Source organism: Dipteris shenzhenensis, chromosome 5 (assembly GCF_047967505.1).
Source record: "Dipteris shenzhenensis isolate YYH24624 ecotype China chromosome 5, Dip_SZ_1.0, whole genome shotgun sequence".
NCBI classification, from domain to species: domain Eukaryota; kingdom Viridiplantae; phylum Streptophyta; class Polypodiopsida; order Gleicheniales; family Dipteridaceae; genus Dipteris; species Dipteris shenzhenensis.
In genome coordinates, this window is record NC_141600.1 from 19,192,654 (window position 1) to 19,336,832 (window position 144,179).

Below are 144,179 nucleotides of genomic sequence, written 5' to 3' on the forward strand. Positions count from 1 at the left end.
TATTGCCTTAGTCTTTGCATCAAAATTCATCTTCTGAGCCTGAAGCTGGTTGAAATAATATTGAATTCATTCAAGTGTGAAAAGCAATGGAGACCCCTTCATATGCAGCTCAAATAACCTGTTCATGAGGTAAACTTTATTAGAGGCAATTTCCTTCTCGTAAGCGACACATAATTTTTTCCACAAATCTTCCGTAGTTTGCTCATTTACTACTGTGAAATAAACTGACTTTGCAAGATGAAGTCTAATAGTAGACTTTGCTAATGCATCCAACTCATTCCAATCATCCTCAAACATAGTTGTAGGATTAGCTGCTGCAATCCCTTCCAAGAATATGCTTCTTTTAAATAAGCACATCTCTTATATGTTCTTTCCATAAAGAAAAGTTTGTCCCATCAATCTTTTTAATGTTGAAAAACTCTTTTTCAGACATAGAAGAGGATGCCATGATGCAAATAAAGCAAAATCCCAAATGCTATTGCTTGCAAGAAAGAATCACACCAAATACCAAGTGCACCCAATTATGTCTGCCACAATGGAGGGTAATATCACCAAAAACTCAAAGCTCAAAGCATCAAAATGCATCTGACTCATGTAAATATACTATGCATCCATATGAGCAAATCTGGATAATTATGGGAGACTTCTCTTCAAAGAGTGTCAATGGCCACTTTTCCAAGCTATTGCATCTTGGTGCTCTTGTTGATGATGTGCCAGTTTTATTTTCAAAAGAATGCAAACAAATAATCAAGCCCATCACTGTCTAAAAATGCAAACAAATAATTAAGCCCATCACCGTCTGTAAAACGACGTCAATTATGGAGAAGCGTAATTGAACACGCACGATTCGTAACTTGGATCCTTGAAGACAACGACCCCGCTCCCATTGAAATAGCAATCTGAATCGTGTCGCCCTTAGCTTTGGTAGTAGCTATTAATTGCAAAGGAAGCTAGACGTAGCAATTGTCATGTTTGATTTGGTTGAATAGATGTACAATTTGTCTCCGACTGTTGACATGCCCAATTCAGTATATCTTGGAGCTGAGTTCGGCTGCGTCAGATTTAGCCACACACCATTGCTTCTTCGAGGCAATGCCGCAATGCTTGTTGTTATGTATCGTCAGAGTTCTCCCAAACTCAGTAGCCAGAAAAAGATTACAGAATCCTTTGACCAAAAATAGATGCGGCAGGCGGGTATATGACTACATAAAATGATATGGTGAAGAAATGTTCCGTCTGTGTACTCTAGAACAATGAAGTAGCTGGCAATGTATTTACCGAGAAGTCTAGCAGCTTGTATAGGTCGGTATTCATAGACTGAGGTGGCACGTCACAATTCACTGAATATGAATAAAAGCTCCAGCAGAGAACTAATCAGAGAGTTCAAGCCAACAGACGTTGAGAAATGTTGCATGAAGAGCAAGTAGTGCTATTACCATGTCGCTAGTCTTCATCCTAGAGTTTCAACCTTTTGTTCTATGGATTTGAGTAGCGTGAGCAACATCAATACTCAAATCAACAATAAACTCAGCACAGCTTATTACCAGTATGTGTGCAATGGAAGATTGTATGCAAAACACTGAGAACGGTACGTGAAGGTTGAATCCGTAGCCTACAATGCAAGAAATATTCAACTGGCAAAGAAGTCACCGATCAGTCTGAGCAATGGCAAAATGAGAATGCACAACCAGTAGAGACTCTAATAGCTCAAGGTAGATTGCAAAGCCAACAAGGAGATCCTGTCACATGAATGAATTGTGTAGAGAACTGGAAAACATGGCTACGAGAAATCAAGGCTCTGATACCACATGTTGGAATAGGAAGCTATGGTGGCTCGTAGATAAACATAGCTGGAGAGATGAAGAGAACCGACTGAATGCAAAAGATTGTGTGTTCTATTCATTTGAGAGGAAAGCCTCTCATTTTATAGAAAGAGAGAGAGGGTGGCCTAAATCATAGGCACCTCTCCTATATCAAAGGAAATCAATCCCTATATCATAGGGACTCCTAAATCAAAGGCACCTCCCCATGTGGGGGCCTTTGCATTACATCATCACTTATGTCATAGACTATGACACATCATAGCACTTAGTGTGTACACATACATGAGCATAGGACAAACCCTTGATCACACAATTCCCAACACTTACAATGTGGGGGGCGGGGGAATGGCAAAACCTAGTAGGAGGATGAGTAACAAGGGTGATCATAGTAGGCAAAGGAGGAGCTGAAGGTGTGAGAAAGGGATGAGGGGGTCAAGAGGCGGGCTGGTCTATCGGCGAAGAGGGGGGAGGGGGAGCAATAAAAGTCAACAGGAGCAATAGTCGTGAACGAGAGGGGAGCAAGGGCAAGCACAATATTGGGCTACAGTGGGGGAGGCAAAGCCTACCCTATGTCCTAAGGCACTACTTGTGATGGAGGATCAAAGAACTCCTCCAAGCTCTAGAGAAATCGACTGCTCGGGGTGAGGAACCCCCAATTTCCCTCCCTACGGAGAATCTTTTCATTGAGATCCCATCCTACCAAAGGCCCGTGTCCTTTGGTTCTTTGCTACATGCTTGTCTTGCTCCTTGTGTATTCTTAAGTACATGGCATGGCCAATAAAGACTTTAGTTGCACCTTCCATCATTATAAAAACAAGTGTGAGCGCTAACGTAATCAAGAAGGTTTGCTTTTTAGCAAACAAACCTCAACTTTCTTGCCCTCCACTTTAGTCCGAACCCCTACCCTCTACCCTCTTGTTGAGACCCTAGATCTTACCTCCCCTACCCTCTTGTTGAGACCCTAGAGGTAGATCTTACCTCCCCTACCCTCTTGTTGAGACCCTAGAGGTAGATCTTACCTCCCCTACCCTCTTGTTGAGACCCTAGAGGTGAGAGGAGGGACAGCTTGCAGAGTGTGGACAGCAAGCGGCCCATCCATCTTTAGGAAATATCTTGCAATTGAAGGCACCTCCCACCAAGGTCTCCAGAATATTAGGGCATCCATGTCACAATCAACCTCACCCTCAAGACTCCGTTTCTAAGAGTACCGAGGCTATTGTGGTCAAGTATAGTGCCAAAATAGGCCCCAATAGCAATAGAAGACAAAATAGAAATGCACCCCTTGGGGGGGCCTAGGAAGCACAACGTAATGGGATACTTGGTACATGATGTGTCATCTTCACGTCTTCCGTGGAACCAAGGAACGAAAAAGAACCAAACAAGATCCAAGGTAAACTGGACTCTGCTCCACCAAATCTTTGAGTGATATCCAAGAAGCTAAGCTAGGTATTAAAACCCCCCTCCCATACATGGTGTTTTCCTCGCCTGGAACCAATCTCAAGCCTATAGGGTGAAGGGCAACAATGCACCCCACACTACTCGAAGGGAATAGCTTTGTTGTTTGTCCATTGGGGACGCAGAGATCAAGATGGTTGAGGTTGTCAAGGGTGCTGCCATGTGAGCCCCTCTTAGCCAAACCAAGTGGTCTTCCTCTCTGTCAACAAAACCGCCACCTAATGGCAAGAGAGAAAAGAGGGGAAATGAAAATGGAAAAGGGGGGGGGAGGTTGTCGAGGGTGCTGCCATGTTAGCCCCTCTTAGCCAAACCAAGTGGTCACCTTCTCTGTCAACAAAACCGCCACCTAATGGCAAGAGAGAAAAGGGGGAAAATGAAAATGAAAAAGGGGGGGGGAGAGGAAGAAGTCGTCCCAACAAGTTCATAATAATAACAATGATTTTTTGGTCGTTGGCTTGGTTGTTTGCAAGTTGAGTGGGCACACAAAAACCAGAGGCAAAAATAGGGGGCTGGTAAAATGACAAAAATCAGCAAAACGGGCAAAAATAGGGGGCTGGCGCAGCCCAAAAAGGGTGTCAAATGCACTTGTCTAACTGCTGAAAAACCCTTAGCAAGGCCAAGGATAGACGGAGCCGAAGGGGGCAAAGGCCCCTTGTGAGAAGGGAGGGTGTGTACGAGAACCAGCCCAACACAGGCCCAAAAAACGGGCTGAGAACCAGGGAGGCAAGGGCAGGGGAAAGGAACTGGAAAGAGGGGATCAGGAGGGGAAGAGAGGTAGGAATTAAGGGAAAGAGAGGAGGGGCTTGTCGGGGGGGGGGGCGGGAGGTGGGGGGGGCAAGAAGAAAGCTAGGAGGGAGATGGTGCACGAGGGGAAGAAACATAAGGGGTGGGGGGGGAACAGGGGGGACTCGGAGGGAGTATGTGGAGCATGCAGCCAGAGCCCTTTAGATGTGCACAGCTGCTCCGTCTCAACATTACAGTGCAATTAATTCTTAATAACATCTGAACAAATTTATGTTCAACCTCCACAGGGTGTCAATAGTACTATGTTATCAGCTTATTGGCATCACTTGAATGGCAAGTCAATTCATGCCACTGACACATGTCAATTAACAACATTTATTTTGAGCTGCATGCTGCCAACAGAAGGATGGGGATAAGGGCACTAGTGCCGTCTTCATGGTTAAACTCCATGTTGAAACTTTGAGGCTGTATAAGGACAAAGTAGTCATTCGAAGGGAGCAGGGAATTTCAAATAAGCAGACATTCAGAATTTCTGCAAATCAAGACATGTTTTTTACTTTTGAAATTTGATTACATTTAATGAAAAAGTTGGGGGTATGTATCAAATGGCACATGTTGGGCCTCACCCTTCAAACAGGCCCATCGGTATCAAGCTTTCTTGCCTCGTGACATGTCTCACCACATTGTTAACACTCAATGGGAGGAACAAAATCCTGTTTAAACTAATCCTAAAGGCCACACACAGTAAGTGAAATCAAATTCAGATGAAAAACAGAACACAAATTGCATGTAGTGCTAACTCTTTAAAAAGGTATAGAAAAGAATTGCATCTCCTTTTTGCATGACCGAATGCCTAAATAATAATTTTGATGCCCACATATGTGATGGCACAGATAATGATAAGCTTTACATAATCACCTTTTGCATGATCAAATGCCTAAATAATAGTTTTGATGCCCACATATGTGATGGCACAGATAATGATAAGCTTTACATAATCATGACTGAAAGTAAAAGCCACTCTCAAAATGGACCGCCACAGGGGGGGGGATTATATATTCCAAATGGCATATGTTAAGCCCACCTAGCTGGACAGTTGAAAAAGTAAAATCACCCTCCAAACAAGCCCACTGGTATCAAGCTTTCTTGCTTGGTGGCAAGTCTCTTCACACTGTCACACTAAACGGTGGAGCAAACTTGGTTTGAACTAATCCTTAAAGATCACATACTTAAAGATCATATTAAAGATTTGTACGCAGTGCTAACTTTTAAAAAGGTATAGCAAAAAGTTGCATCTCCTTTTGTGTATGAACAAAGTGCCTTAATAATAATTTTGATGCCAAAATATGTCATGGCAAAAACAATAATAAACAGCCAAAGCTTATTACATAATCGTGACACTAAGAACACACAAGTATTAACAGCTGCAAAAAGAGGGCAAAATCACTCTCAAAAATGAGTGCCCAACGCAACTGTCGAGAATCAAACTTCCGTGTCTTATAGCCGGGTTAATGTTTCCCCAAAATTTTGGTTAAATGGGCTTTCAAGGATCTTCGGTATAACAAGGAAAAGAAGCATGAAGATTCTCCAGTACAGATCATAAAACACAAACATCAGTTTTGAGTGGTTCAGTCCCAGTGCATAGTACAGCAATATCTTCGAGACCAATTTCCCACTACAGCCTAAGCAGAAAACCAGGTACGTTGTCTACAAGAGCAACTGTACTTGAGCCACTTGTCTAGAACAGTGGCTAATAATCGAACTATGAGTTGACAACATATGGATGCATACATGCTTGACAAACATGCACATCCAAGAACCACTTTTGTCAAGTCAGAAACCCTTCCAATATAGCAGAAGCCACAACTTCTCACCAATTTATGCTGACTCTGTCCAGAATCTCAAACCACTACGGGAACCTCAAAACTCAAGAGAGGTGCCACAATTCGCCACCCTGTCCTTAGAAGTTAAACTGTTTTGCAAAGCAGTACAGCCTGTTGCCACAGCATATTCCTAGGCAAATCCACAGATTGAAAACATTTGCGCAGGCAAATGTATAGTTATAGGACTCAGCTGACCATCTGCATCTGAATACATTTCGTGTTACAAGCTCTGACCCAAAGATACGCTAGTTTCAAGCCAGGCTCCTCCGTTATGTGCCATAGCAGTTCTGAAGAGCACAAACTGTGGTACCTTGCGTCACAATACAAAAAACCTGTAAATAATCCTCAGGCTGTCAAGTTTCAGTTGACTGACCTAGTATAGAACAAATATTGCACAGGTACCACCAGCATGTAGGACATGAAAAAGATTTTTTGTAACCACAACAATCCTCCAGCTCTGTGGATACTATCCCATTATTTACAATCAATCTAAATCTTTGATGTGACAAGGTTGGCAACCATCCATAACCTTTGGAAATCCTATTTACAATTCCCGGAACTACAGTGGTCCCCAACCCCTGAAATATAAATGCTGCCCATGCTTAAGAGCAGTCATTCTCTGTGCCACTGCCTTGTTTCTTATATGCTGGTTAAAACTCGCCATTTCCTATCATTGCCTAAGTTCAATAGCTGCTCGACCAATTTAGTTGTCCACGCTGAGGTTGCTGATACAGTACACCCTGAGAGCCTGCACCAACAGAGCCCAATGCCTGTGGCTGCTGAAGCAATTGATGGGTACTTGGGCCAGGAGCAGATTGAGAGGGATGATACAAACTTGCATAACCAGTCGCAGGGTGCGCATGGCCAGGTTGTGTATGTGCATAACCTGCATACTGGCCTTGACCTTGCAGGTTGTAATATGAATTAGTCTGCATTCCTGTGATGTCCCGAGACAGAGGTGCCTGGACCCATACAGCAGAACCCTCTCCCTATTTGATCAGCCAAAGAAGTCTTTCTCAGAGCTTAGACAACAACAAGAATATTTTCTTAAACAGAAATTTTGCAATCTAGAGAGATTATAAAAGCATTGATATAGAGCAAAATTGGATACAAAGAGTCTTACTTGTTGACTCGGAATGTACAAGTTATTTTCTTTATACTGTGATCCAACAATATCGTCATAGCTTGAGGCACTGCCTGCCGTTACAGCTGGGTTGACAGCTGCAAAACCTGGGGTAGCAGCACCAAAGCTTCCATAGCCTGTAGCCACTGCAGCATGTGGTGCATTGACTACGCCTGTTCCAAGCTTATATTGACCTAGAGGATATTTCACAGTAGGATTTCCTGCAGGAGGATAAGCTGAACCCCCAGGAGCATAGCTAGTACCAGCAGGAGGCTGAGGAAAGCCATTGTTCCCTGTGAAACTGTGCTGATACGGGGTGTGCATATATGTGTAACTAGGAGGTACGTATCGGTACCCAAACATGTTAGTAGCAAATGGTGAAATTGCCACACCTGCAGGCTGAGCAGGGTAGGCATGTAACGGTAAGGGCTGCTGAGCCATTGCTAAAGTCGTGTGCGCAATACCAGCAGTTTGTGACAGCTGCCCAGCAGGAGGACCACCAGATGATCAGTTCCCATTCTGAGTATTTATAAAGGCACAAAACGATTGCAAGCACAATAAAAATATCACATGTATCAAATGAAACAAAAGTCAACAATCCCACTTGCCTCTTTGGAAGAGGGAAGAGCCTGCCCAGTCATTAAGGAAACATTACCACCCAACTTGGCTGCAATGTTTGTGGAGACAAACTGGTAGCGAGCATCAGCATCAGAACCTGGTCGGAAAGCTGGACTGTAGTAGTTGGTGGTTGGATCCGAAAAAGGTTGCTGTTGCCCATACATTTCACAGAGTTACAACAAATCATAATCACAAAACAGTCTCAATGATAAACAAGGTGATTTCAAATCCAGCAGCCATACCACAAAACCCAGCAGTCGAGAAACCTCTTGAGGCTGTGACTCTCCAGATTCATATGGGTACTGAACTTGAGGCATCAATCCAAACCCATGGTAGCTTGGTACACTAGGCAGGTATGAATAATGTTGACTTTGCTGTGTGACTGGTTCAGGCTTGGAAATCTCAGGTTGCGACACAATAGCGGTTGGCATGCTCAGCAGCACATCATTGCTGGTGCTCAAGGTCTCCACGGCTGTAGAAGTGCTCTGCTGAGAATAACTTGGTGCGGTGGATACAGGAGCTGAATCTGTCATGCTGCAAAAGGAGAAATTATCAACATGATGAACGCAACCAGACCAAGCACACTCCAGGAGTATAAACCTACAAGAACACCAATAATATATATCGTAAAACAAACCTCGAAATGCTTGGCTGCTCAGACAGGACCTCCTCAGTTGCAGGATTTTCAACAGAAACAATGCTCTTGTCATCGTCCAAACCAAGCCCTGTTGTAAAATTGCTTTCGAAATTGGCCCCAAAACTACCAAAGCTCAAGCCTGTCCGCTCTGCCTCAGGAACCCGAAGGTGGTTTGGGATTATCACAGCTTGATCCTCCTGTAAATCCAAGCCCTGAAGCTTTGAACTCGCAACAGCAAGCGCCTCGGTACTAACTGGTGAAGACACAGGTGGAGAGGACCTGGCAGCTTCAGCTGCCAGTGGTTTTTCAGGGGATGCTTGACTCATTGATGCAACACTCACCGCAGGGGGTTTCGGCTTCCACTCCAGTCCAGATGCTGCTGCATTCAAGAGAAAGGAAGCCAAAGTTTCAGAAGCAGCCACCAAGAAAAGAGCTAGGGAAAAAACTAAAATCATAATAATTGGGAAAGAAATGTCTAATGCATACCTCTCTGAGTGCCAACAGGCTGCTGTTGGGCCTGATATGAAGCTCTTGTGGTATAATGATTACCGAGATATGGCCTGGTCCCTGATGCAGCCACAGTTCCCAATGATTGTTTCCGTTGAGTTTCAGAGCTCCCACTGTTTGCTGTCTGAGGTCGAACAACAGGACTGTCGTGGTGACCTCCTGCCGGAAGCTTGCCTTCTGTGATCGAAGTTGTATTACCTAGTGTTCCCATGGTCATTGGAGAGCTTTGAATAGAGTTCAGGGAAGACACGTTTACTTCAAGAGAAAGCTGTTGACCTTGCTCCTCACATGCTCTACGATTCTCGATTGCAACTACTTCTTGCTTTATAGAAGCCACATTGCCAGAAGAAACAAGCGATGAATGAACAGCAGAATCCATTGATGGCGGAACAACTACTGCTTGCACATTAGAACTCGAAACAGTGCTTGCCACCTTTGACACCATTGCAGAGCTGAAAGAAGATATTGGGCTACTTGATTTGGTATCTGCCTGTGTGGCACGCCCAGACACTGGGGTCCAATTTCCACGGGACCCTTGAGATGCGCGTGTGAAGGACGTGCTTCCATTCGCCATACCAGCTGACCCGAAAGAAGCTGCAGCATTGCTGTTACTAATACTATCAAACCAAAAGTCCAATCAACAAACAGAACGCCAAAACAAGACGCACTTGTGAGCAAATCGGGAGAAACAGAAGGAGCCGAACGTGATGTCTCCTGCTAAAACTACCTCCACAAGGCCAACCAATGACACAACTACTACTGAGACCAAGATCACCAATCTAATAAAAGTAGGCAATCACCTTGTCCCCGAGATGCTTGGCCTGGATTGACTGTGCAGCTGAGACGATGAGGATGAATTAGTGCTTGTAGCCCGATATACTTGGTGATTGCCATTTTCCCTTGCGTAAGTAAACGGGCCTCGACCACCTCCACCAGAATCTGTAACGCTCACAAGATTCCGAGATGAGTACATCCAATTAGAACCAGCAAACCACTCAATTTAAAAATACAAGCCTCCAAATTCAGAGAATCCAGTAAGCCAAGTCAAACTTGACCCTTACCTCCCATGGTGTAGCGTGGTACATAATTACCCCTTCCCCCACCACGATCAATCCTCCCACCTCGTGCAGATGGAGCAGGAAATGACCTTGACGGAAGTTCCACCAAGTCCTTGGTTTCCCCATTCTGAACCAAGATCAATTAACAAAGAAGTTCAGTCTTCCTAACTTAGTTGCAGGTTGCATTAAAAAAAGTGGTTTTTTGCAGGAAAAAACAAATCTAAAGAATGCTCATGTTATCATCAATACGCAAAACATGAGCTGCTGCCTCTGCATTTCTGAATCTCTTGCATAAAATCCTTACTAAGGAAGAGACAAGAAGGCATGCAAGCACTAGAAACGCACACCCCACACACACAAGAAGACGTGCGTGCGCGCACGCAAGAGAGAGAGAGAGAGATTGCTCTTACAAAAATCCATTCTAAATGTAGAATCTAAAAGACAATGCCAGACAGATTTTGTGTAAAAACATCAAGAAAACACATGGACCATGCAAAACTGTGGCAATTCCATACCTAAAGGTGGCCGAAGCTAGTAAAAGGCTGCACTATTAGTTCAAATGGGGAGTGCATGTGTTAGACTACCTGTATGTTGGAGTAATATTTGAACATGTACGCCTATAGCTTTTGGTGCCATGTTGGAACACGCAGCAGAAAACAAATCGCCCACAAGTTCACATTTGAGAACTCTAGATCCTACTCCGTACATGAAAATGTAAACCATGCTCAGATCTGGAATAGACAGCAAGGTATGACAAACAATATCTGAAATAGAACGTCCAAAAGAGGACCCAAAATGCATTACAAAATGGTGCACTCCCAAACACATTACGTTCTCGCCAGGATGCTGAATCTGAAGCCACAAAGGTGTAGCCCTAATCTGCTTCTCTCTCTCGCTGCAGCACCCCTCTGTTGATGAATTCGGTTGCTATAGGAAGAGCCCAAAACTCTTGTCAGCTTCCCTTCTACACTTCTCGTAATCTGCTCACTGCCTGAGTCCTTCACACATGTTAGGGTCTGCTAAACCTTTGCCAGAGCCTTGCTGCACCCTGCTGCTGCCTCTAGTCCACCTTCTCTAGTCCCTGGTTTGCACTTCTGATGGCTGAATCTGGGCTGACTACTGTGCCCTTACTGCTGCCTTCTCCTGCTCCTTCTAGCACCAGGGAATGTACTCCTGAGGGCTGTATTGCAGCCTGTAGTACTACTGACCCCCCACCTTATATATGGACTAGTTGCCCAGACCTGGTCAACTGACCTGTAGCCCAATGTGGACTGGCTGACTGGATCTGTTGGCTGGCCAACCCAGTCTATGGACTGGCTGGGTCTTTGAACATTCCTGCAACCCACACATAGGGCTGTTTGCTGAGGACTGTGTGCTCTCCCTCCAGGCCTATAAGCAGCCCTAATGAGGGAAGTTCCATGGCAGCCCCACGTAGCCTGTTCAGCCTGTTGTGGAGGGTACTATCAACCTAAGAAGGATATCTGTATGCTGTCCATGAGGCAGCCTGTGCATGGCATCCTCTCCCTTCCCCTATTCCACTATAGTTTGCTCCCCCATGCTCTCCTCATTTGGGGTCTTACAAACAGGAAGTTGGCCCTATTTCTCTGGCACTATAATGGTGTAATTATGACGATGTTGTAGAAAAGGGTTACTAGGGTAGATTTAGAGAAAGGGTAGAGCTAGCAAAAGGGAGAGAAAGAGGAAAAAGGAGTTGAGAGGAGAAGGAAAGGGGAGTAGGAGGGGGAGAGAGAGAGAGAGAGACGTATTAACGTCTTCTGGAGGCCTCGCGGGCCTATGAGACAAAGTAGAATAACAAAAGTAACCCGTACATCCCACTTAGGGCTGAAGCAAAGGGCTCGCTAAGGCCCCTTGCAAAGTACTACGCACTAAGCTAAAACAAATGCAACAAAGAGCTAGTACACAAACTCAAGATCGAAATACATAGCCCCGTGCCAAGATGGCTCTCCTATGAGCTGTGAAACATATCATATCTGAGTCTGCCGGGTCGTGTCTCTCGACGGTGGGGGTGTGGTCTCCATGATCTATGCATCTGACGGGCCATGTCAATAGTGACCGGTCAGGCGATCCTCCCTTGAATATGGTTGTGATGGGCTGGACCTCCATCGTGCGTGCCCTGGTCCATCTTTGCATCTCTGGCTGCGTCTCTCATCGTCGCCATCTCGTCTCGCTGACCACTTGACTAGTACCTTACTAAATGATTTCCACAGTCAACTTTCTCAAAAGTTATATAGCGCTGTAAACTAATTTGCCAGGTGCACTCAATTCTTCTAAGGTTCCTGCAGGAATTCACATGGATTCTGAGAGATTCTAGTGCAAAAACTACCCTATAGATTTTATATTGAATCCCAAATCTGAAAGAAGAGTCGGTTTACTTGTGCATGATAGTGTATGATTTTAACACTAATTCTGATCCTAGGCGGTATTAGAATCTGAACATTCAATTGATGTTGAATGTGATTTACTCGTTCCTTTTTAAAGTCTTGATATCTTTTCTGCAATTTACAATACTATAACAGATTCTCCTACTCAAATCTCCGATGAGAATTGAGTAGTAAATTCAGAATCAAGTTCTGAATTTATTCAGAAGAGAGTGAATTCGATACTTCTTCATTTACAATGCATAGTGAACGTCATGATTCCAAAATTCCTTTGAAGGGATACCTTACAGAGACTACCATTTGGAATCAAATGAAGGATTGCCAAGTATATATATACCTTTGTAAGACTAGAATAAGTCCAATCATACAAATTTATATTTTTTGTTGATCAAAAATCCACACAGAAAAGAAAAGAGAAAATAAAAGAGAATATGAAAGAGAAGAAAAAAGAGGTAAACAAAAACTTTTAAGAAACACAGAAGGAAGACATACTTAGCAAGCAAAGCAACACTTACGTCGTCATCAGTGCCCAAGCATAAGCAGCTATATTGGGTTTCTAAAGACCCGCGGAGTCTCTTGGGCAAACCCAGTGCAAAAGAGAAAGAAAACAAGAAATAAAGAAGAAAGGAAGCAAGTGACTAAGCGAAAATAAACAAGCAACTCAAGAAACAAAATCTTCCAAAAAACTGGAATATCGTTCTCTCTCTCTCTCTCTCTCTCTCACTCTCACTCTCACTCTCACTCTCACTCTCACTCTCACTCTTATTTAAAACATAAAAAGCTAAATGGTCCTTTACACTTATGTATTGTTTCCTACAAACTGTCAAAAATACATTTCTAACTTAGAAAACACAAGCATACTCAAACAAAACTCTCTTTTGAAACTAAAAGAAAAACGGGCTATTCAGCTCCCCGCTTTTTATTTTCAACTTATGTTCAATCATTCTAAACATACTTAAGGCAGATACACCATAGATAAAAGACTTCATATTTAAGATTGTGCGTACTTTTTTCATTATTTTCCTTGGATTATACCTCTTGTGTAATAGTAAAGTGATCAAATTACTACATTGAGTGATAAAAGACTCCTTAGTTGTACAAAGGCGGGAAAATCTATGGAATTGGGAAGAAATGACTCCATATTTTGCCAAATCAGAAATGTTTGAGTCAATGTGAGGCATTTGTAGAATGTGTGGGGCCTGGCCTATATGTATAGGCCAAGAGCTCATTATGTTCAAGGAGTGCTCTCCTCCAGACATTGACCTGCTGGCCTAGGAGCAACAGCTAGAGGAAAGGGCATGTGGTATGGGACGCATGTCTAGACTTCGAGGCTGGCTGGCACTCTGCAGTGATCTAGACCTCTAGCTCGGGGGTGGCTCAATGTACTAGGCCTATGGTCGGGAGGTGAGCTGCTAGCTCCAATCCTTATGGGTTGTCTACCGGAGTGTCCTGTGCTTGTTGGACTCTGGCTTGAAGTAAACGATTAACAAAAGCAATGGACCATGCAGCCGCCAAAGCATCATGCCCTTTTGATGATTAAATACATCAATTCACGCTCAATCAAAACATGCATGCAACCAAAAACACTACAAGCTGATCCTGCATGCAATCACTCACATCACAAGCAAATCTTGCATGTGATCATTCAATCATTAGATAGCCTAATTTTTTGGAAGGCCAAAATTGTAGTACACAATTGCTTGCACGATTGAAAGAGCACTTACAAGATTGCCCAAAAAATTGGCTATACACAACCCAATAGAGTATTTGAATCGATTTGCAGATTCTCTGAGTAGTCAAATCAATTTGCAGATTCTCCCCTTTTATTGAAGGGACAAAGATAGCCCTTATCAACGAAATTACAACTCCTAACACTAGCCAGTCGTTTCAATTATGATGTGCCTTAGAGCAACTTCAAGGAGCAGCTCCAAAGCCATTCCAAAGTTGCATGAAGCTTCTTCTCATCTCATGATCCTTAGGCTTATTGTTTCGTTGAAGGTAGTCAAGGACTTTTGGCCCTATTCAATGCAAGATTTGAAGCCAATTCTTAAGGTTTGATCATTCCATATAGTTCTAGAGTCCCATAAATCAACTTCAACTCAAGCATGGAGTTGCCTTCACAATTCTGTTTGTCCATCCAAAATTTATTCGATTCCTATGCATCTGCCACAGCCACAGAGGAGAGCACTCCTCAGACCCCTAATAATGAGCTCCTTGCCTATACTTATAGGCCAAGCTCCCCAACTATCTGTAGCTATGGACCAATACTTTAACATGGAAGAGTAAGGTAATTTTACTTTACTTTGTAGCCCCCTTTGCCAAGTATAGCTCAGCCATGCCTTGCCTTTAGCATGCTAGCTCTATAAAGAGGATCAAGACCTTAACTTTTGTAGCTCTAGTCTCAACCCTAGGTTATTCCTAGCCCCGATTAAGACCACGTTCTAACCTTAGATCTAATCCTAGGTCCCAAGTTAGTCAAGCTTAGTCAAGCTTAGGCTAGTCATGATGTAACAAAATGTGATGAACTGCACAACATCTTCATTATAGCTATAGTATTTGGGCTCGAGCAATATAGTTTGTGCTTCCCCACGGACCCATGGTCTTGTTGATATAGGCAACCCATCCCTATATACAATCATCAAGGACAAGTAGAGACACAAAAGAGAATACTATGAGGTTTTTGAAACCAGCCCATGTATAGGGCATATGATGAATTCCTCATCTTTCTCCACCAAGTCTGGCCATGGTCTTCCAAGTGCATGTCATCTTAAATAACCTTGTTCTTATCATACGTTAGATGAAAGTCATATGACAAATTCTTCTCGCTCATTATGTTCCCTTGTCTTACCTTTGAAACTCTGGATTTTTTACTTCTCTTTCAAGTCTCTACTAAATATGTGTCCAACATTAACCTTCCATTAGCCTCCTAAATCCATGTGCTGGTTGTGTCTGTACTTTCCTCACACAAGCCTTGGGATAATATGTACATCTACGTTGTGCTTGAGCCAATCTAGAGTTGGGGTGGGAAAAGGCTCGTCCAAGACCATTCAGACGAGGCTGGGATGTGCCAAATGGCAATTATGACGACTAGTATGCATGTGAAGCATTGAACGACCCAATGGCATCTGATAAAGTCATAAGTGGGAGTGACTTGTAACAAATATTGCATGATGCATGCTTTGAGTCCTTTGAGCATTTGAATAAAATCTTTTTGCAATAGTACTATCAAAATGTGAAGACCTCTACACCATTACTGTGCCCACCTACTAAATCATCATCCTACATAGAGCTTTGCTCTTCAAAACTGTCAAGCCCACCATCTTCATCATGTTGGCTGTCATTTCTATGTTCCACTGTGCACTCATTTAAACAAAACAGATCATGCACACCAAATCCCTGGAATTTCTTTACCTGCTGTAAGGCTAACTTCCAAGGCATTCTGGCACCTTGTAAGGCCTACATTATTCATGTGGACTGGAATTATCCCAAGAGTAAGGAGCAGTCTAAAGATTATGTATCTAGCTGTCATCATTGCAGCTCGGAATCCTTTTAACTTTGTTCATTCAGCCACATTCTGTGTGCTCAAAAGTCATGTTTATTATTGTCTTTTTGCTATAAACACCTTTTTGTCATGATTGGATGTGTTACATGTAAACAGGAACACAATCCCTCAATCATAACTATATATATAGATATAACTCTGCTAAAAGTTTCAGTTCTACAAACTCATCGACATGCACTCCTAGCACTGCAATCATAGCAACTAAGTACCCTAAGTCATGCTGCTGGTTCATGTGCGACCCTTTTTGCTCAAAGAGTTTCTATTGTTGTGCTGCATGGCCAGGACCTGAAAGCATTTTCATGTCACAATATTCACCAGTATTAAATGACTTCGGCATCCCATGCATGACTTTGGTCGGTCTTCTGAAATGCCCCACAATTTTCCTCTGCATGTGGCTATACATGGCAGAAACTGTCATTGCATCTGTACACAACCTGAGGGCACTATTCTGGAGTTCTGTTTTTGCATTTTTAGCAAGACCAAGAGATGCCTGTGTGGAAGGTAATACAAATGAGCAGTAGTGAAGGTGATACCGATGAGCAGTAGTGAAGGCCGTAAGTTAAGTTAGAGCTGTGGCCATGTTCCTCACATCCAGGGCTCCCTTAACCGGATTAGGTATATACTACCCCTTGTAGTTAAATTAACCCTAGTTGGCTAGCACGTAACAGTACTTGACCTGGCCACTTTAATTGAAGGCACAATAACTGTCCTTGGCAGCCTGCACAAAACCCTGATGAAATTGAAAATGAAAGCGATGAAAACTTGTAGAAGAAGATAGCATCAACAGAATAACTACTGCAAACATATCATGAACCAAAACCTAGTACTTGAACGATCCAGCGAGGTATTCTGAGGGGTACATTTAGACCAACCTGCACGCCCTTACTCTTATCTGAATATGGGGACTAATCCGGAAACATTAGCATTGTAATCTCCGCTGAAAGGGGAATGTGTTACTAACCTCTTTCTTCTTGTTCCGCTTCCGCTTGACCTCGTGAAAAGTATCTGCAGTTGCAGTCGCAGCTTTAGCATCAAAAGTCTAATCCAAATGTCTATTTTGTTCTCTCTTGAGCTCAGTCGGAACAAAAAAAGAAGTAACTGAGACAGCACACAGACAGTGGAAAGCCTAGGAGAGGAAAAGAACGTAGCCCGTGCCAGGGATATAATAGGTTTCAAGAACGATTGGCGTGTAACGAAATCCTACAAAGGAGGGGATTTTCAGGGTGAAGCGCCAAACAACTTGAAATACGCCAAAAGCGAGACAATACGCACGGATTCAAGAGACGAAAGACAGCAAACAGGAGGGAGGAGAGAAGAAAAGTGCGAGCACCCTGCGTTATGAGTTTCTGCACGGTCTCGTTGGGGTCCATGTTACAATCCTTGAGAGCGGCGTAAATCTCGTCATCGGAATGGTGTTTGACGATTTCCTTGAGGCTTTGGACGACTTTCTTGGCAGTGGAAGGGATGGAGGGGAGGGGGGGGGAGGGGGAGGAGGAGACGCGGGGGACGGAGGTCATGGCGAAGCGATGAAAGGCAGAGGGGAGGAATGCAGGCGCTAGGGCACACAAAAGGACTTCAAAGACGAAGAAGAAGATGATGAGCAGAGAGAGGATTTTTGAGCTACAGCTATTCACAGCCAGAATGCTAAAACCTGCCGGTTTTTTTTTTTTTTTTTTTTTTGGGGGGGGGGGGACATTCATCAAGAGGGTTTCTTTTGCCCCTCACACGTCATCCCCTCCAGATGCATGCATGCATGCATGCCTACCCATCGCCCATCGCCCGTGATTGGTTCGCCTCGTGACTCATTCACGTCATCCTCTCAACACTCTCGATTGCTTCGAGAGGAGACAACCCGTTCGTGCAATGATTCGCTCAACAGGATGCATGTCATCCTCCCCTACCACTGAATTTCACATAGGCCCCTCTCGATGTCATTCCTAAGCTAGCTTCAAAGAATACCCCTTTGTGCAATCATGACTTAGCTCACCCTCTCCCATCAAATTGACACCTTTAGTATCATGACCAACTCTAAAATGTGATGAGGCTCTATCAGTGGCCACCTCATTCCCCCCCCCCCCTAAGAAAGTGGCCCCCTCATTAGGTTGTAGATGACTTCAAACGCACTCGCCCCACAAGTCCAATGCATGCATCACGTGTTTTAGTATGGAACAAATATCATGACACTATATGATTTAAACTCTGACTCATTGAATTAGCTTGAATCACTACATTCACAACAAACATGGCCAAAATTTTTACCATGAGAGCCAAAGTGTATTTATTGAACATGATTAGGGCTACTTTACTCAAAATTTGATTACAATTAAGGTTCAAAAAGGGTTAATTTTTTTAATTAACAAATTATTTAGGTGATCAAGCTTTATAAGGCCCATAAATTTTCAAAAGTATAAACAAATTCAATCGTTCCTCAATTTATTTGCAATACCTACATAAGAGTTTAAGAGGAGTGTTAGCCAAGATGGAGGTAATACATGGGGAGAGAGGGAGCAACTACAAGGCTTTGAAGAATAATCCATCTTTAAGGCTTTGAAGAATAATCCATCTTTTGTGTCTTTACATGCATCTGTTTTTTAAAGCTTTGCACCATAGAGTCAAACGATTGCATACATGAGCATGGATATGTATGCACATACATTTGATAAGCACTTGGTGGTATTTGGAGGAAAGCTTCGTATATGTGTTGCATATAAGCATTCTCAAAGCACTCATTTCCTAACCATGTTGCACCAAGGGCACCCTAAAAAGCATTTGCCCCAACACTGCCTCAAGGATGTCTGCTTCTTGAGTATACTTTTGTCAATAAAAATCATCTCTGAGGAGTGAAGGCCATTTTCATGGATGATAATAGTTAAAACATTACTTAAAATTGAGCTCTATAGTTGAATGAAAAATGTTAAATGCAATGCTCCAACTGATAGATCTGTGCTTAAAATCATGCTTAACAATTGAATAGCAATTTAAAATGGGAATGCAAGCCATTTACTATTCATGATAGCAGTCATCAACACATTGTTTATAGTTATGCTAGACAATTATATGGCAATGCTAAAATGTAAACTCTCAAGTTTCATCTAATAATTGAAAATGACTTTACACTTGAAGACTATAATAGTTTAATCCTTTACTCTAAATATTGGAATTTTGTGCTTGGCAATTGAATGCCAACAGTCCAACATCGGGGGGGGTTTGCAACCATTTTTGTGCCCCCACCACTAGTTTTAAGCCCCAATATGTGGCCCAAAAATGATCAAAGACCCCAATGCGAGTAAAAATAGTGTGGGGGTTAAAGGCCACTGTAGCTTAACCCCGATTATGTACAATACTCAAACACATATATAAATGAATGACATAGAAGATTAGGGTGTTCTGCAATTACCCAAACTTGTGCGGCTCTCTTCTAGCTCTCTCTCTCTCTCTCTCTCTCTCTCTCTCTCTCTCTCTCTCTGTTTCGCTTCCGTTGAGAGCACTCTCAATCCGTATAAGAGCCCGGGTGGTCTATCTGATGCTTGTGGGTGATCTAGTTGAGCCCAGGAGATCATCCTACATCCATACAGCTGTGTGGGTGGCATTTGCAGCTTTGTGGAAGCTAGTGGGTGCTTGTTTGAGCTACCCATGTGATATTTGAACCTTGTTAGACTTGTTGGTGGTTTTGGAAGTCTCTGGACTGGTTTTTCAAGCTTTTGGGTGGTTTTCTAAGCCAAAAATGTGGTTTTGAGAGCTAGTGATAAATTTCTTGTCTGGTGTGTTGGAACTCAAGTTTGAAGCAACCCTTCGCAGATCTATTAGTTTTGGTGGACTCATGTGGTCCTAAAACTTATGCGTTGCTCATCATTCGCACTCTGGTGGTATTTACAAACAGATTTGTTTCGTTTTTTCAATCTGTGTGTTGGACCCGATGATTGGGACTATGGTTTCTGAAACCGTCTATTCCATTGCATTCCAGTTTCTTTTGGGCCAGATTTGGTTATATGAATGTATAGTATATGGACATGAGTTAGATGCACTTTGATGCCTTGAGCGTTGAGTTTTTCGGTGATATTACTCTCCGTTGTGGCATACATATTTGGGTGCACCTAGTATTTGGTGTGATCCTTTCTTGCATGCACTAGCATTTGGGATTTTTGCTTTATTTGCATCATGGCATCCTCTTCCATGTCTAAAAAGGAGTTTTTTAGCATTAAAAAGTTTGATGGGACAAACTTTTCTTTGTGGAAAGTATAGATTAGGGATGTGCTTATTCAAAAGAAGTAGAGTAAACCCTTGGCAAGGATTGAAGCTAAGCCTGCAGATTTGTCTGAGGATGACTGGAATGAGTTCGATGCAAAGTCTACCGTTAGACTTCATCTTGTAGAGTCATTTTATTTCACAGTAGTAAATGAGCAGACTACGGAAGATTTTGTGGAAGAAATTATGTGCCACTTATGAGAAGGAAACTGCCTCTAATAAAGTTTACCTCATGAAGAGGTTGTTTGAGTTGCAGATGAAGGAAGGGGTTTCCATTGCTTCTCACTTAAATGAATTCAATATTATTTTTAGCCACAGCTTCAGGCTCAGAAGCTAAATTTTGATGCAGAGACTAACGCAATATTCATCTTATGTTCATTGCCATCCTCATGGGATACCTTCCGTACAACTGTTAATAACTCTGCACCTAGTGGAGTACTGAAGTTTGATGATGTTATGGGTAGCTTGTTGGCCCAGGAGATTAGACGGAAGTCTATGGATGGCAACAAGCAGGATGCAACCTTAAATGTGCAAAGGGGTAGATCATAGTTCAGGGGGTAGTCCCAAGAAAGAGGGAAGTCCCGTAACAAATCTAAGGCATGGAACATTGAGTGTTGCTACAAGAAGGGCCACATGAAAAAGGATTACTACAAGCTGAAAGGAGAGCAAAAGGATAAGAAAAAGAATGCAAATTGGGGTGCAAATAAGAAGGAAGAGAGTCTAAGGGAGGACAAAGGAAAAGTGAAGATCGAGGAGATCACTGCAATTCACTGATAATAATGATAATGACATTCTCTTCATGTATAGTCTACCTGCAGAGTTGCTTACCACTTTGGATGATGCATATTCCCAGGATTAGATTTTAATGCTTCATTCCATGTTACTCCTCATAGGGAATGGTTCTTCACTTATGACAGTGGAAATACAGGTTGTGTGCATCTTGGAAATAACGATATATGTGACATAGTGGGAGCAGGTGACATAAAGTTTTCTTTTGCAAATGGGTCTGTAGTTGTTTTGAAAAATGTGAGACATGTGCCTAAGTTGACCGAGAGTCTCATTTTAGTGGGTCAGCTACATGATGCAGGTTTTCAAACCACCTTTGGCTTTCAGAGTTGGAAAATTCAGAAGGGCTCTATGGTTTTGGCAAGGGGTGCCAAGTGTGGAACATTGTATCCCTTACATATATCAGGGGTGTCTGATTATGTTGTTGCAATAACCGAGCATCCAAGTACTTCTTTGTGGCATTGCCAGTTGGGGCTCATGAGCCAAAATGAAATGAAACTCTTATGCCGTTTGGGTTATGTACCGCTTTTGAGTTTTTATGACCTTAAATATTGTGAGCATTGTCTCTATGGGAAGTAGACTAAATTAGCCCATAAAATAAGGGGAAAGAAACAGCTTGAAAAGCTTGATTTAGTGCATTCAGACGTATGTGGTCCCATGCCTACACGATCACTAGGCGGGGCTGAATACTATGTGACATTCATTGATGATGCAACTAGGATACAACTAGGGAAGTGTGGGCTTATGCTATAGCTCCGAAGAGCGATGGTTCCAAGTATTTCATAAATGGCTGACTTTGGTTGAAAATCAGTCAGGTAGAGGGCTTAAATGCCTACTGATTGACAATGGTGGAGAGTATCTCTTTCATGACTTTCAGCATTTATGTGATACACGTGGGATCAAGAGAGATCTCACATCCCCTCGTACTCCAGATCAAAATCCTATTCTAGAAAAGATGAACTGCACCATTCAAGAAATGTTGTAATGTATGCTTTCCAATGTCTTTTTGGTGGTTTTTGGGCTAAGGCAATGAAGACTACAATGCATGTGATCAATAGATCACCTAGTAAGAGTTTGGATGGTGGTATTCCTGAAGAGGCATGGAGTGGAAAGAAGCCCTCTTACTCTCATTTGTGTATATTTGGGTGTGAGGCATATGCACATGTGCCAAAAGAGCTTCGGAAGAAGGTAGATCATAAGTCTAGGAAATGCATCTTTCTTGGTTATGGTGAAATTGGAGAGATGGGCTATCGTCTCGGGATCCAAAAGCAAAGAAGATCATACGAAGCCATGATGTGGTCTTCAATGAGAAGAAGATGCACAAGACACCCATGAGGGATGTGTAAATGAGGAGAATCACTTTCTAGGATGTGAATCCACCCGCATATTTTGATAGATAGCAAGCTGTCCATGCACCGAATGTGTTGGAAATGGTGCCACCAGGTACTCCCACACATACACAATAAAGGGAAGATGATGGACCATATATTAGTGGAAATGATGAGCCAAATGTGGCTGATATACAGGTGGAACAGCAAGCTAAAATGCCCTCAAGAAGATCAATTAGAGTGTCTAGACTGCCTGAAGGGTAGACTATGTGATGCTTACTGATTGCAGGGAGCCTTCTTGCTCGAGGATTAGTGCAAGCGGGAGTATGCTATGCAATCAGAGATGACTTCACTCATGAAGAATAAGACTTCGGACTTGATTTCTTTGCCAGATGGAAAGAAAGCATTGCCATGTAAATGGGTCTACAAGATGAAGGTCACAGGTAATGATGTGCCTAAGTACAAGGCCCGTTTGGTTGCTAAAGGGTTCTAGGAAGAGAGGTGTGGAATTTGATGAGATCTTCTCTCCGGTTGTGAATATGACCACACTTAGATGCATACTTGGACTTGTGGCAGTAGAGGATATGGAGCTTATGCAGATGGATGTCAAGACAGCTTTCTTGCATGGGGATCTGCATGAGGAAATTTACATGGTACAGCCGGAAGGCTTTGAAGAAAAGGGCAAAGAACATTTGGTTTGCAAGCTGAAAAAGACTCTCTATTGCCTTAAGCAAGCACCTAGAGAATGGTATTAGAAGTTTGATGCTTTCATTCAGTCCCAAGGTTTCAGAAGAAGTGAGATGGATTTTCAAACTATGTAGGGCATGTCGATAGCAGGAGATTCACTTCTGGTTATGTGTTCACCTTTGTAGGTGGTACAGTGTTGTGGATGTCTTGCACACAGAAGTGTGTTGCTTTGTCTACCACAGAGGCTGTATGTTGGAGGTATGTTGCAGCCACAGAGGGTTTCAAGGAGGCTATATGGCTTGATCACCTATTGGGATATTTGGGGATTCATACAAGTGTACCGACATTGCATAGTGATTCCGAGAGTGCTATTCAGCTAGCACAAAATCCGGTCTTTCATGCAAAGACCAAACACATTGAGGTCAAGTACCATTTCATCAGGGGGGTACTTGAGGACAAGCGCACACTCTCTCTCTCTCTCTCTCTCTCTCTCTCTCTCTCTCTCTCATTCCGCATCCATTGAGAGCTTTCTCAAATAGTTGTAAACATCTAAACACTAGTGTTTGGGGCGGGGGGTACGTAAAACCATTTTGGCCCCCAATGCCATTTCTAGGGCCCCACCACAAAAATAACTTTCTTTTTGGCCCAAAAATGGAAGTGGGTGCCCCAAAATGATTGCAGACCCCCAAACCCCACATTGGGGGGTCTACAACTATTTTGGGGGCTCCACTATCATTTTTGGGCCTAGAAAAACCCAAACCAATTTTAGGCCTGTTTAAAAAATTAATTGTGACCCAAAAATGGCAATGGAGGCCCCAAATTAGTTGCAAACCAATTTGTAACCTTATTGAGGCCCCCACCACTACTTTTGGATCGAAAACAACAAAAGTTCTAAAAAAATGTTTTGATGTTTTTTTGGGGGGGCGAGGGGACAAGCCGGGGGGGGGGGACACTTTGTATTCTTTTCATATGTCTGTTATTCAAACAAACCCTCATTCTTTGCATTCTAGATTTGTTTGATCTTTGATTTTCCACTTCGTACACATATACACTAATTTTATGCCATGTAAAAGCCAAGGCTATGGTAATAGATATAGTTAGCAACCCATGCACATTATGCTAGGAATCTGTATTAAAGTTGTAAAAAGTGCTCTCAATAGGATGCAAATATTGTTGATAGATTTGCCATGCTCGAGAAATGTTGCTCAAATATCGCCTACCTATGTTTGTATGCATGCATATTTGTTCCTTTGCTCATATGCACATCCTATGTGACTTTGTTTATGATCATCAAAATTTATCTTCACGTGATTATCATCATCCTACTTTTCGATACCACCACCCATGCTACTTCCTACATGATGATCAGCTACTTAAAAGGGCACCTCTTTCCCAACTCACTTCAATATAAAATCTCTCTTTCTCTCTCTCCCATTGGGCTTCATATTGTTACATGCAAAAAAAGAGATGAGTCAGTAACCAAAAATTGAACAACAATATAGATATAAATCTAAAAACACTAGATTTGTTGAACATGTGCAATCATAACCTCAAATAGTCTCTTATCCCTAAAGATATATTGCTAAAGGTAGATTCTAATTCTTTTGTACTTTGAAATCTCAAGGCAAGGAAGGGTACAAAGATAAGAACAAGTATGTCCTTGAAATTAACTTTAAGAATTTTGAGTTATGTGAGCCAAAATAAGTTTAAGTATTTGAAAATCTTAGTAGATAACTATAAAGTGTGTATATTATATTATCAAGAAGCGACAGAGAAACTTTAGACATTTCAAATTTTAGATTGAAAACCTTAGCAAATGATATTTCTTGATCAAACTTTGATACATAGATTACCAACTTTAACACATGCTATATGTTAGAAGAACTAATGAATGAACTATGATACATTGCAAGTAGAATGAGCACCCATCTAGCCTCAATTGCAAATTCTTGTACTTCATAATTTATCAAAGTCCCTATCCACTTGGAATAGTGGGGGATAGTGACTCAAAAATTAGAGTGTAGCCTATAGCCCTATAATGGACATAAGAAGGAAAGCAAGGTATGTGACCATTTACATATTTCAAGAGTAATAAATGATCATGAGCAAAGTTTGTATCGACAACCTCCACAATCATTAAAGTAATGAATGATCATTAGCAAAGTTTGCTAGAAAGCAGATCATTTGTTTTGCAGTCCTTGCTCCACTCAATAGTAATAATAGCAACAAAGCACAAACCACACGATAATGGTAGGAGCTTTCTAGGTGAGTGTCTTCGACCCCATAAATCACCATTGTCACCAAAGATACTTTCAAGGAAGAGTCTCATTCAAAAGGACAATTGCAACCACACAAGTAATATGATCTCCCCACTTGTATTTGAAAAAATCAAGAGAGACGACAACATAGAATCCATGCTTTTTGAGATGTACCTCGGAGGGTAAGCACAATGCCTCTAAGAAAACCTTATTTACCTATGAGCCCATCTCTTTCCATCTCACCAATTCCTTTGCAACTCATACTCAAACGACCATAAACTTGACCAATTTATGCACCACCGATATGCACTTTCTTATGCACATGCCATAGCATATGCAGTTTGTCTCAGCCTATCCATGGCCATTGAGCACCTTACTCAATCAATAGTGCACCTCTTCAATGAAGGTAGCCTATGCATAATACTATGTCAAATTGTCATAACATAAATCTAACCTTATTTATGTATGCATAGTTCTTATGATCCCATCTTTTTCCATCTCACCAATTCCTTTTCAACTCAACTCAAACGACCATAAACTTGACCATTTATGAACAAGTATGGACTTTCTTCTGCACATGCCTTAGCATGTGTAATAAGTCTCTTCAACAAAGGTAGCCTATGCATAATACTATATCAAATTGTCATAAGTGATGTCCCACCCCTAAGATGATCCCTTATACAGCATTCATGGCTCTATTATTTAGAAGAGATAAGGTGAACTCATGTCATGCATAAATACTTCATCATGGTTATACATAGCGATCATCACATTCCTATGGAACGAGTATAGTTTGAGGATTACCATAAAGCAAGGGGGGAAAAGTGAGCAGATATAGATAAGTGAATGAGAAAAGGGGAATAAACATTGAGAAAGTCCTACATTAAAGATAGGTTTAAGGCTACCAAACATTTCTATAAAATCATGAAGGGTTCTTTTTTTCTATCCGTACCTATGAAGTTATGTACATTGTAGATATTGTGACATGGTTTAGGATTAATGCAATTTCACATTTTTCAATTGCAAAGGTTTATTATTTTTTGAGACAACAAAAAGCCTAATGGACATCTTGAATAGAAATAACATAAGACTTTCTAGACAACAAAACAACTATGTAAGTAGAATCGCAGATGTAATTATATGTATCTGAGACAACAAAAAACTATGCATAACTTTAAGCATTTAAAAAAACTTGCACATAATACCAAGAAGTGAGGCATCTAAACAAGGGATCCATTGAAGCACGTGCACTTGGACAGCTACCTCCAGCTTGCTTAAAAGAATACACAATAAATGCTTTTCCAAGAAGATCAAAGCATTCCAATGAGAGAGTCCAATGTTGAACCACCTTGCAAACCCTTTTGTAAAGATGAAAATTTGTCATACATTCATTGTTTGTGTAGGCTATTGCGATGAACCAACAATAGCCAACATCCATGGTAATGGGATATTTATTAATTGCACCACTAGAGTTGGCATTTTCTTGGATTTTTAACGCCTAATGATTTTGGGATTCATTTTCATTTGGAGATACATTGAACTTCAAGGGAGGAATGACACAATAGAATGAAAAAAACCGAAGCTATGCAATTTCTTAGCATAACTCCTCATGGTAGGACAAAACGACATCCATCTATGTGATTCTTATCAATTTATTGATTGTCCATGGTTTTGTCTTCTTTATTATTCATTTTGGAACCTCAACGAATATCTATGTATGCCCAATTTCATGCCCTTCTTCACCCTCATGGGCTAAAACCATATATAGAACCTCCCCAAGTCTCCCCAATCACCCCTCCTGTAAGCACCCTACCTACCTTTCAAGGCATGTCTTCTCAATTGGTTGCCTAGATTTGCATACCTTGTACCATCATCATGTACTTTGTATTTCACTTTTGATTTGCTCTACTTCATTTAGGAATAAATGTTATGCTTTTGTTGATTGATCCAAGCTCTTTGGAAAAGTAATCTCTATACACTTTCTAAAATGAGGAGGCCCCTTGATTTGGCATCAAGTCCTGTCACGACACGACATGTTGGATTTACTACTCAAAGGTTGATCAATCATTATTTCATGCCCAAATTTTGACCATCTAGTGGGATGATTTCCTCACTTTGAGAGCTCATATTTTCTTTTACAAAAGCTAGAGCTAGTAGAGCGAAGCCTCTTATCTTTCCTTGCTCGAATGTTCTACTTATGGGGCACGGGCATGTTCTTGTTGGGAAGTCCAAACATATTGTGGCCTAATTTCTTGATTGGTGAAAATCCAAATGCAAGATAGGTGAACATATGCTCTTCTTTGTAAGAAATTTACATTGTTATCCTTCTTGATTTTGTGTAGAAAAAAGGAAAACTTAATTTTGTGTGAAAAAAGTGTGGTCTACACAATCTGCATAATGTGGTTCAGAGCAATGGATGGCCTTGACCCATTACCAACATATTTGCAACTCAAAATAGTGGGATTCCTACCTATTACTTCGTGCTACCTACAAAGGTTGTGTGGACAATGTAAGTTGGAATTTGTAATTTATGTCCAAGAGTGGTAGAATCGGACATATCCTTCATGTAAAGAGCGAGTGTAGTTTACCTAATAGATTTCCTAAGTATGGTTATTTATATAATCTTGTAAGACATCTATTTGAATAGAGAGCTGTGCATATTGTATAGAGATTCTAGCCTTATGGTCGTCCCTTGTCCATCCTCTCCTTTCCCACATTCACCACTTCTCTCAAGATATCAAAGCCAAAGTGCCTGTACCTCTTGCCATAATGCACCTCTTTTCTCAACCATTGTTACTTGGTCTATGCTTTTTATGTCCAAGTTCTTCTTACCCTCCTAGAGCTTGTTGTTCTAATGACCCTACTTCAAAAAGCTCCTCATTCTATGTTCTTTGTTTGAAGGTTCTTGTGTGTCCTCCAACCATTGTTGGAACCACTTCAAATTGAGAGGGAGTATAAGGTTGCCATTCCCCCTCCTCCATTTTTAGTTTGATGAGGAGTGAAGGTTCCTTCTTCTATTAGTTTGTTAGAGAGAAAACAATTTTCCCTTACGTAGTCCAGACTTATCAAGGTTCATGACGGATGAAGCATCCTCTGTCAATTCCTTTCCTCATTTTTTGTTGGTCAAGAGGGGTCAAGGATCCCCATACCCCTCTTTTTTACTTTTCTTGGCATTCTTGAGGGGCCACATGATGGCATGCCCCTCCTCTGGTTTTGAGGCCCAATGGCCAGCGTTAACCCACGTGAGCCAACATACAAGGCACAAACCATCACCATTGCGGTAGCACCGAGGCCAAGGCCTCTAAGAGCCTTACCCTTGGTCCCAAGCACCAAGGGTTCCAAGACTGGTGACTGGCCAAGGCAACCACAAGGCCCAATGCACAATGCGATAGTGTGCACAATGCACAAGGTATAGTGGCACTAGCTAATGCCAATTGTAATGAAAACCCATCAACGATCCCGAAGTTCCTAGAATAGGATGGAAGATAGAGCATATATGTGGTTAAATTGTGGCTTAGCACCCAAGGACGTGCAAAAAATGTCGGAATAGTAATGCAAGTAGAATGCACATTAGTGTGACACATGGTAGGTGCCTGAAATAAGGCTAAATATATAAGTTCTATCCTTATGCCCAACAAGAGGTCTATGGCTTGGTGAATAGAGTTTTAGTGGTTGTTTCAGCAAAAGTGAGTTCGAATCCCTTACTCTGCGTACATAGACATTTTCAAAGGTGTGAATAAACAACGATTTTGTTGGTTAAGGCTCCATCCACTCAATTAGCCATCTAGGCAACATGTCACAACACATATTAGTAAGAGCTACATCAATATGACATGGATGAGAAATTTTACCACTTATATTCGAAAGAAGCTTGCAACACTACCATTTGTCTCACGAATAGATGTCAAACTACCATACTATACCAAAATAGTTATTCGCTAAAAAGAAGCCTCATATTTCCAATCTCACAATTTTTGGATTATTGGCATATGTTCATGTGCCAATAACCATAGAAGAAACCTTGGTGCCAAGTCACAAAAATCTATGCTTACAAGATACAATGATGAAAGCAAAGCCTATCAACTATGGGATCTGGCTAAAAGGAAGTTCAATGTCTCTCATGATGTCATTATTGATGAAATAGCAATTATTATGATCAGCCGACAATTGTTAAAATGCCTATCTAGCACCTTCATCATCATTGTTGATAAGAATAGTAGTCATTATGATCAACCAACAATTGTTTAGATACCTACTCTAGCACCTTTTGCACCATGCCATAAAGTTTCATATGAGAAGCCACCAAGCAATCCATGGTGACTCATCAACCACTACCTCATGCTACAAATATTCAAGCTCCAGCAAGTGTAGCCGATCCAAAGCTATTATGCAAGCTATTGAAGGTGGCATAGAGTATACAAAATGTTCTTTTGCAAACTCCAGAGATTAATAGATGGGAAGTCCCAGACAAATGAACTATAAACCAATTATGCTTTTATGGACAAAGTGATGGAGATCAATGAGGCATCAACATATTAGAATGGCAAGTAGCCGTGCATGAGGAATGTCAAGCCATCATGGACAACAAATGGACTCTTGAAAGGTTGTCTAAACATAAGCACAATATTGGATGCAAGTGGGGAAAGTTGAGCTCACTCCAATGGTCAATTTTACAAGATCAAATCCCAACCTGTTGCCAAAGGATACGCACAAGAGTATGGAACAAGCCACGATTGAAGATTATACTATAGTTGCCAAACTAACAAGTAGAATAGTGTTGCTATATTAGCACCTTTAACCTCCCACCTATTGGATGGATATGAAAACTACCTTTCTAAATGGGTGCATTTATGAAGACAACTACATGGATCAACTTGAAGGCCATGTTATTATAGATCAAGAGCATCTCAATGCAAAATTTTGAAGTCTCTTTATGGCTTAAAACAAGGCCTATGCATTGGAATGCTGATTTCTATATCAACTTAGTTTTTAGACTACACCTGCAAGTTCCTCCTTGTACATTCTTCAAATAGGTAAGAGCATTGCAATTATCATCATTTATGTCAAATGATTTGCTTCTCACAAGATTATGTGAGCAATTACTCACACACGTGAGAGAAAAACTTACATTAGAATATTCTAAAAGATATGGATCATTTACATTACTTTCCTCACGTTGAGATTTAAAGATCAAACTCCATTTCGTCCAAGTATGCTGAAAAGATTTTGAAAGGGTTTCACATGTCAGAAGCCTAAGCTTTTGACATTCTAGTGGAAGGCAATATGAAGCTATCACAATATGTAGAATCATTTGACAAGTATCTAAAGCAATACCATCAACTCATTTTTTGCACTTCATCTACTTGACACCAAGTCTTAGTTATATTGTTGTGTACTTAACCATAAATGAAGCAACCCAATAGGATATTGCTTCATGCAGCATAGAGTGCTTAGAAATGTGAAAATCAAGCTAATGATGAAACCTCTGTGAGTATGGTTCAAAAGCATATGCTTATATCTAGGGGGACAAAAAGAGCAAGTTTGCATTAAAAAGTAAAAGATGTATACTTTTGTTGGATATACAAATGATAAAGCATACAAAATGCACAATCTGACAACAAAGAAGATGTTCTACAATTGAGATGGTACTAATTTCAAAGAAATGCCAAAGAAAGCCTCCAATAGACGAAGTCGTGCAATTTTGAAATAAGATATAGCAACAAAAATAGGAACAATTGGATGATGCAATCCAACAAATAGGAGCAATGAAGTTGATGTATGAAGGACCAAGTAACTCCTGGTCAGTAACAACCTAAAACTTCACACTCATCAAGTTCTCTATGGAGAGAATCTGATTAGCCTACATGAACAGCAAAACCTTAACCAAGTTGGGTAAGAAAGCTAGTGGACGAAGCAAAAACATTATCAAAGATAAGAGACCTAGACATGAGGTCTATGTTCTTACTCACAAATGTCAAAGAGCCAAAATAATTTGAAGAAGCAACCCTGTCAAAACATTGGATTCAAGCCATGGAGGAAGAATATTATAGAAGCCTTCACAACCGTATTGCTTCTTCACAAGAACAATATATTATGCCTCTTGTCGGCAAAGCAACTATTTTGCTTGACCGTATGGTTGGTTTAACACACTCTAAGCATGTATCTCTAAACCAGACAACTCTATGGTTGTATGCTTGGAACGATAGCAGGTGTGATGTTGGACCTATCACTCGTTACTTCCCAAGTTGTTCTTTTTAACATTCCCATTTGCCTCTAGTTTATCTTTCAATTTTTGAGCCGATCCTTGGAACTTGTATAGTGAGATTGTGGCTGCTCCACATAGCTCCTTACCAATTGGTCCTCCTTTGCCAAAAGCTCTGGAATTTTTCGCAGCTGCCTCTAGAATGAAGCTCTCATTGAGCTCCATCAAACCTTGAGCCTGCCAAGATTTCCTATAATCTCATGATCTTTGGCTTCACGATAATAAAAGGCCTTCAATCAAGTGACCATCCCCGTCCACATCATACATACACTCACGACTCCAAAAGACAGGCAGAAAGGTCTCCCTCTGTACATTGTTTACCCTCCACTTGAATAAACTTTGTGATCATAGCATGCACTGGAAATCAACAATAATGCATAGAAGGAAAACATATCCTGGTGCGTCACTTTTCTTTCTGAGCATGCTTTAAGCAACATTACCTTCACAAATGGCTCTGGATCCTTCTATGTCGGACATGCGTACAATCATAGGATCAATGATATCACAATCTCAAGGCTACGAGGTGTAACCGCCGAGAACAATTCTCCTTTTACTAGATTGGTTACTTCTTGGGCTCCTCTTCCTTTTCTGCAGCTTATCACAATAGTAGCATTTCCTCTTCTTCTTACTCTCATTGTCTGAAGAGTTGCCATCCCCTAGAGGATCTTTCTTATTCTGCTTACCCTCAATCTGCAATCATCTCAATAATATCAATGTCTGACCATCTCTGAGCATCCAGTCTTTGATCACATTTAGGTCTGCCTTCGCTCACTACCGTGATCAGGCTTGGTCTTGATGCCTTCCATAATCTCCCAGGGCACCCTTGCCACCACATGACTCCATAGCTTTATCTTTCAGATTGGGTGATTGCTTCCATTCAGCATCCCCCTCAATCCAAAGTTGGGGATAGGCATACAAGATACCATGGGTTGCTTCTGTGGATTACCTGAAACCTGTCAAACATGGACCTTTGCACTCATTGCAATCCTTCACTTGATTAAAAACATACCTAACTGAATCTAGGTCGATCTCCTCTCTTCAAGCAAGAGCCTCCGTCGTCAGTTGCAGAGTAGACTACCTGGGCTTTACCAAGGACTTCGCCTCACTAGGCTCTGATACCATGTTGGAAAAACCCACCTCTAAGCAGGCGTCTCTAAACTAGACACCATACAGAAGACCAATGATCTTGATCAACAAGTACGAACAAAACTCATCATAATGCAAAAGATATGCCAGGATACAACCTCACACAAGTAGATAGAAGACAATTCAGAATTAGGAGGGAGAACATTGAAATGTAAAGCTAACAGCATATATACAAGAGATTTGTAGATCCGAGTACAAAACCTAACAAAACTGTGACAGCACCTGTATCATACACAGGCTAATGTAGGCACTCAAAATGCCGGCAGTCTATGCTGTTATGTCACCCACTGTAACTCCGCTGAGTCGTTTAATTGGCTGACTGGGTCGGCCAGTTTGGTTGGCTAGTTTCTCCATGCAGCGGAAATAGAAATAGAAATGAGTCGTTTGGTTGGCTGACTGGGTCAGCCAGTCGGGGATACATCCAACCCTATCAAAAGGCACTTTCCGTCAGTTCCTTAGTTCAGATCAGAGGTCTATGGAGCAACACTTCAGCCCACGTGGCATCCAAACCTAATGGACACAACTGCAGACTGTCGCCCACCATTCCTACACTAGTACCATGTCCCTGTGCTCTCCTCATATGGGTACTTTCATGTGGCACAATGGACCCTATTTTCCAACACCCCCTCTCATTGTCACACTGTGTTCCCACAATGAATCGAAGATGTATCCACTCCATCTGCTCCCTTTCAGGAGCTCTTAGAACAGATTGATAAATGTGTTGAAATCAAGTCCATACCATGAACCTTGAAGTCCAGCTCCGTTTCATCCTTGCACTTCAAGAACCAAGCCGGTACACAGGTACAACCACAGTACCATCCTTCAGTGGCACTGTCAAATGTTGTCACGAACACACCGGATACACGAAATAACTCAGTACAATCAGTGGGCACATCCAGTTGTCCTCTGAACTAGGAACCATCCAGACCCTGAAAAGTACCAAGTCTCCTTGGTTTTTTTCAACCCATTATGCACCCCGCATGATCCGTAATACACATCCAGAAACCCTGCAATTACTCCCAAGTTGTCACCAGACACAAGCTCAATATGAGCTCTTCTCATGTTCAAACCTAAGCCCACCAAGGTACAATATTACTCCCATCTATAGATTCCTCTGGTCCTGCCTTGTCTTGATGATCACTCACCTGGTTGCCATCTTCCATCTTCAACATGGACAGCTGATTTTGAAGCATTACAATACGACCAGTATTCACCATCTTGTACAAGTCTTTGAAAATCGATCTATCTTCAACATGGACAACTAACTTTGGAGCATTACGATACGATCAATATTTGCCATCTTGAACAAGTCTTTCAAAATCATCTATGCCTTAGGTGAAATCTCCACCAGTTGAATGTGCAGAAGTATTGGATCTGCGGTTGTCCGATGATCATTCATGATGCATCAACATCTTTCTGATCCGTTCTTTGGCATCGTGTGGATCTACCACTCCGGCTACCTTATTTGGTAGCATCCTTCTCATCCTCTGGTTTCAATCCCATCCTTCAGCTCTCTCCCACAATCCGCATGCAACCATGTGACCCAAATCTTCCAAATTGGATAGTTTGTTCTGTCTAGCATCCCCGTTGCACCAAAATTTGGGATTGGCATCAGCATGTGGGAGAGCTTCTGCACCTATGAAATTTATTGCAAAGGGAGTTCACACTTACAAATGCAATGACCTTGTCACACGTCTCCTGATCAGAAGTCCCCTTCCTCTTTCAGCTGCCAAAGTCAATATCTTATTGGATGGCTTGACCACGAAGGCATACACCTCTTGGCTTCAGATCTCACCCTCCTATGAAACCCTAGTCTCTCATAGCTCTCTTCCACACACACAACCGCCTCACAGCTCTCTCTCTTTCTCTCTCCAGTTTTCTGCTCACACTCAAGCCTACATTCACACTCAGCCTACGCTCACGCTCAGCCTACGTTCTCACGCTCACGCTCAGCTCACCCTACGCTCTCGCGCACACTCAGCCTACGCTCACGCTCAGCCTACGCTCTCTCGCTCACGCTCAGCCTACGCTCCCTACGCTCACGCTCAGCCTCTCCCGCTCACGCCCCGCTGCCCTCTCCCTCGCAGCTCTCCCTGTCCCTGTCGCTCCTCCCCCTTGCTTGCAGCTCCTTCCCCTCTGTGGCTCGATTCTCCCTTCTCTGACGCTCCTTCCCCCCTACGCTCATCCTACGCCTACCCCTACGCCCCCTACGCCCTACGCTCAGCCTACCCCTACGCCTACGCCCTACGCCCTCCCTACGCTTAGCCTAACTAGCCAACCCCCTCTCTGCTCCTCCCGCTCCCGCTTCAGCCCCTCGCCACCTTCGCCACCTCCCTTTTTTTTTTTTCAATAATAATATTAAAAAAAAACAAGGTGAAGTAACTTCAGTGGGCCTGCGAGAGATGGTGCGCACGAATTGTGGGAGGTAGGCGAGAGAAGAAGAAGAGGAGAGAGAGAGAGAGGGGGAGAGAAAAAGAAGGGGTGCAAATAGCAAGAACTAAGAGTGACAGGTATAATTTTAATTTTGTTTTTTTTTAAACCCTATTTTCGCTTTGCCAAGATGAGCACTTTAAAAGTGGTAAGCAAAAAAAAAACTCCTCAGGCTCTCCTTCTCCACCTCCTGGCTCCCTCTCAAGAGGGTTGTTAAGGGGCAAATAGAAGTAGGCTTCCACCCCACCTCACCACCACCTCGCACTGGACGTGCCTCCCATTATGGGGGCGGAGCCGGTGCTCCTGCTCCCGATCGGACACCAAGACTTGCACCCACCCAAAAAAAAAAAGTTTAAGAGAAATGGGGGACAAAGCCAAGAAAGACGATGACCCAAAAAAAAAAAAAGCAAACGACAAAACTGAAATTGGAGGATGTGAACACACGTTACAACCAAAGTGGACTCGGGGTAGATAGCAAGGCAAAGGCAAGACCCACCTCAGCTTCTTTAGCCTCTATCTACATGTACCTCAACCTCAGCTCTCGGTACAGTTTCAGTTTCGGTTTCAACTCCAACCTCAACTCCCTCTATCTCTATCTCTATCTCTACTTCGACTTCAGCCCCCGCTTCAGGCTCAGCTCCAGTTCCAGTCTCAGCTCCCTCTACATCTACGATCAGTGACATACTCATGCCCATGGCGTAGGTTGTTGTTCCCTTCCCCTCCTCTCCTGTTACAGCTCTCGCATCGCTTATGACCCCTACCTCAGAGGTGTCATACACTGCTCCCCATTACGCTTCACTCTCCCCTCTCCCTCTCAGCCAGCCCACCCTCCCACACCCCGTTGGGACTGCCTCATCCATTCCACTGTCATCTCTATTCCTCACCTAGTTCACCCAGCCATCGTCCAGTTTTCGGACTTAGTCCCACACTTTCATGCAACAGCCACCACAGTTTCAGTATGGACATGGGTGGGCTGATACACAAGAGGCCCGTAAGACCTTGCTCATGGAGATGGAGCTGACTCGCTTTGCACGGGAGCAGGTCCGCTTCAACTAGGAGTAGAGCCGCATCATACAGGAGCAGGCTAGGGCCATTTGAGAGCAGGTGGGTCTTAGATAGGATATCGTGCATAGGACTTAGATAGGATATCGTGCAGCTTCAATAGGAGGTCACAACCATACACACTGTCCTAGGGAGTACCCCGGTGGTCGCGAGGCACAGATTGCGAGTATGTAATCTGTTATTGAGGAGACTTCCAGATGGGTTGACGTGGCCAAACGAGAACCGCAAGGGTAATCATTTCGGCTACCCTCATGGAGTAGCAGCAGAGAGCCAGTAAGGATCTCAACATCAGACTACACGGGATCCCACGCACTGACGCTACACCGATGGTAGATGCGACTGCGTTCGTGGCCCCTACCCTGGGTGTGGCTGAGCACAGGATAGAGAGGGCATGGTGGGTGGGGAGAGATCCCAACCGAGAGCAACCCCTGATCATACGGTTCCATGACACTCAGGCACGACTTTCAGCTCTACGACGCAAGTTAGTCCTTCAAGATCAGCCAACAATCTCTATGGATGAGGACCTCACACCTCTACAGGTTGAGGAGAGGCGCTCTTTGCTGCAGCAGCGGGATCAGGCTCGAAAGGAGGGGAAGTGGGCAGTGGTACGAGAGGGATGACTTCTTACAGGCCCCCGTAGGGCACCTGCCCCCTCCCCTACATAGGGAAGTTGGGTCTATGAGACTCAAATATCCGAGACCCTATCTGCACCATTTTGAACTGTAATGGTACCTTATGGTCAGAACCAGGGAACTTCTCGGAATCCTATATAGGCCACGACATAGTCTTTTATACAGAGACACATCAGAGTCCAGAGCGCCCTCTTCCAATAGTCAGCGGATATACATGGGAGTCTGCCTACAAAGATGAGACGAGGGGTACAGGAGGAGTTCGAGGTTCAGGTGGAGTTGCAGTCCTTTTCAGATCCACACTTTGGGGGACCATTTCAATAGAGCAGAGAGATACACATTCCAGACTTCTTTGGATCTGGATTCGACACATGGACAACCGGGATCTGTTTGCCGCAGTTTGCTACTTCCCCCCTGAGACCTCCCACTTTGCCAGAGATATCCGAGGTGATGATGAGACATCCCCATTTGCTGCCCTTTATCAGTCCATCATTGACTTCTCTAGCCGCAGAGAAGTCCTCCTAGTGGGGGACTTCAACATGAGGACAAGGGCCCGTCAGGTACCACTTCTTGACTTCAGAGATGATTCCACTCTACTGCCAGATGTTGACCTTGAGGAGGCAGGTATGCTACGAGTTTCGGCTGACAGGCGAGGTCCATTCTCATCTTATGGGCATGCCCTATTAGACCTCGGCAAGATACATGATCTCATTATCTATAATGGTCTTGACAGATGGCCCGCTTCAGGTGGGTTCACATGCTTTCCACATGGGGGGGGCTCTAGTGTTGTTGATTTCATCATGGGATCCCCTGTCTTCACATATCGCATTACTGACTTCCCTGTAGCACCTCTCCCCCAAGGGGCTAATCATACATACCTTTTCTTTAGCATCTGTACCTCCCTTCGCATAGCACCTTCCACCCCACTCAGTGCTTACTCCACCTACCATGATATACGCTTTGATTGGGATCACTCACCTTCTTACTCTGGCCGTTTATACATACTTCTCACTTATATTGACTTCATACCCCATTTAGAGGATCGTGCTGCCCTTGTCACCCGCTCACTACACGAGGCTGCCATTCACGCTTTCCCCCACACCACTCGCTCCACCCGCCCACCACCCCCTGGAACCGTACTCTGTAATAGTTGGTACGATGATGAGTGTAAGGCTTTACGCCATCAACTCAGATTTGAAACCAAAAACTATCTTCCAAGCACACCAGATACGCTACACGAATACTGTAGATTGGTACGGAGGAAAAAACTAAACTTCGTTTGTCGGAACGAGGAGGAGCTACTGAACATTTTGTTTAGTAACAACTCTAAGGACTTCTGGCGGAGATTTTTAGAAGGAGAGTCCCCTCCGCCACTCACTGACACTCAAATCTGGTTTGATTATGCACGCACACTTTATGACATCCCAAATCAACCAGTCCCTAACCTCTCACACATGCCTCGTCCCACATCCTGCACCCTCTTCACTAGAGGAGGGGTAAAGGATGCCGTAATGAAACTTCATAATGGCCGAGTGAAGGATCATGAGGGGCTATGCACTAAGTTCATTGCATATGGGATTAACCTCCTATTCCCGAAGCTATTTGTTTGGGATTTCCACACACTTGGACCATTAACACTATCTCACCCATCCACAAGGCAGGGGATCCCATGAGCCTGAAGAACTACAGGACCATTATGATTGGACATGTCATGTCCAAGATTTATGCATCAGTACTTGACTCCAAGGTTAGCAGACTTGCAAAGTATCGAGGACTTAGAGCAGTAGGACAGGCTGAATTCCGGTGTGATCATGGAACCATGGACCACATTCTCACGCTCAGATGTATCATCGAGGAGGCAAGGTCATGGAAGCAGAGGATTTATTGTTGCTTTGTGCATTTCCGCAAGGCATTTGACACGGTTCCGAGAGCCTGCCCCATACGACGCCTACAGGATTCGGGTTATGACCAAGAGATCATTTGGGCTGTCATGGCACTTTACGAGAGAGTTTCAGGCAAAGTTCGGGCAGGATCCAGGTGGACACACGAGATCATGAGCACCATCGGGGTCAAACAAGGGTGTCCTTTGTCGCCTACCTTGTTTGGCCTCTACATTGACGAGCTTGAGACAGTGATGCAAAGACAGGGGGGTGTAGGTTGGTCTCTTGCGGGCACGCTAATCCAGATTTTGCTCTATGCAAATGACATGGCTCTCTTGTCTTCCTCAACAGAGGGGCTTCAGAGACACCTAGATGCACTATAGTCCTTTTGTGAGTCTCATGATTTGAACGTCAACCTGTGTAAAACCAAGATCATGATCTTCAATACATCTCGAGCCATCATGCGTCAGGAGTAGTTCACATTTGCGGGGTCATCTATTGAGATAGTTTCATCATACACTTATCTTGGGGTTCTCTGGACCCAGTTTCACTATGAGACCTGCGATGCAGGCACACTTGAGTAGAAGGTATGCTTCATTGGCTAGACTAGAGAGGCAATGCTTCTGCTCGCACTTTCAGGATCCACGCACCAAGGGGTTGCTTTTTGACTCCTTGGTTCACCCAGCGGGGATGTATGGCAGCCCTTGTTGGGGGCCAGACTTGTCAGATACAGAGTGGGCCTATGTGGAGCAGCTACAGGTTCTCATGTTATCATAGATGATTCGTGGTAAGTCATCCGTTCCTCACCAGATCATTTAGGCTGAGTTTGGGTCACCCCCTTTACAACTAGATGCTGCATTTCAAGTCATCACGTATCTGTATCGAGTTAGGGAATATGGGGATTATACCTCGGGGCATAGTAGGCTACCATGGATAGCTCTATCCTCTTCTATGGCACTTGCAGGAGGAGGAGACCAGAGGTGCTAGTATATGCACGTACAGAGAGATGGTTTGAGCGATTGGGGCTCCACATGGATAGACTACCTCCCTTCCAGTACAGCATGGATGCTCCGTTTTCTCCCCTCTTATCACACGAGGTCAACCAAGTTATCCGTGAGGATCTACTATAGCTACACACATTTTGGACCTAGTTGGGACCAAGTGAACTCCCAGTGAAGCTTAGCTTCTACAGAGATCACTTCTTAAATATCACAGCAGAGGGTTTCATTGACCCACCAAGGTACACATAGATTCACCTACCCCACTCACTGAGGATCTCTCTTGGGCAGTTCCGGGTCTCTTCACACAGACTTCGCATCGAGAGCGGCAGAGCAGAGCGACTACCCAAGGAGAGGTGCATATGCATACTGTGTGACATGCAAGAGGTTGAGACAGAGGAGCATTTCATCTTCAGGTGTCCTATGTACTATGAGATCTGAGGGCGTTTCCAATGCCTCTTCAGGGAGAGTTATGGGATTTTAGCCTGTTTCCTCTCCTACATAGACCAGCGGTGTTTGGCAGGTGTCATTCATGAGGCACTTAGACACCGTGAGAGGTTACTCCGAGCATGGAGACAGGAGCATACTTCTTCCTCGGCTGATCCCTCTCAGAGCTCTATCACGGAGTTCTTTCAGCTAGATCACATGGACCCCCATGAGATGAGGCCTTGACATGACCGTGAGCCGATAGCTCAGACAGAGGTTCGGATAGAGGTTCGACACACAAATCACACTTGGGGACATCCCCTCCTTGTTTAGAGTGGGAGCCCAACCGACGGGGGTCACAATAGCCCTGGTCAGACGCAGAGCTATGACCAGGAGACGTGCCAGGACCCCACCTCTAAGTGGCCGACAACACTCTATTGCCGACTTCATGCCTCCACTGCCTCATCCATCCTGATATCTTGCTACTGCCGATGATGATGATGATATTGATGACGATGCTGAGATTGATATATAGTCGACCATCGACATGACTATGTTGTACTTAGGACTTAGTGTACTTAGGACTTAGTACTGCCATTCTGCATTTTTGCATTTTCCATTGGTATGGACGCTCGTTTAGTAGCTCCACTACCACAGTTTGGTGTATCAAGACTTTCACAGTCTCATAGACCCATCGGTCTTCCGAAGACTTTAATAAACTTTCTTTCTTTCTAGATATGCAGCTGGGCTCTAATACCATGTTAGAAAAACCTAGACCCTTGGCTAGTTTCTCCACACAGTGGAAATAGAAATGGATATAGTGTATACAATTGAAGAATCTTGAGAGAAAAGAAGGGAAGTGCTTCAGGTAAATTTCAAACTTTCTATGTCCAAAAGAGAGAACTCACATGCACCAATCCTGGAGATCATTGGCACTAGCTTTGGCATTAGTTAGCATTGGCATTGGCATCACCATTGGCAACAGCATCAATGCTGGCCTTGGCATGCTTTGCTAGTCCAGCCTCCACAGTACCCCCCTATGAGTCCTTACAATACTCTTCCTCCTTGTCACCCCTACCCTTAGCTAGCCACCCTTCCCCTCTACAATCAGGCTCACCTCAGCCATCTCCCAAACGTCACCCCACCACTCCAAGTCTTCTATCATCCCCACCCCTCTACCCGTATCCCCCATCACTCAGGCTCCCTTCATACCCTATCCATATCCATCTTCAAGCACAACAAACTCCACCTGAGGCCTAGAAGCAGCTAATTATGGAGGCTCATCACCTATATGCACAAGAGATAAAGCAAGATCATCGGTCAGGAGATACAAACACTTTGTCAAAAGATACATAGCCTCAGTCAAGAGATTGCGGCCATAGCAACAGCCCCAAGCATTGGGCCATTATTGGAGGCACCGATAGCCACCATGCAGTCGGCCATCACACAAACCTTTAGATGGGTGGGCATTGCAACACTGGAGCCTACAAAGGTCACCATTTTGGAGCCACAGCAGAGAGCTAAAAAAGGCTCTCAACATTAGAACCCGAGGGACCTCACACCTCCACCACTACCATCGACAATGCGACCAACTTCATGGCTTCCACCTTGGGAGTCTTAGAGCATGGGATGGGGGTGCATGGCGCATTGGACAGAACCCCACCCCACTCGAGAGCGCTTGCTGAATATTCTCCATGATCTTCCAAAATCTGGGTCCTATAAATAGCGCTCTTTTAGATCTCTATGATGTGCAATGGTCCCCATATGTCTCTCGGCATCTCGCAATCTCCGAACTTTTGTAGATGAAGGGCAGCTCCAACACATTCTCCACAAGCATCACAGTCCATATCAAAGGGTTTGTGTCTTGGGAACAATGAGAATCGGCTAAATGGTTAACTTTTCTTTAAGAGTGCTGAAAGCTGTTCTTTGTCGCTCTTCCCATCTAAAAACCACAAACTTCTTCATCAACTCATGCAACAAGGTTGCAATATCAGCAAAGTGTCTAATAAATCTAGGAGGAAAGCCCTAAAATGCTGCGCACCTCATGCACCATTCTCAATTTGGGCCATTCTTGAATCGCTTCAATCTTTGCAAAATCCATACATATGCCATCTTTGGAAATAATGTGACAAAGATAATCGATTTCACCCAAAAAGAAATTACTTTTGTACCCATTCATAAAGAGCTTATCTCTGAGCTCCTAGAACACTACTATATGTCTTCCATGCTCCTCTTCTGACTTAGAGAACACAAGAATGCCATCAAAGAAGGTACGTATAACGTCTATGACGTTGGAAAATATGATCCATCATCTTATTGAAAGCAGCTGGAGCATTTGTTGAGCCAAAGGGCATGACTAAGAACTTGCATAACCCAAAAGTAGTCCGGAAGGCCATCTTATGGATGTCCTGGGGATGAATCTCGATCTGATGATAGCCACTCTTCAAGTCAACCTTGCTGAAAATAGTGGCTCCTTTTAATCGATCCAACACATCATCAATGCAAGAGATAGGAAACCTATTCTTAACAGCCATCTTGTCGAAGACTCTATAGTTCACACACATTCTATGAGATCCATCTTTCTTCTGAACATACAACACAGGTGAGCAAAAGGAGAAGAACTAGGTTGGATTAGTCTTTTGGAGAGAAAATCTTGTACCTACGCTAGAATCTCCTCTGTCTGGGCTATGCTTACCCGATAGGGTCGTCAATTAGGAGGCGGACTCCCTTGAATGAGCGCAATGGAGTGGTCCTCTGGCTGCTCTAGAGGTAACTCTCCTGGCAATGAATAATCTTTAAAAGCATCTAAAAACTGAAATGTGTCTTGATCTGAAGACTCCAATTCAACGTTTGGCTCTTTCTCTTTTTCCTTAACATAAATCATGTAAACTGAATTGAAGACTTTATTAATTTTCGAACAGAAACATTGGATACAATGGAAATAGATTCTCCCTTCCCCTTGGCAACAATTTGATATTGATGTTCTCTTCCTCTATGTTCTCTTCCTCAAGTGCTTTTTTAGGCATCTTGAGATGCACTTCTTTCCAATAGACTCAAGGCATCCCCAAAACTAAGTTGTATTGTTCCAAAAGAGAAACGATAAAATCCTTGATCCATGTTATCCTGAAAATGGATCCTAAGCTTTCCAATGAGAGGTGTAACTAGTATTAACTGTCCCTAGAAAATATGCCGAGCTTCAAGACACCGCCCTAACTCCTCTGCTTGATCCCTAACCGCATGGCTAGGGCATGAGAAATAAATTTATCTATTGCTCTAATATTGAACAAATTCAAAACGTTCTGATCTCTTACTTTGCCCCAAGGGAGACAAAGTTCCCTAGCCTTTGGATTGACCACTCTCCCTAGTGCGTCAGACCACTCTCCCTAGTATGTCAGGGACTGCTCCCACCAAAGTCTTTGGTGGTTCTTTCAGTCCTTCGAGTTCTTGGATCTTTTAGGGCAGTCGACTGCCCACTGTCCTTTTGTCGTGCATCCAAAATACTTCCCGTCCTTTCGGAAGGTCTCGATCTGTTCGGATGCAAATCTAGACCTTCCTTTATAAGGCTTTTGTTCACCCCTCGGTTGCTGCGACTGAAACTCCTTCCTTTTACCTTGTGCAGATAGGACATTCTTCTTGATGGGAGTCTTGCTTTTTGATGCCGCCACTGATTGTACTAAATCTTCTTTCATTAACTCGACCACTGAAGATGAATGCATCAACTCTCAAAGTCTTGCCTCGAAGTCAATACTCACTTAGGCACGAATACTAGGTTGTAAACCAACCTTGTACTTTCAAACCTTCATCTTTTCTGAAATATCCTTGAAGGGGATAAGTTGACCAAAACTCCTTATTACAAGTCTTAACAAGTGTCTGAGACTGTAATACTCAAGCTCTCTCAAGTTGTGTAAACATCATCATATAAATATTTAGGCAAAAATTGCTCATAGAACTGCTTCTTGAATTCTTTCCACTACTTTGGTGCTTCATCTGCAACAAGGAGAGCTCTCCACTCTGCACTTGCACTTCTTGTAAGATGTAACATACTATCTTCATATTTGACTTCTCCCGATAATGTCATGTGTTAAAAGCTATGTCAAACTAGCGGATGAATTGTAAAGCTTTTTCACTTTCGCCATATGTTCCATCGGAAGTTCTAAACCAAATGGACTTCCCACCTTCTTTAACATCCTTGCTTCTAGGTCTGGATCTCCTCCTTTTCCGGCCATGTGGAGATCATTCCATAGAAGTTGTGGAAGAAGAGCTCCTAGAAGATGGTATATAGAACTTGGAGATCTTCTTTAATGCTTCCTGTTTTGCGGCCTCTATGTCGACGTCAAAAGGATCTCTTTGGAGAGGATGAAGAATTGGAGGTATGTACTTGAGATACATGCATCAAGCTGCTCTTCTAGCATGAGGGTGTAGAAGGATGCTTGTCTATATCCTCCATTGGCCACCTTAAAAGTAGGTCCTTTCTTGCTTCAGCAAGCCGTGCCAACAAATCTTTACATAAATGCTCATCTCCAAGCTGCCTTCTCCCGCCAAGTGCCACTATCATACCAGTCGGTCGTGCCTCTGGTTTGTAAGAAGACCCCCGAGCCTAATATGTGCATCGACTTGTTGAAAGGTCTATCGTATCTCTTGTTCTGAGCCTTTGCTACGCCGTCTTCTTGGGGCTTGCTGGCCCATGCTATCTAGATAGTGACCACATTCTGAGTAAAATCTAAATGAGCATCCTAATCTCGTCAATGTGCCCTGAATAGTTGGTCTCAATGTCATACGGTCTCATGAATGAAAGTGGCCAAACACCTTGGATCTAGACAGGACAGGAGGCGAGAGAGGAGTTCGAATCCATCCCTGGAAAGACAACTGAGTCAATCTCCTACAGATCACTTAGAGTGCAAATGTGACCCTCTCTAGGTATGCCCTTAGCCTAGCCACTTTCAATTCATAGTCGGTGTGATGAAACACCATCAATATCGCCGAAGAATGGGAGAGGTGGATTCGTGTGTATCCTGGCAGGTGAATAAAGCCCTCCTCATATTACATAAATAAGAAGTGATCTCTATAGATACTGAGCTTCACTGGAAGCTCGTTAGGGGCTGACTAGGTCTTGAACGTGTGTGGCTGTATGAGATCCTCTCAAAATAAATTGGTTTATTGAAAGGGGGGTAATCTATCCACATGAAGCCCCAAACTCTCAAACCATTTCCGTGTGCAAGCATAACAACACCTTTGACCACCCTCGGCTGCTACAGTCTCTGTGCATGGCTGCCCGAGATGTGTTGAACATCATGACCTTGGTTTTACCAAGGTTGACCTTCAAATGATGTGTCTCGCAAAAGATTTGGAGTGCGTCCAAGTGTCAATGGAGACTCTCCGTTGAAGAGGAGAGTAAGACCACATTGTTTGCATAGAGGAGAATCGGGATCAAGGAGCCTACCCTACCAATCTTGATGGAGGTCTCAAGCTCATCGATGTATACGATTGATGAAAATGGAAAACCATGGTTGACTCCAATAGTGCTCCTCCTTTGTCCACTATAGCAATCCGAACCCTGCCTGAGACCCTCTCATAAAGTGCCATGACTTCCCAAATGATCTCTTGACCGTGTACCCCCGCTCCTGCAAGCAATCAGGTGAGCTCTCGACATTGTGTCAAAAGCCTTGTGGAAATCCACAAAGCAACAATAAGCCTTGTGTCTCTATGCTTTGGCCTCCTCAATGATACCTCTGAGTGTGAATATGTGATCTAGGGAGGGGCTATGATCAAAGGGGATGTCATGATATATAGTGTGTGTGCACGGTGTCATGGTGTGCATCATGTGGCGAGGGACGGATATACTAAAGAGGAGATAAGTGTGGCTAGCTCCTAGTGGTGCTAGCGAGACAAAGAAGTCAGTGATATGCAGGTGACGGCAAGGGATTCCATGAGAGATTCAACAGCGCTGGAGCTCCCCACGTGTGAAAAGCACGTGAATCCACCTTAGGAAGGCTATCATTCTAAACCATTATAAATGACAAGATCATGTATCCTATTGTATCCTACCCATGTCTAAAAAAACCTGCCTGTAAGATGTGATTGAAGGTCGCATGTCTGCAGATACTTGAGATATCTTCTTTTGTACAGTGGTGCTAGCGAGACAAAGAAGTCAGTGATATGCAGGTGAAGGCAGGGGATTCCATGAGAGATTCAACTACGCTGGAGCTCCCCACGTGTGAAAAGCACGTGAATCCACCTGAGGAAGGCTATCATTCTAGACCATTATAAATGACAAGATCATGTATCCTATTGCATCCTACCCATGTCTAAGAAAGCCTACCTGTAAGATGTGATCGAAGGTTGCGTGTCTGCAGATACTTGATATATCCTCTTTTGTGCAAACCCCTTTACACATGCCTTACCTTGTACCTCATTTTTCCTCCATCTTTTTCCTTCACCTTGTAAAACCTATTTATTCTGCAATGCTGTTTTTCCCACCGGCAAGCGAACCAAATCCCAAGTCTAGTTTTGTAGCAATGAGTCCATTTCCTCTTTCATGGCTCGCTTCCACTCCTTTTTGGATTCTACCTGCATTGCTTCTTTATACGTTTCTGGTTCGCCAAAATCAATCAACACGAAAAATTTTGAAAGGAGGAGGCTTGGAGGAATTTGAGGTTCTTACTGCTACTGCAACACATTCTCTTTTTTTGCAACCTTTGGAATTTCATCTGCTGTGATTTCATCACACGCCCACGAAAGACTAGTAATAGTCCAAGAACTTGAATCGATGCATTTGGCTCACCGTTTATGCAAGGTGCATGACTTTGGAGAGTGCTTAATTTCCCACTTTTTAAGGAAAGAAGCACAAGACAAGTGGCAGAAAACTCAGCTTTCTAGGAAAAATCACCTATTCTAGGTAAGAAAGCAAGCCCAGCTTTTAGAAAGCACATGCTTTCTACCTAGCTAGCCTAGTCTATAAATTAAGGGTCTCTAGGCTCTCAATTGTATGGAGAATTGTACCCAAACTCTACTCCCTCGTGATTAGCCTTGTACATGCAGATTTCTATTGCAATAAAGACCTTCGCTAAGGGGGAGAAGCTTATTTCTGGACCCTGGTGCTGTGTTCTCTCTCTCTCTCTCTCCCTCCTCTTCTCCCTCATTCTCTCTCTACAAGGATTGTTTTCCAACCCCATCATTGAGTTTCTTGCCTTCTCTTCAGAGTTTCCAACTACTAGGGCACATTTTCCAAGTGAGAATTAACCAAGGAGCTACGATTTGACTAAGGAGTTGAGTTTGAGGTTTGGTTAAGGTTACATGAGCAACAGGTGCCCCTACTTTTTTATGGTCGCCCATGGGGAGGTACCCCCGCTGCACGCATGAAGCCTCAAGACAATCACACATTGCCTCCAAAGCTGCCCACAACACAAAGGATTTGGCAAGGGGCCCTTCAGATAGTGGCTCAAACACAGAGGTTGCAGTGGTTCATTGCCTGGGGTATGGTAGCCTAGTTAACACGGGGGCCGTGCCTTCAAGGAACAAAGGGTCTTCCGAATCAAAAGGTATAGGATGCGACTCCCCCTTCTCAATAGTGTCATGTTTCTTCTCCAGAGGACAATATTTGGTGCATCACTACTTGGAACATCTGGGTCACTCATTGCAGCTTGGCGATGCGAGGTCACAAGGTTACCTTAGCAACTGGCATCTGGCAAGATGGGAAGCGTGAGACGTTAGGATCTAGGGTAACCGCTGAGAGGCGGGCGTCTCTTGCAGTTTCTACAAGACTTGGCCTATAGGTGTCTTTTATGTACTTACTGAGCAAGGTATTCGACGGATGTTTAGCCCTTGGGATTCACCTTGGGGCCTGATTGTTGGCCCTTGTTTCACAAATTCCCAAGGCGATGAGTTGGGTTCTCCACAAGCAAGCTGGTTCCTTAAGTCAAATCCTTACATTCTGTGCTTTACACAGTCTAGTTAAAACAACAGGCTGTCACCTTGATTACATTGTCAAAGTTCAATTAGGTTCCTCTATTTGTCATGATTCTGCCCCAACTTTTATCACCGCATTATCTTGAGGCTCTTTGACAGTGTTGCTTTGCCAGTTAAGTCCTACAATAGTGATTTCAAACATGTTGTCTCCAAAACCCCATCCTTTTACGAGCCGAAAGCTCGCTGCGTTGGTACCATTGTGATCACGTCTCATCATTGAGTCCACCCTGGGGAGACATTTTTTACCTCTAACTAGAAGACCTGCTCTCTAATTTTTAACCAAACTGCCATGCCCCAATTGAATACTTGAGACTTTGCACATGAATGAGATGTAATTCTCATCAGGTCCCCCAATCCGCTTGGTGGCTTGGCATCTTCAAAGGCAGTGTTGGATGGTCTATGGGCAGTAACGATAAGGGCTGTCACTACTCATCTGATCTAGCAAAGAGCCTATGGGAAACATTTCCATGGGCCACTAGACTAGAGAAATAGGAGGTTTCTTTGGCCACTGGCTAGACCATATTTGGTCCGAAACGTAGAGAGAACTCTATGTGGAATCTGCTTTTTCAAGCATTAATAGAAAATACTTTTCCTAGGAAAGAAGCAAACTAAATACATAAGTTTCACGGGGGAAATAAGACAAGACAACCAACATCATACAATGATATTATGAATGCCTATGTTCCAAGGTTAGGTACATGTCAATTCCCAACAAAGACGCCTTGTGAGTCAATACCTATACAAAGTATTTAACTCATTTTAAAAATAAAAACACTACATTAAGGACAAGAGAGTCTTTACATTGCTCAAACGATGCTAAGAAGGCTATTGACATTATGGATTGTTCTATGGTCATGCTTATTTGCCTTCGTTCCTTTATAAGAGTGAGATATGGAAGACATAAACAGAAAGACCGATTAAATGGTCTTCTCCAGATTAAAAGTGCAATTTTCATCCCCTGCAGAATAGTTTAAAACCCCTTACAACTTACTTCACTTTTCAAAAAAGGTGGCGATTCCTGCAGAGCAAGCATCAGCTCAGAATGAATCCATATTGATCAAGATTTGCAGATTGGTTCTTCCAGTAAACAGAGGTAGCTATGAAACATGTCATAGAGGGTGCCACATTTGAGCTACACATCAGCATCCATACTTTGGCAGTGATATCACTGGGGCTTAATACAATTGCGTTGTTACACAATGCAAAGGAACAAATTCAATCTGACTCTTTCCTGATATAAAATACATTACAATCTACTTAAGGATATCGACAACCGGATGTTTTCCAGTATGATACTATTTTCCTTGCACTGAATAAAAGCGCTAGAGATTAAACCCTGCTTCTCACATCCTCTGATGGACCCGTTGATTTATATGTAGAACGGCCCAGGAACTCTGTTAAGGCTCAACAAAATGCTCCAGGTTCGAAACAAGCATGAGATTTGCCTCACAACTTGACAAGCAGCAAATGTTTGATCTTCTTTAGCAGTGAAGAGTCAAGCCAGACACTACCCAGGCTTTGAAATGAGGCTTGCGAATCACTGTTCCATCCTTCGTCTTTCTATGCAACTTCACAGACTTCACATGTGAGCGAGGAAGAGAAGCCTCAGCACAAACAGGCTAAATGTCAGGCTGTATCTTTGACCATTGATTGCAGGTACCCAGGGCCTTACACTGTGCCTCTGTATAACAATGATCTGCTCCATGAGCTCTAACCTTCAGCAAGTATGTAATTGCTGCTTTAATTTAGGTTCCTTGATGACGCATTGCAGCAATAGCTTCCTGGCAAGGTCTTCCTTGAAGCAGTATCAAATCCAATTGCACTTGTATGAACAATAACCTAATCCAAAGTTTAGATATGTCATCATTATCTTTCTGTCTTGGCCTCAGAAACTGTAATTTTATCCATAACTTTAACATGATATTTTTCAAATACTCTGGTTCGATTCTCTGCCCACCATGATTCTGCCTGTCTCTCAGAAAATCGCTTCCTACTGTAGACAACAACAATTACAACAACATCAGTTAGAGCACACAAACCCTACTCTCTTTACTGAGATTGGGAGGGAGACCGTACATCTAGGCAGCAAATAACCTCACAGAATCATTTTAAAATAATAAAAGCACAACGGAGACAGGAGGGACAAACATAAACACTCAGAGAGACAGATAGAAAGACAGAGACAGAGATTGCAACATGTAGCATTCAAGCCACATGGGCCATGCACTCAATAGTGTATGTAAACCAAAGGCAGTCGTAGATGCACTCTAAATTTAAGAGAATGCAATATGGCCATCTTAGCAGGACAGCCTTTGAAGTACATTAAAAGCAGCCTGTGGTTGCACTTAGAACCAACAATGATGACCTCTTATAAATAATTGCCAAATCTATTGTATACTCTTTGAAGAGGGAGACCTGTGGGTATATTGCAGTACACCATTACCCATGGTTTAGAAGACTGCACACCAAGATCCTCAGGCACAAGTTTACACAGCTAGGTGTTGGGCCTATGGTTTCATCTAGTTAGACCAATTAATTAAAGTGCCAGTGATACACAAGTGATGTTGGGACTTGGATACCTCCTCGACATGCTTATGGATGTATACCACATTTTTGGAAGAGAGCACCAAGGGTTTGGTTAAGTTTCAAATACTAGATGAGGTTCGTTTTGAAGGATCACACGAGATGTGTGCTCCCAAGGACTTACATAAGAAGAAATGACTGGGTTGAGGCACGCAGCTCTCTCTCATGACTGCAGATCCGGACTACAATCTACATCGTCTCTGATAACTGCAGATCTGGACTATAGATGGCTTTAAGTTACAAGTGAACAACTCCTTATAAATTTTGCGAGGTCTAATATAAGCTCCATTTGTTCATTTAGAAAAAACTTAAAAGTTGGGAAATTTGGATTGTAACAAAATAAATTCTTTATTATACGTTTCCGAACCTTTTCCCATCATAACGAGCCTTTTTCAAACTCATCACATTCCTTTTGAGAACTTCTCCCTGAACTTTATTTAAAACTCTGCTCAAGAAAGGAGCCTCCGATGTCCTCTTTAATTCTTGGTATTGTGCTATCACGCAAGTAAGCCTCTAGAATGACTTTCCGGATAGTTCACCAAAGTCAAGTGTGTGTCCCAACGATTAAGCCAAGATCGAACATACTCAGGCTTTGTAACCTTCTTTTCCCCAGTAAAGGAATCAAGAGAAAACGGTGGATGTCCCTGAGGCACGCAGTATCGCCATTTGCTGCAGATGATATTGCTGATGCTGCAGATAACCAACCACTTGGCTCATGAGAGCCATGAGTTGAGTCATCGATGGCTTCGGTAGAGGTGGTTGAGGGAGTGACACCCTCCATAGGCACCTATTGAGGATCAAAAGATGAATCCATGTAGATGGAGGAAACACGGAAGAAAAAGAGTCGAAAAGATAGAGTGGAAAGAGAGCATTTGTGGTAGAGTTTAGGAGAGGAAGGACGAAGCAGAAGCACTCAGATACATGGTGCTAGCTTGTGAGCAAGGAAGGCACAATAAGGTCTAGACAAGCAAGGCACTTGCACAAATGGATGAGCAGGAGCAAGACTTGGGGAGAGGGAGACCGATGGTGTATGAGCAGCAAAGGGCTGACGAATTTTGCCATTATTGGCCAAAAAATGATATTTCTGGTCCAAAAGTAGTGTGCAACACTGCCCATGCACTCAGCCCAGATAGTACTCATGGCAGACTGTTCACGCCGTAAAAGACTGCATTCAGCACTCATGCATTGGCCACAAAAAGTAGGGACTGCTTTAGCTTGGAACTCTAGAATTAGTTTCACACTGGCAAAAAGTAACAGCAAAGCGCATGGAGTACCCTGCATGCAGACCTCATGCACATGCAAGCGATTGTGCATGCTTCATCCATGCACACCCAAAATAGGCAGCACATGCCTAGAAAAAAATCACTTACTTTAAGTACTTCACATGCAGGGCTCTCCAGCTCTTGCATGTGCCTGAAAACAAGACATGCATGTAGATTTACTTTACACATGACTTCAAACCAGATTTAGTATATGCTTGCAAATCAAGAGAAAGGCGTGTATGCACCTGCACGTAACAAATCAAGGTGCATAACATACGCTTGAGCCTTGCATGCACTGAATGCTATTTCCAGCACATGAAGACTTCACACCTGCAGCTTCTTCCCAGAAGCTCTCAGGTCGTTCATACAGACCAGAACAGCAGCCTACTGTTCTGCTGAGTCACAACACCCTCGTTCATCTGCACACCTGTACCTTTGTGGTCCTGTCACTAACTCCACAAACTGGACGTACAGTCCACAGATGAAGAATCTGCAAATTCTCACCGCATTCAATTTATTCAAGCTCTCTAATCAGTCTTTCAGCCTAGCCAATAAATTCTGTTCAGGCTGACAAATCAGCACGAACAGAAAGCTTAAGCTCAAGAACTTACTAAAGTCCAATTCGCACTGCTTTTAAGCTTCCATGACCACCATGACAGCCTTCAGCTGCAACAATCATAAACAGTCCACTATTTGTGAACCAACTCACGAATCTCCGTCGCCAGAAAGCTCCCCTTTAAAAATCCAAATATAAATCTGTAATTCCGTCGAATCTATGACCTGGAATTCTATCAAATCCACGATCGGAAGCAAAGAGGGGTTTGTACAAACATGTACCAAATCAAAACCTTAACAACTCCCTTCAAAAAGAACTCCATCTAGAAGGACAACCCTATGAAAGTGCAGCGCAGCGGAAATACGAGCAGAAAACCGAGAGTAGAACAGCAAAGTGGAACAGCAAGCAAGCTCGATGGAAATCGACACAGGAGTTGGGGAAAAAACTCTGCCAATAATGCTGAGAAAAAACTCCACATGGATGATACAACAAGAGGCAAGGGAGGGCCCTATATATAGGGAAGCCCCCCCTTGCTGGTTGGCCTGCTTATGCAGCCAACTGGCTGAGCTGCTGGTCAGCCTAACCTGGACCTGGTTGCGTGGCCATACGTGGCCCCCAACCCCCGCTGGTGAGGTGTAACATCTTCCATCACACCTTTGAGAGGTATCTATAATCTTTGTCCCTGCCCAAAAGCTCAAAAGGTATACTACCTGTATCAACCAACAGTAAGGTAGTATGCTTGACTTTCAAAAATCGTTGTGTCGTTCCATTTGCTGTTGGAGATACAACCTCCCCATTATTCCACTCTGTACGGTAGAAGTTGGGTCAACAAGGCAGCAATGTTTAGACTACCAATTCAAAATATCAGTTCTTCAGCATGTGTTCTAAAAAAGAATACTAGTACTGGATGTACTCTACTGAAATCTTCATGTCTGCCATCTGTGGTTTGAGGAAATATTAATGCTTCAGTACTTGGAAAAGTTTAACCATCTCCATCACCTTCCTTTGCCATGTGCAGTTTGTAGTATGATGGCTCATTTTTGGGTTTCAACGAGTGTCCTCTTAGTCTTGTCCACATTTGCCTTTACCCCATTGTCATAAATTCCTGCACATTGGAATTGTGAAACTAGGAAATGGTCATGTCTCTATATGTAATTTGTATGAGCATGAAACACCTCTTTCTTTGTCCCTGAAGTATACCTTTCAACAGCAGATTACCCTTTTCCCTTGACCTCCGTCACTTGCATCATGCCTTAGTTTTTATGCTCGACATGTGTTTTAGTTGCGTCTTCATACATCAAAATTTCGGTGCCCTTTAACATTGGCAGTTTCAACTTACCTACTTCCCGCAACCTCGACGCTTTCTCTATATGGGGATACGTATCTCAACGTGCAAATATACAAAATGGCAGATGTCTCCTCAAAGAAACGATTTTTTTATTTATTGTCATTGTAAGGCATGAACAACAAGGAGAAACTGTCAAGCCACTTGTTATTTTAACTTTTTGATTAAAAATTTTGGTGTAATATATTGCAAATTTCCAAAAAGAGCTCACTCTTTTATGTGTTCTTTTAAATAAAGAAAAAATCCAGCAGCTTAAAATTTTCCATAGACACAAATCGCAACAAGCAACTATGTACCTGAATCTGACTCTTTTCAATTCTCTGCCGCCATCAGGAAGGGCTACAAGGGTGATGTAGACTCCAGGTTCATCCTGTTCAACCCTCTCTGAGACAGATTCTCGTTCAAAACCAGGTGAAGCATCCTCATTCACGCCTCCATCTACCTCATGCTTAAAACTTCCAGAAACATCAGCAGAACCAAGACCAGCTGATATCCCAAATGCAGTCCGCTCTCCTCCTAAGCCACCAGATGGTGGTGTATGTCTGACAGCACCATTCACAGTGTCTCTAAGCTCATTTTTCTGCACCTTAGCACGTCCATATGTAGCATCAGCAACACTAATGGAAGGAACACCATTAGTTGACAAATGAGGACCTTCAGGGACAAGGGGAGAGTGCATGCCATTAGGAGGGTGCTGGTGGATATCATAAGTTTGAAATCTATTAATCTGGTGTGCTCCAGCTGTATCAGGTAGTCTCTCCGCCAATGCCTTAAGCTGCAATTCAAATACATTCATAAATAATGAGAAGGCATACAGATGCTTTTCCGCCATGTTTTGTTATTAAGAAGGCAAACATCATCCTAGAGCTAAAAGACAGATATGATACCATAACTTAGATTCAGAACAAGTCTATTCTTTTCGTAGAGCTAAAAGACAGATATGATACTATAACTTAGATTCAGAACAAGTCTGTTTTTTCTTTATCACTGTATATTATATTTGATAGTCGAGTAATTTACTCGTAATAGGCATTCTAGTGAATTGGAACAAGTTTCCTTGAAGTCTTCCCCAAAAAAGAAATTTCTATCTTTTCTTTAAAGCCTTCCTCAAAAGAGGAGCTTGAGACTTTAGTGGACAAGACTTGTGCCTGTATAATCTCCGGTATACCTGATACGTGTTGTTATAAATTCTTTGTACAGAAAGGATATGGAATGAGCCACACCCTGCTCGGAGCATGATTTATATCATGAAATAAAATCTAAATGCCTTGTTTAGGGTTTTTTCCCCTACCCCCCTGCCCCCCCCCCAAACACACACACACACACACACAAAAAAAAAAAAAAAAAAGAACATTGGAGGGGAAAACACCCAAAAAGAGCTTACAAAAAATACACATCTGATGGCCTTGTTAAAAATGGGGAGAGGGTGAGAGACAAGATCTGAGGCACGAACTGATGTTGATGGATTGTGTTATCACAGCAAGTGCATAGCCTCATTTATAGGCTGGGCAAGCCTTATCTTCCCACACAAACACCTCATAGATGAGGTCACACACAAGAGAATCTAGATCCTATAATCTAGGGGAGGAATCACACCTACCACATGAGGTGGCACAAGTGGCCTCAAGACTCTTCACACTCACACAACTGTAGGACACTCCTAGGACTCTAGGACCACACACACACACACTAGGACTCCGATTCCAACAAACCCCCCTTCGGAGCTAGGGTGAGAAACTATGACATCATCCAGACTGTGCATCCCAGGCAATCTCAAAGGCTAACAGCTGAGCATAATTCAGAGGTTGAACCAAGCACTCTCATGGCTTAGGTGTCAACGTGATCAGAGACTCAAATCTGAGCATGGATGCATGACCAACTCATAGGTCTAGGGAGTACACCAACATCCTGGAACTCGGCCAGGCCTAATAAAGGAAAGACATAACAACCCCCCTATCTCCTAACTGGGTACATGGAAATAAGTGGAGCCTTTTATAGGACAAGGCACACAAAGTGACAAATTATTACATCATTTTAGGGGGACTACCCAAGGCAGACTACCTAACACACATGACTCTAGAAAGCCCACTCTTCATCTATCACCTCATGGAGGGATAGACCAGAAACAGCAGCAGTGCAGGCTTGTTCCTCAGGTCCAGAAGGTGTAGCTTCATCGTCTTCGTCCTCGCTCTGCTCCGCAACCAGATTGGCATGTCCTTTGGCTTGTACCTTTGCCATCTTCTTGAAGCAACGATCCTCTGGATGGCCAAGCTTCTGACAGTAATTACATTTAAGAGGTTTTCCTTTCTTTTTGGGCTTATTCTTGAGAAAGAATGCTTTGCCAGATTCAAAGGAAGATTCTGCTTTCTCTGTAAGCCTACGGTCCTCATCAATGAGATGAGCTACCATATCCTTAAAGCTCATATTGCGGCTGACTCTTAGGACAGCAAGGATCTCATTGTACTTGGAAATGTCTTCAATGCTTGAGAGAAGTACAGCAACTTGATCATCATCTTCAACAATGGCTCGGATGGCAGATAATTGTTGGAGAATTGACCCAAGATTGCTCAAGTGTTCATTGAGGGTTTCAGTTTCCTTCATCTTGAGCTTGAAGAGTTTTTGTTTGAGAAATACTTTGGAATTATTGATCTTATTTCCATACAAATTCTCTAATTTTTCCCAAACGTCATTTGCAGTCTTATCAAAATCCACATGGTGGATAAGGTTGTCAGCTAAAGCTAGGCCAATGATAGCCATTGCTTTATCATTTTGGTTCTCCCACCAACTGATTCTAGCATCATCACTTTGGGGTTTTGGCTCCTTGCCATTGGTGATATTCCATATCCCTTCTCGCATAAGAAGAAGCCAAAGTTTCGCCTGCCAAGTTGGGAAATTGCTCCCTGAGAATTTCTCGATGAACAAGGAGTTTTTTATGCTATCCATTGGTGGGAAGGTCTTAGCTGTTATTATAGCCAGTGTCTAAATCCCTTACAATGTTTACTCAAATTTTGCAAAAAAAGCCCCAAATTTTACATGGTAGAAGCTTCAATTATGCCAAAGGAAGACACAGGACAGAAAAGCCCTAAATTTTTGGGTTAGGGTTGCTGCAAAATTAGGGTTTGCAGAAAATTGGGGCTTTTCAAAATTTCCTAGAGCATAGTGTTCTAGCAATACTAGGGAAGCTTCAGACCATAAAAGCCCCAACAAATTCACACAAAATGAGGCAAAATTCTTGAAAATCGCAATTTAGAGTTTTGGGCTCAGAAATGGGCTGGAACAAGCCGCTCTTCAGGTCGTCATGGAGCAGAAATACTGGGCTTGAGTTGTGGCGGCTGAAAGACGACTCCTGGGCAGCAAGATAGTGCAGCATACCTCCAAGTTCACAGCACAGAAATGGACCGGGCAGGTTGGAACTGTTTGCAAAAGAGCTGCGTTGAGAGGCGACGTACGAGTCGATGGCCATGGTCCTCACAAGGTCGTTTGTCGTCGGTATATGCGAGACGCCGCCAACATCATCGCAACGACACCTTCGCAGGTCATTGGGGCAGAATGCTGCTGTAGAGCAGAGATAGATGTGCTTTGCGATTGCAATCCATCTTTATTCTGCAGTCCACGCGCGTCCGATGATCAATAGCGATGACCCAACATCGAGCATGCCGTTTGAGCTTCCCATATCTAGCCTTGAGCAGAAACATCAATGCTTAAATCTTTCTTCTAGAGATGGTCCTGCAAAGGTGTCGCCCATCAAACTTGAAGCTTTCTTGGACAGGATCGAAGCTATCTCCATGAAAGACAGCAATGGACAATAGCGGGCAAAGCTGGATTAGTGACCAAGACTAGATAGTTGTAGCTTCATCAGGGCAGAAGAATGCAAGGGATGACGGGCAGAATGGCGCAGCATCAGGGAAGATAGCGGGCAGAACTGGAACGGCCTGCTGGTCAGCAACGTAGAGATGGCGACGTGCGGTGGAGACATACGGCAATGTTATCGCAGAGACATGGCAGGAAAATCGTGCGTGATGAGGCAAGGCTCAGTCAAGGAAGACCTGCTCTGATACCAATTGTTAAAAATGGGGAGAGGGTGAGAGATAAGATCTGAGGCACAAACTGATGTTGATGGATTGTGTTATCACAGCAAGTACATAGCCTCATTTATAGGCTGGGCAAGCCTTATCTTCCCACACAGACACCTCATAGATGAGGTCACACACAAGAGAATCTAGATCCTATAATCTAGGGGAGGAATCACACCTACCACATGAGGTGGCACAAGTGGCCTCAAGACTCTTCACACTCACACAACTGTAGGACACTCCTAGGACTCTAGGACCACACACACACACTAGGACTCCGATTCCAACAGGCCTATGACAGGAACCCCTCTGAAGCACAGATCTCTTGCCTTTCATTTCCAGTCACAAAAAAGGCATTAGCAAAAGAGTGCATAGAGATTGAGAGGTACACAGAACAGATTTTTAGGCTCCTCCATGACCTTGCAACGTGGCCTGGTAGAACCCTGATGACTCCTTTCCTACCACTTGTCTTCTAGCATGGTTTTTAATTGTAAGGTTAAGTACTTGAATAGTGCATTTCTGAACCACAAAGAAGCGCCCCCCCCCCCCCCCCCCCCGCCCGAAAAAAAGGGGAAAACCCAAAACAAAAACGCACAAAGAACAAATCTGATGTCATGTGTTGGTAGCCAACATAACCAGATTAGTTTGGTTCTTTTCCCTACAGTTTGTTCTCAATTGTTATCTATTTCAACTACAATTTGACATCCTTAACAAATACACCTTCTGAAGTACAAAACAGCTGCTTATCCACTTTCCTGCCCAAAAAAAAAAACAAAAGAAAAACAGAAGGGCGGCTCTGCACAAAGTGTACTGTTCCAGAAAACAGTTCACAACATGTTCACGAAGCTGATAGATCCCAATAGACATTATATATATACCTTCATAAAGCTAGAATATATCCAATCTTACAAATTGATTTTTAATGAATTGCGTGAAAGAACAAAGGAAACAAGGAAGTTTGTAAGTGACTTTACACAATTATAAATAAATGAGGAAATTTTTTAAAAAATAACTCCATAAGCAAAGTTACAGTTTTGTTCTCATTAGTACCATTCCAGAATCTCTTCGGTAAAACCAATGCTTACTAATCCCAACCCAAAGAATTAAAACTTCAATAGCAAAAGGAAGAAACACAGCAGAAAATAAGAAACAGAAATGCGCGCGCGCGTGAGAGAGAGAGAGAGAGAGAGAGAGAGAGAGAGAGAGTTTATTAAAGTGTTCTGAAGACCACTGGGTCTATGAGACTATGGGAAACCTGATACAAACAAGCTGAAGGGTGGAGCTACTAAACGAGCATCAACACCCATGCTAAACACTAAATGCTACATAGTCATATTAACATCACTGACACCATCATAAACATCAATATCGGGATGATCATCTACATCATCACTATCATCATATCATATCATATGTCATCAGAGTAAAAAGCGAAATCCAATCCAGTATCGCGGCTACAGCCCCCTAAATGCTGCCAGCTGCCTATGGACGTGGTCCTGTGCAGCCTCCTAGCCATGGCTGTGCGTCTGACAAGGGCTACGGTGACCCTTGTCGGTCCCGCTCCAACTTTGAACAAGGAAGGGATGTCCCCAAATGTCATTTGGGCATCAATCCTCTATAGGATCTATCGCGTCACTGCTGTGAGAGAGAGAGAGAGAGAGAGATGTCTCCAAGAGGCCTCGCAGGCCTATGAGACAAAGTACAATCAAAGAGTAACTCATACAAGCCACTGTGGGCTGAGGGAAAGGGCTCACTAAGGCCCTTGCTGAGTGCTATCCTAATTAGCTCAAAATGCAAAAGTCAAAACTAATACTAGTACTCAAAATACATAACCAGGTGCCATGGTGGCTCTCCGGTTCTGTCGAGTCATCTCTCGATGTAGCAAGGAGTGTGGTATCCATGATCTTTGCATCGGGTGAGTCATATCAAGAGTGACACCTCGGCTCGGATGGTCCCATCTGAGGAGAGCTGAGATAGATTGAATCTCCATCATGCTTTGGTCATCCTCTGCATCGTGCGTGATCTCTGTGTCTATGGCTCAACAACTGTCAAGAGGACATGAAATTATGGGACTTTTGATTTGCGACTCATTGCGTTTCAACCTAATTTACAGCCCACGGGACAGAACATGATGTATGCAAATGTTGGAGCAGCCCCAGGGTTGCAAACAAGTATGCCTAATGTAGCAACAAGTAACCTTGCTTTGGGAAAATTGCAAATTCGGGTGCTGGTCTGAATAGTACACCTTTTCCTAATGCTGGTAGTGTGGGGGATAGAGTAAGTGCTGCTGTCCCGTTGCCCAAGCACCTGTTTATGACAATTTGGCACCTCAGGGGAAGTTGAAGGACTTTAAAGAGGCAGGTGCAGCCGTGAAATTTGAGACATTTAGTGGGGTGCAGGACAAACTCAAGGCCTTGACTTTTTTGCAGCAGTTCGATGCAGCTTACACAAGAGGGAATTTCAAAGAGTCATCTAAGATACACCCAGCTGCAAGTTTTCTTAAGGAGAATGCACTTCAGTGATGGACCAGTATGCTTATGCATAGCACCGCACCAAACACGTGGGTAGGTTTCAAGCAGGTGTTTTCAACTGCATGACTTACCACAACTTTTGAAGTAGATATCATGATTGCTTGGCATGAGCTGAATTCCATTAATTTCCGCAATTTAGAAGAGTATAACAGGAAGTTTTGGGCAGCTTTGTTGCCCGTTAGCTCCTACCAGATTGTTCCTTTCACTGAGCAGGTTGAGAAATATTGTTGCAGGCTGCCTAAGGAGTTGAGAGACTATTGCACAAAGACTCAAGTCTCCAATATGTCTCAGCTTATCGAGAATGCTAGTACGGCATATGCTTTGATGCAAGGGAGGAGTTCTGTGTTCAAAGGTGGACAAAGGCAGGAATCTAAGAATGGATCTCGCGGGGATAAGTCTGATAGAAAAGCTAATCGTCAAAAGAATGAACGTAATCGTTTGTCTCCAAAGAAACAACACGCTTTATATGAAGCTGGTATATGTTTTATTTGCCAAGAGGAGGGACATCGGTCTAGAAATTGTCCCAACCGTAAGAGGAAGGAGCCGACTAGTGACATGGATGAGCCACGGAATGTTCCGAAGGGCAAGAGTTCCTAATTCCATAGCGGGTTGTTTACAGCTGGTTTTGTATAGCGTTGTATACATGTACTTATAAAAAGAATTTTGTATGGCAAAGTCCGCCACTCTTTTTGGCATCCGATTCTGGATGATGTTACGGTTTGCAGAATGGTGTTTTCCCTGCTACTTTTGGATGCTCTTTTGTCATGAGGTTTCAACAAAATGAGATTGCTATTTTTGTCATGAGGCTTCGACAAAAATAAGAATGCTATTTTTGCCATGAGGTTTCGGTAAAATATGCATGTTATTATTGTCATGAGGATTCAACAAGATGGGAATGCAGTGGTCTATGTCGTGCATCGTTGGCCGCGATATACGTGTTGTACTAGTCACTGTGGGTGTACTAGTCGCTTGGTTTGCAATGCTATACGTATTTGTTATCTGCAGCTCTACAAATCGTATATGCATTGTTGGTGATATGTTGGCGGCTTGGTTGGCTGTCCACTCAAATTTGGATTTTGATATCTCAAGTACTTCGGATGTTCATGATGTACCACTAGTGTGGGTCTGAAGAGATGGCCATAGGTGGGTAAAGCATGCATGAACTATCCCTGGGAAGTACAGTATAAGTATCTGTGTGCATGCATTCAGTGTTTATATATGCTCATGATGTACCACTGGCAGTGGGTTCTTAAGGATGGCCATACGTGAGGTGGATCGGACATCGTGGGGAGTGCATGTATGCATGTATGTGGAATGTTTGCTTGTCATTTGCCTGACAAACATTGTAGTGTATCCACATGGTTTTCTTTTGCAGGCAATCGAGGACTTTTGCCTTCTTTCAAGAGGGGGGTCTGTCACAAGGACGTAAAATTATGGGACTTTTGATTTGCGACTCCCATAATTTGCACGTGACTGCCTTAAGCCTCTGGGGCACGAGGGTCCGGCCATGGGGCGGGACTTGGTGAATTAAAATTCCTAGTGGGCCCTTGGAAATAGTGAATGTGTGCCCAATTACTAGGCAATTAATTCCTAGGGCCAAAGTGTGCAACAGGGGGCCCAAAAGAGTGGTGCAATTTAAAAAACACTGCTTTTTGGAGCCTGGGGCTTTAAAGGGGGGGGAAGCCCTTCTTTTAGATGCAGTGGCCCAAATCAGTTCTAGAGGAGCCAGATCATCAGTTTGGAGCTGCCAGAGCCTGCCAGGTGCTGCTAGAGTTAAATCGCTTTGACCAGGAGGTTCTAGAGCCTGCCAAGGAAATTCGTTTTTACCCAAGGGCCAGTTTCAGGTAATCCAGGACCCCTGCCAAGGAAATTCGGTTTTAACCAGGGGCCGGTTCCAGGTGATCCAGAGCTTGCCAGGAAAATTCGTTTTTACCCAGGGGCCAGTTTCAAGTGTTCCAGAGCCTGCCAAGGAAATTTTTTTTTACCCAAGGGCCAGTTTTAGGTGTTCCACAGCCTGCCAAGGAAATTCGTTTTTACCTAGGGGCCAGTTTCAGCTGATCCAGGACCTACCAGGGAAATTTGTTCTTAACCAAGGGCCAGTTCTAGGTGATCCAGAGCTTGCCAGGAAAATTCGTTTTCACCCAGGGGCCAATTTCAAGTAATCCAAGGCCTGCCAAGGAAAATTTGTTTTTACCCAGGGGCCAGTTCCAGGTGATCCAGGGCCTGCCAGAGCAAATCGCAATTGATCCAAGAGTCTGTTGCAGGTGGTGATTTCTGCCAGGGTGTCTGTTCCAATTTGCGATTTGCTTTTGGGCTGTTCCAGGTGCCTGCAATTGGTTCTAGGGCTGTTCCAGGAGTTCTAGACCTAACCAAGCTGCTTCGGGTGAACTGCAACTTGCTTTTTTCAGGCTTTTAGGCTCTGCAGGAGATTTCAACCTGATTTCTGGAGCTTTCTGGTTGTTGTGGCTGGTTTTGGTACCTTTCTAGGCGTGGGTGTTCTATTCTAGGCTGTTGTTGGGGCTGTGCCAGGGCAGAATCAGCTTATCTCCGCAGGATCTTGGTTTTCTAGCCAGGGTGACCCTTCTTATGTGGATTATGGGTAGAAGAAGGCTTGTCTTTGCCTGTTTTTGCCATTTCCTGATTGGTTGCTGGCTAGTTATTGTGTTTGGGTTTCTTTTCTCGCGAAGAAGGGTTGATTTATGCTGTTGGGCAGTGGCCAGGGAGGCTTTAGATTGAAGAAACTCGCTGGGAAGTGTTTGGTTGTTTGATTGCACCAGAGTTCAGCTGTTGAGGGCTTTGTCTTGCAGTTTTCAGCCGTGTTTGGCTGGTTGGGCACTTGGATGTGCGATTGCAGGAGTGGTTCAAACAGTGGATGCTATTGGGGTCTCTATTGCATGCTTTGGTTGGAGGAGGATACAGGATTGCCTAGGGATTGGATGCCGTTCTGTAAGATTTGGGGAGACAGAGAGCAAGAGAGTTAGCTGAGAGCTGAAAGCTTGAGAGCTTAGTTGCAATAGAAGAGTGTAACAGTACAACTGAAAGAGTGAGAGATAAGGTTTTGTCCTAGTGACAAAACCTTAGTAGTCACTAACCATAGTTAGTGGACTAACTGCAGTTAGGGGGAAAAACCTCTTAGAGAGGGAAAAGTGCCCCTAACTAGCTTATTAAATTACATTGGTCACTGCTGAATTATATCTATAATTCTAACACCCCCCTGCAGTGCCAATGTCATGTACAAGGCTGATTAATCACCAAACGGATATAACTTCAGGGCACTGCGAAATGCCTCAAACTTTTCACGTGGAAGTGCTTTGGTGAAAATATCTGCAACATTGTCATGTGTGGACACAAAGATCATGCTGATCTCTCCTGCATGCAACTTCTCTCTGACGTAATGATAGTGAACCTCAATGTGCTTCGTGCGAGCATGAAACACTCGATTCTTTGCCACTGCAATGGCACTCTGACTATCAGTGAGAATTGGAAAAGGACCCTCCAATGACAGATGAAGATCAGCAAATAGACGACACAGCCAAACACATTTAACTGTTGCTGTGAAAGCTGCCCTGTACTCAGCTTCACATGATGAGGTAGCCACTGTAGATTGTTTCTTGCTCAGCCAGGAAATGCAAACTTTACCCAAAAAGAAACAATTGCCACTAGTGGACTGCCTAGTGTCATAATCACCAGCCCAATCTGAATCACTGTAGGCATGCATCTGCAAGTCACCCCCCCGGGAAATAACAAGCCAAAAGACTTCGTGCCCTGCAAATAACGGAAGATGCGCTTAACTGCCTGCCAATGCATGGTTTTTGGGCTGTGCATATACCTGCTCACCTGAGATACCGCAAATTGAATATCAGGTCTAGTGTTGCAGAGATAAATGAGGCATCCAACAGCCTGACTGTAAAATGTGGCATCAACTGATTCTCCTGCATCATGCATTGTGAGTTTCAGCCACGTCTCCATAGCAGTGGCTATGGGCTTACAATCATGCATGTTCAATCTGTCCAAGAGTTTCTGCACATACTTGGACTGAGACATAACAGTGCCACGTCTCTCTTGCGAGAACTAGATCCCTAAATAAAAGTGAAGCATATACAAATCTGACATGTCAAAGTTGGTCTCCAAATCAGCTTTGAAATCTGCAATATTGTCTTCATTGGACCCTGTGAGCAGTAAGAGTCATCGACATAAAGAATGATGACTAAAATTTCCCCCCCATCCTTCTTGATGTAGAGGGTGCTCTCAGTAGGACTATTATGCAGCCCCTTGCTGGTCAAAAAGGCATAAATTTTGGCATACCATGCACGAGGGGCCTGTTTCAACCCGTACAAAGCTTTATTTAGCTTGCATACCTGAAGTGCATTTGCTGTAATTTCAAAGCCTAGAGGTTGTTTGACATAAACCTCTTCCAACAAGTCTCCGTTTAGGAAGGCTGTTTTAATGTCCAACTGATGAACATTCCATTCAAAATGTGCAACCATTGCAATAACAGATCGGATGGTGGTCATCCGGGATGTAGGAGCAAAAGTCTCCTCATAATCTATGCCCTATTTCTGAGCATAGCCTTTGGCAACCAGCCTTGCCTTGTATCTGTCAATGGAGCCATCTGGCTTTCGTTTCACCTTGAAAACCCATCGTGTACCAATGGCATGTTTACCTGGTGGCAATTCTACGACATCCCAAGTCTGATTTTTCTTAATGGACTGCAACTCATCGTGCATGGCATTCATCCAATGCACATTGTCCTTTGCTTCTTCGAATGTTGCAGGCTCCTCGTCATCGAGAAGAGTACCTGCATATGCTAATTCCACTGAATTAGCACCTTCCATGTGCCTTACTGCACTGCGAGTCCTGCCAGGTAATGGAGCATCAATCTTACTCTCCCTGAGAGTCTGTAACAGCCAGTTTGGGACTGTTTTTGCTGCATGTATGTCTGCAATTTCTTGCTGAACTATCTGTTCCACTGCCTGTGGAGGTAGCAAGACATCCTATGGCTGAACTGGAGCATCGGGAGGTGGCTGTAAATTCTGATTTGCATCAGAAATATCAGCAGGGGAACCCAAGGCAACGGGTAGCAACCCCTCAAAAACATCCTTTGAAGAAGAAGGCATATGAAATTCAGCCTGAGTGTGAGCTGAATTTTCTGCAAATATCACATCTCTACTGACAATGATATTGCGCATAGCAAGATTGTAGAGACGGTACCCCTTGCTTTCCACACTGTACCCAACAAATATGCACTTAATTGCCTTATCTGACAACTTATGCCGAAATTCAACTGGCACATGAGCATATGCAAGGCATCCAAAGACACGGAAATGATCCACTGAAGGCTTTCTCCCATTCCAGACTTCATGGGGATTTTTTGTTTTGAAATCCTTAGTGGGAGCCCGATTTAAGATGTAGTTGGCACACATTAGACCTTCAAGCCAGAATTTGTGAGGCATGTGTTTGCTTTTCAGTATACATCTATCCATCTCCATAAGAGTTCTATTTTAACTCTCAGCTTTGCCATTTTGCTGAGGGGTCAGCCTCTCTGTGAGCTGATGCACAATACCCTTGCCTTTCAGAAAAGCATCAAAATCTGCAGACAAGTATTCCCCACCTCTATCTGTGCGCAATGTTTGTATCTTGAGTCCAGTTTCATTTTCAACCATGGCTGAAAAGTGTTTAAACACCATGAACACTTCTGATTTGTGCTTCAGCCCAAAGACCCAAGTGAAATTGGAGTAATCATCAATGAAAGTAACAAAGTAGAGATGACCACCCAATGATGGAGTCCTCATGGGACCACAGACATCACTGTGTATAAGCTGTAATTTTCGGACAGCTTTAACTGAACCATCCTTTTTGAAGGGGAATCTGTGCAACTTGCCTAAAATGCACCCTTCACAGGTATGTGGAGGAGGTATTTCAAGAGGTGGCAATGCATCAACCATAGAGTGCTTATGAAGTGTCATCAAGCTGTTGTAATGCATGTGGCCATATCTGGCATGCCATAACTCTAAATTCTGCATGGCAGCAGTAGGAGTAGAAACTGCAAGAGCATGGGCTGCTCTTTTCTCAAAACGATCAAGCTGAAAAAGCCCACGCAGCAGAGTACCAGATAATCTCAAGGCATAATTATTTTCTCTGTTCCGGACAGCACATTTGTCATCCTCAAAGATGACCTGAAATCCAGCCCTGTTAAGAGTGGACACTGAAAGGAGATTCTTGGTGATACCAGGCACATATAAGACATCTGAAAGTCTGAAAACTGAGCCATCAATGGCGGTAAGCTCAACTTCTCCTGTACCACGTACTAAATATGACGAGTTGTTGGCACAAGTGACTTTCTTACCAACGGGAGGTGGATGCAAGGAAGTAAAGAGACACTTCCTAGAAGTGATATGTTTGAAGGCACAGCTGTCAAAATACCAAGTATTCAGTGTTTCATTGACACTGAAAGCTGATGCATCCGTGGAAGGATCATAACTGCAAGTCAAAAAGGCATATGTATCATCATTACAAGTGGCTGTACTATCCCAAGCAACTAGAGCAGCCAGCCTAGAGTCTGAAATGCAAGATAAAAAGGCATAATCCTGTCCAACAAAGTTGGCTGCAGCATCCCCACTGTTAGATGCATGAGGAGCTGAATCTGAAACAGCCATACCGGAGCTATTTTTCTTCTCTTTTGCAAGCCTTTTCCTGCATTCTGCAATGTGATGACCTGGCTTTTTGCAGTAATGACAAAAACCTTCTTCTTGGGCTTACTTGCATCATTTTTAGCCTTTTGTGAAGGCTGTCCTGACCCACTTGAAGGCTGATTTACTGATGTCTTTGCCTATCCCTTTGTTTTTGACTTAAACTTTGAGAGCATAGCTTGTTCACCTGCACGTGAAGCCAAGTTTTTCCTAATCTGTTCTTCCTAAAGCAGAAGTCCTATCAACTCATGAAAAGTGAGAGGATTTGCACCCCCCCTCAATGATAAGTTCAGCGAGGTATGAAAGCTGAGATAAGACTCAGGAAGAGAATTCAGAGTGGTGGTAATCATCTCTGAATCAGGAATAATCTCATCAATGTTCAATAATTGCTCTCTGAGATCCTGTAGCTTTGTGAGGTGAACTGACATGGAGTCACTCTCTTCCATATTACTTAACTCTCTTTTCAAGAAAGATACCCTTGCATCATTCCGGGCTACATACATGCTTTCTAAGATATCCCACGCTGCCTTCGAGGTCTTACACGACCGGATATGCGGAATGATAAATCTTTTCACTGAAAGAGAGATGCATGACAAAGCTAAGGCATCCCGTGAATCCCATCTCTTCTGCTCTGGAGTAGTGGCTATAGCTGCACCAACAACTTGTCCTGCAGCTACACCCTGTGCATGACCTCTTCCACCTCCTTGCTGGGGAGGGGTATTAGGTGCCATACCTGCTGGTCGGATCTCATCCCCATTTACATAATCCCATAAATTGCGAAAAATCAAAATATTGTGTACCATAAAACTCCATAGGGAGTAGTTGGTACCATCCAACTTGTCTTCCTGTGAAAGACCACCGAACGGGAAATCATTCTGATTTTGCTAGGCCATATCTGAGAAAGAGTTTTTAGCAAATACAAAACTAAATTCCCTTACTGGGAATAAAATGCACAACTCCCAAAAAACACAGCCAAGCACTGGCTGTAAATGCAACTCAGATTTCTGCACTTGCACTATCAGAAATCTGTCCAAGCATCAAAAACTCTCCAGAATCTGCCAAAAGTGCTGCAAAACACTTCAAGAAAGGCAGTATGAACTGAAATCTCTAAAATTGCTCTCCCAACACAAAAGCCCCAAAATAGGCCTGAAATTGCAACCAGAAAGGGGCAAATTGATCAAAAGCCCCAAATGTTGCAAGAATTGCGCTCTGTCTGCAAAAGCCCCAAATTTCACTGCAAAATTGCAGTGTAATCACAAAATCCCCAAATTTGTGCAAGAAATTGTATTGCAATACTGAAAGCCCCAAATTTCGAGCTGGAAATTGCAACCAGAAAGGGGCAAAAGCACAGAAAGCCCCAAATTTTGCAATTTGAGTAGAATGCCCCAAATTTTTGGGCTAAACCTCTGAATCTGCCTGCAATGTCTGCTTCACAAGCAACTATGAACCCGAAAATACCCAAATGACTGCAAAAGACTGCAAATGTCTGCACAAATACCACCAGATCTGCTGGTACGGTGATTGTACGACAGAGTACGGATGAGCAAGTACTGATGTACGAACGAGCAGATCCAGAATGTACGGCACAGATACGTATGGCGAACTGTACGAAAGCAGGACCGTACGGCGAACTGTACGGACGTACGACAAACTGCAGTAGCTGTACGTTGTATGGGAGTTCCCTACAAAGCAGCTGTACGACGACGAGACTGGAGGTACGACATGTACGGAAGCAGTAGGTATGGCAGGTACGACGAGTACGAGCAGGTATGGACGAGTGGTGCAAGTACAGTGCGGGACTGTACGAAATTAGTTCGTACAGATTGTACGGACGACGATGGCGATGGAGCAGAAGCTTGCGGGCGCTAATGATGGAGGCAAATATGCAACAGGAGCTAAAGGGAGCAGGGAGCACGCAACTCTTGAACCTGCTCTGATACCAAATGTAAGATTTGGGGAGAGAGAGAGCAAGAGAGTTAGCTGAGAGCTGAAAGCTTGAGAGCTTAGTTGCAATAGAAGAGTGTAAGAGTACAACTGAAAGAGTGATAGATAAGGTTTAAGGTTTTGTCCTAGTGACAAAACCTTAGTAGTCACTAACCATAGTTAGTGGACTAACTGCAGTTAGGGGAAAAAACCTCTTAGAGAGGGAAAAGTGCCCCTAACTAGCTTATTAAATTACATTGGTCACTGCTGAATTATATCTATAATTCTAACACGTTCACCGTTTGAAGTTGAGCAGGGAATTACAGAGTGGGCTGGACAGGAAATCTGAGGGCGTTGGTTTGCCTGTGGAGTAGCTTCCCAGAGACCTTTGTAATCAGCATCTTGGCTTTAGATGAATGTTAAATAAATACCGCAAAGGGCACCAACATTTGGGGCCAATCGATGTCTTTGTTTCTGAGTAGAAGTGCTCTATGATTTGTGGTGTGTTGCAAAATTTCTTGTCTATTTACTGTATATACTGTATTTGCGTGAATCCTACCAGCCTTTACATTGTTGAGGCTGGTTTCAACCGCTCTGTGCCATCTCTTCCCACTGATCCAAACTGCTCTCTTGTCAGCTATCTCCTCCTCCTCTACTCCACTATGTCCTAGAGAGAGAGAGAGAGATAGAGAGAGAGAGAGGGGGGGGAGAAAGAAAGAAAGAAAGATTATTAAAGTCTTCAGAAGACCTATAGGTCTATGAGTCTTTGAGAAACCTGATACAAGCAAGCAAAAAGGGTGGAGCTATCAGCACCCACGCAGAAAACAAAATATAAATGCTACATAGTACAACAAAGCATGCTCAGGTTTTCGTCATTTATCATAGATATTCACTTCTAAACCTAAACCTATAGTAGTTTCCATTGACTGTACAATTAATCTCACAAAACTCTCCAAGATAAATTCCTCCACATAAAGAATTTGAATCTTTGCGCATGCTACGACAAATAAGTCATCTATGAAGCTCCTTATCATTTGCCCATTGGAACACCAATGCTTTGTTGGAAATAAAGAGTCTCCCACATTTACAAACAAATTATCTAGAAGAACAACCAAGGACATCATCAACATCTACAACTTTTGCGCACCCTTTTTTTAATCAGACCTAAGTCTTTCTTTTTAGATTTCATAAATTAAAAAAACAAAAATGCAAGGTTGAATTTTCAAGTCTTAAAACTTTGCATCTATCTTTTTCATATTTGTAACTGAAAACTTAGGATACTCCAAGTAGGGGGGGAGCCGTGGCACACAGCATGATTGGACATCTATGCTAGGATCGGGGCCAAGAGCTCCTGTCCATGTGCGAGTAGGCCCTCCGCTTGTGGAGCCGGCGTAGTACAGCCCGCACATTCTGTGCCGTAAATAATATGCATGTGGTGGGCCTAGGAAGGGTGGACATATCAAGTAGTGTCTGAAATGGGGCATCATACAAGGATGTCGCATAGATGTACCACACATCAAGGTCTGTGATGGAATAGATGACTTTCCCTCGGATAGGAGTCCCCATGAAAAGATAAAATCACCTCCTCGAAAAGATTGAATCACCTCACCACCTTTGGGATTGAAGGAGAGGAAATGAAGGTACTTACATAACATGGATGCATTGGCACCCACTGGTGGTGCTAGCTCGTATGAGGTGGGATCTCATCTCTTGGCACTCGTCATCAAACCATGGATTTGGGGCATCTTCCTTGCTAGTGATCAAGCTGCAGAGCAAGTCGTGAGGAAAGACTTGGCGATGGCATTCTGAACTATCAAGGCCAAATGTCTGAAGCATGGGTAAGGTTTGCATCATCTCCCAAGTGGATCGGAGCTCACGGAACCAGAGGCCTATATATACTGTGTTCAAGGCATGGTCAAAGTGTATCTGAATATTGATGGAAGCAGGTGGGTCTCACCCTGCTACTGGCGTGCTAATCGATATGCTAGGAGTGGTCTGCACCAAGTGGAGGGGGGAAACGGTGAGATCATGTACATGTGTAACAAAGGTGCGGAGCCCATTATATAGTCCACTCTACTTGCCCCTCCTCCATGCGGGAAGCAAGCGAGCCCTGCAGATGACATCCATCTGAGAAGGCCGTTAGATATAATTAGGTCATGCACTGCTCCCATCTCTAGTAGGTGTTAGCCATACCCTGTGACACCTGTGTAGCATCTGGATGTCAATCTCCAGTACTCTAAGGGGGTCAGCTCCAAAGTCAAGCAAGTTGACTTGTCTCCTCCATGTCCGTGCATTAAAATCACCCAGTAGGAGAACCTCCCCTTGCCTAGAGAATTATGTGATGTCATCATATATTGTCTTATATGGGATGTGCCCCTCTGTGGTGACCTCATGAGCATATGATGATGTATTTAGGGAAAAATAGCACACCGCACCCGTGCATCGTGTGGTTGGATTCGAATCCACATATGTCGTGCATGCTCCTCTCGACATATCACAGAAATGAGCGGCCTCAAGTGTGATTTGAATAGGACAACTACACCCCCAGAGCCTCAAACTCCAGTATTTCTCCTCAATGGATTCGAATCCACATATGTCGTGCATGCTCCTCTCGACATATCACAGAAATGAGCGGCCTCAGGTGTGATTTGAAGAGGACAACTACACCCCTAGAGCCTCAAACTCCAGTATTTCTCCTCAATGCCTTCCTATAGGATGACTCTCATATGTATCCTGTTAATGTAGGCAGTCCGATAGAGTGTGTGACCATGGTGTGTGTGTGCCTCAAAGTGTGCGAGGTGTGAGGCACGAGGAGAGTCGTGAGGGTCTGACGTGCTCGCCGCATACGCTGTTCAGCGTCGTCTGCGATCGCGTGGCCAATTATCCTGTCCGTACTTCCGTACGACGGTCGTACAGTTCCCGTACGCCAGGTTTCCTTACCTTCGCGTTTTGGAACAAAGCTCCCTTCCCCCCTGCACGCCCGTTCCAATCCTTCAGTCTTTCTTCCCCAGGTCCGTACAATCTGTCCGTACTAGCTCCGTCAAATTTTCCGTACAATCGTCAAACTTACCGTACAGTCTGTCAGTTGTCCCGTACAGCTTGTCAGTCCTTTCCTGCAACCTGTCAACCTTCCATACAGTTTCTGTCAACTTTTCCATACGTCCGTACAGTGCCTTAGTGCAACGTCCCTTCCGTACAGTTCTGTCAGCTTCTCCTTTTGTCCGTAAAGTGATTCAGCCCTATCTCCTTCTCTTCGTTTGAAATCTGTTGAATCCCCTAGCCTCCATGGCAGAAGTAAACAAGTATTATGTCAAGAGAGCACTCTCTCCTGAACCCAAAAGACAATCAAGGGAAACCTCTCCCCTCATAGCTCCTTCTTCTGAAGATGCTTCCTATGTGTTTGATATGTTGAATGATGATTTTCAACAAAGTAGAAGGGAATGGATTCAACCTGCTCCGGAACTCACTTACAGAATGAAGTTGCCATCTCTTGTGCATCCTTTGAAGAAGCTCTCTCAAACGGCAGTTATCATCTTTTTCCGAGGCAAAATTCCCTCTGCTAATGATGTGGGACAATGGGTGAATTCTCTCATAGGTGGATGCTATGTAGAAGGAGTCTATTTTGCCTCCCGGGGATTTTATGAAGTTCATCTTTTGGATGCATTGACAAAACAAAAAATGCTGGAAATGTCCCCTTTATTCTTTGGTCGACAAATGGTGCATATCATGCCTTGGTCCCCCAATAAGGACTATCAAAACCTCATCAAGCATCATTGCCCTGTATGGGTTGAAGTGGTTGATTTTCCAGATTACATAAAAACAGAGCTTCCAAGTTTAGCTATAACATTGGGACAAGTGATCGGTCCCCCTCGTCCCACAGGTAATAAAAATCGTTTTTGCATCTTATGGGATACTGATAGACCGACCCCCTCCTCTATTGCAGTTGAGATTGAGGGTGTTAATTTGGGGAAAAAATATTTCACTTTAAAATGGGGCATTTTTGCTGGAGCTTGTTTTTCTTGTCACAAGTTTGGGCATCTTGCTTCAGAGTGTCCCTCTATCCTTCATCCACCTCCTCCAGCAGCTATTCCTTTGCCATCTAATAGAGGAGGTCAGAAGACGTATGTGGAAAAGATAGAAGCTAAAGGAGCAAAGCCTTCAATTCATACAGGGAGCCAGGCCAATTCAGCTCAAAATAAGGATAAAGGAAAAAGCAAGTTAGGGGAAAATAACTCATCTTCTCATGAGGGATGGCAGACTGCAAAAAAGACGGTGCCTCTCAAACAAAGACCTCCTCCAATCTCGTAATTGGGATGCCTCTGCTCCTTCTCTAGGACAATCTTCTACCTCTCCAAGCAACCCCATCTCAAAGGCATGGGTTAATGCAGTCAAGAAGGGTCTTCCCCTTTGTGAAGAAGATGATATTATCAGGGAATTGGATGCTGAGGGTCAGCAAGACCCTGTGGCAATGGCACCATGAGATGGCATGAGAAACTATGAGACTAGATGTATCCTTGACATAGCCTGAGGCATTCCCTTGAGGGGGGGTTTGTTGGGATATCTCAGGGTGTATGCCTCAGGCACACCTTATGTTTCTATGTGTGAGTGCTAAAGGCACAGTTAGGTGCCCACAAGCACAGTTAGGTGGTGGAAAGCCACCTAGGATGATTGAGAGAATCTAGGAGCAGATTGAGGAGATGATTGTGGAGCTCTGAAGTCATCAGTGAGGCACGATTTGGTGTGCTGGTCACTAATCGTTTGAGAGCTCATCCATATAGAGCTGCATTTCCTTTCATTTTCCCCTTTGGTCTTTTTCTCAGGTGAGCTGTCCATTTCACCACTTGTAGCAAGAGATTTTCCCCTCAAAAAGAGTTTCTTACAGATTCTTAGAGTTCTTGATCTCTGTAAGTCTGGTTCAGTTTGCAGCAAGGCCTGGTGTTGCTTTCTGGTCGGTTTCTGTCTACTTGCAGGTTCACTGGTGCTCAGGCAGGTCCAGCTATGAAGGCGAACAGCTCGGAGCTTGCTATGGCTCCCATGGGCATGTGTGGAATGGCATGGGAGCATGTGTGGAATGGCGCTGGCAGTGTGGGGTGCTGTAGCAACCCATATATCCCTTCTGTGGCCTGGTATAAGTCACGCGACAGCAGAGAGGTACAATGTGGGGGGGTTTGGAGCCACTCCAAGGTAGCCTTGGGCTCCCATGAATCTGGAACAGCAGTGCTCGCAGTGTGGGGGCTGGAACAGCCCCTAAGCCCCTCCTTAGGCCTTTCTTGGAGCACACAATAGGGCATGGTGGTGCAGGGAGGTCCCGTAACCTCTTGAGCTCCCTCTAGGAGGTGGCACGATACATGGAGCAGCCCATTATGAGCAGGTGCAGGCAGCGCAAAGCTGCCACTAATGACGCACCACTGCCACTAGTGACGAGGACCGCAAGGGAGAGCTGAGAGGGGGGTTGAGAGGTGGGGCAGCTCGGAGGGAGGGGGAGGGGAGAGAGAGATGGAGAGAGAGAGGGAGATATGATATGATTCTATTAAAGTCCACTTCAGACATTACAATATCTATGGGACTAGATGACACTTTCATAATAATAGTGGTTCTTTTACATGACTGGTACATTTTCCGATAGATCCTATGTGTGGCCAACCTATCGGCCATGTCCAAAATTTTACTCTGTAGTGTCTTAGAGTTTCCTTAAGATATGCACCCAGGTCATTGCCATTGTACGTTTCCTTGTACTTTTCCCTGATATGCATGTATACTCTGCAGCGAAGGAGTGCATGCTCTTCATTTTCTCTCTCCTCCGTTGGGCAGATTTTACAGATTCTTGCCTCCCTCGGGATTGTTGGTCCGGCATATCTACGGTTTTCTACCTCTAGATCGTGGAAGCTGGTTCTTATTCTGCAGATTATGTGCCTTTTGAAATATTCCAGAGATACTCCTGCATTTCATGTTCTCCAACGAGTTTCTCTCACATGTGGGCTGGTCGAATTTAGGGGTTGACCAGGCTGGTCAAGGTCAACCCTTTGACTTTTTTCCTGAGCATTCACTTTTTGAGCCAAATTTCAACTTCGCTTATCTTAGGTCCTAACCTTTTTTTAACCTTTGGGGTTTCTTTTCAGTGTCCTAGAGCCTAAAAATTAGCTTAGAAGATCTAATCTAAACCTCCTTAATCTGAGGAAGGGCATTTCATTTGCTATTGCTGGAGGGTGTTGGGCGGACACCTACCCGATTGCAACCCAATATCTCTGCAAATGAGCCCACATATCACACCTTCATAAAATTAGAAGGTCGAGATAATTAATATGAAGGTAACAAAATAGTATAAATAGTACGTTGTCTATGGGATATATGTGTGTACCAACGTGCTATACATGGAATGTGTGTATGTGCACGCACGCCCACCTTTACCCAAGTCCAAAGATAAAGCAATGAACCGTCACCTTTTGAGGTTGGAACCCACTCCCTTCCTTAGGCACCCCATTATAAGATAGCGAAGAAGTAGCAAGGTTTATATGGTAGAGAACAGATCTCAGACACCTATATGTGCTCTAATTTGATGCAATAGCTGTACATCATTGTGCTAGGTTGAGATGAGTATGCATGAGACTCATGGGTTAGTATTAGGTGAGACTCAACCACCCATGTCACATTGCAGCTTGTTACTTCGTCGATTGACGTCAACTTACCTCCCAACGTGTCAACTTATGCACAGCATCGCTATTAATGGCAATATACTAGGAATTCCAAGAAATACTTGATTTTTAGGATGATGCCATTGTGCTGCCATGTGTAGACCCAAAAATAGAAATAAGCTTCCCGCGTAATTCCTGAGGCACATGTGCATATGCTACACAACCAAATGTACAAAAGTAACCCACATCGGTCTTACGATCATTTCAAGCTTGATAAGGTGTCATAACCTTAAGTGACTTTGTGGGAGACCTATTCAAAATGCAATGGGAGCACATACTTGCTCCAAAACTTATGTGGCAACCCTTTTTCCTTCAGCATGCATCTTCTCATCTCCATTAGTGACCAATTTTTTCATTCATCCACTACATTATGCTCAAGAGTGCCCTATACTGTGCATTGATGTCGAATGCCATTTTCAATCAAAAAATGTGTTTATGCCTTGGACATATACTCCCCCCTTGGATCTGAATACATGGTTTGTAACCTGCAGTCAAATTGATTTTCGACAGGTGACAAAGTGCTTAAACACAGCGAAGGCTTCAGATTCTGCTTTAAAGCAAACATCTACGTAAATCTTGTGAAATCATCTATAAAGGTAGCAAAATACAGATGAACTGCAAAAGATGGTGTCCACATTGAAAAACAAAAATCATCTGCGTACAAGCTGCAATTCTCTGGCAGCCTGGAGTGCACCATCCTTGGGAAAAGAAAATATATGCATTTTCCCCAAAATACTGTTGGATGCGGGGAGCAATGAGAGGAAACTAGAATGCAAGGAGAAGACAACAAGCTGAAGGAAATGAAGAGTACTTGCAAAATGGATGATGAGAAAGTACAAGAGACGGCCAAGATAAGGAAGTCAATTTAGGACTAAAATGTCCTACGTGTACTATGTGTTCCAATAGGACCAATTGTCATAACTAGCCTACAAGGGCATACCAAGCACGGACTCCATTCAGTGTCATGGACACAACGTGTGAATCTGGTACAATCTCATCAATATGGATGAGCTGCTCTGCTTCTCCTGCAGGAGCAAGGAAACTTTTGATCGTACCCATGGCCACTAACCGCAATGTCACAGCAAAGCCCCGGTAAGACTCACGGACTCCATTCAGTAGTCTTACCGGGGCTTTGCTGTGACATTGAGGTTAGTGGCCATGGGTAACCCCGACCACTACTCCTTTTGATCAGCTTGTTTCCTTTCTCCTGCAGGACAAGCAGAGCTGCTCCAAAAGGGCTGCCTCTATCAACACAGACCAAGCCTTTGCCAAGATCACGGTAAGGGTTGCAAGAATTTTAGCTAGTTTAAGCCTTCTGGTACCTCTTCCTCTTCTCTCCCAGCTGATGGGAAGAAGAAATCCAATTGCTGTTATTGCAGGAAGCCCGGCCATGCCATGTCTGAATGTCCGAGGCGCATTGCTTCAGAAAAGAGAAAACAGCAGCAAGGTCTTGCAGTTCCAAATGCTCCTGCTGCCCATGATCACACTCATGAGGCAGAAGACATGACTCATGATTAGCTGGAATTTGTTGTGACCAATCACTACAATTCGAAGAAGCATGCTTCAGCTTTGTCAATTTAAGATTTCCAGTCAGCTTGGTATTTTGACAGCAGTGCTTCTAAGCACATTACCATGAAGAAGGGTTTGTTGACACGTAGCCTAAAGAGAGGCTGGGACAAGGCAATACTTGTTAAGGCAAACCCAAACAAACAGTACATGTGGCTGGAAATCAGAAAAGAGAAGGAAAAAAAATTCCTTGAAGCCTACCCTCACAATCCCCCATCTACAACAAAACTAGACATATACATAGTGCAGAAACCTTCATGCATTTGAGCAAGGACATAGAGGAATACTCCAAGAAAGGTGCAATCACGCTAGCATGAAATTTCAATGCACGAACTTGCTCCAAGAGAGCACCAACAATAGTGGAAAGTAGAAAGCCAATATGGATGGAAGAACTCGACAAAGAAGAGGAAACAACAAACTGGCAAAGAGTCTCAAAAGACATAGGAAAAGCTACCGCATGGGGGAGACACTTGCTCACCCCCTGTGGATGTTTCAGCTTGAAGATGTGCAATGGGAGCAAGGTCTTCGACAACATAGATGGCCTCACATGCACAACCACATGGGGTCTAGTGTTGATTACCTCATAATTGACCCACATGCAACTCATTTATTTGAAAATTTTGAGGTTAATGATAAAGCACTTGAATCAGACCACAGAGCAATTTCCCACCCCATACATGGCGTAACTAAAGACAACACAGCCACTAAGACCAGGACATCCCCCCGGATCAAGATGGACCACAGCAAACGCCGTGTGTATCAAAACGACCTAGAAAGCACCCTCACATAAGCTCAAGTGGAAAGGCAGCTGCATAGAGTTGAACAACCAGCTAACAGACTCTCTAAACAGAGGCAGCCCACACATGTTTAAAAGAAGCAAATGAAGGAGCAAAGGAATGCCCTATAACAGCAGATACAATATGGAATGCAGAGATGCCAGACATGCGTGGAACTCAGCAATAACAGAAGAAAAAACAGCAAGGGAAAGGGGATACAAAACAGTAACCAGGGGGGAAAAAAAGCAAATTCCTGCAAAGCATACAACAGGAGAGGCACGAACAGCTCCAGAGGGACCTGAGCCAAATCAATTCATGCAAAAAGTTCTCAGAAAGGAGGGGCAAAATGGAAAGACATGATAGCATTTATCAAAAGCCTCCACGAGAGAGACGGAGGAGATGACAAGGAAACAAAGTCACTTCTGTCAAAGCACGAGGTATCATGGTCAATTGAGGACATAAAAAATGGACTAAAGAAACTAGCCAATGGCAAGACACCACACCCTCAAGGCCTCCTCGCAAAAATGTTAAAATGGCAATACAAGAGGGGTTCCCGCAAGAGTGGCAAACCAACAAAATAGGTCCCATATTCAAAGGGGGCGACGCAAAAAACTACAAGACAATAATGGTAAGCAGCCGGATGGCCAAACTCTATGGCACAACCTTGGAACAGGAAATGAATGAATGAGCAGAAAGCACCAAGGCAAGGTCGCTATCCCATGCAGGTTTCAAGCCCAGAAATTCCACGATGGACCACCTAGTCACAACAAGAGCAGTAGCAGAAGGAGCAATGGGTAAAGACAACGCCCTATATTGCTGCTTTGTACAGTTCAAGAAGGTATTTGGCACAGTAGAGAGATGCTGTGGGCGCAAATAACAAAACTAGGGCTTCCCCAACACCTAAGGGAAGCCATCCTTTGACTCTATGAAAGAGTGTTGGCTGAACAGGTGAGGCCACTAGAAGACGACTCAAATCAGGTTAAAAAGTCGCTATACGCAGTGATATAGGCATCAAGCAAGGATATCCAACACTCTTTGGGCTGTTCATTGATGAGCTACATGATTGGATGATGGCTCACAGCAGAGCAGGGTCCCGAATTGCAGTCTACACAATCCTCCTATTGCTGTATGATGGTGTGATCCCATTGGCAAAGGATGTGCATCGACTGCAGAGACACTTGGATGCTTTACACGATTTCAGCAGATTTTGCAGCATGCAAAGACCAAGGTTATGATCATTGGGAAGGAGACATGCAACCCACTTTCACATTTGAGAGAGGACATGAAGGTGGTACACTCCTACAGGTGTCTGGGCATAGAATTCACAGACAACTACAAGTGGAACATCCATATGGAGAGAAGGATCCTAGGGGGAATGAAGGCATATTTCAGCCTACACAGCACATGCAAAAAGTACCACCATGCCAGTAGGATATCACACAAGGCAATGGAAGATACACAAATCTCTGGATAGCACAGAGAGGGGATGAAATGGATGGAAATATGGGGTATAACGGTTGCTGATATATCAGAAGATGCATGTGAAATCAGGAGTTGGTGACGCATAAAATACTACAGAAATTATGGCAAGACCTGGGGACAAAAATGTAATTTTAAAGTTTGACGTGACGGGTGTTCTTCTGTGACCCTTTGCTATCTACACTCTCTCTCAGCTGTACGCCTCCAAAAAGCAACAATCTGCTCCTGCGAGCCCTCCCCCTCCCTCCCGCAACCTCTACCTCTCCCTAGCTCCCCCCGCCTCGACCGTCCTCACCCCCCTGCCTCTCCGCCCTCACCCCCTCGCCCTCCGCCTCACCCTCGCCGCTGCCGCCTGCACCCCCCCTCGCCTCTCCGCTCTCACCCCCTCGCCCCCTCCGCTCTCACCCCTCGCCTCTCCGCCTCACCCCCTCGCCTCTCCGCTCTCACCACCTCCCCCTCCGCCTCACCCCGCTGCACCCTCACCCGCCCTCCCCCGCCCTCTCCCCTCGCCTCTCCGCCCTCATCCCCCTCGCCCCTCCGTCTCACTCCGCCCCCCCTCGCTACGCCTCACCCCCCCCCTAGCCGCTCCGCCTCACCCCCCCCGCCCCTTGCTTCGCCGCCCCCCCACTTCGCTCCCCCGCCCCCTCGCTACGCCACCCCCCGCCCCTCCCGCCCTTCCGCCCCGCCCTTCCGCCCCACCCCCTCCCACCCCGCCCCGCCCCGCCCCGCCTCACCCCCACTCCCGCCTCTTCACCTCCCGCACCCGTTTCCACGCCCTCCGCCCTCCATCCTCCCGCTCTCCGCCTCCGTTCTCGCTTGCGCCTCCGCTTCCCCCACCCGACTCACGTCGCCCCGGTTCGCCTCACCCGTCTTCTTCACACCCAGGCTCCACCCTCCCGCATCTATCCCCCCCCTTTTTTGGGTGGCAGCCTCTTCTTCATCGGAGGTCTCGCAGTTTGTCTTGGCGGTATGGCGGCTCCCTACCCGGAACCGGAGGCCCAGTCGGACCCTCCCTCTCCAGATGCCTACCGCGTCATCTTGACAGAGCAACAATCGTCTCGGGTTCAGGAGGTTGCCAATGACTTTGCCCTTACCTCTGTTTATGGCAGAGTCATTGGACATTCCCCCTCCAGATCAGCCATCAGGGACTGGCTCCAGTCCGCTCTCATGCTAGAGGACGGCCATATTGAGGAGGTGGCCCTTATGGGAAGGGGCGTCTTCTGGCTCAAACTCTCCAATGCGAAAGCTGCGAGCAACCTGATTGCTGGTTCCCCCACGTCTGTGGATGGAAAGATCATTATGATAGTCCCTTGGTACCGTGGATTCAGTGCAACGGATTTTGATGCTCGGTTCCGCATACCTCATCATCCAGTGACGCTAGTTTTTCCAGGTCTTGCTGCTGAGCTACGGCCGATTGTCAGGGACCTGGGCTCCCACTTTGGCTGGGTTATGCACGACACCTTCGCCGACGCGGTGACTACGGCAAGAGCCCCCCGAGTCCGTGTGGCTGTGGCAGACCCTTCGACTCTCCCGCAGTGATCGAGATCGTGACAGATGCCGGCAGCATCACCCAGAGCATGGTAGTCACCGGACAGCCAGGCCAGTGCCTGAGGTGTCACGGCTTTGGGCACTTGGCTGCTATTTGTCCACGATTCGCCAGTTCCTCTCGGCCTCCCCCTCCGCCCCCTCCGCCCCCCTCCGCCCCCTCCTCCCCCCTCCGGGCACCCACGTCAGGAGGAGCAGAGGCAGCCGGAGTCCGGTCCAGAGTTAGCTGGCGGTTGGACTGAGGTTAGAAGGAAAAGAGGAAAGAACAAGAAGATTTCCGATAAAGGCAAGGAGGCAGAGGTTACCCAACCTGCAGCAGCACCTCAGAGACCTGACAGGCAGCCGCCCCAGGGTCCTGGGAGAGCTTCTTCTTCGACGGTAGCCCGCCCTCCACAGCCTCAGGTCCCCCTCTCTTCCGCTCCCCAGCCCCTTTCCACTCAGTCCCAGCCCCTTCCCCAGTCGCACCCCCCTCTTCCCGACCCGCAGCTTCAGCCCCCGCCTCTTCCTCTTCAATCTCCTCCCCCTCTTTCTCAGCCCCAGTCCCAGGTGCAACCCCATCCCCCCCCCCGCCTCTCTCAGCGCTCCTGCAGAGTCAGCTGTACCGATGGTTCCTCAACCGAAGGCAGCCCCCACTCCCCATCCTCCACCCCCCCCGCTAGTCACCTCCGTGGAGTCTGAGTCGCCTACCCCCCAGCCACCTCCCCCTTCCCCTCCACAGGCAGGACACCCTGAGTCTACACCACCTCTGGAGCAGGCTTCCCTGTCCGCTAGCCCCTCAGTTGCAAACTCTGGTGGGCCTCAGCTTCAGGAGAGAGAGCTTCCTCGCGACTTTTACAGATCTGGCCCCTGGGACTACTTGGATGTGGCCGACCTTGGGACCTTCCCTGCTTGTCTCGACATCAGTATCTTCCTGCTCCGCAAAGGGGCGGATGGGAAGATAGCAGCCTTGGCCCCGAGGGATGGCTCTAGCTTTGCTTTCACGTTCCTCGGCGACGGCACCGAGACTTGGACAGACGACTCGGTCTGGGAGGCTCTCAGAGAGCAGACGCACGCTCAAGTTTGCTCCTGGATAGGCCCGTCCGGTGGGCAGCTTCTCGAGACTCAGTGGTCCGAGGGTGATGTGCACCTGCGGTGGCGTTGCGCCGCCAAACGCTTCAGATTGATTGTGATCCTCAGCGCCCCTCTGTCATGGCCCCTCCCCCAGGATGTCAGAGCCTGGACCCCTCAGAAACTCCAAGCCTTCTACGGGATGAATACTTCGGAGATCTCGAGCTGGCTCGAGAAAGCATTTGCTCATGGCACCAAAGGCCTCTCGCCTTTGCTAAAGGTGTTGAAGAACGGGCAGGACGACCCCGCCTCCCCCTCCAAACCTTCTCATAAGCGTCAACGCCTCCACTCCGACATGTCAGCTTCCTCATCGACATCTGCTACGAGCAGACAGTTGTTCGCAGCCTCCCAGTCTTCACCATGAGCTTACACCTTGTCCCCTGGAATGTGAACGGGTTTCATTCTTCTGGCACCCGTGGTCCTAGGAAGCTCATTTTGAGACAGGAACTTCAGCCAGCAGTGATTGGTCGTTTGGATATACTTCTGCTCCAGGAGCACAAGCTTTCTGTGGCTCACTCCCGTAGCTGCGGGAAGATTCTCCCTGGACGTTCTCACACTTATTGGGAGCCCTCGATCGGCGCACAGGGGAGGAGTGGAGGTGTCTGTACTTCCGTGTGCGAGCAGTTAGCCCAGGGAGTTTTTGGTCATGGCACGTTGATCCCAGGCCGTGCCCTTTGGGTAGGCCTGGAGTTGGAGGGTTCCAGAATAGGAATCCTCAACATTTATGCTCCCACAGACCTCCGGTGCAGAGCCACCTTCTGGAGGACACTCACAGGGATTCTCCTAGACATGGATTCCTGGATTGTTGGAGGTGACTTCAACAATCTGGAGACCCTGGAGGACCAGCAGGGCAGAGGACCAGAGTTTACAGGCATGTCTCAGGCAGAGCAGTCCGCTTGGGACTCTTTTATCTTCGCGACAGGAGGTAGGGACAGCTGGAGAGACCCGTCCTTCCGTCGTTGGCACGGGAGCTTGGACTTCTCGTGGGGCTTCCGCAGGGAAGGAGGCAGACTCCTGGAGAGGCTGGATAGATTTTATGTCAGTGATTGGGCCATCAGCAGAGGCGGTCAGGTGAGTATAGTTCCAGGGACGACACTTTCCGACCATGCGCCTGTGCTCTTATCATTAGACTCGGCAGTTCAGGCCCTTTCCCCCCGTTCGTGCCGGATTCCCGACTCCATCTTCTCGAGGGAGGACGTGCGCAGCAATATCGGCAGTCTATGGGACAGAGATTGGGGCGAGTGCGTGGATCTGGTTGATTCGGTGGCGCAGGCTTTGCAGGAGTCCAGCCAGATTTGCCAGCTCGCAGCCCTACAGGTTCGCCAGGAGTGGTGGGGCAGAGAGAGAGCTCTTCGGAGGGACCTCGCTTCCATTCAGCGACCCCAGCAGGCAGCCCCGGGCTTGGAGGAGCTTCGGATCCAGGCCCTTCGAGCTAGAGCCCTTCTTGAGGAGACTCTCCAGCGCCGTTCAGAGTTTTCCTATCACGCCTCTCTCTCTTTCTGGGCTCGGAAGGGCGACCGGATGTGCAGGGAGTTCTTCGGGACGCATGGCCAGAGAGCAACAGGTGATTAGCTACGGAGTCTTAGGACAACGGAGGGGCACATCGTTACTGATCCAGGTGAGGTCTTGGGGTTGGCTACCGACTTCTACAGGACTCTTTTCCAACAGGAGCAGCTTGCCCCTCGCACTCGACGCTCCCGTGAGGAGGTGTGGAGGAACATTCCATCCCTGGTCCAGCCCAGCATGCAGACGACGTTGGCACCGTTCACTACGGACGAGATGTTGGAGGCCTTGATGGCCATCAACGGGCAGAAATGCCCTAGCGAGGATGGGCTATCCCGCGCTTTCTTCACCTCCTTCTGGGATCAGATCCATCAGCCCCTCCTAGCAGCTCTTCAGAGGATTTTCAGCAGCGGATATATGCCAGAGAGCCTCTCCTTGGGACTGATTTGCCTCATCCCGAAGGGAGGAGATCGACAGGAGATCCGTCAGTGGCACCCGATCACCCTCCTCACCACTACCTACAAAATCCTTGCCAAGATGATCAGCGCCAGAGTTCGGCCTCTACTTCCAGACCTCATACATGACACTCAGACAGGCTTTGTCCAGGATCGCAGTATCCTGGATAATGTCTTCACCTTCTCAGAGGCGGCGGAGTGGGCTCAGCACAGTGGGTCACATTTAGCCATCCTACTTCTCGACTTTGAGAAGGCCTACGATCGAGTGGACTAGTCCTTCCTGGAGGGGACTCTGGAGCGACTAGGTTTCCCAGCAGGATGGATTCAGGGTATTTCAGCGCTATACAGGACAGCTTCTAGCAGGGTCATCATTGGCAGCAGGATGGGAGAGCGTTTTCGTTTGGAGAGATCAGTGCGCCAGGGCTGCCCCCTTGCTGCTCCTTACCTGTTTCTCTTCTTCGCCGAGGCTATGACATACTACCTTCGGGCGAGGTCTAACCGGGATCCGGGGTGTTCGCCTTCCCCTCAGGGAGGACACAAAGCTCCTGGACTCGGAGTATGCGGATGACACAGCACTGTATGTCCAGGATGATGAGATGATGTTGGAGAGGGTGAGGATGGCCCTAGAGGTCTTCTGTTCGGCAGCCGGTGCGAAAATCAACTGGAACAAATCAGTTGGTTTTCTCACAAACCCCGGGGCGTGCTCTCAGTGGGGGAGGTTTTTGGGTTTCAGGTGGATCCCGCGGGGACAGACAGCTAGATATCTTGGCTTTCAGGTCGGCCTGGATATCACGCCAGCTCAGCAGTTTCTCCCGGTGCTAGATTCCATTCGACGGAAGCTGGCTTTCTGGAGCACTGCTAAGCTCTCCCTTGTAGGTCGTGCCCTGGTAGTCAACCAGGTCCTCCTAGCCACGGCTTGGTATGTGGCTTCCTGTTGGTGTTTCTCGAGATCCAGCGTGGCACAGCTTAGGAGGTTGGTTCAGAACTTCCTGTGGTCCGGGGGGGATGGTCTCAGAGATACCAGAGCCAGGGTTGCTTGGCAGACAGTCATTCTTCCGCAGGCTGAGGGTGGCCTGGGGGTCATCGATCCAGAGCTTCAGAGCCACGCCCTGCTGGGCAAGCTAGTTATCCGCGGTTTGACCCCGGGGGGGCAAACGTGGAAGATGTTACTTCAGCAGGGGGTCGGTTCTTGTGTCCCGCGCCGAGGTGGAGTGGCTACCGTCCCTCAAGTGGATCTTCACTTCCGCCCCGCTCACTCAGCCCCGCTCTCCACTCGTTCGTAGCCTCCTCTTGGTTTGGAGGCGGCTCCGCCTCAGTCTCATACAGTCCCCTCCTAGCTGTCAGGAAGAGATCGATCGCCAGCCGCTTATCTGGAACGATCAGGTCAGAGATGCCGAGGGCCTTCAGCTGGGGGAGAGATCACACATCAAGTGGGACGGCTGGATGCGGGGGCCAGCCCGGTCCCTTCGAGTTTGGAGGGACACGTACAGACATTTGGAGACCGCTGATCTAGCAGACGCAACTGGAGGTGCCCGTGGAGCTCAGGCGAGACGTACGGAGATAGACGGAGCGATTCCAGCTGATTGGTTGGTTCGACCCGAGTATCAGATCCTCATGCCTGGTGATGACCGTTGGCTGGGACAGTTCACCCCCCGTGGCATCCCACTGGTGGTTGCAGGTCGGATGGATGACTCCTCTGTTTCCTTCTTCGCGGTTATGGGGGATGGCCGACTCAGGAGAGAGGATGTGCTCATCGACCCCCTACTCCCATGGCAGAGGGTTTGGGTCGTAGGCCTCGTGGGGAAGGTTTGGCGGACCGATCCTAGCATAGAGCAGGATCAGCTGCAGCTTTGGCGACTCTGGATCTGGGAGAGGCGGGCCTTGTCAGAGCTTGATTGGGACCCAGGAGAGTGGAGATGGCCAGAGATTGTGACAGGTCAGGGGCCGACCTCTTTCTTTGCCTACAGCACGACATTGGGCAGGCGAGTTCTCGGGAGGATGCAGAGCCGCCCTCCCACCCAGCGGCCCAGTTGGTATGCACAGGGTATTTCCAGGTTATTTTTGCAGGCCTTCTGGAAGGCCTTGTGGGAGAGCTGGCGGCCGCGGAAGATCTCCTACTTCTTGTGGCTTCTTGCCCACAAAGGTCTTCCAGTGGGGAGCTGGTTGCGGCAGATAGGTCAGGATGGACGTTGTCAGATCTGTCATGAGGACGAGGAGTCACCAAAACACTGCCTATGGAGCTGCACTCGCGCCCAGGAAGTGTGGAGGTGGACCTTAGGGATCCTTACTCGCGCAGCACCGGAGCTAGGATTGATCACTTGGGGCGCGTTCTGCTGGTGCAGCACCGCACCTGGTTTTCATCACTTATTCGAGGCATGTCAGCAGGACCCCACATTCCTTATCACACAGGGGACGTGGGGGCCGCTCGAGAGCATTCCGCCGCACCTGGCAGAGGCTGGCATAGGAGCTCAGGAGAGGCAGCCAGTCTGGGAGATTATTAGCAGCATCACAGGATGGCACATTTGGACCTCGCGCTGCGCGCAGATCCTCGGTGGCACCTCCTTATCGACTGCCCAGATCATGACTGACATCTGGAGTGAGATTATTCACACCCTCAGAGGCCAGTGGGACCAGATACAGGGAGACTCCCGGGCCGGCCGGGAGAAGCGGAGACGCTTCCTCCGGGTTTGGGATACACAGGGCCTCTTCTTCGAGCATACTTCGCAGGGCCTTCAGTGGCGCTACTTACCACCTCTCTGGCTGTTCATTCACACTCGCCTGATCCCTCCGTGAGAGAGAGCTTTACTTTTGTTACCTTTTGGGCTGCGTCCGATTTGTGAACGCAGCCCGTCAGCTGCAATGCTGACCTCTTGTATCTTGTTTTCGAAGTAATATAATTAGCACTGTTTTTTCGGCCAAAAAAAAAAAATGTAATTTTACAAGCAGGAAGTTAATCCGATGGACAGCTATGGAATGCAAAAATACCTCGGGGACAACATATCAATGTTTTACATGCATCTAATCTGCGAAATTAGAACAAGCTCACATGATTTAGAGGTGGAGAAGGCCAGGTGGCAAGACCCAGGGTCCCAAGAGAGAAAAGAATCTGCAAAATCTGCCCCACCTAGAGAGGTAAAAAAATAAGCAGCATGTACTCCTAAGGTGTCAAGCCTTCACACATGTCAGAGAAAACTATGGGGACAGCAGAAGTAACCTGAAACATCTGTTGGAGCAGCCAGCCAAAAAGTTAGGTAGCTACATAAAATAAGTCTTGGAAGACCGCAACAAGGTACTCGGACTAGCACACATGCTAGCTCAGCAAGTACGTGCTACATAGCAAGTTTGTAATACTTTCTTTCACTAAATGTAAAATATCACTATTTGTTAATAGTGATCACCAGTCCATAGGTCCTGAAGGATCTCACGTGTACTTTAATACAATCATCTCTCTCTCTCTCTCTCTCTCTCTCTATATATATATATATATATATGCACTTCCCACCTGATGTATTTATAAACTATATATCTACAATAAAATTTAACTTCTCTTAAGCAGATGTTTGTCAAGAAAGAGACAGTAAGAGGACCTCGTTCATACATATACCGTTGGCTTCCAAGTAACATGCAGTCTAGATTTACAAAACATGAGGTATTTTACTTTTGAGTAGACCCCTCATTGTATATATAAGAAAGGCCATTTTGATAGCACCTCTAAAAGCTTGCCATTGGATCGTTCAGATCCAAATGCCAAAAGCTTTAAAATAAAGCCTAGATAATAGACCTCCCAATAGTTTATCCCCTCCAAACAAGGGAATTGTGCTCTAACTATCAATAACACATGATCCTCATTAAAATCCAGCAATACTCAATTTTAAAGCAGACGTAATGAAAGCCTCAATTCTTGCACCATCAACTGCAGCTTTAGGGATTAAGTCCACTAAAGTTGCACATAATCAACATAATAAAGCTTCAATACTTGCACACACAGGCAAAAGTGCAAATTAACCTGGCCAGTGAGTGATTTGATCACTTCCTTTGCAGCTCTGCACTTGGCCGATTCTTCAGCCAACAATAGATGGGCATCAGTAGCCTTTTTTTGCAATTCCGATTCTCGCAGCTGACTCTCATGAATAAGACTTTCAATCTGTCAAGTTCCAAAGAATACCAAGACAATTATTCCCAAGTCAAAGCACAAAAGAAATGATAAATGAGAAGAGTGTATGTAGAACTCTAAATTCCCTGGCTAACATTACGGAGCAATGCATGCCCATATACCAAGACAATTATTATTCCCAAGTGAGCTGGGGCAGGACACACAGAGAGAGAGAGATGGAGAGAGAGAGAGAGAGAGAGAGAGAGAGAGAGAGAGAAGGGGGGGGGGGGGGATTCATATTCATTAGCATGAGAGGAAACGACATCCAATGAATCGCTCATCCACCAACCCTCTCTCCTGAGTCCTGAGAGCTGTTAAGCCAGATGCAACTTTACAGTAGCACAAGCAATTTGTATCTCAAAGAATAAATAGGTCAACCATACCCATAAGAGGGACTCCCTAGAAAAACCAGCTCCCACCATTTGAGATATGAGACATGAAGATGGCAAAAATCTCATAGGAGGAGAGGATCTCCACAGTAAGCAGCCAAAAGTGGTGGAAACTGAGCATCATGCCTTCTTGGAGTCTCAGGCCTACTCTTAACAAAAGAATAAGTTTAGGGAGATTATACATACTAGTAATGAGCACACACACTTAGCAAAAAAAACCACGCAAAAAGGGTAAGGTTACCAGTAGCCTACATTTTTCCAACCCTCAAACATGGACAGTAAGAAGAGGAAATGACACAGAGTAAATAGACACGAGCAGGCAGGCCTACATTTTTCCAATCCTCAAACATGGAAAGTAAGAAGAGGAAACGACACAGAGTAAATAGACACGAGCAAAGGGCGCGTCGGCCCGCGCGCTCGCTCCGGGTTTGGAGGGACGTCTACAGCCAGCTGAGCCCAGGCGAGCTGGCAGCAGCAGTAGGTACGGCACGTGGGATCCAAGCTCGGCGAGTGGAGATCGATGCTGCCATTCCTGCAGGTTGAAGGATTCCCATGGTCACCGGACAGCTCTTCCCAGGAGATGAGAGGTGGCTAGGACAGTTCACTCCACGGGGCATTCCTTTGGTGGTTGCAGGCCTTTTCTCGGACTCCTCGATCCACTTCTTCTCCGTCGCCGATGATAGCCGCCTACAGAGCAGAGAGGCCGTGATCAACCCCTCGCTTCCCTGGCAACGCCTTGGCATTGTAGGGTTGCAAGGGAAAACGTGGCATATAGACCCCCTAATTATGCAGGACTAGGACTGGAGACTCTGGATATGGGAGGGCCGTTCCTTGACAGAGGTGGAGTGGGACCCAGGGGAGTGGCGCTGGCCACCATTGGAGACCTCAGAGAACCCTACCCCCTTCTTCTCTTACAGTGCGCGTACTGGTAGGCGTGCTCTTGGGGCTCTCCAACGCGGGCTACCCACACAGGCACATAGTTGGTATGCCCAGGGGATATCTATGGTCTTTCTTCGCACTTTCTGGAAGACTCTTTGGGCTAGCTGGCGGCCGAGGAAGATCTCTTACTTCCTTTGGATGGTGGCACACAAGGGGCTACCAGTTGGCAGCTGGCTGAGGCAGATGGGGCAAGAGGGGCATTGCCAGATGTGTTTCCAGGAGGAGGAGTCCCTGAAGCACTGTCTTTGGAGCTGCTCGCATGCGCAGACAGTTTGGAAGGGAGTCATGGGGATCTTAGCGAGGGCTGCACCCGAGCTAGGACCGATCACTTGGGGAGCCGTTTGCTGGTGCAGCACTGAGATGGGACATCACTTGGCTTATGAGTTCTCTAGGCAGAATCCCGTCTTCTTCATCACGCAGGCCACCTGGGCATACATGGACAGCTTCCCTTGGCATCTGACAGAGACAGATGCAGGAGCGATGACTCGGCACCCAGTTTGGGAGATCATAGGGAGCATTACAAGCTGGCATATCTGGACTTCCAGATGCGTGCAGACTGTAGGAGATCAGGCTTCTTCTGCTACCCAGACCCTAGCAGACATTTGGAGTTGGAGCACAATCATTCACACGCTCAAGGGTCAGTGGGATCAAATTCAGGGGGAGTCCCGGGCAGGGAAGGAAAAGAGACGGCGCTTCCTTCGCGACTAGGACCACCGGGAGTTGTTCTTCCAGCACTCTGCTCAGAGTCTTCAGTGGCATTACGCCCCCCCACCGTGGCTGTTTGTCCACTCTCCGATGATTATGCCCTGAGAGGCTTGTAATTAGCATTTTGGCTCCTCGGGCTGTATCCATTTTGTGATTGCAGCCCGCTGGCCTTTAGGCCCTCTTGTACTCTCGCTTTCAAGTAATATAACTAGCACTACTTTCTGCGTAAAAAAAATAGACACGAGCACGCAGGCCTTAGAAGTTAGCACAAAAAACTCCACAGTTGAGGACCTGATCACAATAAGAGCAGTAGTTGCAAAAAGGAAGAGCGAAGGGGGGGGGGGGGGCGCAGATTAGTCTTCAGCTGCCTCCTAGACTTCGACAAAGCATCTGTAATAGCAGAAGTTGCAGGCATGAAAAAAAGGGCTGGGAACCCCCCAAAACTTGTCATACCAAAGATTAATGGCTGAAATATCAAGTTCACTAGTAGGCAGCTCACTTTCAAATGAAATGATCATTATATGCAGCAATACTCGGTGAAAATAAGGATGCCTCTCTCCTCACCTATTCGGCCTGTTTTTCAGTGAACTAGATCAGTAAATAAGGATGCATAGTGGTGCAAAGGTGCAAGTGGCATGCTACAACCTTCTTTGACTAAATATGCAGGTGATGCGGCTCTATTCGCAAGAGGTGAAGGTAGCTTGCAAAGACAGTTCAATGCCTTGGCGAGTTGCCAAGAAGAGAACCATGATTATTGGGACAAGATAAACAAATCACATTGATGTTTGTAGGCATGGCTGCACATTAAGACACGACGCATTAGACATGCTTTAGACATTGGTGTCTTACGTGTCTTAAAAATAAGATATTTAAGACACTCAATTTTTTTAATTATAAATATTTAATTTAAAAATTACACATATATAGATTGGGTTACTAGTATACCTAAAAGCTGCCATATGTCACATATACTTTTAACTTTAGAGTCTATGCACTTAGCGCACTATGCATTCAAAATTTAAGATTGTAGAGACATTGACTCTAGTCAAGCTCTAGAAAGTCGAATAAAAACCAAATAACAAGAGGGCTAGCCTGCAAGGTTAGTGAGTACTACCAAAGAAAATGAGAAGGAAATAGTTAAAATCTATGATAGATCACTCATCATAGGTATCATAATTGAAGTGTTTTACATCACAAACATCAAGATGAAACTGAAATGAAAGTCTCAAGTTACAAGTCAAGACTGAGCCATGACACATGACAATGGACACAAGAAGATTAAAAACTACGGTTCTAAAACACTAGCACACGTTTAGTTTTTTTAAATTTGTAAAAAGCATTAACCGCAAAACACAAAACACACAAAAACCAAAAAATAAACAAAAAATGAAAGGGGAAAAAAAGGCACATGTCTGTCTAAAGTGTCGAATGTGTCTTACTGTAAGACACATGAATCTTTTTTCCCCAGATAAGAAGGGAGGATGCCGCACTCCTAGCAGAGTGCCTTGGCACAACCAGTCACAAGGACGCACTGATCAGTTTCCTTAGAGCCTAACTCTTGGTGCCCAGCGTATGACTGGGAAGACTCAAAAAGTAGTCCAAAAACTCTTAATTCAAGCTACAACTGCTTGTAAAGACTAAACGATTCATTTTCGTCTATCCCAGACGAGCATCTAAATCAAGCTGATAGGGCAACACACCACTTAAGGTAGAAAGCATTATCACAATACCGACAAGCCGCAACATCAAGGATACAACGTATCTTTGTCATTCCTTTTGTTCTTGTAACATCCAATTAAACTACTTTTGAATTTTGATACTCCTCATTTAGCATATTTCAAATTCTATTTTTGTTCTTCGTTTTTGTGCATGCATTTCTTATTATGTGGAAATTCCAGACTCTACATAGGCCATGGTTACCGATTTTTGAGCTCTCCGTATAAAGTGCAAGCATCAATATGTATCCTAATGTTTATTAGTGACACTAGGCTAGAAAATGGGTGGACCTTTTGCCGAAGAGTTAGAGGCTCGAGAGTCATTCAAAGACTCAGGCGTCACATAGACGCTCATTTCCTATTGTACAAAGACCATAGCTGCACAAGCCTCCACCTGATTGATTTATATCAACATGCGCGTTAGACTGAAAACCGCTGTTGAGTGGTTACTGCATCGTTCTTCAATGGCTTGAGGTTGAGCTTGCATTATCACAAAACTTCCCGTCTTTAGTTGGACATAATAATAGCATTTCGACCTATGTGAACTTTCTAGGATCTGCTCTAGGATTCTCCGTATTGAACTTCCTTCCACATAGGGATCGACAATAGAGGTGTGAGGGGAATCACAATTCAGAGACTTCACTCCGAAGTAATAGAAGGGACTGGCTGCTTCCTCCACCGTGACCTGAAGCATTGGAAGGAACAAAAAATGTCCATGTCCTATCAATTGTATAGCCAAAAAATAAAATTTGCAAGGGCAACATCATATTGAATGCCAGCAAATTGGAAGCATTTACAAGCTGCTTGTGTCCATGACAACCTTGAGGCCTGTCATGTGTAAATGTTTTCTTGGGCCTTGCCTTTGTGAAGGTGAGAACCTTGAGTCATGTGTAGATGTTTGCTTGGGCCTTGACTTTGTGAAGATTGATGGGGTAGCTTGGGATAGCGCGAGCAGTCAGTGTAGGACCTAGGCTGTAGTGTGAAATGTTAATTTGTGGGAGCTTGGCATTGCGCTTTATTTGGATGGCCTGAAACTGCATAGCAAGTAGATAGTGTAGGCCTCTGGGCGGTGGCGCTTGTAGGGCTGTGGTATGTTCAAAAGGCTGAGGATAGGGCTCTAGGCACTAGGCATAGAGTATGGAGGCTGGCAGAGCACGCACGGGGAGAGCATGAGTCCTCAGGGATCAAGTGGAATTTCATGGATGGACCTTTGTATGTCTTCACATTGTCTGTCGATGAGGATACAGCCTGTGGGAGAATTACCCCTCCTTTTCCAGATGATCAGAGTGGTGGAGTATGAGTGACGATCTCAAACTAGGACGTGACCTCAGATAATTCACGGAAAGACTCATCATGATCATTATATGGGATCAAGGGTGCCTTAACCTTATCCCACTAAGGAGCCATCTTCTTGTACTGGGAAAAGGGACCTCTGATCATTTATACTAGCTTTTGTGCCCATGCCTTAGAACTAGGTTGCTCTCTCCCATATTTCTACGTTTTTTGCGGGGACGTGTTAGAGCAGACAGTGGATTGGAGCTTGGTTGGAGGATAAATGTAAAAAAGGAAAAGCTGTCAAGAGGAGGCTTGTGGGACAGCAGAGTACAATCAAGGGGAGAACACATACGAGGAGGAGAAGTCGAGGGACTTCTCACGCTGCAAGTTAGGGTTAGCCAAAAGCAACATGTAAAAAGCAAACCTAGCTAAGTTGTCTCTTTCCCTGAAAAGGTTAACTGCAATCTAACCATGAAACATGTGTGTCAGGTAAAACCACAGTTATCAGAGAACACCTCTCGGGAATGTCTAGAGAACATGTAGGGAATATTTTCTAGCCTATTCCACATGGCAGGTTATCCCCATGAAAGTTCATGGTTGCTGTGTGATTTTGACGGTTCAAACGAACTCGGATCTCTATAATGGATCACTTTCACTCTCATGCATACAAATAACATGTTTTCTCTACTCTGATCATAAGATGTTTGATCCCATATGAGATTTCTCCCTCAGATTTAATCTACCGTGCAATTCAAAAGCAGGTAGATCCATATCATAACACCTATTTTAACTTGTTTAGTAAGAAGTATCTGATACTTACGAGTACCCTTGTTTCTTTCAGACCCTTTGGGTCTTCCAAAGCAATGTATTGATAGACCCACATAATGAGATGGAATGGTTCCAAGAGCCTGGAGGATTATGCATGCTGAAGATGTCAGTTTCATCAACCTACAACTGTCTTTATAGCAATTATACAGCCGTTGTTGGCAAATGAAGCTGCTATCATCATTTGCTGTGTGGGCCTCAGAGCAAGAACCATGCGACAGGCTGTACTGCAACAAATTAATTGCTCCTTTGTGAATGGAGCACACTGCAACAGGTAGCACAGATGTGGTGAAAAGGAGATGGTCCTTCCACAAGAGGTGAATAACCATTTCTTTTGCATGTGCTGCCTTGTTTACTGGGAATGCACTACAAAATCCTTTGTGCCACATGTGCGATCATTTTAGTATGCTTGCCCATTATAATTATGGCTGTGATATATCCTACTGCCATCAGAACATGCGAGGGTGTTGGTTAGTTTGGCAAGTAGAGTTGGCTAGGTAGGGATGCCAGGGCCCAGGAGAGAAGAAGAGCAGCATTGGCATCAATGACAGTGCCAACAACCATCAGCATTGGCATCACCAGGAGCATGAGCATCAAGCAAAGCCATCTGCAACACCAATGTCAATGATAAAAGCAACAGCAGCAGCAGAGCTGGCAGATCACAGGCAAGGTTCATAATCAGCAGTTGTACATGCACATAATTCTTACCCTGCAGGTTCCATTAGCATTTCAAGTCACCTCCCAAACATGAGGTGACCAAATAAATCACCACCACAGTTTCTACAACATGATTTTGACAGCTTACACTTGACTCTTATAGAGGCCTGCTTGACTACCAAAGATTGTGCTAATCCAAAATCTTCCTTGAATGTTGCTACAGAAATACCCACATAATCCAGATTAATGAAGAGCAAAGATAAAACCAGATGTAACCTGCGTATATACCTCTCAAATTGAATGGATTGGCCATACCTGTGTCCGCAACTTCAACACTTCTTGGCTCAATGCTTCATTTGTCTTCTTCAAGTCATCAACAATTGTCTTAGGAGAAGTTAGTCCCCTCAGTGTTGGTGTTGGTGTGGTGGAGCGAGGAGGACTTGCCCGCCTTGAAAAAGGGGACACCGATCTTGAACCTCTTCTGGGTGAGCCTCTTCTAGATTGCAACAAATCTGTATGAGGCATGACAGATTTAAGAGGATCATGTGCAAAGACAAGAGGCATTGAGACACTAGTCTCTCCCAAGGTCAGCATGCCAGCTGGCGCTGGAGCTACTCGACTAGATGAGGTATCAGTTTTTTTCCCACGCCGTTGTTGGCTTCTTATATCTATCTGCAAACCAGGTATGAAAGAAAATGCCAAATGAGGCACTGCCACTCTCATTTCCAGTTTGTCAGATTTCTCATTTAGGGCATCCTGCCGTCGCTTCTTCAAGGCCTTGCTGACATCTTCCCCATGTCCATTTGCTTGCTTCAGTTTCAAATAACAAAGATCACAGACACGGTAGAACTTGTTTGGATTAGGTGCCATCAAAGCTTTGCAAGCCTTCTTGGAGCTGCAAGCATGGCAAACTACAATTCCACAGTTGTAGCAGTTATGCCGCTTTCTTGTAAAACTAAAAGGTTGCCTACATCCTGCACACGAAGATTGTTCTAAAACTGATGCCCACTTGTGGAGGCATATGGCTGCAGTAAAGCTTGACCCACAAGCAACACTTCTCACCTGTTTATCTTTTAGAGCTTCAACAAGCGTTGGAGAGTTTTTGTCCTCAACATCTCCATGGCCAAGCCTTCCATTGGCACCTTTTCCCCACGTGTAAACCTCTGACTTGGCAGTCAAGACTGCAACGTGATGTGCACCACAGGCAATTTCCTCGACAACAGCATCCCATAGCCTCCCTTCAACACGAACAGGAGCCTTGCCATCAGCACGCGGTTCCCCCAACTGCCCATACACTACACTGCCAATGGTGAAAACCTGCCCTGACGTAGTCAATGCTACAGTTAGACTGTGTCCACAAGCTACTTGCCGGAAATTATAATCTATTAGTGCAGACACACAGGTTGGAACAAGCCTCTGCTCCTTATCATCATGGCCAAGACGCCCTTTGTCTCCATCACCCCAGGTAAATAGCTTTCCTGATAAATAATTGCTTGAGCTGGAATAGCCCACCATGACTTCTACTACAGCTGCTGTATGCCAAACTCCACAAGCAGCTCTGACTGTTTTCAAACCTTTCAGGGAGTCAATTTCTCTGGGAGTAGAAATGCTCTTCTGATCTCCATGCCCAAGGACCCCAAACGTGCCATCACCAAAAGTGAAGAGTTGACCTGAAGACATCACTAAAGCTGTGTGCCAAGGTCCACAGGCAACTGAAGAAACACGAAGCCCTTCCAATGGACCACTGATTCTCTTAGGAGTCCAATGGCTAACATCATTGCCATGTCCTAAAAGTCCAAAATTATGTGCACCACCTCCCCAAGTGTAAAGATCTCCTGATTGTGTCACTGCACAAGTATGATATTCACCACAAGCAGTGAAGTCTATAGTACAGTTGGTCAGCGCCTCTACAAGCTTGGGATATGTGACGTCTGCATTGACTCCATGACCAAGCCAGCCACCAGACTCTTCTCCCCAGCTAAAAATTTCTCCCTGTTTAGTGACTAAAGTTGCATGTTTGCCACCACAAGCTATATGCTGGGCATCCAGTACCGTACTTGAACCCACAACTTTAGGGAAAAGTGCATCCATCTTTGTACCCATAGCAGTGCCAACTTTGTGCACACCACCTCCAAGAAATCCATTGCCAATCCCTTCTCCCCACATGAAAACGTAACCAAGAGTGTCATAATCATCTTGCCCAGAGCCTTGACTGGAGGAACTAGGTTGACTTGAAACACTTACTCGAACGGCGTCCCCAGAAACACCTCTCATCTGCACCCTAAACAGTCAAAACCTGTATCTGAATCTGCTGAGCCTGTAGGATGTAAAATGACACATTTTAAACTGGGAAATTCCTCAAAAGTTTCACAAACAGAGTTATTATCCAATAACAGCATGATAGATGATCGACAAAAAAGTAACCTGGGGGTGGGATAGGGGAAAGGGGAGCGAGAAATCTTCTATCTAGAGATGTTCTCCACAACAAGACTATATGGTTCACATATCTACAAAATATACCTTTGTAAGACTAGAATATATCCAATCCTACAAATTCAGATTTTTGTTGTTCTAAAGTCCGAAATTCCACAAAGAAAATAAACGAGAAAACGAAAGAGAAGAAAAATGAGCTAACAAAATTTGTGAAAAACAAAAGGTAGACATACCTAGCAAGCAAAGCAATGCTTATGTCGGCATCATTGCCCAAGCATAAGCACCTATAATGGGTTTCTAAAGACATGGAGTCTCTTGGGCAAACCCGATGCTTACTAAATACGTAAAAGGGAAAGATAACAAGGAAGAAGAAAGGAAGAAGGTGACTAAGCAAAAATAAACAAACAAATCAAGAAACAAAAGAGACCAAAAAAACAGGAATAATCTCTCTCTCTCTCTCTCTCTCTCTCTCTCTCTCTCTCTCACTCATGTATGAATGAAAGAATGACAGAATGAATGAATTATTTAAAACATAAAACACTAAAGAAACCATTATACTTATGTACCGCTTCCTACAATGATGCAATACTAAATTCCTTTAGAAAGCACATGCAAACTCAATTTAACTCTCTTTTTGAAACTAAAAGAAAAACGGGATGTTCAGCTCCCCACTTTTTGTTTTAAGCTTATGTTCAATCATTCTAAACATACCTAAAGGGAAATACACCGCAGATAAAATCACACGCATACTCAATTTAACTCTCTTTTTGAAACTTAAAGAAAAACGGGCTGTTCAGCTCCCCACTTTTTGTTTTAAGATTATGTTCAATCATTCTAAACATGCCTAAGGCCAATACCCGCAGATAAAAGACTTCATATCTAAGATTGTCCGTACTTTTTTCATTATTTTTCTTGGATTATACCTCGTGTATTTGCAAAGTGATCAAATTATACCTCTTGGATTATACCTCTTGTGGATTCACGTATCTACAGAAAACAGAATAAGTGGAAGCTAGGCAGTCATAAATTGACATACATGCCAAATGGGTTAGCGAATGGAGCCTCCCAAGCTCCTATGAAGGAAACCATCACAACCACATGAGGAGAGCTTAGCATGAGACGACAAGTGCAAAATATTATCCCCATTAGATATAGATATATATATATATATATATATATACCTTTGTAAGACTAGAACATTAGAAATTCATGCCTGTTTCAGTAACTTAAGGTAGCAGTTAGGAAGGAGATGCCTCCCAAGTCAGGTCTCATGTGAGATTCATCAAAACATCATGCATGTAGCTGTTCAGAAAAATGAATCTTGACCAAAACCATCAAAAGAAAGAAAAAAATAGTTATTGGCCAATCATCAGTACAAAATGTTTCTCTGATTGCTTTACCACAGTAACTTAGTGAAGTTCTCTTGCCATTTTCTGGCATAGAAAGATGTCCCTATTGCCAATTATTTGAGAGGAACACGTAAGGACTTTTTTGTGTAATTCTTGGTGAATTCATTGGTATGAAATGTTCTACTTGTTTACGACAGCAATTTAGTGAAGCTCTCTTGCCATATGCTGGTGAAGAGATCCGCTATTTTCATTAGCATATTTTGGAGGACCACATGCCGCCTATTTCATAAAGAGGTCACCAATCGACCTACCATCTAGCTCCCCAAAATTCCAAGTCAGCCATTTTAAGACGAGTATGTGCAGTCTCTTTGTAAGTGCATTAATCAGCCTAGCCCCTAGTGCCATTGGATTCGGCTAAAAACAGGTAGAATGACAGATTATAAGCTTTGCATGTTCATTCTTTGCAAAAGGCAGACTAGGTCCCATAATTGCAGATCCTTTAATGATCGTAGCATGTGTGGTTCTCCCATGGCAGGGATAGTAAATATCATTTCTTATGGACCTCAACTACAGGACGTCAGTATCACACACATTATCAACAAGAAAGAATTGTTTCCAGTAGGCCACTCTGCGATTAATCATGTGTCCATCCTCTGGGCTATTAAAGACAAGCCTAAACACTATGGCCATAAGGTACTTTATTGCTTTGTAAAGTATGACAGACCTTTGACTATGTCTTCGATGTCAAGATCCCCTGACTACTCTCTTTTACAAGAGCTGCCTACAGAAAAAAAATACTGCCATCAAAACCCCAACAAACTGTCAAATGACCTTTTTCATAAAAAGTGGCAACCCTGTCAGGAGAGGCATCTCCCACGCGAGAGGTATAAGAAATTTTGTATGGTCCAGATCTCTCCAATGGGACAACTTGTATTCAAACTTATGTACTGAAGTAATTTGAACACTATGCCTCCTCACTTATGAGGCAAGTTTCCAAAAGAGCATACTTCTTCATGCACAGACCCATTTGTACACATGGCGTTTCATTCAAACTACTCACTCTCTATTTAAGCCATCCCCTAGAGAGCAAACACGTACTAATCGACGCCGACTGCTAGCCCTTGCAGGACTACCTCCTTTGCCAATACTCTTACTGCCTTTGGCTAATTAAAGTTCCTGAATTCATGAAACAGAGACTCCACAAAGATGCATATAGACAAGCATGGTACTAGGGTAGTAGCACCAGTAGGTGAACTTCAACTCCCCCCCAAATGGTTCTTTTCTAAGCCTTGGGGTGCAGGATGTCTACAGGGCTACCCAACTTGGGGAATAAACCCTATGGCCTGAAGATGCCTCCATCCATCACTTTGAGTGAATTGTTCGTCCCTCCCCATATTAATGACGAGGGCCAAGCACTTAGCAACCATGGGCTGAAACATGCACGGCCAGCCACCAGCCACTAGTCACCCCATGCCCAATCCACCAATTTTGGCACTCCCCTCCTCCCTTCCCAACCCTGACTCACTAGCAATCCTGTTAATCACAACCCCTTGCAAGCTCCTCCCCACCCCCTTTCATGTAACAAAAGCCCCTTTCTAGAGCAATAATACTTCTGGCCATAATCACATGTTGGCTTCTGAGCGTCATCATTGGTCGAATCTGTTACTCCAGCTCAGTCTTGTTGACCTTTGGAAAGAATCACAGCCAATGTTGCCAGGCTATACTTTTTAGAATAATGCTCAGTCTTCTTATCGGGCTCGTCTAGATCATTGGTACAAGGTTAATCCTCAGCACTATGATTGTCTCACTACTAAATTATGGGTGGATTATGCTTTTATGCATTCTGATCATGCCCCTTTGTGGTTGAGGTTCTCTCTTCATGGCATGCCTGATGATCGGCTTACACAAAGAAGACTACTCATTGTCAATAATAGTTATTTGGCGCATGATGCATACAAGGCCATGGTTTATGAGGCTGTCCACCCCTTGTCACAATAGTCTCGTTTTGGTATTGACTATGCTTGGGAAGCTTTCATTGCTAGAATGCAAGCAGTTATTCGCTACTAACGTAAAGCTTACATGAAGACTTTGAGAGAGAATGTTGTTCATGCTAAACACACGTGTCAATCCTTGACTGAGTTGAGTCATATTAGAAATCTTTCTATGGAAGAAAATCAGATTTTATGCCAGGTTAAACATTGTTTGCAATGCAATGACAATAGAAAATCTCTAAATGGGAGACACAGGCACGACAAAGGGCTTTTTTGGATAAAGGATGTTCATCCAATGCCTTTTTTAAAGGCTTACACTATAAGAGGCACTCTCAAAGTATTTGCAGGGTTCTTCTCTCTAATGGTGTTTGGACTTCTTCTCGAGCACCACTTGCCGCAGCTTGTGTTCATCATTTTGCTGCTCAATTTGGTAAAGCCGATCGTCCTTCACAAGAGGTTATTTCAGCAAGGCAGCAATTATTACAGCATGTCAATCCCATTGCCTCACCTACACAAGCTTTGGGTTTGGAAGCTCCTTTCACTGAAAGAGAGTTAAGTGATGCTGTTAAATCATGTGGTAGATGGAAATCTCCCGGCTAGGATGGTCTCACAGTTGAATTCTTCTTGGCTTATTGGGATCTCCTCAAATCTTATTTGCTGCGAATGATAAATACATGCCGGATTCTTGGAAGAAAGGACTGGTAAAACTTCTGCCCAAGAAGCCAATCTGTAAATCTCTGACTGATTGGAGACCTATCACTCTGATGCCTGTTATTTATAAGATTATGACCAAAATGGTGGTTGATTGTATCAAAGAATATTTGCATGAGGGCCTTCATCCAGCGCAGTATGGTTTTATCCCTCGCAGGCACATTACTGACAATATTGCAAATGCCTATATTGGGATTGAGTATGCTAAGTATACAGAAAAGAATGTTCTCTTTTCGCCAAGGCTGTCCTCTAAGTGCTATTCTATATGCTATAACCACGCATCCTATGCTTCAATATATTGACCATTTGGTAGCAACTAACATGTTACATGCCTTGCACATTCCTAGAAGTCGCCCTTTAGTAGCTCAGGCCTATGCAAATGATTCCTTTTTTGTGCCACAAAATACTGAAAGGGACCTTTCTTCACTTATGCAGGCTCTCTCACTGTATGGCCTGGCTGCTGGCCTTCATATCAATTTTCAGAAATCTCGCTTGTTGCCTTTGCATTCTAAAGATTGGCATAGTCTGGTATTGCTGGGGGAAATTGTCCCACCCAATCAGCTGGTACGTCATCTTGGTTTCTGGATTGGTCAATTACTCATCGTCAACAGATTGATTGGGTTCTTGTCAAATTAAGGAAAATCTGTAAGATTGGAAGTTAGCGACTTGGCCTTTGCGTGTCCGGCTCCAAAATATTCAATCTATTTTGGTGGCCTACATTCACTTTTATCTGCCATTGATCTTTTTTACCAAAGGAGATCTTACATCCTTTATGTCTACCATCATGGAAATCTTCTGGCGTTCAACGCCTGACAAGAAAAGTTTGTGCTTGCTTCCAGTACAACGGTTATGTTCACCAAAATTGCATGGGGGGTTTAATATTCTCAACATTCATGTGCACATTCTGGCTCATAAAGGGAAAATGATGCTACAATTTCTACATGGTGATCACTTGGGCTGCTATGATGCACTACTTACTTCTTCAGCTTACTACTCCTGCTTTTGGCTATTGGCAACCCACTCAATGGGATTTTCTATTGGGTAGTATTGAAGGCAAGGTTAAAGGTTGCCCTACTGTTACTCAAATGTTTCTGGATTGGAAACATATTGGCATGGCCGGGACTCCTTGCAGGGTAACGCTTTGAGAGCTGAGAGCATCCACTGGTCACGGGTTTTTTCTCAACCATTGGCTTTACAAGAGCCCAGATGCTCGTATTTTCTTAATTTCTTCTATGGCAAATGTCATTCATGATGATGGCACTCTTTTATCCTTCCCTTTGGCTGCTGCAAATATGGTTTAGGAATGCACTATCGTCCTGGATGGCAGGTCATTACTCGGATGCTTCAGCCATTTCAGCCAATACCGCCTTTAGAACTTCAAGACAAGCTTCAAGATTGGACTCTTCTTCCACTACACTCGTCCATTAGTCCTTTGAAGCTGTCTCATATTACAGTTTCATCTTTATATACAGTTCTGTTGTCTCCACCCTGGGCATCAAACAAGGCTAATCGGATTTGGTGTTTGCATCATCCGGTCAAATGGTGGAGAAAAAGATTGAAACAGATTTGGCACTCTGTGGCTATGGCAAGCAATAGAAGCTCAAAAATAGAGAGAAGGAGAAAAAACGAGATGCTGTAATAGATTGCTGCAAAACTAAGAGTGGAGGCTCAAGGGTGAGCCAACATAACAAAACCCTAGGGCTAACTGCCCTAACTAGACTAAGTGTCCTAACTGACCTAGGTGGTACATGTACTAACTATACCAATAGTCCTAACTCACTATAACTACGCCTACAAGGCACATACCAAGGAATAAGTGGCACCTATGGATAGCCCATAGAATGGCCTACAAACCCCCCCTCCATGGTATGGGGCCGAAGTATCCTAGACATAGCTCAAGATACCTGAATATCTAACGTCATGGTTGCACATGTTCGTCCTATAGGGAGATAGCAACCTATGACTGTACAGAGTACAACAGATCAAGTTACAAAAGATACTTTCAAAAGTTCCAGTTGCCAGCCTACATTAAGAAGAACCACAAGGGCAAAAAACAGCTTTGTTTTATTGATGGTGATGTCACTCCGTTACATGATTTTCTGCAAGCTAATAATCATGCTTTGGAGGATATCTTACTTGATCCTCCTCCAAGTGACTTGTGATCAGTTTTATATTTTCTGGCAGACTTCTGAGGTTTCTCTCAGAAGCATACTTGTAATCTTTTGAAATTTTGTACTTCATGGTGGGTTTTTTTCCTCTTTTTGAGGTTTCCCACAAAGAAATATATGATTTCACCCCAAAAAAAGTGTGTGTGTGTGTGTGTGTGAATCGCCTCTCGCTTTACAGGAGCCTATCAAAGTATATAATCTCATGAAACTGGGCATAAGATTTGTCGGAGATGTTGTGGATCAACATGGTTATGTGCTTTCATTCCCACAAGCTTGCAGGACATTCCCCTTGGGTCTGCATCATCAGCCCATTTGGAGAATACTTACAACTATGTTGCAGCCATTTGTTCCTAATCCTCCACTGTTTGTACAGGACAGATTGCTGGACTGGAATCTGACTTCCTTATCCCCTACTACCTGTTCGCTCTCAATGCATAATCTGGCCTCCTCGATGGTCTATAGATTTCTTCTTCCACCTCCATGGATTGATAAGCATGCCAACAATCTTTGGAATTTGGATAGGCCTCTATCTTGGTGGCAATCACGACTCAAGAAAATTTGGAAAGCCAAATTGCCATTGAAACAGAGGCTTTTCTTTTGGAGATGTATAGTGGGAGCCTTCTCCATTGGGGTGAAACTGGCAGCACGTCGCATTGCTTCCTCTTCCTGCCCCCGTTGTTCTTATCACCGTGAGACAGTTCCCCATTTGTTATGGTCTTGTCAGCACTCTCGATTATTGATCACTCATGTCTCTCATTTGCTGCGGCTTCGGTTTCCCTCTATCAGATTTGGAAACACTTCTGGATGTTTGGATGCTTCTCATCCCAGATGTCTCCATTCCTCCTTTTCTTTCACTGGACTCGCTTTTTGGTACTCTTGACTATTTGGACACAGAGATTGCATTCTAGGATGGGACAACAGTTTCCTCAGGCATATGTTTTCTTCAGAATGTCCCTCAAGCAATCTTTACATGATAGCTATGCTGCGAGGCACTTGGATGCGACTAGCCTTGAAGTGTTTTCTGGCTGTTTTTTACTTCTTCCATTAGGCTCTCTTTGGAGTCTAATATCATGTACATTGATCTCATGTTAATAATATAGTTACTGGTTTCACCCCAAAAAAAAAAATGTGTGTGTGTGTGTGTGTGTGTGTGTGTGTGTGTGTGTGTGAGAGAGAGAGAGAGAGGCTAGGGTGAGGAAATGATACTCAAATGAAGACATCATGAAAGGCAATCATTCATTCATCAAGTATATCATGACAAGTGAAGTACAAGCCTTTATAGGCTAGGCACACTCACACATGTACCAAGTGCATATGGGATAGCTCCCAAGATGACATGTGGCACTCACACGTAAAGCCTCTACTAGATCTCCTAGTATAACACATCACACACACTCTTTGGCTATGATTTCTCCAACAAGCTGGCCTATGGGTCAATCAAGTGGCCAGCAAACAACACATCCCCCCATACCCACACTAGAAGGACAACTAGCCAAACACGTGTAAGATGCCAAAGGAATATCTAACAAACGTCCTTAAAGCACCCCAAAAAGAGGCTCAAATAGGCTCCATGTAGGGAGCCCACCCAAGGTGGAGGGTTACATCCAAATGCTTTGTGGTGCTTCAAACATGATACCTCGTTCTACAAAAGCACCTTTATTGAAGCACCGCTATGTTCTTATTGATTGGCAAAGCTTTGCTTACATGCATAGCTGCAGGGGTACAATCACAACTCGAGGAACAAATCTTCCCTCGTCCAATCCTCCATGGACTCCGGAAAATGAAGATTATTCCCATGTGATGGGAATTGACTCTTGCACAAATCTGGTAATATGCTTCCATTCGCAACTTCTTATGATTGTAATGATGGATGACAAAGCTTTTGCATTCGCAACTTCTTATGATTGTAATGATGCATGACAAAGGCAAAAAAAAAAAAAAAAATCATCCTAAGAGGGCTCACTCCATGGGAAAACCTTGGAAGCAGTTCAGGTATCACTGTCTACTTTCTGTAAAGCTCAGCCAAGAGGCCAAGCTATAACTGGATCTTCACAACGACCCATCTCCAGCAATGCATAATGCTTCCTTCTTCGCTAGCGTATTCCCAGCCTCACCATGGAGACCCGGTTGAGGTGCATGGAGCCATCTAGATAGAAAATTGGCACGTTATTCGCCACCACTGATTAAGGACTAATAAAGTTCATTGGGGCTCTCAAGACCTCGCAGAATGGGGCCACGTGTCAAAGCTCCTGTTAGTTTTTTTGCAAGATCTCTCAACATGTGCTAAACGCCAAGCGGTTGGACATAAAAAGTGCACTCAATATCTACACTACATGGACAGCAGGATGCGGCTCCACTAGTGCTACATGTGAGGCCCGACTGCTATCTTCCTGCACCTGTGCTATGCTCACCGGATGAGCTCCACACAAGTGCTGAAGTCTGCTGCTTCTGCTAGTGGCCATCCCTCGAGCCCACACAGGCCCTGACATAGGGTGGAGTCGCAGCTAGATTATAGACCCTTTGGAGGGCTGCGCACAGGCCTGGGCCCTGCATAGAAGCAGGCCTTTGCGGGTATAGAAATGAAGAAGGCCTGGAGGGGTTTTATAGACTCCCAAGGCCCGCACTGGTCAGCCAGTCAACAGACTGGGTCAGCCAGTATCACAGACCAGTCAGCCAGTCCACAGACTGGTCGGCAGATCAGGGTCTTATTCGGCCAATTCCAGAAGCCCTTGAGCCCTAAAAAAGGCCCCTGTTAAGGAGGCACAAGTGTATCCCAATAATCAGCCTGGCAGACTGCACAGGGCCTCATCAAGAGTGCACCGAAGGCACAAGGAGAGAGCATTGACGGACAGCAGCAAGGGCAGAGGATCAAGGAAGTCTTTCAGTCCTTAGTGCCTTGCTGCACTTCTGAAAGCAGAGGCCAACACTCTGGCTGTCCCTTTCAGAAAAGATCTGCCCTATATCTATTGAATACAAGGGCAATCATATGATGTCCACGTGGCTGCACACCCCCTCCCTGCACCCTATCTGTCCACAGGTGTCACTCTCTCATGCTCTCTTCATTTGGGGGCTTACAAACAGGAAGTTGAGCCATCTATTCTGACATGAGAGCCGTTCGATTTTCTTCTTTGCAGACAGACCACTAAAAGAAGTGCATTGGTGATTGGAATTAACAATATCAATTTTGGAATCGATCAAGCATTTTTTGCACTAGCAAAGGGAGTCCAGCCTTGCATTCAAGGAGGTAACCTATCCAATGGAATTACTGATCAATCCCTGCTACAACAGATCCCTCAATGGTGTTTCTTTTTTTTAGGCAGTCTGTAGAGCTTTGGCCTTCTTAGGGGATGAGTCTATTGAAAGAAAATATGCAGCATGCAGTTTTAACCTCATAACAGTCCAACTCACATCGACAGCAGCCAACTATGTGTAGACAAATGTGAAAACATACGCCCTTACCCATGCACATATCTACATACCCACACACCTGACTACTTGACAGCAAGGTCTTTGCACTAGTTCTGTCAGAATTCTTGTGGTGAACAGACTCTGTCGTAACAAAAGCTAGCACTCAAGGGAAAAGGCAAAATTACACCTGCCTAAAGATACATAGGCTGTTGCCAAAACTTTGACAATACAAAGGGAGATCTCTTTTTATACAACAATAGGAGCCTAGACAGCAGAGCACAGACCAGGCACTGACTGGCAGCCTAGGGGCATGGGAGATACACTGGCCAAACTGTTTTGACAAATTTTAACATCAATAGGAACAGTACATCTAGAGGCCACCCTACAGGCTGTAGGTGCATACTTATGGACCTCTTGGCAGTTCTTGTAGCCGGACCTCATCTATACTCTCAGAATTAACTGAGAGACATGTCATCTGAGGCTGCAGGGAGTGCTAGCTAGAGCCTTTTGTGCTTGACTTTGTTGACTTTAGAATAGCAACATTTCTATGCTCTGCTGTCCAGTTCTGTTGCAATGTAGAATTTTTAGCCATCTGCTTCAGGAGTTTTCTGAAATAGTTACTAACATAGGGCATTTCCGTAATCAAAGATGTGATTATATTACTAGATGGAATAGACCTTGCTTTTGTTACAGGGGGCAGCTGGGGGTGTGGACCTGTGACCCTTATAGAATGATGGCATTGCTTATATTGAAGCTGGCCTGGCAACAAAAGAAATTAGGAATTGTCCTAAAACTTGCATGGACCCTGACAGCTCTAAACATCTGCACAGCACTCTCTTCTTCATGAACAGCACGTCTATCTGTGGTCCTGCTACAGCATTGCATAAAGTCAGATAATGAGAACGTTCAATCCTATTTCGGCCATGAAAAGATAAAGCTTAATAGTCAGAGACACCCATCCCTTCTGGAATAGTGCTAGCCTACTGTTTGTCACCAAAAAATGTTGCAAGAGATAAGTAACGTTGAACCTTAAATGTCCACCGTCCCGAAGATGGTAAGAATATACATGTGACCTTGTATTAAAACAAACTTTTGCCATCAAACCTCAAAAGACGATTGGCATCAAGCTACAAAAGTTTTAAGACCCTAGAGATGAGCCAGTGAATTCTGGTACAATAATGATAGATTACCATGAGCAAACCACTCACTCGTTCATTTTCTGCAGAAGCGGTTGGTCAAGCCGATGTCATCTGTTCTGGAGGGACACTTGCAATTTTCGTTTTCGCATGGCCTAAATTGAATTCAGAAACGAAGATAGTATTCCACTGAATCTTCGATACAGAGGAGATCCCTGATCTCATACACCCTGAAATTTCAGAGTATCGAGACTGTCATGATGGTGGTACGGAGCGAAGCATATTGAAAATGCAGTGCGCAAAATGAAACTGGTCGAACTGCTTCTCGCTGCCGTCATTCGGAGTCAAGGCGCTGTTGATACCCACAATGCGTGGCGTAGAAGGAGCTCAAATCCAGCCATTAGACCGCGAGCTGGCTTCTTCACAAGGTTATCGAATCAACTAAACTGATCTACAACGTACAATGTGTGAAAACGGCTGGAGCTTGGAGCTTTCTAAAGATCTGAAGACAGTTTGAAGTTGAACTCGTAAAGGACGACTCAATCTGCAAACGCCGTATCCCGCTTGCCCGACGCGGTTTGGAGGACACCGACCTTCTGGCATACGCTTGCGCTGTACAAACGGGTAAAGTACGAAACGGGTTCAGTGTGTCTCTATGTTTCGACACCAGTTGGGCCTCTCGCGACAATGCATTCGCAGACGCAAGATGCATTGAACTGGGAAAATGTGAGGGAACCTCTGGTGTGGACGGAAGGTGCAGAGCAATCCTTTTGTGTCGCGTATCAAAAATGAAGCGAAGCGGCACAATCAACGATTAGCCTCCTACACTTCTCTAGCATAAACCGCCTACACTCTTCCCAGATCTCTTTCCAGTAGGAAACGCCATGTGCGATTAGATCGCCCCGTCAAATCGCCGCGGAGGGAGTTGCACCCTGACACTCACGAATCAATCAGTTGTTTTATGCCAGCAAGCTCTGTGCACCACTAATTCCTCCGTTTCTTTGTAGTGATCCTATTTGCGACCACTGCTGCAGTTCTGTATTTCCAGCGTACCCGCAGTGACTCGATGCTTGTGGATTATGAAGTCCCCTTGCCAGACTGTGTCTTTCTTGAGCAATTAAAAAATTAACCTTCTCCGTTTTGCGCACCTCAAGTTCCGTAGATTAGCTGGAAGGATGAGGCAAGAGGGAGAGAAGAAGAGATTTGCAAGCTGCAGCAGCGAGCCACGAGCGGAAAGCTGTACGTAAAGGAGGAGCGAGGCGCAGGAAATACTTTGTTTTTCTGCGGAGGACAAAACGTGGGTGTGGGGAGTCCAAGGAGGGGAAATGATGGGGGGAAGCTTTGGAAGGATGATGGCAGCAACTGCTGGTGAGGAGTTCGAGAAAAGCCCGAGGGAGGGGATACAGAAAAATCTCTGGGGAGGTGGAGGGGGGGGTGAACTCCAAGGAGGAGGGTTTCGGTACTGGTTTTGTTGATTTGCTCGGTTCGGAGATGCTTTGATTTGCTGATGATGTTTGATTTTGTTGCTTGCTGCCGGTGCTGATGAAGTTTGCTCGATTTCCGGATGAAGTTTGCTGCCTGCTGATGTTCAATTTGATGTGCAGATTTGATAAACGTCTTGATGCTAGATTTTCCTGCTGCTCCGCGCGTTTCCTTGTTTTCCTGAGTCGGAATCCTGACGCTAATGCTGGCGATTTTTGGTTGTGAATGCGCGATGCTTGAGCTCCTGCGACCGCTGCTGCTAGATTCTATGATTTCCCCCTGCTGCTGATGCTCGATTTTCCTGCTCCTGCGTGGTTGATCCCCTCGGTTTGCTGATGCCGGGTGTCCGGGGGCTGCGCTGACCGTCGATGGCCTGCGGCTGTTTCGGGGAGTGAGTGCCGAAGGCGGCAATGGGGGGGTGATGAAAGCGGTAGGAAGGAGGAAGGGAAAGGAAGGGAAAGGAAGAGTGGAGGAGGGAGAGGTAAAAGGCTATGGCGATGGAGGAGAAGAAATGAGAGGAGGAAGAAGAAGGGAAGTCAAGATTGGTGGCTATGGCGATGGCGAGCTCCGTCAGATTCAAAGCAAGTACAGGACTACCACCCATCGGACTCCAAACTCCATTCTTCCCTATCCCTCCTTTCACGTCCGCTTTCAACCCCTTTCACTCACCCTGGTTTCTTTTAACCCCCGTTTGCTTTCCACGCAACCCATTAGTTTATCGCCTCCCCTTTGAGTTTTCGCTTCTTCGCTCTCTACTTAGTTGGCATACCACACTTTACTTGACACCAACTACAGACCGTGCCTCGAGAGCGTTCTCCATTCGTTTCCTCGTGGGTGTTAGCCTCACACTGGAAAAACCGGCAATTGCCATGAAAATCAAGCTCGTGCATACTATAATTTGCAAGCGATGCTCGACATGGCGTGCATCCTTTCTGAAGTAACTCGATTTTGGGAGAGTTTGTTGCTGTGCAAGTCAAGGACCCCAAATGCACCCAAAACCTACATGCCTATGCATCGTCAGTGGTAATGGGACCTGCACAACTAGCAATTCGCTGACTAGTTATGTTTGGACAACAACACAACTACTTGCAAAGGACATTATGCAAACTAGTGATTGTCTTAAAGGAAGTAATTCGGTTACCTCTTGAGCCCCACCTTGGAAGGAGGGGTCCATGTTGCAACCAATGGCAAATTAAAAAGTACTCATTACTCAAGATTCCGAGTGCGTGAATTGTTGGGTTAGCAACCATGGAAGAAATTGCTAACCAATCTGATCACATGAACACACTCTTAGTGAAGTTTGATTCACCTGAGCTCAAGCTCCGAGGCCTCAAGGCACATGTCGCATGCCTCAACTGTGCTATCCTCTCCTCTCCCTATCTAGCAACGGACTATTTTGCAAGCACCTTGCACACGCCGAGGTAATAGCCATGTTCACTCTTCCCCTTTGTCTACATCGATCTCTACCACCATCAAGGAAGTCAATCAATGGTTCTTCTGCAACATGGTTCAACCTTATGCATTGCCTACCAACACATTGAACGTTGTCCAGTGGCAATCCTACTTTGTAAGCATAGCTACCCATGGGAATGGGTGAAAATGAGAAATAGCTTGGGCAATCCACACACCAGATACATAGAAACAACTCCTCATGAGATCCGTAAGTGCCTATACAGAAAACCAGCTCTCAAAAGCAGCCCCTGGTCAAGGTCTTCACTGCCCGCATGGATAGTCATTCGTGGCTCATCATTTTGAGATTGTATTCCAATATCAAACATCTCATGGAGATGTTACTAGCCATAATTCAATCTTTGGACTGACAATGTAGGAAGGCTCTATCGCAACACTCAATTGAACCTTATTGTGCACCATCCTTCTTGCAAGGGAGTTAACGATGAGTAACAAATTATTATATCCATTAAGGACAGTAGGAGCATTACATAGAAGAGGACAGTCAGAGATGCTAAATTATTTTGATGGAGGCAAGACAAAGCCTTCAACATCTAGATGTTCTAAGGATTTAATCTTTGTTTACTATGCATAGCATGCCTTCATCCCTTTTGAGGCTCAGAAAGCCATGCCTCTTTCTCAAATGGCCAAGCAAATGATTTTTCTTTTAGCATCCATTTTGATGCTCCAAGGTCATTGCTCATGTGCACTCTTTTCAAGCAGATATTCTTTTTTTTTTGCTTGGGAAGGGGGAGGGGGAGGGGGAGGGGGAGGGGGGAGAGGGATTAACCTCCTCCTTTGAAACCCCTCAAGTTTGGTGAAATCCAAGGAAAACTTTTGGTTGGCGCCCCTTCCATACTCACCCCCTACACCTTTTTGCTTGGGGGTCCCCTCCATAGTCTTCCCCCTACAACTCTACCTAGAGTTTGGTGAAATCCAACGAAAATTTTGGTTCTGCCCCCCTCCATACTCTCCCACTAAAACTTTTCATTGGGGGCCCCTCCATACTCTCCTCTCTATGACTTTTCCTCTTGTCTTTGTAACCTCACCCTCCTCCAAAGGAGCTTTTCGTTGAGGGACCTGCTCTTCCTCATCCCTCTTCAATCTATTCTCCTCTAAGGTCAAACCTCTTAGAAAGGAAAGTAGACCCTTTGTTGTCCCTTCCCAAACCCACCATTCGTAACCCTAGACTCAAACCTTTTTGTTGTTAATAACGTGGGGTGTGCATGCAGGCAAGGATAGGTCCTACTAGGGTGTGGAATTCAAGGCAAAGCAGGAGATCTAGGGGGCAAGGGAATGAAAATGGCAATGTGCAATGACATGAATAAAGGGCACACATTGAGAGCTCTCACACACACATGCACGTACGAGCACATGCACACACACATAGTGCAGATTCCACTTTCATGTTGTTAAGGGGAATGGGGTTTGCATGAGGATGAGGACGCATCCTACTAGACCGAGGATTCAAAAGACAATACATGGGGGGGGTAAAGGAGCCACGAGAAGATGCAACAACATGAACATGAGCGCTCTCTCTCTCTCTCTCTCTCTCTCTCTCTCTCTCTCTCTCTCTCTCTCTCTCTCTCTCTCATGCATCTGTCTTACAATTGTTTAAAGTTCGCAATTATACAGTGCAAACAGAACAAGGACAGCCATCCTCTTGATTCTCTTTTTCAACCTCCCCATGTACTACTTGATTACCTCCTCCGCTCAACCCACGCATTGAATAATCATGAGGAAGATGAAAAGGGATTTCTCACATCTTTTATAATGCTCATTTGATCATTTTGTTTATATCAATCATATGTCTATATAAATATGCACATGCACATGTGCTCACTATGGATTTTGCACGGAGCTTGGGCACTACAACTGCAACTTTAGAAATTTCCCTCCATGCCAATTTTGAACTATACATGGCTCTCTTCTCAAATTTATGCAAAATTATGACTGCCTTAAACATTTATGTATCCTTATATGTTAGCTTCATGTCACAATTAAAATCTCCTTGCCTTTAAGCATGAATTTTGGCATCCTTCCTAGCTTCTTTCTACATGAAGATCACCACCCATATTAATTTTGCACTACCCTGAATCTATGCCAGTACTCATGTAATATGGCCCATCCATGCGCATACAATTACCATGTTCTCAAATATAATTCATAGCCCATTAATGTAGATCATCAACGTATTTGCAAATCTTGATAGTATTACAATTCTTTAATTTTTTCTTAGCGTGTTTCAATGTGAGCATTAATGTGCAAAGCTACATGACTACATGCTACCCAATTTTTTTACTAGAATTATAAAACTTGGCACATTAAATAAAGCTTGCCCTTTTTTAATAAGGTATGTCAATTTGCTTTATGACTAGAAGCTATCATATCTTTCATAATCTCCCAACTTCAACTAATGGCACTTATCAAGCCATGAGGCTTTGACATTGAGAATGTCATTATTGTCTCCAAATGAATCCTAATATAATGATAAACCACCAAATTTTATTCCTAGTTTTATGTAATGTATAAAAAAGGCCTTTTTGTGAAGACATGAGAGATGTCGTGTTGTTGACATGAGAACTGAGAGCTACAAGCAATAAAGGGTGATGAAAATTTATTATTGGAGGCAATAATATAAGTAACAAGTTTTTGAACTACCACATGTTAGATCATTGTAGCACTTAGTACTTCTATAATATTAAAAGGTCATACAAGCTTTTTGGGAAGAATTCTTTAAGGTATTAGTCTAGTTTCATTCATTTTGTTCAACAAAGTAGACACACCAAGAAAAATTAGCGGCCTTATATATTATTAGTTAGGAGATAAATAATCATTGATGCATCTAAGATTGGCACTCATGGCCTCTAGAGATCTTGAAAAGTAAAATTTGTCCACAAAGAGGGACCACTCCTCCATAACGTAGTCACATTCTATAATATTCTATGTCTCTCTACTTCTTAATGATACTCTTATAGGTGAAAGACTTAGCTATCCCAATATGAAGATTATTAGGTTCATGTGCTAACATATGATGGTTTGTAGGAGTGCAAAATGGAATAATATACTTTCTAGATAATTTCAATGGGATATGAGAATGACCACTAAGAAGGGGACATAGGCTTGATAGGGAGATTAACATAGTTTTAAGGTTAATGTAAAATTACCAATTACAACAACAAGTCTTTGAAGTAAATATGGAATGTTTGCTACCACTATTGAACAATTTTTTTAGTGAAGGAACATGAATGATTTAATAAGGAGACCATTGCACTTCCAAGTTGAAGGGAACTTTGTCTATTATAGAAATAGTAAACATGGAGCTCTTATAACCAAGTACTATAAAATATAAGTAACAAAAGAATGGCTAGGAAAGAATGAGAAACATGATCACAGCAACCTTTAACTCTAGTTTGGTAGCAAAACATGACACAAATGATGTTTTGGTAAAAAAAATTCACAACTTGATCTCAATATGTTGCATCTTTATTTTTATTTAATTAAAAAAAAACTAGGTCTATCGATAGGCACAAATATGTGGGTGGAGTGGCCTTATATAAGGGTGTATACATTATGCTAAATATCAGAGTATACTCTCCCCCCCCAAGAGAGTGAAACGTCCAAGATGGTTCACAATAGAGTTGCTTCCACTTTCAATACTCACATCCAACAAATATCATTCATACATTATTGCTATATAAATCAAAAGTATCACAACCATCATGGCACACTTGCTTGCAATAGACAAGCTAATGAGCAAAAGGCATTTTTAAGTATTAAAAGGTAGAAGCAAGAGCATCTCCGGTTATGTACAACTGTACTAATAAGAAATCATGTAATATTCAATATAAACTTCCTTAATTGTAAAAATGTTCCCGTTTTGATAGGGTAGTCTCATGCAAGCTTCATTCCCAAGAGTTAAAAAGTTGTAATATCTCTCAAAAAATATATTCTCAAATTTACCACCTTAGATAGACCTTCAAATCCCACCAATAAGACATAAATATTTTTGTAGTATGCAACAAAAGTATTTTAGGTGTTAGAAGCACTAGAGTATAAGTTTTGTTATTCAAATTTTGCATAATTTAAAGTAGGTGTATGTAAATCTCTCTAATAATTAATGTACTAATATTGCCTTATGGTGCAAATTACTTGAAAGTATACATTCAATGATTTTCCTTACAACGTAATGCAATTTAGTATCTATGTTATGTATATAAGAGAACTCTTATCATCTTTTCACATTAAAAGTAACTTGGAACAAATCACATAAGCTTTTTGGTTTAAGAGGCATATATTAGGGATCTAGTCTTAACATAAAATCATGAAGCCTAGAGAAGAGGGTTGACCGATTGTTATAGTGGATCTTTGTTAGAAAATTGCCACAAAAGTCCGTGCAAATTTACCTTGTCTAGCTACTCTAGGACTTATATTTTTATCCTTGTGATGGCATATAAGATTGTGTATAATGTAGAAAATGAGGGCTTTTTAAAGGTTGCAATGTACTTAAATTTTGTTCATTATACTTGACAACAATGACTTATAATAAGGCATTGAATATATTAGGATGCATGTGTTAAGGGTTGCAATAAGTAGTTATATTTTCTTCATTATACTTGACAACAACGACTTATATAATAAGGCATTGAAATACATTAGGATGCATGTGTTATAGCAATGAAATAACTATTGGAGATAATTATAGAGAAAATTAGATTATGTAATTTTAATCCCCTTCAATTCCAAGAATTCAAGCTATATAAAGTCACTATCATGTAAGGTAAGGATGAAGAACGCAGCGTGCTGATCTGTAAATGGCTGTCCAACCTCTTCTCCAACAACGCACCCTAGATCGAAATTGTGAAGTTTTTCCTCGACCAAGGCCATAGCCGTCGTGCAGGGTCATGGCCCAACATGTCCTGGTACTTGAAGGTTTTCTCGGCCTTCTTGGCTCGTGTAATAGGGTCTGACTTAATTGTTGGATTGCTTTCCACATGGAAGGAAGGGATAAGGTTCATCAATTGGAAAGGGCGGAGCGGCCTGAGGGGAGATGGAAGTCTGGACAAAAGCATTTGGTGGTCGGTTGCATTCCGCTCTCTAGATGGAGTATTCACGCTCCATGATCTCTCGAAAGCAAGGTGTCTCCATAGAAAGGGCTTGCAAGTGTGGGGGGCTTGTGGGATCCCTAGCGCACAGACTAGATTCTAATGGAGACCCTCCTCCAAAAGTACAGACTCATGGAAGGGTAAAGAGATTTGCTACAAGCGGTCCTTGATAGAATCCCGAAGGAGTGGCCATCGAACACGCAGAGGACCAATGACAACAAAATTTCATTTTGGGCTATGGGCAAAATAAGCCTGGCTAAAATCTCTGCCAGGATCATGTACAAGAGAATGATGGGGAGCTCTTCAGTGCTGCTTGACCTCAACAGAAAATGGAAGCTTAGGTGATCACAAGGCTGGTGGAAGAAAAGATTCCAGGGGGTCTGGAGGCTGCGTAAAGTAGGCAAGGCAAGCTTCCTCCTTTGGAAAACCCCCACTGGTCACCATTGCGGGCACGCCTGGCAAAATTTTTATCGGTAAACCTGGTTTGTCCCCTCTGAAACAAATCTATGGAAAATGTGCGTCACCTAATGTGGACCTGTTAGATCTCTCAAGAGGCATGGAGAAAAGTGGAAAGAGCAGTAAGAAAAGCAGAAGTGATGGCATGATTTTACCTTGGCATGCGCTGGCAGGCAGCGAGTCCTCCTCCAAGGATACCCATGGTCTCCCCTCCATGTTGTCAGCTTGCGGGCCCTACCTCCAAGCAGTGGTCTCCATGGCAATTTGGGATATCCATAACCAAATAGTTTTTTGCGAGAACCTGTCGGTGGCGGCTGGGTGGAGGGAATCCATAATCATTGCCTTAACCTCGCCTTAACCAAAGCAAATCTTAGAGACCTCAGCTAAGAAAGACCCGATGGTCAGTAGGACCCTCCTTGAAATCAAATCCTGCATGGATTGATGTATAGTTGCTGCATGCAGCATAGGCTTAGGGGTACCGCCCCTTTTGAGCCACATTTTGTAATCGATCTATTAGGGCTGACCACCCATCTTTTTTGCTTAATATAATCGGCCTTTTAATTATCATTTTTTTAAAATGGACGATTTACATATGCATTCTTGAGTGGTAGCTACATGATTGGCTCCTTAAAACTAGTTCCATGGCACTACACCAATTGCTAGAACCACAAGCTTAAAAAATCACTACATTCGAACATATCATGGAGTTTTCTCATTTTGCATGTGGAAACCCTCTGCCCATTTTGCAACTTATTCTGTGTGGACTTTAAAGGTCTAACCTTGTTTAATTTTCAAAATGACAAAGTACCCTTACATTGAATTTTCAAATGTTCGCGACAAAATTTTATTAGACACATCTTGAATGAAATCAATCTCAAAGTTTATACCTTTAAAAAATATATAATGGCAGGCAAGTTCGACCCATATCAATCTCATGATCCTCCTTTATCTACTCATAGTGTTCCTATCTACTCACACAACTTCCACCCATTTCAATCTCATCAATGTACGCAAATCTTCATTAAAGTACTAATTTCATGCCATATGGATGAAGTGGAAATATCAAACAAACAAGTAAGTTAAATGTCTAAAATCTTAAAAATAACCACATGGCGTGAGAGTCATTTAACATTACTCCTAAATATACCAATTCATGTAGCATTAATCTAACATGTATCAATTTCTATAAGTTCTAGTCATAGCAATATCATTACTTACATGACTACAATGAAGTTGCTATGATCTCATGTGTATCCTTCCATGAGCACTACATGGATCAACAAAATAAGAGCACACTTTTCATGATGTACTACTAAATCTCCCTAGCTTGGATTCCCGCAAAGAAAACTAGTTCACTTGATGCTCAAAATACTCATCAAACTATTACTACCTTGATAGGTGAATTACCAATTTGAGAAAAATAGTTGGTGACCCATAGTTTCTCTTTTAGATCATTGACTTCATCTAATGGACTTTTATAGTTATGCATCAATTCTTAAATCATGAAACTTGTCTTACCTTTTTATCTTATTTTTCTCACCTTATGCATATGTTACTAATTAGTCAAAACCTTTTCATTAGCTTGTTTTATATATGTCTCCTTGCAAGAGCTCCAAGTAACACATCTCTACTTCAATACCAATAATACATCCATTTGAGAGAGGGAGAGAGAGAGAGAGAATCCACCAATATTACATCCTTTATCTTATTTTTCTTAGCTTATGCAATAATGTTTTAACTTCATTCCTAAAAGTCATACTCATATTTATTTTCTTGCTTATTCTACATATGTTTCCTTGCAAGTGATCCAAGTAACATACATGTACATTAAAACTAATAATACATGTAGAGAGAGAGAGAGAGAGAGAAAGACGAACAGTTATAGAGAGAGTGTGTGAGAACAAAGTTGCAAGTTCATTCTAAGGGAATGTGGAGATCCTACATAAATCGTATAGGTGTGAGCACATCTAGAATAGGTATACTCCCTATGTCTTGTAGAGCCTTAAGCTACTGAAGTGTGAGCCAAAGGAATGAGTGAGCAAGCACAAAAAGAACCAAATACTAGTAAGGGAGGACGGAGTAAAGGAAAAGTCCTTTGACATTGACATTTTTGGCGATCTTGTTGGGGAATTCATTGCTCCATGTGCCAATAAAAGAAGAATGTTGAAAAGAGGATGGATGTTCTCACTGAATGGGAAAGTTAAGATAACATAGAAGAAGGTCAAAAGTGGAAAGGAGTGATTCTAATTTACTCAAGCCTTCCAAAGGATCTACAATAAAAGATTCATGAAGAGTCCAATACAAAGAAAGTAGTGTGGGTGTACCATGAAGGAAAGCAGATCTATGAGGCAAATGTGATAAAATTGGCACTGCACAAGGAGAAGTTGTATTCTTTGTTATTTCTTTACACTGTACATCCTATAAGGTAGAATTCAAATCCTAGACTACAATTTGGGATGGACGCTATGCACATCAGAATGCTTACTAACTAGTGGGTGTAATGAACACAACCGAAAGCCCATACACATAGTGGCAACAACACTAATCATTTGGCAATAGATAGAGACAAAAGTTCTTTGATGGTATGCATTGTAAGCAATGACTACAATAACAACAACTGTAATTCCTTTAGTAAGTTCTTCTCTAGAAAATGTCTGCAAATACAAAACATGTCCTAAAAATAATGGAGGAATCAGGCTTCATCAATGTAGCAACAATTCATTAGAGAGCAATTTCATTACAAAGCCATAGGGAAATGGCATTCCCATGTAGGATGACAATTGTTCTCAGACTGAAGAATGGCATTCCAATGTAGGAGGATATTCTGACAATCCAATCAAAGGACAATTTTGAATAGCAGGGAGGCATACACATCAACCCTTTGCAGTGAAAATTGCCACTCACGGCATGTCTAACTAAGTAGGGAGTGTTGTCCAAGAGTGCATATTTTGCACATAGAAGTGGCAAGTACCGTGCCTATTAAAGCAATTCCTTGCATGCTTGGAGTTAAAGGAATAAAAGAAAAAGAAACCAAGCATACCAATCTCAGCCATGGGAAGGGAGGCCACATGAGAAGATGTCATTATAGGAGCACCCATAGCCACAAGTCTTGTTGTGGAAAAACTTTATGTATGCATTGACCATTTAGGAGCTTTTTTCCACAACAGAAAACAAAATGAAAACCACCATGCTTGGAATTAAAAAAAACCCACCGACATTGCTACTACCCACATGGTCGTTGTATAGCTGGGATGATTTGTCAATGAAATTAACAAAAAGAATGCCTTGGTATAAGAAATCCTAGCAAAAGGAAGGAAAGAAAGAGGCAACCAAATTTGCATACAACTTAGCCTATAATTCACAAATAAACATTTGCAAAATAATATTTGTTATACAATGTGACTAAATTGTAAAAAACACTTGACAAAACTATCGATGGAGATGAATGCAAAGATGACTCTAATTGAGGACGTGCATCTTGAATTCCTTACAAAAGTGTGTAACAATGCCAAAAATAATGCGATGCAACACAAAGGTGACTCTTGTGTCTAATTGAGGATGTTAGCAGCCAACAAACGCTGTGATGCTTACTTTGATGCCGACAAGCTACTCATCTTCGTAGCGGTGCCTTATCAAGAAAGCATTTAACAAAGGCCTCCGAGTATGTTGTAGGTTTCTCTCAAAGTTCGTTGTATTAAAGAAGGGTGCAGGGTATGTGCCACAATAATATGTGGCTCGCATGGTCAGATCATTGGAGGATGGCCATGAGGTAGACTGGTTCTCCACCTTTGAAAAGAATCTCGAATTACAATTTAAAGAAAAGGTCAGTCCCATTGCAAGTTCAGGCCCCATTTATGTATGATGCACCATAGACTCACCTCTGATAGGTATAGTTGCCCAATTCTATTGTTGCACCAATGAGGTGTAGGATAAGGAGGATGGCTCGCAGCAGTCTAAATAGGCCTCCAAGGACCACATTGATAGCAGTTAGAAGACTTCAGAGGGGAATAGTAGCAAGGGCACCTCCTAGGAACAATCTAAGTCAAGGGCAGATACGACAAGGCAGTCACAGATGAGGTGGGCACCGAGCAACATAGGTAGGAGGCACCTACCGGTGACAAGCCGAGCAACCTCATGAGATGCCTACCAAGCAACAGAAGAAGCCTAAGTAGGAGTAGAATATTGGCAGAGTAATGGTGATAGCTTTGACTAGCATAGTCACACTCCTTGCGCCTCCTACAACTCTTCAAAGAGTATCCCCTCTCAAGATGTTCCCATTGAATCCTCTGTTACTTCAAGATGAACATCGAGATGAGAATGCCATCAAGTTGTAGTGGTATATTTTGAGGGAGAATATGGTTCACACCGTCGAGGCCTTACATTACCTGGCTAACCATTGGATCACTCCCCATGTACTTGACCATGTGAAGAGCTGACACGGTCCTTTAGGGTGCACATGGCTAGCTTGAGGCAAGTACAGGTTGATCTCAGTACCAAGCAAGAAAATCTGCGAGAGCAGCTTGACAACAAAAGATAGTTTAAAATGAGCTGGTTGAAAGTCACTCTCATCTACATTAGACTCATACCATGGCAATTTTAAGTGTGAAGTGGACAGATTACGTACCGCCAATGCCATGTCCCAGAATTAAAAGATCAATCTAGTAGTAGTGGTAGCCAACCTCCAACTACAAACTATGCTAAAGAATGCATGGAAGGCATAGGTTAATGAGTAGATTCTCTAGGAGGCACAATAAGATGTAAACACACTTGTGAGTGGAGAATGCCAGGCTTTGCCAAGCATTGGAAGACGCTGAAATCCTAAGGCATAAAAATGCTCATCTAGAGGGGATTTTTGGATATTTTGAAATAATTTTTTTTCAATATGGCAATAAAGGTGATGGAGAAGAAAAAATAGAAAATATGCACAAATTGTAAAGAGTCAGTAGAAAACCCAATGTTTTATGACCAAAAAAAGCATATTGAAGTGCACTATCACTCTATCTAAGAGAAAATTTGTGGTGGTGAGATTCATATTATTCACTTATGACACAAGAACAAGTTATATGTATCTTCACAAACCACTCTCCCTTGACAGATCCAGATACTTCTTTTCTAGTGAGGGAAAATTATTTTCATATTATATCATATCGAAATATTAAAGTAACGAATCGGGGTTCTTTTGATAATAACTTGGTATTTACTAGAACTAGCTGTAACTTAAGAGGGGGAAGTGACAATTAAGTCTTTGCCAATTGAATACTACTCATGTTGTTAGAGCATAGCGTAGCAGGACCACTTGACAAAATCTTAGGTTCAAAGAGTAACCTTCTAAGCCATACTACTTCACAAATAGCATTGGTAAATCCTACTTTAGTAGATGATATACCAAATGTTGGCTATTTATTACTTTTTCATGATAAGGAGAAATAATTGGTACGCCTTCTATAATCCATTCTAACAACCCAATCTACATTAGTAAAGACATAAAGGTCTAAGTCTATGGATCTATCATACTTAAGTCCATAATTCCATGTCCCAGAGAAATATTGAGGAACTCTTCTAGTTGCATCTAGATGAACTTTTTAAGGATATGCATATACTAATATTGAACATTAAGTGAATATGAAATGATAGGTTTGGTAATGTTAAAATAATTAAAATGGTGAGATTATATTTGGTGACCTATCATAATCTAAAAGCTTTGTGCTTGATTTGAGCAACTAGAAACTTTTGTTCTTTACCTTTGATGACTGGCTATTACATGTACATTTCTTCATCTAGAAAACCATTCAAGAAGGCACTTTTCACATCCATTGTATGTATTGGCCAATAATGTGTGATGAAGGAAATATTTTTTCTAACAATTGTTACTTTTGCAATTGATGTAAAAGCTCCCATGACATTTCACAAACAAGTCTATCTTTGTACTTACCAATAGTACCATTTTGATTGAATTTTACTCTATAAACCCACTTTCATACAATGGAATTTCGCTCTGCTATTGGACTTGATCAAGGTCAAGTTTGGTTCTTAATGAGAGTATTGTACTCTTCATCTATGGAATGTCCCTTCAAATATTGGAACTGCCTTTTTGAAAGATGCAAGTCCAACAATCTCCATAACTTTTGCCATGAAAGTGAAAATTAGTTTTGTAAGTCCACCTTTATGGTTCATTCCTCTCATGGGAAGATCTTTTAACATTCACATTGGAGCTTTCTAGCATGTCCATTATAATGACCATGGTGGTTGGTCTATTACTTGCTACATTTCCGACTTGTCTTCACTTTGTGTGGACATTGTGGTTTGAGCATTATCGGATTGTGTAGGTAAGGTTATTCTTTGAAATAGTAGAGTTGATGATGAAGTAGGTATTGAGCTAGTTGTAGGATGATGAAGACTTAGCAACAATGACATCTTTGGAGATTATCAAACTTCTTTTACTTGGATCATAAAATCTATATGCTTTGGCTTCTTATGAATACCTTGCTAAGAAAAAATTAATGGATTTGACATCAAGTTTGCTGATGATTTCATCTACAACATGTGCATAAGCTAAACAGCCAACTACTCTTAGATGACTAACTAAGGACTTCATTCTATGTCATGTTTTATAGAATAGCAATAGGATTTCTATTCATAAAATGACCAATAGCCTCTACCCAATATGCACTTGGAATTTCTTTTCATAAAGCATATACTATGTTGGTATTGCAAAGACCTTGTTTTTTATTTTGCTTCTCCATTCTACTTAGAGTGTATCTATGTATGAACTATCTTTTAAACCCAAAGTGAGCTATCTACATGTGAATATCTTTTTATTACAAATTGTCTATATTCACATCCATTATCATACTAGAGTATTTTGATAAATTCTCTTGTTGTTTTTCCAAATGTACTTTCAAAACCTTGAATGCATTTAGAGCATTTGTTGTTTGTTTTAAGAAATATATTGCAATAATCATTAATGAAGGTGATGAAGTATAATGCTCTAGCTATGAATTGTGTAGAAGCATAACCCCATATGTTAGAGTGAATGATTTGGAGAGCATTATAATATTTGGAATTTCTGGAGTTTGTTCTCTAAACTAGCGTAGAGGATCAACTAGTCCAACCATCCAATATTCTATGCATGAAATAGACTTGAAAGAAAAGTAATTTTAGTGCCAAGTGTAGTGAAGCACTATACCTAGCAAGTAGAGGTAATGCAGAAATGCAATTCACGTGCAAGCATGCAACTTGGGCTAGAATGCACTGAGTGAGCTCAGATAGCACAATGATGTCAAGGCCTATGTGCCACATAGTATTGCTAGTCGTTAGATACTGAAGTATACCCTACCATGTATCCTGTCCTCTATGTGGCTATATTGGGAATATGATGATCTGGCTTTGGATGAGCCCTCTGTCTTATCTTTGATCTCTTTGGAAAGGCTAAAATCTCCATGAGTGGTTTTTGGTCATGGGTATTAAGTTATAGAGCTTGATAGCTTTTGGGAAGTCTCAACACACTTTAAGTTAATGTTCAGAGGTTGTGGCCTATGCATGAGCCAAAATGATGTATGGCATTATAGCTTGAGTCCAAGGCCTACAATTGACAAGACAATATGGGGAAGAAGCCTAGGATGTGCTCAAAATGTGGCAGAGGCAAAGCAAAAGATCTAGCCATGTACGATTATGTGAGGGGTGAGTTTGAGGAGAAAGCACATGAAGATGAAGAACTCAAGGAGGGTAAACCCACTTTAGCTACTAGGACTAGCTATTGCTTGTGCAAATGGGTGATTAAATGACTATATGGTGAGGCAAAGAAGAGGAGTTTGTGATAAGGAAAGGACGACTTGATGTGCAAGGCATATTCATGCACGAGTCATCTTGACTATCATGTGGGCTTTTTCTACCCTTTGTCATTTTTCAAGGCTCTTAGCTACATAGTAACATACTCTACAACCCTTAGATGGAAATTTTTGAAAGAATTTCTATTTGTCTTCAATTTTGAAGGAGAACGACCTTCATATCAAAGCCACCCTAGATCAGTGTAGAGTACATGCACACTATTATAGTCCTGACATACTAATACTTGACATCATAAATCCTTGATGCAATTTACTCAAAAAATTGAAGTAAAAATCTCACCAAAATATTATACCTAAAAGATTTACCCAACATATCATAAACATCCAAATTCCATGGGCTTTTCTCATCTCTATACAAGGAATTGGCCATCTAGGATTATCAAAGGTAGGCATCTCTTTCCAGAAAAATGAACATCACTAGAAGAATTTCCATTTGTCTTCAACTTTGATGGAGCATGACCTTCATATCAAGCCTCCCTAGCTTAGTGTGGAGTACATGCAATATCCCAACTAGGCATGCTGTAGCTCCCACTCTAAAAAGTTTAAACAATATAGATCTACAAAACAACATTCATTGTTAGCAACAAAAAATAGTTAGAGCCACCGTTAATCAATTGGGTCTCTAATATATGGAAGGGATTCATTAGAGTTAGCTCAAACTCCCACCTCTCATGTAAGTTACCTGCCAATATTTCAAGTGCCCAATGTTGTAACACCCCCACATGAGAAGCGATGATGGGCCCTAGATATTGGGAGGATCGAATGGAAGGGCTCTTAATTTGTAGACCAAATGCCTTTGTGGACTTGACCATTTAGGTTAAGTGGGATAGAGCTTGATACCAACCTCAAGGGGGGGGTTGGGGGGCCATTAGCCCCCCAAGTAGCAAGGGGTTCTCAGGGGGTAGCATCCCCATAGCCAAGGGTTTGGGGGTAAACAGAGGCCCTTGACCCAAATGTATGACTTGATCTATAGTTGGCTTGAACGTATGAAATTTCAAGGATCTATAGGGGCCTAGTTTGACCAACCTACATGTTGCACTATATAATAGTCACCCCTCTTGTCTTGAGATAATCCAATCTTAATGCTCATAGTTCTCCATCCATCATCTGCCTAGATCACCATCTAAGCTCTCTCTTGAGAGTGCATAGCTGGGCAATAGTAGCCATTAGTTGTATCAATAATTTTGGTATATCAAAATTCTTTAATTTTCTCTACTTTTCTATTGTAAACATGCCTTTTGTTGTTATCTTCTACTGTGTTCTATTTTCTTTCATGGTACTAGAGCACATGTACTTTGAGTATAGGTACTCTGAGCACATGTACTAAGTAACAATATTGGTGCAAGTTTAATGAGCTTCTTGGAGCAAAAATCATTTGGAGTAATAGCTAATAATAGTTCAATAACCCCAACAGCTCTAGCGTAGACCCTGCAATGTTGTCCATCTAGCTTTAGCAAAGGTAAGTTTTGAAGGGACCAATTGCATGCTCTAGAAGTTCAAGATTAATGACATTCTAGATTCACATGAGGTCATGGATATTGTTTTATGATCGTATCTAGAACCAATCACAACAACAAACCCAAGTAACCCCGACAACATGATCCATATTGATGTAGCTCTTCTATGCACCTGGAGATGTAGAAACATAGATGCACTCGATGCTATTGTTACCATTGTAAGTGATTTTGGCTAGGCATTGATTCTATCTTAACTTTGATTTAGAATACATCCAAGGCAAGTGAGGCTTGGAACATAATATTGAAAAGTTAGTTTATGCTCCGTGTAGATGATATTCTTAAGTCCTTCTAATGGTTTCATCTCTGTGGTTGTTTCTATAATTTCTCAATCTTGCATAAGTTCTTCCTATCTTGATTAGTTGATTATTTTGGTGTCTTCTACCTTTGAATGTTCCTTTCATTCTTTCATTAGACTTTGTTGTAAAACCATTATCATTTCAAGAAATGGAGAAAATAGTTAATGTTTAGCATATTAGTAGTCTAGCTCTACATGCAAGATTATCAATGGAAAATTCATAATGGGGCATTAGGAGCAGACCTCTAAGATTTAAGAATTTTCTCCAAGATGATTTAGATGTTGATGTATGGGTAAATTGTTTCATCCTTTGACTTGTGCCTATAGCATGGTAACGACATGCTTAGTTACTATTAGATGTGATTCTTGATGACTAGACATAAAGACTAGCAAGACAACAAGCTATAGGTGAAACACAAAGACTCAAATACATCAAACACAATAAATCTATAACCACAAATTAAGCAAAGAAGAATGGAAGTAGTGGTAAGCATTGACACAACTTAGTAGCGAGTATGAGATACCAACAACACAATACCATCAATGAAGTGGATAGTAACAACAAAGCGATGCCAAGTAGACACCACTTCCACTCTTTTCTATTCTCCATTCCCACTTTTGCCCCAGTCACTACTCCTTATGTCTAGAACAAAGCAAATGGGCCAAGAGCAATCAAAGGCAAAATTTTGACGATACAAATCCTCAAGTGAACTAGATTAGATTCTCCACCCACAAAAGGAATTGATTGGTATGAGGCAAGACTCCTTATAGGATGGGACCTCCCATAAAGGAACAAATGCACTATGAGGAGACAAAAGGAAGTAACATCATCTCAATAGGTAAATCGTACATAAGGAGAGGGAGAGGAAGAAGAATGAGGACACAAGGCGACAACCACAACCCTAACCTAGATGCCCTCCACCTACAACAACCCACATAAGATGTCCTCCCCTAATCAAAAGAAGGAGATTTAACCTAGGGATAGTGGTTCTCAAAGAGAGTGAGAAATACTAAAAGAGTGTTGATCTCCTCATTGCTAGGGCCAACTCTTATGAGATGTTTCATACAATTGATCATTGTGTTTCAAAGAAAATAATTTTTTTCTTGTACTGAATAGTCTCACAAAAGTTGTTGGATGAGGCAATGTAGGATACAAACACAAATTCTTTGAGTCAATGGTATAGGCACAATGATGTGGATTCTCCTTGCTGCATCTCAAGTGATGCCTTCTAATAGGTGGTAGGGGCCTACTTGGTGGAATTTTTTGACAACCTGTAGCAAAAGCACACTCAATATATTCTATCAATTAGCAACTAGTATGACAATTTAAAAGACATAGAGGAGCCTTATGGTGCATACATAATAGATGTTAGGGCTATCAATTATGAGATGAACACTCACATTTTCAAATCTTATATCAATGCTTTAGTTTTTTGGGTAAAAAATTTAGGATGGATTAGGGAATACCTAATCACTAATCCATCCTTTTTCTAGTTTGTATATATATATGTAGTAAGGGCCCAAAACAACATTTAAAAGCAGCTAGAGGCTCCCACATGAGGAGGACAAAAGAGGAGTTGGGTTGTGTGATTACAATTCATGACCTAAAAGAATTGAGGAGAAAATTTTTGGTCTAAACACTCCAATCACTATGAGCTACAAACTTTGCATATGTTTGGGATATAGGAATGTTAAGTCCATTACATTTTGATGTGGTTCGAAAATCATTTGAATCATTGTACTTGCATATTTCCTTGTTTTTACTATGGTTGATGCATAAGTATTTAAAAGTACATATCTATGTGGTTCTACGATATATGTATGTGTTCAATAGGTATGATTCTTTGCAAAGGCCTTAATGTAAGTAATATCCACATGATCACAAAGTTTGACGTGGGTCAAATATCATTTTCATGGCTGGGAATATATACTTCCATGTTGTTTATCATGCCCCTACCAAAGAATTCATACTGCAAATCAAATGGTGAAGTAAGTTAACTCACGTGGCATCTTCACAACAACACCAAAGATAAAACATCTCATATAAATTGTGGAAGCCAAGCATCAATACTGGTGCACATTTGTTATCCATGTCATTCAATCTAGATTTGCAATATTCAAACTTGGCACTCTAAATTCTCAAAATAATGTTGGCCCACAAAGGGAAAGATGCATGGGGGAATCCCCAAAAGTAAAAGGGTGTAATAAGAATTCCAAATAGGGAAGTTCTAGATCCATCTTTTTCATAAAAATTCCTATAGAAAATTCTACTAAAGAAATTTTTTCAAATAAAATGCCCTTCCTTCTATGTATCTTCATGAATAAATTAAATCTACGAAGATAAATATGAAAGAGATTCCCTTGAAAGGCTCAATTTTGTGTGACATCATCAATATTGATGCCATTCATCTTCAAGGTGTTCTCCAAATCATCTCTATAGATCCTAATCAACCTACAAGTAGAAGGAAAGAAAAGACATTTCCCCTTATCCAACCAAGGACCAATCAAAGACAATTAGATGATGAAACTATAAGTTTACAAAGAAGAAATTGTTAATCAATGCAATATATTAATCTGATCATATATAGATCATATATTAATCCCCTCATGCAGGCATCTGTCCCAAATTTTTTCCACCTTCATCCTACTTTCATTCTCCATTAACTTGTGTGACTCTTTAAATCTTCCAAGAGCTTCAACCTTATCAGTAACAATCGCACCCACATATCCCTACTATAATCGTCAATGATGAGCATGAAGTAGGAACATCCCCCCAAAGCTGGAGTAAGAATTTTTCCACATAGATTGGCATGTACCAACTCTAGTAGTTAGCCTCATGTGCAAAAGACTTTCTTTATTTCTTGCCCATCATACAAGCTTTTATGGTTATTACATCTTTGAAAATGTAGGCATGTATGCAATCATCCTTATTTTCTACATCTCTTTAAGAAGAACATGATTGAGGTGCCCTGATCTTTAATGAAATAGGTTACTAATGCCCACTTTTGTAATAGTTATTAGAGTAGTCATATTCTTAAGAAGAACATGATTGAGGTGCCATAATCTTTAATGCGATAACTTATTGATGCCCAATCTTGTACTGATTATTACGGCATCATCTTATAGAAGTTTTTTCTTCATTGCTTTAGCAACAACCTTACCATAGCTACATTAAGGAATTTTTCTTTGGTTTTCTTAAAGAGAACCTCCAAGTTGCAATTAGTAATTGCAACAATTAATATCATATTTCTCTTAAGTTGAGGTACTAGAAATACAACAATATCCTTATAGATTCACAATCTTGAATGATAAAATAAAGAGTCCCTATACCTTTAACATGGCATCTTGCATTATTGCAGACTGTCACATCAATGCGCTCTTTGAGAAGCATCAAAGAGTGGTACCATTCCTTCTTTCTGTTCATGTGATAGGATGTGCTACTATCAAGGAGACATTTCTTGAAACTTGAGTTGAGGAGCATACTTCTTCAATTGCAAGCAAGCTTCAACCATGTTGGTAGATTCATTGCCTTTTGAAGAAGACTTTGTAGTATCATTCTTCTCAACCTACTTTTGGCAGTCCTTGCCAATGTGACCACTCTTACTGCAATAGTGGCATATCCCCTTGAACTTCCTCTTCCTCATGTCCTTCTTTTCCTCACCACCCTTTCCTTTTGTGGTGGCTAAGAATGTTGCATCACTTCTGCTATTGTGATTCCTAAATTGCATCTCCTCCTCTTGAAGCATGGAACTAAATGATTCAAAGGTGAGGAATGGAATTTTCACTAGTATGTTAAGCGCTATAACTGCTTTTAACTACTTCCATATGATCACAAAGACTCTTGATCTATGTAATGAAAGTCTCAGCTACTTCTCCTTTTGAGAACTTTTCTAGTACAAGAATAGTCTGAGTGTGGGCCACAAACTAAATCATCCAGTTCAAGGAAAAGGCATTGTCCCTATGAGCTATTTTACTGGTATGAAAGGATTGGTGAAAGATGTACTCTATGTCCCAAAGCTCAGCAAGAACCTAGTTGTCAATTGCGCAAATGATAGAACATAATCATAGAGTCATCTTTGATGGAGATGAATGCACTATTAGAGACAAATCCAAAGGATACTAGCCAGTGGAAAAAGCAATAAAGGAAAGACACTTGTTTAGAATCCTAGCTTTAGTACTAGACTTATATTACATGCTAGCTTAGCAGCAACTGATTCGACTTTCTGCAACTTGACATAAGAGATATGGACGTGTTAATTTCAAAGCCTTGATGCAGCTAAGAAATCAGTATATGGTAATTGAAATTAAAAAACTACAATTTTTTGAAAAAATTTGCAAAGCGTGTTACTTTGATAAACAAAAGAGAAGAATCAATTTTGGCAGAAGCACTTCTCAAGCAAGAGGCATTCTTGGTTTGATTCATATAGATGTATGGGGTATGCACAGACCCGCAGCATCAATGGTTCACTTTACTACTTGACTTTCATCAATGACTACAGTCGATATTGTTGGGTCTATTTTTTTAAAGGAGAAGCCTGAAGTCTTTCCAGATTTCAAAGAATTCCAAGCCATGGTAGAGAACCAAAAGGGTGGAAAGATCAAAGCCATGAGATCAAATAGAGCAGATGAATACATGTTAGCATTCATGAACTTTTGCAAAAGTAATAGCATTCAAAGACAATTCACATGTTCAGATACTCCTCAATAGAATACAATAGCTGGAAGGAAGAATGGGATGTTAGCAGACAGTGCTAGAGCAATGCTTAGTGAGAAGCATCTTTCCAATCAATATTGGGCAGAAGAAATTACCATTGCAAACTACTTGCTTAATCAACTTTCGACGAAACCAATTCAATGTATGACACCTTATGAGGCATTCACTGGATACAAGCCATGCATTGAGATTCTCTACCACAAGTCCATTGCTGGTGGGCACTGGGGAAAAAAATGCATCCAACATCCATGGAGAGTAAACTTTCTAAAATCCAAAAAGATTGATCCTCTATATTCCTATTCTCTGCCACCCAGAAGTATACATCAGTGCTTTAGGCGCTAATTCGGAGGGCGTCAGGTTGAACAGAATCTATTATCTACCGCAACTTTCGAAGGCATACATGAATGATGGATGATAGAATCAGATACACAGTGTTCACGACCTTGCGGACCACGACATTATATAATATAGACAGTAAAGCCCAAACGTCCAAAAGAAGAGAAAAAAGCAGCACCTGGAAAGGACTGGCAGCAGCTGCTCGTCTCCCAGAGTCTCAGCCCTTTCCATAGATCCCTGTCACGCGTGAACTATATTCACTGTGCACGGTGCAGCAACGTTCCGGAAAATTTGTCATACTATGGAGAATTCGATTGGGCGCTAGGCAACCTGGACCCATTTCCGAATTCTGATAGAAGATGTATTGTCCAGGGAATCGGGATTGTCGTCCAAAGTCGCTGCGAGACAACGTGCCCACTGCCCCCAAGGGCACTACTGGCGTTGATCTTTGCGCAGGGACTCGCTCAGATCTCCTCTAAAGCTGCGCCTAAAACCAAGCTGGGGTGGCATATCCGTCTGCAGCACGTACTAAAAGAGACAACAAGCAACAGCAGAGCTTGTCGTTGCCGGTTGACACCCAGAAAACTTCTTGTTATTTTAGAGTCTGTGCACACGCAGCCACTGGCGCGCATCAAGACCAGATTTGCAGGGTGCCAAATGTAGCACCAGTGTGACCTGCCCTCGGACCGGCACAACGGCCAGTCGTCACCATCAAGTGGCAGCTGACGCCTGCGTTGCATTGAAAGCCTGCGCAATGCAATAGGTACACACCAACCTCAATTGGTGACCTTAGATAATGCCTGAGTTGCACGGCTGTAGCCATGCGCAATGCGATATGTTTCACTCGATCGACGGTGACCTCAGATGTTATGCACACGTAGCTCATGGATGCCACTGGTGCGCATCAAGACGAGGGAGCACCCGAGATTTGTGGGGTGCCAAATGTCGTACCAGTACGACTTGCCCTTGGACTAGCATAATGACCAGTTGTCTCACGGAAGCATGACCGCTAGTTGGTAGTAGACGCATGAGTTGCATGGCCATCGCCATGCACAATGCAACTTGCACAGACCAGCCTCATTCGGTGACCTTTTATTGCCACGTCGATGGCAGAGAGTTGCTTGTGAACAAAAAAATGTATGCCTGTTACCCCTTGGTTTAGTCCCAGACCATCTACACACAGATGGTTGTGTGTGCACAGTCGCTTGAGAGTCACTTACACTCCCTCCAAGTGCCTCCATGGCTTTGGCCTAGTGGTTTGGGCATAGGGAACTAGTAGCTTTAGTAAGAGCCTAGTGTTGCCCTTGGAGTCTTGTGGTAGGGGAGAGAGGGTGAATTGTCTTTCACTCTCAAGAGAGTTATGATTGCCCTCTCTTGAGGGGCCTACACTCATGGAACATGGGTGGGTAAGATTCTAGCAAGCCATGTGGGAGAATCCCCCCTATTTGAAAAAAGTACACCCTCCAAGAAACTCTTCTTTGGTCTTTCTTGAGGGGAGTTTTCTTTCTAGTTCCATTACATTAGTTATGCTAAGAGAAATATTAATGTCATGAAAAGTTCTCTCTCTGTAATGGTACTCCATTGCTAATTATAATTTAGTGTAGAGTCTCTATACTAAGGGACTTTTTGGATGGAGAGAGAGAGAGAGAGAGAGAGAGAGAGAGAGAGAGAGAGAGAGAGGAGAAGAGAGAGACAGAGAGAGACATGTTGGGGGGGGGGGGTACATACTGGAAGGAAAAATCATGAAGTTCAACTAGCATTGAGATATGATGAGAGACGTAAAGGCAAGGAACAATCTAGATCTAGTTTGACCTAGATTCATGTACTTTAATGTTTGTATATGGATCTTGCTTTAAAAACTTTACCACAAGCTTTTCTTTCCAACGTAGATCCTTGTAAGCCTAGAGATTAGCTTTGAGTCCCACAATTAAAAAGTCTTACAAACTAAAGATTGATAAGACAAAAAAGCCACGACCTAGACTTTATCCATTTCTTGCAAGATCATGGGTACTTTCAAGTGTCATGAGGGACACATTAAACAAAGGGCTACCTCTGTACATGACATGCTTCATGCCTCTCAAGGGTGAGAAGGAAATTGTCGGTGGAAAGGAATGGTACACAATATATGGAATCGCAAAGGCCTTGGTTTATGGAATTGTAAAGGTGCAAACTTGTTTACGAGAAAGGACTAAGATAGCATGCCATCGAAGGAAAGGAATTAATTTTAAAGCATGGGAAATGTGGGATGGCCAAGGTAATCATCTAAGACTATGTAGATAATAAGACATAGATTATGTATCATCTAAGGTAGGACTAACAATAGCATGCCATCAGAGTAAAGGAATCATTTTTAAAGCATGGGAAATGTGGAAATGGCCAAGGCAATCATCTAAGACTATGTAGATAATAATACATAGATTATGTATCATAGAAGTAGAGCTAGATTTGATAGTAAGAGAGACACTCTCGACAACTTTGATAGGACTTTACAAGTAGCAATTTATTTTGTGTGAAGCCAATGTAACACAAAATATCCTCTTTTGTGGGTGGAAAGGAATGGTACGCAATATATGGAATCGGAAAGGCCTTGGTTTATGGAATTGTAAAGGTGCAAACTTGTTTATGAGAAAGGACTAAGATAGCATGCCATTAGAGTAAAGGGATCATTTTTAAAGCATGGGAAATGTGGAAATGGCCAAGGTAATCATCTAAGACTATGTTGATAATAAGACATATATTATAAGTAGAGCCACATTTGCCCGTAATAGAGACACTTGACAACTTTGATAGGACTTTACAACAAGTAGCAATTTATTTTGTGTAAAGTCAATGTAACACTCTTAAGCTTATAATGCAAAAATATATCACATTCTATTCTTATTAGTCTTAGTGCAGCAACTGTGTTCAAGCAAGCGTCACTTTACAAAATATAGTTCTTTCTCAGAATGTGTCATCTATCCTCCAATGCAAATAATCTATAATCTACAAAATATATCATCTAAGACTATGTAGATAATAAGACATAGATAATGCATCATAGAAGTAGAGCTACATTTGCTGGTAAAGAGACACTTGATAACTTTGATAGGACTTTATAGTAGCAATTTATTTTGTGTAAAGTCAATGTAACACCCTTAAGCTTATAATGCAAAAATACATCACACTCTATTCTTGGTAGGCTTTGGGTAACGCTGTTCAAGCAGGTGTCACTTTACAAAATATAGTTCTTTCTCAAAATGTGTCATCTATCCTTCAATGCAAATAATCTATAATCTACAAAGGTGGTGCAGGAGTGTGCATTGTGGTGATTGGAGAAGAGAAAAGATATGCTTGCACAAATGATTTGTATCCATAATATTGTTGGACAAATGGCTTATAGGAATTCATAATATTGTTGGAACCAAAAAACTCATAGTGAGGATAGCAAGTTATAAGTTTCACATTTGAAGGACTATACTTTCAAGGCATGCATAATATATATTAATAAACTATGAATGATCATAGAATAAAATTTATATATTGGCATGTGGGGAATACACACTTGAAGTGGGTGATGTTCCATAAATATTGTTTCATCTCAAGAAATATGCTATAAAATCATGGCATGTTATCTAGACTTTGATTTACAATTGTTTTCTAGCTCTAGGGTTATTAGATTGTCCAAATCCTCATTGTCTCGAATGCCCTTTCTCAACTATTTTGCATCTTATCTGTACAATACTAGTGCATTAATTCCCATGCAATTTGCTTGATTGTTTCTATAGTTTCTCAATCTATTCAAAGGCATGTGGGGGGGTGGCGGTGGGGTGGGGGGGGGTACACAATTAAAACAAAAAACATGGAATTCAATTAGTGCCAAGATATGATGAGAGACATAAAGGCAAGGGACAATTTAGATTTTGTTTGAGTTAGATTCATGTATTTTAATTTTTGTATATGGATCTTGCTTTGAAAACTTTATCACAAGCTTTTCTTTCCAAGGTAGATCCTTGTAAAGCCTAGTGTGATTAGCTTTCAGTTCCACAATTAAAAAGTCTCAAAACCTAAAGATTGATAAGATTAAAAAGCCAGGACCTAGACTTTATCCGTTTCTTGCAAGATCATGGGGCTTTTCAAGTACGATGAGGGACACATAACAAAGGGTTACCTCTATACATGACATGCTTCATGCCTCTCAAAGATGAGAAGTAAAAGGTGTATAAATATCCTCTTTTGTGGGTGGAAAGAAATGGTACACAATATATGAAACTGCAAAGGCCTTGGTTTATGGAATTGTAAAGGCCTTGGATTATGGAAGTGTAAAGGCCTCCCTTTATGTATACGAACTTGTTTATGGAAGTGTAAAGGCCTCCCTTTATGTATAAGAACTTGTTTATGGAAGTGTAAAGGCCTCCCTTTATGTATACAAACTTGTTTATAAGAAAGGACTAAGATAGTATGCCATTGAAGCAAAGGCATCATTCTTAAAGCATGGTGAATGTGGAAATGGCCACGGTAATCATTTTAAGACTATATAGATAATAAGACATAGATTATGCATCATAGCGTGTAGAGCTACATATGATGGTAATAGAGACACTCGACAACTTTGATAGGACTTCACAAGTAGCAATTGATTTTGTGTACAGTGAATGTAACACTCTTAAACTTATAATACAAAAAAATATAGCACCCTCTATTCTTAGGAGAGTTTGGGCAACTGTGTGCGAGCATGCATCACTTTACAAAATGTAGCTCTTTCTCAAAATGTGTCATGCAAATAATCTATAATCTATACTTCAATGCAAATAATCTATAACCTACAAAGGTGGTGCCAGAGTGTGCAGTGTGGTGATTAGAGAAAAGAAAAGACATGATTACATAAATGAAGTTATATCGTTGGACAAATGACTGTAATTTGTTGGAACCAAAAAACTCATAGTAAGAATAGCAAGTTAAAAGTTCCACATTTGAAGGCCTATATTTTCAAGGCTTGCATAATATTTTAATAAACTATAAACGATCATAGAATAAAATCTATACATTGGCAAAAAACACTATTTAGATACATGTCATGACCTTTTAATGACTTGCACAACTTTAAGACTCGGAACTTATGCATGACGAAAACATTTTTGTAGTTGTCACCCACTTTAGGATCCTTGCCATTTCACTAGGTATAAATATAGTGTTATTTTGTGCGACCACAATCTCCATTTTTGCATGTGTACTTTATGATGAGTGGATCATTTAAGGCATGCACATTAAATTTATTTTTTCATGATTCTAGTTGTTTATATTTACATAAACTTTGTTTGTAAACATGAAATAGATTACATAAAGGCATGAACCTAAGCATAGACTTTGGATAGGATCTACATTTGAGAATGGACATTACCTAAATAAATTTGAATGATATGGATGGGCAATGTAGTTTTGAAGAGGAAACCTTCCACTTCTTCACTCAAACAAGCATGCATATTTTAAATAGATGTAATTGCCTTTTTTATCTTAGTTATCACTTTGGTATGATCTACATATTGATCCAAGTTTCTTAAATTCTGAATTTAACATCATCTCATTATGATCCAAGTTTCAATTTGAATGTGATTCAAGTTGGTTCATATGCAAGGGAATATACTTTCCTTAGGATCTATCATTTAAATATGATGACAAAATGTACAACATCGCCAACATATATTTTTTAGCATGTGTTAGTGCATTGTTTTTATGTGTAAGCTGCCACTTGGTTTAACTCACCTGAATCTAGAATAAGATAATGATCTAAGCTACCAATTAATCTAGCTTACATAAATTTAGAACATGATAATGATTTAAGCTTACACTTGTAGAACAAGATGTAAACTAAACTTGAACATGAAGCACAACTACTAGTAATAGTCATTGAACCAAGGACAACGTTAGGTACATACTAAACTTGAATAAAATTCAAATTTAAATAAGATTTAAGTTATTAACTGACATTAGGGGACATTTGGCCTCAAAAAGTCCCCTTTATATATTGTTGGGCATTAAACATGCCCATATGCAAGATTTATGAAACCAATTGTTAGGAAGGCTTGGGAATTTAAAATTTAAAGGAAATCATGTTGGGTTCCCATTGGTGGAGGTATGTCCCTTGGTAATAAGCCCATCATAGCCCTCACCTGGTTTCCACTACCTCTCCCTTAGCATTTACACCCTCATAGGTCTCCACATCACTTTGAATTGGGCTACCCTCACATCCTCCCTTCGTGTAGCTATTTCAGTCCAAAATATGAAAAAGTCCCCAAAACCATCTAAATCCACCCCAAAGAATTTCTAAATCTTTACCATGTATAAAATCCTCTTTTTACAAGACCAAAATTATTGTAGTTGTGCTATGTGGACATCAAGAAGTTCTTCCCTTTTCTATATTGCACAAGGATGGTGAAGCTACAACCTCCTCATAGAACAAAGTTATCCCCTGAATCTTGTGAATGCCATAATGTGAATGATTTGAGTGATGGTTGGATTGCACAAGAATTTATGCATATTGTGGGAAGCTTTAATGAAGCTTCACCCCCACACTCTCACAAATGATAGGATCTTGAAAGGGGGAAAGTATATCCCACTATGACATTACTTGTTATCATAGTATTTAAATAACACCAAGGGTAGGTTTGGATTTAGGCAAGTAGCTATAATAACCCACTAAATCTTCCTTTAATCTCTCAGAACTCCATTGGCATGTGGAGTTTGACAAAAGAAAGTAGCCTATAGTAGTGCAAGAAAAGTTTCTAATAATAACTTGAATTGAGGAATGAGCACAACAATTTAACTCACAAGGCCAAGAATCCATACGAGGATGTATAGGTGGTATAGGTTTCCACTCTTTCCACTCCTCTAGGCATCCATACTCTATTTGAGACTCCATGCATAACTAGGTATTAATCTCAAAGAAAATACTCTCATTATTTCACTAACAAGCCAATACCTAACATCAAAATTCCCATCACCAAGCATGCACACTCCACTTCTTTCACCAACTAATTTCTTAGCCCTTTAGAAATAGCAACACCCAAAATTTCCTACTCAATACCTCCCAAAATTGTGATCAATTTTTGGTAGTTTGACCTTTTGATAGCAATCCATTTTGCCACATGCATGAAAGGATTTAATTTTTTGGAAGAGACTACTTAAAAATTCCCCACAGATAGTTTTAAGAGCTTTTGAGCTACACCTCATGGAGAAAGGCCTAAAGGTGAGAGTTCAACATGTGTACATGCATTGTACATAGACCGAGATTGGGCCTTGGATTTAACCGATCAAGCACATATTTCTTCCTATGATACACTCTTTTGTGCCTACAACACTCTATTCTTATTCACTTTGCCATTGTTCTTTCTTGAAGGTTTATATTATTCCCACTATACTCTGTCCTATCTCTTTGTTGTAACAAGCTTTTGATTCTCTTTGCTTGGCTATTTTTATTGACATATCTCCAAGAAAATGACTTTGAAAAAAAGGAGAGAAAAAAGATCCCCCCTCCCTGTCCCCCTATCAATCCTTGTTCAATATTTTTAAATGATCTCATCAATGTGAATTTCTCATTGATGAAAGTAATTGATGACAATGAACAAGAAGGGTGGCACTATTTTTGCTCATCCCTTTCTTTTTCCAATTTGGGCCCTTAACCATTTTTGATTTGGCAAGACCATTTATGAATATGGGAGCATATGAAAGGGGAAAGGGGGTAGATTCATTTATGAGGGGAGAGGCAAGTGGAGGTTGCATGAAAGGTGAAAAAGGGAAGGTGTGCGGAAAAAGGGGGGGGGTGTGGGGTGACTCAATTAAGAAAAAGGGAAGATAAGGGGTGCAAGGGGGGAAGGGTTGGGGGAGGGGGTTCTTTATTTATGAGGGGGGAAGCCACAAGAAAATGTGAGGCATGTGGAAAGGAGAAGGGGATGAGTCAATTGACCACCATAGTATAGTGATTAATTGAGCTCCACCTTCTCCTTTCCTAATATGGTTCTTAATTGACCCCCCTTCTCCTTTCCAAATGACTCCCCTTTCTGTGCAGATTCCATACACCTAGATCCTCATAAATGAGATAGCATATCCTCACTTTGAGTTTCATTAGCACAATGACTATGAATTGGACGTCCACCATGGCGATTTCCTATTCCACAAAAATTCCCTCTATTGCTGCTAGATTGACCTCCTTGGTCATACTGGTTCTTGCAACAATCTCTTTCATAGTATCCAAACTTATGACAATAGTTGCACGGAATTTTTAACACGTTGGTGGATGCATTTCCTCTTCCTTGACCTCCTTGGTCATACTGCTTCTTGCAACAATCTCTTCCATAGTGGCCAAACTTATGATAGTATTTGCACTGAATATATGGCCCCCATCCCCTTATAAATGTTATAAAATGGTTGAAATTCCACATTTTTAGAGGGGGAAATAGTTCCCCCTCTCCCAACTTTCACAAGGTCAATGATCACATGAACTATATGGGGTTGAGGGAGGGGGAGACACTTTCCCATCTTTCCCTTCCAAAAAAAGTGTGCATTTCAATTTTGTACTATTTGTGAGGGAGGAAGCTCCCCAAAAAAAATGGTGCGTCCCTTTCCCCTTTCCTACTCTAAAATATAAATAATCCCTCCATTTTGCATTCATATATATATATATATATACACACACACACACATGCATGCATACATACATACATACATATCTATAGATAGATAGATAGATAGATAGATGGGTAGGTAGGTGTGTGTGTGTGTGTGTGCATGTGTGTGTCCGTCTACCTACCTACCTCCTACCTACCTACCTACCTACACACACACACACACACACACACACACAATTAGCTGGAAAAGAAATCAAGACAAGAGGCTAGAGGATAGGTATGGCGACGCTCCAGGGCCATAGAGGAATAGGGAACGTGAGGGGAGGAGCATTAACATGGGTGGGGAAAAGGGATTAAGAGGGGAGGGAAAGAAGAGGGAGACAATGGCACAAGGGAAGAGGGAGAGGGGAAAGAGGAGTATGTACATGGGTGGAGGAGGAATGTAGAAATGGAGACATCAAGGGAAGAGGGTCATGCTTTATTTGAAAGGAGGGATGAGGGGGAAATATCAAAGTACTAGCTAGGTGGCTTTACAAGAATGAGTGTGTCTCATCAAGGAATATCCCCCTCCTTTTATAGCCAAGAGAGGGGGTCTCTCCTAATAAATGCATCCTCCCACATGCATGGTGTGTGTGGAAGAGTCTCCCATGTGGGCTAGGCAGAACTATATGAGACCTTTTGAATATGTTTTGTATAGTAATGTAAATACATAATGTGAGTGTTTTATATGTTAGCATATGTTTTGTGCTAGGTGGTATACTTGCTATGTCTATAAAATATACGAGACCTTTTCCTTGGCTATCTATACTTCAATCTAGACTAAATCGGGCAGGTGATATGGCCCTTGCCCCTAAAGGGGACCCCTCAAGGGCCATATCGACATGCCAATGGATATCATCAATATGGCCCTTGAGGGGTCCCCTTCAAGGGCAAGGGCCATATTGACATGCTAGCCACCCGGTTCTATCACAAGTATATGTGATTGGGTACGGAACCATGCCAGGTTTTTGTAGTAACCAAGCGGGATGGGTGTGTGTATGTACGACTTTGTTGAGGCATCTTCTTGTTTATACAGAGACCAACATGAGAGATTCGGATTTATGCCATCATTCAATTGCTATATTTGGACAATATATTGCATTAGCTCCATGAAAGCATGAAATTCCATCCCCTCTAGCCACCAACTTGTGGGTAAACCCACTTGGGGCGACCAGCCAGAAGAAGTAAAAAATGGGTCTGTGTCTTGTCTCTAGAAGCAGTATTGAGTATGGTGTTGTAACGTTCACACCTAAGTGTTCACACCTCAATGTCATTCCATGATGCAGATGGTGAGAGAGAGAAAGAGAGAGAGAGAGAGAGAGAGAGAGAGAGAGAGAGAGAGAGAGAGAGAGAGAGAGAGAGAAAGTTTACCATTAATAAATGGAAGTTTATTAAATGTCAAGCATTACCCAAAAAAAGTTAGATCTCAAAGGGCATGCTATTATAGATTGCCTCATACATCTCCGATGTGATACAATACATATTTTTTTTGTGGGGGGTACGCGGCATGGGTATCTTGATACAACGGACAAGATGTGATAGTATATGAAGTGGGGGCATATTTGAAAGGAGGTTGAAGGAATAGGCATCTATCTGCTTGTAATACAAACCTTTTATGACATATGATCATTTGGGAATTTCATTTTCCCATTCATCCTCATAGTCTTCTTTAGCCTCCTCCTTCTGTGCAATACATTTGATGAGGTAAGAGTTAGTTGCCTCTATATTGGTTGCAGAATTGGGTTACTAAAAAGTGTCACCAATTTGCAAAGCATTACTTAATACATCATGATGTCCCTCATATGTTATCTCATCATATGCATCTTCATCATCACCAAGGGGTTTAGAATTGGGCAAGGGCACCAAAGTGTGATAACCCCATGAAGGAACATGTGCTTTGTTGATTGATCTATTCCAATGGCCCTACATGCATGCATCACAAAAGCAAGCCAAATGTCTCATGGCAAGTCCTGTAGGGTCCTATGGGTTATGACCATGAACAACATGCACTGATTGTGATTTTGGGAATCTTCCACAATTCCATTTTTCCTCCCTATTTACATCTCCTGCTTTAACCTCCTAGAAAACACGGGTGCAGTTTCTCCGTTTGCCCCGTCAAAAATGTTGGCCCTACAGTAAATGACTACATCAGTGGCACACTTTAAGATAGCTCCATCTAGCTTTAATTATTTGTGTGTCAATGTTCTCTTCACCATAGTTCCTGCTCCGTCATGTTCTCCCTTGCCGTGTCCTGATGCTGAGAAAAAAGGGCTCATTTCTAACCCAATCAAACCGGCATATCTTGGTACAAAATAAAATGGTCTACAAGACTTGAACTGTGAAGTAGCGCCATCTGACCACACCCAATGTTCTTTAATTACCATACCTTGTTCCTTCAACCATTGAAAGTGTAACACAAAACAATGTTGCACAAACAATGTATCATGAATTCTATCATTTGAAATTAAAAAATGCATAGTTTTGATCAGTTCATTCGTCTTCCTATAGTACGTTATGTGTACAAATATGGTAACCTCTGTAGAATGCCAATGCATAGTTTGGATCTCATTCTGCTCTTTAAAAGCATAGTTTTCAGCAAAGTCTACCACAGACACAACCACATAATCAGGAAAAAAATGAATGCAATTCTTGAACTATTGTACCTGCCACTGAGTGATGAAATTGTAAGTAATAAAGATGTTGAGCTTTGTTTTCAACATTTTAAGGAACTCCAAACAGTGCATCTCCTTGTTCACAAGATCTTTCCTTTTCTTTATGTTTTCCTATTTGTACACAGTCTCCACATATCCAAATAGCTTCACAGTCATATTTTGCCATATCTTTCTTGTCTCCAAAGGGCACAATTTCAATTTCTTAATACCACAGTTTTTGCATTTTCCCATCAAGCACTTTCTGTCATGGAAGGATTTGTCTTCCTCTTTTGGTAGAATATAGACTCCCACACTTGTGTGAGACCATTAAATGTATGAGCTACAGATGTACATGTCATGCTTTTACCATCTCCTGCACAGACCTCACATCTGCATTTGCATCCACATCCATGGAGATTAAAATTTTGAGAACGATGTGGTTGAGTGCATCCTTCAAGAAAGATATATGAATGTGATATTCACAATAGCATGTATATCTATCCTTCACTCGACAAATAAAGAAGGGATTCAGTGACTCAAATGGATGCAATTGAATTTTGGTTTCAAGATGACAAGCTTTGAATCTGCAAAACAACTCAACCTACAAAAAAATAACCCATAAAATTGAATGGTAATTATGATGAAACAAGTGCTCACTCTCATAAAAATGAGTGCTAGTTATTATGAATGTTGATTATCATTAAATAGGTCATAACTATCATAGAATGGAATGCTAACTATCATGAAACAAGTGTTAAGTATCATAAAGTATGTGTTGTAAAACTGCATGCTCGCTATCATAAAATAAGTGCTAGCTATCATAAACAAATTCTGATGATGGATGAGATTGATATGTTCACTGTCATAAAATAGATGCTAGTTATCATAAAATAGGTGCTAACTATCATAAACTATGTGCTAACTATTATCAAAGAGGTGCTAATTATCATAAAATAGAGTGCTAAGTGTCATAAAATAGGTGCTAACTATTATCAAAGAGGTGGTAATTATCATAAAACAGTGTGCTAAACTATCATAAAATTGGAGCTAACTATCAGAAAACTGAATGCTAACAATCATAAAATAGATGCTTACTATCATAAAACTAAATGCTAACTGTCATAAAACTGATAGGTTCACTCTCATAAAACAAGTGCTAAAATTCATAAACACAGTGAAGGCTAACTACCATAAAATACATGCTAGCTACCATGAAATAGGTAGTAACTATCACAAAGCTGAAGGCTAACTATCATAAAATAGGTGCAAACTATCTTTAAATATGAATGTTGACTATCATAAAATAGGTGCTAACTATAATTAAAAGTGAATGCTAACAATGATATATATGCTGACATTAGGCTAATTATCATAAAATAGAATGCTAACTATCATAAAATAGGAGCTAACTATCATGAAATTAAATACTAACAATCCTAAAATAAGTGCATACTTTCATAAAATTGAATGCTAGCTATCATAAAATTGATAGGTTCACTATCATAAAATAAGTGCTAAACATCATGAACATAGTGAACACTAACGAGATGATAAAATAGGTGCTAGCTCTACTACCATGAAACAGGTAGCAACTATCACAAAGATGAAGGCTAACAATCATAAAATAGGTGCAAACTATCTTTAAAGCTGAATGGTGACTATCATAAAATAGGTGCTAAGTATCATTAAAAGTGAATGCTAACAATGATAGAATAGGTGCTAATTAACATACTGACATCAGGCTAATTATCATAAAATAGTGTGCTAACTATCATAAAATAGGAGCTAACTATCATAAAACTGAATGCTAACAAACATAAAACATGTGCTTATATCAT

The 144,179-nt window shown here is 43.1% G+C and overlaps 2 protein-coding genes and 1 pseudogene across 6 annotated transcripts; 1 reads left to right on the top strand and 2 right to left on the bottom strand.

The window, feature by feature from the left end:
• Positions 1-5,346: 5,346 nt before the first annotated feature.
• On the bottom strand, positions 5,347-17,409 carry LOC147901714 (uncharacterized). Of its 3 annotated transcripts, none has more exons than XM_087374626.1 (10): positions 17,140-17,409; positions 16,771-16,814; positions 9,852-9,975; positions 9,591-9,729; positions 8,770-9,395; positions 8,284-8,662; positions 7,889-8,180; positions 7,637-7,795; positions 7,029-7,508; positions 5,347-6,894 (listed from the first exon to the last, which is right to left on the bottom strand). In XM_087374626.1, exons 1-10 carry the CDS (start codon positions 17,324-17,326, stop codon positions 6,589-6,591), a joined length of 2,736 nt encoding a protein of 911 aa, XP_087230752.1. In that variant the 5' UTR covers positions 17,327-17,409; the 3' UTR covers positions 5,347-6,588. The 3 variants fall into 3 exon arrangements, with proteins under 3 accessions (XP_087230752.1, XP_087230751.1, XP_087230750.1); XM_087374625.1 differs by having other exon boundaries at positions 8,284-8,659; positions 8,770-9,407; XM_087374624.1 differs by having other exon boundaries at positions 8,770-9,407.
• A 31,396-nt stretch (positions 17,410-48,805) lies between these two features.
• LOC147901715 (PH, RCC1 and FYVE domains-containing protein 1-like) lies at positions 48,806-109,901 on the bottom strand. Of its 3 annotated transcripts, none has more exons than XM_087374476.1 (5): positions 107,923-109,901; positions 94,970-96,971; positions 88,003-88,140; positions 53,954-54,432; positions 48,806-49,904 (listed from the first exon to the last, which is right to left on the bottom strand). In XM_087374476.1, the coding sequence occupies exons 2-5, from the start codon at positions 96,926-96,928 to the stop codon at positions 49,778-49,780; spliced, it is 2,703 nt and encodes a 900-aa protein (XP_087230602.1). In that variant the 5' UTR covers positions 96,929-96,971; positions 107,923-109,901; the 3' UTR covers positions 48,806-49,777. The 3 variants fall into 3 exon arrangements, with proteins under 3 accessions (XP_087230602.1, XP_087230603.1, XP_087230604.1); XM_087374477.1 differs by having other exon boundaries at positions 107,905-109,901; XM_087374478.1 differs by lacking the exon at positions 48,806-49,904 and having other exon boundaries at positions 54,099-54,237; positions 54,339-54,432.
• Positions 72,259-77,083, top strand: LOC147901716 (uncharacterized; annotated as a pseudogene).
• Positions 109,902-144,179: the final 34,278 nt, after the last annotated feature.

Excerpts from the sequence above, each read along its gene's own strand:
- LOC147901714 (XM_087374624.1), bottom strand. The coding sequence starts at position 17,326 with ATGACCTCCGTCCCCCGCGTCTCCTCCTCCCCCTCCCCCCCCCTCCCC. Across the intron at positions 9,408-9,590 it reads CCAAGCATCTCGGGGACAAG|TATTAGTAACAGCAATGCTG; the intron begins GTGATTGCCTAC and ends TTGGTTTGATAG. Across the intron at positions 7,509-7,636 it reads CTCTTCCCTCTTCCAAAGAG|CTGTCACAAACTGCTGGTAT; the intron begins GCAAGTGGGATT and ends CCTGCTGGGCAG.
- LOC147901715 (XM_087374476.1), bottom strand. The coding sequence starts at position 96,928 with ATGAGAGGTGTTTCTGGGGACGCCGTTCGAGTAAGTGTTTCAAGTCAA. Across the intron at positions 88,141-94,969 it reads TGTTGAAGTTGCGGACACAG|ATTGAAAGTCTTATTCATGA; the intron begins GTATGGCCAATC and ends GGAACTTGACAG. Across the intron at positions 49,905-53,953 it reads TTGAAAAGAGTCAGATTCAG|TAGGAAGCGATTTTCTGAGA; the intron begins GTACATAGTTGC and ends TGTTGTCTACAG.